This window comes from Triplophysa dalaica, chromosome 23 (assembly GCF_015846415.1).
Source record: "Triplophysa dalaica isolate WHDGS20190420 chromosome 23, ASM1584641v1, whole genome shotgun sequence".
NCBI lineage: Eukaryota > Metazoa > Chordata > Actinopteri > Cypriniformes > Nemacheilidae > Triplophysa > Triplophysa dalaica.
In genome coordinates, this window is record NC_079564.1 from 15,624,766 (window position 1) to 15,768,944 (window position 144,179).

Sequence of the window (144,179 nt, forward strand, 5' to 3'; positions counted from 1 at the left end):
TATTTTCCAGTATCTCTGTTTGAAAAGGGCTTCAGTGACTGGAAAAATTTAAGAGGGAAAATAAAAACCAAGAGTTCTGAAAGGTGGGCAGTCTCTTTTGCTCTTTAAGGGAGGCCATCCATAAGAGATTGCTAAAAAAATTAGCAAATTGAGGAGGACTGCTGGAGTCAGATAGTCACAGACTGAGTGTGGAGGTGGTGTTTACAGGTTAACAGTGCTGTCACAGGATTCTTTGCTTTTGTCCAGGTCAACAGCCATTCCCAATGGATGGATGCGGTCAGAGAAACATAGAGGAGACTAGGCCCTGAGGCCACACACTCTCCTTCTTTATTCATCTGTCTTTCTTCTTTGGTGCATTTGTGACACATTCAGGAGGAGCAAAGTACTTGTTGAACAGACCGGGGGAACATTCCCTTTGATTTGAGTATATATACTGCTTGAATGCACCATGAATGTATTTGTGTGTATGTTAATGCATTATTGAAGCACCCCAGATGGCCGTAAATCCACAAGCCCCAGAGAGAGCAAAGAAGATGGTGAAGTGAGCGTGCTCAAGCCAGCAGCCAGCTCAAGAGTCAGTGAGCTGGGAAAGCATGTCTATGTTCCATGGTTAAATCAGCAATTAAACACGTGGGAAGGCTTGACTTGGAAAGGGGAATTCAGAGACAGACAGCGAGTTCTGTATGCTGTTTCACTTGCCTTGTTTGAAAAAAATTAACATTGTTCATATATTTTAAAAGTATAGGGGCCACTATTTATTTGAATAAATGTGAAATGTCATTAGATTGGATAACATAATATCCACAAAATAATAGGATACAACGCAAGTTTCAAGCAAAACATTCCTCAAAAAAGAGTGAAACTTCCAGTTGTTGTGCATGATTTATTAGTGCACATTATGAAAATAAAAAGTCATAGTGATGTGAGGCCATGTATGGTGTTCCATACTCGGAATTTGTGCTCTGTATTTACCCATCCAAGTGCACACACACAGCAGTGAGTATAACACACACAGTGAACACAACCAGAGCTTATTCAAAGGGGGAAACTGTTGGTCGTTGTATTTGTACAGGTGATGTCACTGACACCTTGCAGACAGTTGGTCAAATAATTGTTTTAGGCTACTGTTGAATGCAGTTCAACATTTCAAACATACTTGACATTAATATAATGCCAGCAAACATCAATGATAAACAAAGATGGCAAATCATGATAACTAAGATAAACAAGTGTCACCATGGGGAAGATGCGCTGAGGGTGGACTTTGCAAAGACCAAAACTATTCTCCTAAGTTATTCCCCATTTAGACGTTTCATTTAAACAACATAAACAAACGTTACTGCGCACTTTGTATCCCCAACTTAATATCCTGTACACATTCAAATACAATTGGCTGTCTGTATATTATTTCTGATAACAGTGGTGAGGGTCCTTGCATTTGTGGTGAGGGTTGTTGGTTTTACTTGTGCCAGGCTGAGTATTTCCTGAATCATAGGCTGTAAGACATTTAACACCTCATGTCAATGAACACTAAGAAATGCTCCATCTACCTTTTTTGGGAAGAAAAACACTATCAATGTCATTTTTTAAAGGCATCTCTCCTGGGATTTTTTTTAAAATTTGGAGCAGACTTTGCTCAGGGGAAATTATTTGTGTCTTAATTCTGTTCTCAGTAGAGATGTGCCTGTGGTTTATTGAGTTTATTAACATTACAGAAAAAGGTGATCTCAAATGCAGCCTTGTACATACTCCACATAGTGCACACAACTGTCTTCATGCAAATTTGCAACACTACAGTGGCGTCAGAGCAAAACTAATATTTGAAGTTGCCATTAATCACTCATATGACAGCATTACGTGTGAAGCGCTTTACGTGTCATCACACGCAAGCTCTGAATTCTTTCTCAGTGTTTGTACTTGTGATTTAACTTACTTGTGTACTAAAATTAGACTACCAGTCTAAATTTTGGAGACACATACTTATTCTTTATTAGTTTATAAAGTCCACAAAGTTATCATGCAAGTGGAAGATAGGGCAAAGGAAAAGACATGTAAAAAAAAGACACTATCTAATATCAAATATTTGTCTTGATTGCTGCTATATACTGTGGACATTATGTCAAGTAAATATAAACTTTTTTAGCTAGTAGTGTCATAAAAACTTCTTTCAAGCTGTGCAAAGGTTTGTCCAAACTCGCAGGGACAGTTCACCCAAAAATGACTACCATGGTAAAAAATGCAATGCTAGTCAAAAGTGCTCCAGACTTGTTTGCATTCCTACATTCTTCAAAATGTATTAATTTGTGTTGAACAGAACAAAAAAAAGGATCATCAAAAGAGTTCAGCAAGCATTCTTCCAAATATCTGTCTATGTGTTCATCAGAACAAAGAAATGCAAAAAGATTCGGATTAACTTGAGGTTGAGTAAATTATGATTTTTGTGTGAACTTTTCTTAAAGAGAATTTTGCCTTTCTCCTCTAATCTATTTCATCTAAAACAGTGTGTCAGTCTTGACAGCATTTAAAATACTTCACTGAGGTATGCGGTAGTACAACGTATTTTGATAAGAGATGTTGCATTTTGTACATTTAGTCCTGTCATCATCAAAATTTATTTTCTTTGGGTTTTTATATACAGTACATGAGAATATAGGGACTGTTTATAAATTAGTGTAATTGTTACACTATTGTTCTTACAGTTAATGAAGTAATTATACATTAATTTAATGTTTTATCAATTAATAATCTATGTAATTTACAAAATCTAATGAAGAGGAACTTGAATTGAAATATTGCCCGACTGGGTAAAATGAACTGTAGACTTGTCATTGTGCTGTATGCCATGGTCATGCGTGTCAATAGCCTACTCATCAATAGTAATGAAACATTTCTCTTAACACCCAACTGGATGTTATATAATCATATCTGTAGAGACTCCTGCTGGTTTTTCAAAGTTTTTGATTATATAACTAATAACATTTTTCACACAAAATAGACAAGGTAGACAAATTGTAAAGTCTAATGACAGTAGATTTCTTACACTTTTGAAGATCTTACCATTCAACTTTTTGATTGATCATTTAGACATAATGACTTTTGGCCAAAATACATGCATGTAACTGGCTTTTGTAAAATTTAAATGTGCATTACAAGAATGATTTGGAAATGAAAACAAAAGGCAATATTTACAGCTTCATTCCTGTTAAACAACATCCTGAAGTTCAAGGGGGAAACAGGTGGAGAAACAGAGGGAAACCATGACAGTTACCCTCATGTCTTTTTTCAAACCCAAGACTTTCTTTATTTTGTGGAACAGCCTTTGTGTCACCAGTCACTTTCATTGTGTGGGGAAATGTGCATATGGAAATAAAGGTGACTGTGGCTTGCATATCATCTAGGTAAACTATTTATTTAAATATTACATTTTAAAGGGCTAAACATTGTTAGAGTACTTGAATTCAGTGATCATTTCTTTTTGTTTACATTGATTTTGTCAAGTCCACTAGTTCTATAAAAAACATTATCAGGAATATCAGAAATTCTAATTAAAAAGGGTCCACTGCTGATAGATGTGTATTGCGTGCCTGAGTGCATGCATGTGTGTGTGTTGTTTTATGTGGACTTGTTTTTATATCCCGGTGGGGACCCAAACCTGAAAGAACACCAACAAATGGGGACTCGTGATGTCCCCATGGGCAAAAGGCTTATAAATTGTACAGAACAATATTTTTTTAAATCTAAGAATGCACTGGTATTCAACACTGTGAGGATACGTTGGGGTATCTGATAAAGCACAGGAGGACAGGGAGGCCTTATATGTGATGACTTACAAACACATCTTGCGTTGTTAAGTAAAAATCTTCTGTGGTTTAATCCCAAACACGGCAGCAATGAACTAAGATGCTGATACCCAGTATGAAGAGATTGACCCAATGGAAAAAAAGTTGCTATAAATTGCATGTGTGTGCATTTACATTCATTAGCATGTGTAATGCAAAATAAAATCATCAATGTGACTTCATCCATTAATGCATTGTGGCCCTTCACTGGTATTTTTCACATGGACACTATCGTTTTGATGTCTGCTTGACATACACGTAAATTAAGTCTCAATGTACAAAGAGACATAACTCAGGTGAGCTGCAGCAGGTCACTGTGAACAAAGGTCAGGCCATTAATAAATTAATTTCGGTTTTAGCTCTTCAAAATCCTGCTCTCTAACCCGAGACCATGCAGCCACAATTATTGAAAAAACTTAACTAAAAGGAAACATTTAAATATTAGCTAAAAAATAAACTGAAATAAGTTTAAAGGACTAAAATTATAATACAGTAATAAACAAAAGAAAAAATAGAAATCAATAAATTAATTTTATATAGCAACATAAAACGAATCAAATTAATTTAATAATGGCAAAAGCATATGACACAATTGATAAAACTTTAACTAAAATTAAAATAAAAACTAAAATCAAAACTAAAACTCTTTGTTTGCTTGCTTCATGTCCCTGTTTTTGGGAATGCTGCTCTTTGAGTGGGATTAGAATGGATGTTTTCCATTGTGGATTAATACTTGAGCAGAGGCACTGTGAAAGGTTAAAAATGTCTTTGAAGTGCGGCCGTGCCAACAACACCCCAGATGAGTAGCAATGCTTTTGTTATTCACAGTCATGGGCCTTTAATTGCAGCTCCACACAAAGGTTGAGGGTTAGGTAACATTTAAACATTTACACAAGAGTAAAGAAGGGAGGGGATACCTTTATCTTTAACATATTGGACAGAGAAACTTCAGCACAACCTGTGGAGAAAGTTCACCTAAAGAGAGAGATGAGCTTCAGTACATCATTGTAAAAATAACAGTGAATCAATGTTCACTAAATGGATACCTTTGTATTTTTTGTTTACAAAAAGAACTGTTAGCATTAAAATATTGCATGGTTCCACATTTGCTTTGAGTCTGTAGCAGGGGCAGTGCATTTCAATGCCCATTATGTCCACTTTGGAGGGCTCTTACGGGCGAAAACAAAATGAAAAGAGTTGGAGCTCGTGAGGACCTGGACTCAGTTGCATAAACTTAGGTGCTAAGTTAAAACTGTATCTTAACAATGAGTCTCACTGACCAGCGATTAGTTCGGGCTAGTCAGTCTTAATTTTCATATTTAAATTAGCCCAATCAAACTTTTTATATAATTTAGCAGTCTTAGCAGTTTATACAACCGGCCCCAGGATAGAACCGAAGTAGATCTGCGGCTACCAGTCAAACCATTGGCTTACCTTTTTCATGGAAAGTTGGAGGGTGAGAAAAGTTTCTGTTGAGAAAAGTCTTTTGACACTACAAGTAGTATTATGCAGTCTACAAATTTTCTTCTTGAGCATCTTTTTTTATAATGAAACATAATATAGTGCACCCGCCATCGCAGCATATAATTGAAACTCTTGGTACAAAGGATGCTACGCACTATATGTGACATTATTAAACCAATAACTTTGAAAACTGAGGTGAGCATTGATTGGGAGTAACAAATCAACAATTAAAAATGTAATGTTTACCCCATTTCTAAGTCGCTTTGGATAAAAGCGCCTGCTAAATGAATAAATGTTAAAATGATAAAATTTGGGGCAGTTCTAGCCTAATGGTTGGAGAGTCGGACTTGGTCTAGAAAGTTGCCGATTCGATTCTCAGGGCCGGCAGGTAACAACTGAGGTGCCCCTGGCAAATTGCTCCCAGGGTGCTGTAGTGATAGGTGCCCACTGCGCCGGGTGTACATGTGTTCACAAAATTCATGTACGTTCATAATCTGAAATGACTATCCATCTCAAATGACGTAAATTAGATGGCTTGGGCAGAGCATTCGTTAACCCCCCCCATTCAACTATCAGTCTGGTGCTAGTTTCATTTCAAAATGCAACAGCTGTTTTTAAACAGCCAATCACGCCCACTAATTTTCTCCTTTCGTAAATTCTGATTCCAAAAATCTGAGGGGGTTAAATGTAAACGAAATCCCCTCGTAACTATAAGCTACTGGTCTATATAGTCTGTAGTCGAATCAAGTCTTTCAACATACCTTCAACTACAGCATGCATAAAAAACGCATTAGATAGATAGATATTATAACACAAAGCTTTCATGATGAAGTCATGAAAACAAACTAAACTAAGCAGGACTAGACTAGTAACACATCACATGACTACAAAATAAACTACTCTTACTGACATGACAGGAACTCACCCACATGACACAAACCCACAGAAGCAATGAACGTGAACGAGACAAGAGACACAAGGTTAATATATAGGGAGATAAATCAAGAAGGGACAGGTGCGGGTCATGAACAAATTAACAACCAATAATGAGACGAAAGGGCGGGAACAGAGACAAGACCTGGAGAGAGAGCATGTGGAATGCCAACTAGGACAAAATGTCTCTCTCCACATAAAACATGAGGTTCTGTCATGATTTTCAGGTCTGATGGAACAGAATCATGACAGAAGCCACTCCTTAAGGAGCAGCATCCTGATTTTTCTCAAGGAACAAACAAGACTAGACAGACTGTGACAAAATAAATGTAATTGGATGTACTTCTGTGATAGTTTGTGAGCATCGTAGTGTTACTGTCTCGTGTGCTGTAGCTCTTGTTAAAACCTTACCCCGTGCATTTTCTTGCCCTGCCGTGCATTGCCTTGCCTGTTTGTAAGACGTTGTGTCGGTTTGTTTTTAGTGTAGTTTTTGCCCCCTCGTGGGAAGACTTTTTTGTTTCTTGTTGTGATATATTATTTCGTTTTGTCTTTGTCACCCCCATCGTGGGTTTTTGTTGTGATCCTGTTTTGTTATTTAATAAAACCTTTGTTAAAACCACTTCACCATCGTTGCCTTCACTTGGGTTCTTCTTCCCGATCAGTTCCATGACAGAAACCATGATGCAACCATTACATCGTATATTTGTAGAAATGTGTGAGTGTATCTCTAACAAATAAGTTGAAAACAGTAAGTGTTGAGTATTGGGTGTCATTGGCATCATTATTTGTGAGTCAACAGTGAGTATACTCAACAGGACAGGTGAAACACTGAGTGTCAGATAGCATGGAATTCCCACATCAGATCACTTACAGAATCAGACCCCAGGGACAGACACATACACTGGAAATATAAAAGGATCCCCCCCAAAAAAATCACTGAGCGGGTTAATGGCTCACGCACGCAAACACACACACACACACTTGGTCTATTAGTGAATCACTCTTTAAAACATTTCATAGATATGAAGGTTCCTGAAAAGCTTTAGGAAACTATTAAAGGGATTTTGGGGAGTTTGTCATAGTTTTGACAAGTCCTCATGATTCTTGACTATGAAATAAATCAACGTCTTATATCTCACCTGAATGAGGTGTGGTATGTGTGCATGTACGCGTGCATGCGTTCATGCATGCCCGATTGCAACCATATTCACAATTTTTGCTTCCCTCATGCCCCAACGCGTTCTGCACAAATTAGACAAACAAATACATATGTGGCTACACACAATCCTCTGAAACCCACTGCGAGGCACTGTGGTTACCTGATATTTGTCATATACTTATATTCAGAGCAAATCACACCTGTTTCATGCAAGTGACTCTGGACTTTGCTGCTAGCTTTAACTGTACATTGTCTTGTTACAGGCCCACTACAACAAGTACATTCAACCAGATTTAGACATTGATCAGTGTGTCCTTACCAACTCTTCAGTACAGGCCACCCTCACTCTTTGGCATTTAAGCTTTCAACATATAACCCTCTTTTTGTCCAGGGTAATCCCACCTACACACCTAAACACTCATCTACAGTTTTACTGTGGCTCAGTAGTGAGAGCTTGGCACTAGCAATGCCAAGGTCATTGGTTTGATCACAGGGATTTACACATAGTCAGAAACAAAAAATGTATAATACAATGCATTGTAAGTCGCTTTGGAAAAAAGCGTCTCCTGAACTGCTTAAATGTAAACCTACCCACTTCATCTCAAGCCAATCTAACAAACCCTTTTGAGTAGGTTTAAACTTCAAAAGGGTGATCTCATGAAACCTGTCAAGGAACTTGTCCAGATGTAAGACCACCACAAAATCAAAAGATTGATTCTCTTTTGTTTTAAAACATTAAGCGTTTGTTAAGGACAGTTACAATCACTTATTAGTCACTTAAAATCATTCAAAATTGTCAATTAAGCACAATTAAGCACACTCTCACACCTAAATTATTATGACAATCTCATTCTCAATACCATAATACAAAATGCAGAAGTGAAAATCCCTCTTTACAATTAAACATGAATTGACAGTTATTTTTGTTCAATGGTAATGGGTATTGTGATTAAAATAAGGTCACAATCAAAAAATATCCATTGTCATCTGTATTAAAATATGCAAAGTTTTCTGTTTTAGTGTACCACCAAGGGAACGAGGATCTTACATTCTTACATCTTACATATTACATTCATGTTTACGTCCCAAAGTGAAAGGAGCTAAATATTCCTACCGCTCTATTATTCTGAAATTAACTCAACAAAAGAAAACAACCACTAACTGCTGTTTACTCAATAACAATTTTAGCTTTAATAGGAATTTGTGCCATGAATATTGTTTCAAAGTTTGTAGGGCAAAAACACTAATTATTATAAATCATATTGCTTTTGCTTTTTTTCAGAGCTCACATGTATGCGCTGCCTGTTTTGACCAATTGTGATCTCATTTATACAATACGTGATACAACACAAATGAAATACACATGAAACCAATGATAAAATTACTGAATCACAAAATTGTTGACAAGACTACAATATTCATTTTAGTGATCTAATCTTAGTTTGCTCTCAAAACCCCACACCCAAAGGACAATAACTATTTTGTATGATAGTTAAATTCGGTATGTTAGGCTAAGTGTAGGCTATATATACCAAAATGGCATAGAACTCATATTGGTTTGGTGGGTTGGAATTTTGCCCCCCTCTGATCTATGCTAATAAATGCGGTGTGTCTGCAAAGATTTGGTGTTCATTGTTTAGGTTATATTTCACTTCTGAATGTTACAAAAGTAAGCTAGTAAGGTAAGGTAAAGAGTAAGGTAATGATGTGATTCTGTCCCATAAGACCAGGAAAGACATGACATGATGGGGCGGAATCATAGCAGGATCCCTTGTTTCATGTGGAGAGAGACTTTATGGAGCTATTGGCTTGCCATACTCTCTCTCCGGTCTTGTCATTGTTCCTGCCCTCTTGTTTCCTTGTTAATGCTTATTATGATTTCATTCCTTACACCTGCCCTCTCCTGATTTAGTTACCTTTATAATGCCCTTGTGTTTTCTGTCCTGTGCTGGTCCATTGTTTGTGTCATGTGGGTGAGTTCTTGTCCCCTGGTGTTGTAGTGTAAGTCTAGTTAGTCAAAGTGTATGTAAATGTTATTTTTAGTTATTTTTGTCTAGTCTAGTCTAGTCTTGTTTAGTGTAGTGAGTCTTTGTTCCTGTACCCTTTATGTTATGTTGTTTTAGCCCCTCGTGGGTTTTTGTTTCCTGTTTTGTATTTATCATTTAATGTCTTGTTAATAACCCCTTACCTGCTCTGTCTGCGTCTGAGTTCTCTGTCCTTGTCTCACCTCGAGTTTCATGACAGGTAAAGGTAATTCAGGTGCAGTCCATGCACTTTATTCTAAACATGTCACTTTGTGACATGTTTAGATTAAACTTGAACGAGAGTAAAACTATTGAACTAAACTGTGTGGGTGTGTGTGTGTGCAAGTTTATCTTATTACATTACCTGGACAATGACATAAGAAGATCATCAGCTGTGCATTACTTCAACTCATACACACACTCAAAGCATAATATAATCATATTCCAGAGGTGTCCAGCAGGTTGCAACTCTCCCATTGGCTTTAAAGACGTGGATCACTTGAATTGTGTGAATTGTCATTGTGCTGTCTGGTGGTTACTGTGGGCTATTATCACTGTTCAAGTGCAGCATGAGTGGATCATTGCATAAAAACACATATTCGCTTCAAAAAAGCTTGGAAATTTGCCCTAAGAAGGAACTGAAGGAAATTACATTTTTGGAAGTGCCAATAATAAGAAAAATATCCATCCAATGTTTTCTGTATTTGGTGCAATTGCAGTGCAGTCATGTACCAGCTAAGCTACAGGAGAACAAACAGTATCAATTGCAGGTAATGTACACACAAACATATCTTTCCCTGTGAGTGAACCACATGTGACGATGACATTATCTGACTCTATCACCGCACCATGGTACCACCACAGTACTTTTTTTGTGTTGTAAGGGAAGAGACGAGGATGTACTGTGTGTTGGAGGATTGCCAGACTTCAGATAAATATGTAGATGCTTATAATTGAGCTGAGGGTTTGGTCACTTCTGGCTGTTATGATCATTGGCTTTACCTGCCTGATAGCATCAGAGTCTCTGGCCTGTGCTGAACCCTCAGGCGTCACGCTGTTTACTTAAACGTAATCATTTCAAAGCATCTTTGCTTTCACCGGTGCTGAAAGATAGAGGCAGTGCGGGAAGAAAGGCCTGATGCAAATCTCCTCTATTCTCTGACAGCCTGCTTTCATGGCCTCTCTTTGTCTTACTGTTTGGAGCTGTAGTATTTGTCTCCAGCAGAATGCTTTTCATTAATCTCCACCTGAGGGCTTTTATAGCTCCTGATGCTTCAGCAGCCATAATTTTTTTCAATGCAAATTCATCAATGATTTCACTATAATTATGCGGCCAGGTATTTGTGGGCCTTCCCACGTTTCAGGTGTCATGGTAGGCAGGTCTGAGTTCAACAATCAGAGGTGCCCACTTGTAGGGCTTAAAAAGAGCCAGTGGATATGTTGGTAATGGAACGCTTTTGGTAATGAACAGGACTTTTCCCAATGTGCTCCACAAGAACTGTGTCAACATCTCCAATCAACCAGAAACTACTGTCAAATGAAGAAAAAAATAATGATGCCACATTATCTGATATATTGTAAATTTTTTCCATAGAGATCATACACTTTAAGTGTTTTTATATCTGCTCTCTCATAATAGCTTTAAAATGTTGGTGGAATGGTGTTTCCTTTCTCTTTCTTTCTATTTAATATTGTCATTATTTGTATTATTTTGAGGTGTACTATACCAAACTTTTGTTATGTTTTCTGTACAATTTAGAGGTTTAACTTGTAAAGAAAAAAAACATTACCCTAGAGTGTCATCCCGCACCCCTAGAAATCACACAGGCACGCACGCACGCACACAGGTGCGCACACAGACTGTGTGTGTTATTTCAATGTAGATTGCTATACTCTAGCATTTCATAACTGTCCCTAGAGCATCTGCTTTCTGCAGTCAAATCTGTCATGTCATGCTCAAAGCAGTAAGAATTTTTCTTTCAGCGTGATGCATATGAGCAAAGATTGTCAATGTGGAGCTTAATTTTTGAAGTGAACCCACTGTGGTTTCTGGACCATTGGGCATCAGGTGCAGGTTTTACCAGAAACGGTGCATTGCATGCATGTTTTCTATAGGTGTGTGTGTGCGTGCGTGCGTTTGTGCGTGCGTGTGTGCATGCGTGTGTGTGTGCGCATGCACGTGTGTGCGTGAGTAAAACCTAACAAATATGATTAGCATTGCAAATGTAAGATTTAAAATTACATTTATTGAGATTTTTTGGGTTGTCCGAGAAATGAAAGTGGCAAACAAATAAAAAGTCTCATGCGAGGCTCTAATGGTTTTTCTGTTTGTGGGTCGAAGGTGATTTGGAGACCATGGCCACAATCAGTGCTGGCCAATCACTTTTGAGCATTAAGCAGCTCATCGATCGGTAGCTGCATGTGGCAGCCGCATCTCATTGGCGGTCGCATACGTCGACTCGGCTCCTCGTCGACTGACTGGGCTCTTGGGGCCCCTAAGGGCTGCAGGGGTTGAGAACTTTTAATTATCAGCAGCTCCTCTAGTGACTGAGCGGTCAATGACCATCACCCAACCGTCAACACACGCATGATAAAGGAACACAATGAGCGAAGTGTGTGAGTGCCACGGACCCCATAACGGGCCCCATGAAGGACAGGGCAATTCGCACTCATATTTACATGGACACATTAGACAGTGCACAAATAACTGGGATCTTTTATGATCTCTCCAAAGCGTAAACCTTGACAATACAGCTGATCTTGTAATATTAATTTGTTTGTTTGTTCAGGGTGCTGGTAAAAAATGCTGTTGTCTGTGGAATTTTTGTAAACATTCTATTCATTGCTGTCTCACTTCAATTGAATAAGATATTGCCAAACTTTAAAAAAAAGTATTTATTTGTAGTAAAGTATCTAAAAATGTATAGTAACAGCCAAATCATCAAATCATGATTTTAAAATAGGAAGAATCTTGAGGGCTGAAAAGAAAATGATGGTGTTAATAAGTACTCATATTTTTTTAACCTATCTTAGAATTAAATTCCCATTATATGTAATAGTCATGAATGGGATGTACTGTACATATATGCTGTAATAGTTTACATTATACATCTGTCTAATCGTTTCCTGTTAATGATAGTAGTCATATGTCATGGAGACACAGATTGCAAAATTTTGTAAATGTAAAAAAGCAGAGGGTTGAGCAAGACAAACATAACATCTGTCATAGAATGATTACGGTTCTTCACAATAGACCAAACTTCTGTAACTCATAGTGAGCTCTGTTTCCAGCTCCCTGGTGTTTGATGAAATGTAACATTCACGAATGAGCCATTACAGAAACTTCACAGAAATTAAAAAATGTACGGCAATACTTTTTTTCACACATTTGCATAAATTTACGGGAGCCATTTATAACTTAAGAGACTGCATGTTTTGGACACATACATTCGATCTATGCAGGTACAACAAAGAAGGAAAGGTCATAACACTCTTTACACCCAAAAATGCCATTTCCACACTACATTCACATACAGTATGTTAAACCAGATGAGATCATATAGACAGAAAGTTGCCACTACTGTGAGATCAGTGAGTTTAATGGATAACACCTCTCAAAGAAATTGAGGTTGAAATGTGCAATTTAGTTAAATTATGGTTTATATGTATAGTGCTTTTACAGTCTAGATTGTTGAAAAGTAGTTTGTACACACCAGTCAAGTCCTAAAAAATAAATATCACATATCTTTTCATTCTCACACATTTCAAACAATTCAGACAAAACACACACAGTAGTTAACATTGATATAATCATGTTTTGGATTCCTTTACAATCCATGAAAAACTTACATACTGACTGCACGAAATCATAATTGTTCACTTCTTCCAAATTAATCACATGCAGCATATTGATATTGTGATTAACAATAACAAGCCAGAACACATACATCAAACACTCTTTCTCCCCACCCCCATCTGTTTCTCTCAAGGCCTGAAAGAGTCCAGTTTTGTCCTCTACAGTATGACTTGTTTTTCTATCAGAAGCCACCTTTCAGGCCCGAATCAACTTGTGCTGTTTCATGCACATCATCTTTGACTTTTATCACTCTTCTATAGTTTTGTCATTGAATGTTTGGATTCATCAATAACAATGAAGTGTGTGTTTCGCTGGTTTGTTTCTCCATCAGTGCTTTGCAGTGTATGGATTGTAATAATTGCTAACATACAGGTTTGAGTTGCACTGCCCATGGATGTTTGAAATAGCAGTAGATGATGCCTCCTTAAGATAATGTTTAGCAAAATACACCTTTATCATAGAATTACACTAGTGGAATATAAAAAGAAACAATAAATCAGTCAGCTGAAAATGTTACTGGGGATTATCATAAATAAGAGAAGAGCTGCACGCTTTAATTGGAGGGAAAAGTCTTCTAAAGTTTCTGCCTGTGGAGGTGAGATTTGTGCGTGTGCACGATGCTTCTTAATCCATGGAAGAGGTCGAGACATGTCAGCAGAGGTTAACCAAAACAAAACATAAATTGTTTCCAATGGTTTTCCTACAAATAAAGGGTAAGTATCCAGATCAATGATCTCAAAAACTATTTTTCTATCTACGCAGATTAACATATAATCCCATATTAACAAGTTATAAATGTAGTTTAAATGTGGTTGATTCTGACAGAATGATTAAATAATTCACTGAATTGTCAGAACTTATCTCAAACTTCATTTTTATTTAAAGTTCAAACTGTAAACACACTTGTCTATGTAAAACAATGAACTCTTGGTAAATTGAAGACCACCGTCAATGACTGTGCTTTTTCTGTTATGGCCATCACTGTTGTGGTCCATCACAACTTCTGCAATGAAAAGTGTGGGAAAGAAACATGTGGATGCCCTGGTCCCCTCATAAAGAGCCACAAGTACCTCTTTGTCCCAGTACAGCATCAGTATTGTGTCTGCAGAAGTTTTCATGGATGCCCTCCCGGGGTGTAGAGCCGTAAGAAGGAGTCATTTAGACTCCAGGGTCCACCCAGGTCCCTGTAGTGTCCAGATCCAGTGAATTAGTCACCACTGCTAACTCATTGTGTCCTCAATGTGGCACGACAGAGGGGCTGGCCGGAGAGAAGAAGACCCTGGCTTATGGGAAGGGAATAGGGTAGGACCTGTAAAAGGGGTTAACTCCATGCATATGTCACCTTTTCTCCACACAATAAGACTGTGAAGAGGCAGCACCATTAGGTGGTCTAATTTAGCCCAGTGTGGGGGATTTAAGTAGATACTGACCTGATTGAGTGCTCTCATTAAGGTCTTACCCCAATTGAAGTAAGGAGAGTCCAACACAACACCCCCAGATCTCGGTATTTCAGATCCTGTTTGGGCTCTTTCTGCAAGTTTTCCTTCTATTCACCTCCCTACAGCTCCTGAGGGCATCTGAGAAGTGTTTCTGAATATTAAATTGATACAGGTAGCTACAAACAGTGATGGCAAAATAGTGTAAAAAGTACTCAAAAAGGTTATTCAATTGAAAGTACAAGTACTGAGTGTAAATTTACTAATTAAAAGTACAATTATCAGGCCAGAAATATACTCGTAAAAAAGTACCACTTTCAAATTTTACTTGAGTAAAAGTACAGTAAATGTAACTATAAAACTATAGAGATTCTTGTTCAAGCATTTTATTTTTCACAATATGAAGTTAATGAACCACATGTACTGCTTTAGAACTGATTGTATTTAATTGTATTTAACTCTTGCAGTTTCATCAAACTGCACGAGTCACTTCAAAAGGACAAATGAAGATGTCTGGCCAATTTCATTGAATGTTAAAACGAATCTCATTGGCTGAATATGTAACATTTAAATTAAACTGGTTATCAGCGCAATTCAGTTTGTCCATTAGTAGTAAGGGAAGAAAGAGGAATAGTGAGACTCCAATTATTTTTATTTTTGGAGTATAAATAAAATTCCATTCCATTCCATTTTCTACCGCTTATCCGAACTACCTCGGGTCACGGGGAGCATGTGCCTATATAAATAAAATTGTAAGGAGTAAAAAAGTACTTTTTTTTTCTTAAAAAATTGTATTAAGAAAAATTACAAGTATTCATTTTTAATTGTAGGAAGGTACAGATCCTCAAAAACAATACTTAAATAATCGAGTAAAATTACTCAAGTACTTTACACCCCTAAAAATAGTGGAGAAACTCTGAACATAAGCAGTTGACAACTTGACATGACAGACTGAGGTTCAAAATGACTAGCTATTCTTATCCCGTTGTGCATGTTTGGAATTGGAATACACTGAAAAACTTGCACCGAATGGGACCATTGCAAACATTTAGAGTAGTCACCAGTAATATTCAAGATTTACATGTTTATCTTTGGGTCCCTTTCAAATGAAAAAAAATCTCTAGACTCTAGGTTTAAACATGTTTGGAGATGTAACTGGAAAGTGTTCACCAACTTCAAATTGATTAAACTCAACCAGAACCAAATGTACAGCAATGTTTTGATAAAGTGTGCGGCATTTATCATTTTTTTCCAGTTTATTACTATGAATCTGCTTTAACACAATCTGTATCGTATAAAGTACTATGTAAAGTAAATTCAGTTGACTGGACATAAAAAGCAAGACTATGAGCACTGCAAAGGGATGTGGTTATCACAATAACACTCTTTAAAATTAAGATGCTTCAGGGTGCCATAGAAAAACATATTTTTTGGTCTAATTGTGGTTCCATAAATAATCTTTATCATCCGAAGAACCTTTCTTTTTCACAAAGATTCTTTGTGGCGATAAAGGTTCTTTAGATTATAAAAAGTTAAAAAAGAGATGGTTCTTTGAAGAGCCTTTGACAGAATGGTTCTTTTAGGATCCAAAAATGGTTCTTCTGTGGCATTGCCATAAAGAAACTTTTAAGCACCTTTATTTTTAAGAGTGAATTTGATCACATTGTAGATTGCGGTTATCATTTTTTTTTTTTTTCGGAATCAGTCAAGTCTTTTCCTGGAATAATATGTCTATTACACAATCAAATGTCTGTGTTAAATAAATGCGTAGGGCAGGAAAGAATGGTATGCCAATTATTGTGTTTCTTTGAAGCTTCCAGAATGAACAAAAGCTGATGGACCAGGTGCATGCCCCATCCAGGTCGTCCTACATAACTTATTTCAAAATGGATTGCAGCTTAAGAGACAGCGAGTGATCTAGAGAACAGAAGCAATAATCAGAACAGAAGGGGGAGAGCAGAAACAGAAGAGTCTGCCCTGACTCGCTGGAGCTCCATGAATTGACATCTGGCTCATAATTGTTGTGAGGTCAGGCAGTGACAAGGCCATGATGAATGAAGAACTAATCTGCTCACTTCCTCTGGTCAAGTGATAAGACAAGAGGAGGCAGAAACTAGCACTGCTCTATTTGTACCCAAAGTATCAGAGATCCATCAAAGCACATTACTCTTTATATAGGTCTGAATCAAATCCATCTCTGTGTTATGTTCTTCTAAAGAAAAGGTTAATGTGCCATCATAATGTGAACATAACATCTCTTTTAAAAGCGTGCTGAACTCGAGATGAACTCTGTAACGCTAGCCTCGGTCGTCTCTTCATCATGTTGTGCCAGGTAGATGCTGAGGAAATTCAATTAATACGATTAACCGTTGCCTTACCAAGAGCTCGTGGAGCTGGAAAGGCTGTGTTGAAGGCCAAGTCATGATGTCGGTGACTCCTCCTTAGATATGGTGTAAATGTTTTGATGATGGTTTAGTAGGTGTTTGAGGTTTCTCAATGACGAACCCATACCTGAATGCTCTTTGGCAACACACAAGCTAGTCTTCAAAACCGTTAGTCTTGAACATTAATCAGAAAGTTAGGACATACATCTAAGCCAAGATTCGTGACAGAGAACAACAAACTCACAGTTTATTTCACCCCAAACCCCGAGAATAAGGATGTACCAATGGAGAGAAAACCCATGGATAACCAAAGCTGCCATGTAATATCTTTCTGAATGAGCTTGCCAAACTCTTTCTTACTCATTTCTTACACATAGAGTATCCTATTTGCTTTCTCCATCTTTTCCTCCCTTCCAAATGATCATAGACAAACTGCTTCAGGCTTGGTAATGTGCAGCTTGCACTCCTTTGGTTTCTCTATAAGAATCTCTCATGTTTGCCTCCCTGTGTCTCCTCTATATAATCCATTCATCTATTACTGTCAACTGTCCAAATAAGTCACCAATGATAGGCACCCTGCTAGCCCTCATCATTTTACCCTAGTGCAGGACACAGACAAAGCATAAAGGCTTATATAAGGGGGAGCCTCAGCCCTCTATTCATGATGGTGACGCCCAGCTGCTTAGCTACGTCCTGCAGACTGTGGCCCATTGTTGTTGCTTTAGTAGAATCTTCACCCAATAGTCTCCCCCTGATGATCTATAGCTGGGCGGTAGTGCCGACCCAGACCGGCTCCATGGATCTCGCTGGGTGTCTCACTCCTGGGGATGACGGATAGCCTGTCAGTCACTGTCTTCTAGCATTGTACATTTCATCTACCATTCAGAGGGTCTCTTTTCTAAAACCAAAAATTATTTTTACCTATTAGTGTATCAATTGATGTAGGGTTACAATTTAATTTATACATGACTCAAGTCAACTTGTCATTTTCAGCCAGAGTGGTTGCTTGTCATTAAGACGCACAAAACAAAAGATGTGTCCAGTTAGCCTGAACAGTCATAAAGGGTATATTAACACTTTATGTACCTCACTGATGCATTGTTAATGGCAAATGACATTTACTGTGTGATGCAGTTCAGGCCATTCAGAGTACTTTATGGTTGATCTATTCTGTCAAGCGGTCAATAAAAAATCCTTGGTAATATTATATGAGACTCAACAAAAGACCCAAAGGCTAGGTAGAAATCTCTTCACTGTTGTCAACAACAGAAAGAGTAGTTTATTTGAAAAACGTAAAGCCCATCTGCTATTCAGTGTGTTGATATACATACACTCAAAAACTTTAACATTTAGTCACAATTTTATAATTCAGTGGTTCTCAAAATGTGGTAAGCGTACCACTAGTGGAACTTGAAGAGACAGTGATACGTGACACCACAGGAAATTAAAAACTCATATATTCATTTTGTGTTTTAAATATAATTTCATCAATAAATACGGAATACTTCTCATATAGAAGAGAATTTTTATGCAGGTGTATGGATTTTTGTTTATTTATCATTGGTCGATGTCACTCGATACATGACGATCAGCTCAAACACAGAGCGGGAGCAGACAGACGCTGTTATTGCTAATCCTTTAAAGCGTTAAAATAACACGTGTCAGCATCTACTCGAGGTTTAATCAATGAAACGCACGTTGCGATTTAGTTTCGAGAAGGCGCTTTGTGAAGCCCCTTCAGTAAAGTGTGAGTCTAATAGAAAGTAAACAAGAGAGAGTTACTTAAAACCTAGATATCTGTGTTATATACAACTGTTCTCTGCATGTTTATGTATACATTTATGTTACATTTTTTTTGTTGAATGTTTGTCTCAAATATTAGCTTTGTAGTCTTTCTGCAAGTCCCCACAAAGTTAATAAATCCCAAAAAAAGAGTCATTTATGGAGCCCTGTTTGTAATCATGAGGGAAGTAAAGAGTCACAAGTCTACTCTACTATTAATTTTAGTGTTTATTCATTCAGGTGGTACTTGATCTGAAAAGTTTGAGAACCACTGATATAAGTGACATAAGTATCATGCCTGTTTGAACTGTAGGAATGCGCACAATATGCACTTTTCATTAAAGAGTTTAATGAAGGTATTTGCATTACAATTTGACCTTTATAAATACTTTTAACTCAACATTATGTCATCGTATATCCATTTTACTCTCTCTCCAAACTCATTACTTTATCTTGTTGAACAAATTGTCGTAACTCTATTCTCACGTTAAACAAAAACGAGACCACCAGTTTATCCATTCCTGAACATATTCCTTGAACTTTTACCTAGTAACACCTTTTTTCTTTGGTTAAATATTACTCTCAGTTACTGTTATTCACTTCTTTTCTAGTTATAATGACAATTGTCAATAGTGATAAGCTTTATCAGAGCCTTTTAGACCTTGAAAGATTTGTGTTGTGTGGACTATGACATACAAAAAAAGGGGAAAGAGGAAGCAAAAGGCGTCTCTTTAAAACGGATGACACTTGATTGAAGTGTAAGGTTTGGGTTAATTGCAGCCAGAGCTTCAGCCAACGAACAGATGTCACACTTGTGCATCAATAAATGCTTATAAGTTACTTATTTAGTGCTGGCTGCCATGAAGGGAAATGACATGACTTTAAGCACAAGTGCCTTGGGGCGATTCCCCCTCTTTGTCTTGTCATCTCATATCTTCGGATCTACTCACTGCCTGAGAATAAACAGCCATAGACAACAGGGCACACTGCAAAATACAAATGACATACGGCCCCAATACAAATGTTCATGCTTTACAGGCATGTTTTTCTGCCTCACATCAAAAACATTCCTGCATGCCAGATTTCTCCTTCTGGAGCAGAATGCAATATTATGCATACCATTTTGTTTTAATCACACAAGCACACAACATTTTACTCTGTGTAAAAAATATTCTTTTTCTTCTGTACTGTTTTCCTGAAGCTTATTATACCTCCTCTTACAACCCGGCGAAGCATTTTTTGTGTATTACAGAAGATTGCTAGAGACCCAAAGTTAAGAATGTACCGCTTTGCGCTTAAAATATGTGCTGATAATATAAATATAAGTGGAGAGCATGTTTCAACCAAATAAATAACAAATGTTAACACCACTTAGATTAAATGTGATCACAGTGTTCAAAGAGATGCATTGATATACTGTATATGGTATTCAACAAAAAACATAAGACAGTAAACATTATTTTCAAAGATTTTTTTCATGGATTTTTCCCTCGTTTTTGCACATATTTTCTTATTTGAAAATGTAGGTAGAATGTGTAAAAAGTAAAAATATAGCAGCTGTTGCACATGAGCTTGTGTATGATTTTATAAGATCTAATGTTTACCTGTCAGTACAACTTTATGGTGAGGCACGGTCTATAGCACCACAAAGTAGCTTAATATCTGCTGTCAAATTTCCATATTAGTCATCCTTTTCTTTTATAAAGTATAGTGGTCAGTATGCGTATGTTGTTTATAGGTGATGTCAGTGTGTAAGTTGACATTTTGCTATAAATGAATACTAGAAACACACAGAGAAGCATTTGTTTACACCGAACCGACATATATATATATATATAATAATACAAATAGAATTAAAAATATTGTCATGTTTAAAAGCATTTATTGCTACTTCATGTGAACAGTTTTTATATTAAGTTTTCAGGTCTAACTCTCTTTTTTAGCACTGTTATTGCCTTATTACTATGAAAGGCCAATTACAGAAAGTAAATATTACTGATTTTTATAAAAAAACATTTTGTTCCTTCTTAAGATAAAAAGCAGTCTCTCTTGTCAGGTGAATTATTCCTTGAAGACAAACTGTCAGTTTGTTTGAAACTTTCCCTCATTGTTATGATATCTGTTCTCACACTTTTCCTTTCTCTCGATCTCAACACATGAACTGTATCCAAGCTGCTATCGAATTGTGGTAGATCTGGTTAATCTACTTCTATTTGCAATTTGAAAAACATGCTGGTCCAGCAGCAATGACAGTGTGACAAAAAAAACATGACACTATTTACCTCAAGAACCCTGGAAAGGTGTCTTGTGATTGTTGTGGCTAAACAAAGACACAATGTTACTTCATCCATTCATAATCCACTAAAGGAGCATGTGTGAACTTAAAATGCAAGCACCAGGAATTTCTTTGCCAGTTTAAATGGAGTACCATCATTCAGTTGCTAAACATAGGTGTTTTTTTTATGTTTCATGGAGCTGTAAAAAGTGCATTTCTATATGTTTGAGTTTTGTATTTTGACATGTCTTTGAGTTTGATTGCATGTTCATGTGGGTAAACAACAACTGTATTCCTCCTTGTTTGTTTATTTTCTTAAAAGCATACACGTAGCACTTAAATACATACACAAACAGCAACAACACACAGTGTGTCAGTGTCAGTTGGCAAACTGACATCGATTATGCTTCATTTTGGAGCTCAGGAGGAAATGTTTAGCAGAAGTCTGTGGGTGGAGAAACCAAGTAAATATAGAGGATCACTCACACCTTTACAGTATACCGCAGCACAGCTGAGATCGGTCTGTTTCGGCAAACGTTTTATAAAAGCACAGCACAAAAGCATAGCCATCCTTTCCATGACGTCATTTATCAGGCATGAACACTGTGGACCAGTCATTGTTTTCAGGTTTATTTCACTCCATCTCGCTCTCTATCTCTCTCTGTTTGCATCACACCCAACCTCTCTCTGCTATATTCGTGTGTGTGCGTGTGTGTGTAGTTGAGCCAAAGATTTGCAAGTGCATTTAATTTTTTGCCCCTTTGTTTAAGTGATGAATAAACACTTTAGTGCTTCACTGCCCTGCGAGTATGTGTATGTATTTGTCATGTTTCATCTATATTCATGTGGGCCAACTTACTAAAAATAAAACCATATAATCATTAACAAAAGGATAATCCATTGTAGTCATCATGTTTTAACTTTAATCTGATGATTTAAAGTAAATGGACATTTGTAGTTTGACATGTCCTCACTAATACAGTAAAATCAACCTGAATATCGGTGTGTAAATTCCCTGCAAAAGTGTTTTCAAAGGGCACACTCTCTTTCTACAACTATCTCCGAAGAAATGTCAGCCAACTTGCATTGCTAAACGGCTTAAAAAGTCTGACCCACTTTCCTTGATACAATTACAGAGTCTGTAAAAGAAATAGGTGTGATTTCTCACAACCTGAGCGATATACTGGATATCAGAGTGTTGCTATGTGCTTGTTAAGGTGTTTTGGGTATTTGTTTGGCATTAAATAAATGAGCCCATCCCCAACTCTTCATGACATTCAGAACACTTCCAAAATAGCCCACCTGTTCAGCCCTACTGTACAAAAGGATGTTCAAAATTGAAGCAAAATGAGTTAAAGTTTGTCTGAAGGGAGAATGAATACTAAAACAATGCAAGTTTATAATGAATAGGAATCTAATGTAATCAAATTCATAAGTATGACAAGAAGTGAAAGTAACTGAAATCGATGCCAGTGCAGCCGTTTATATTTTATTCTTTTCTGGTCTCATTTCTCCCATCTTATTTTTTTTTACTCCTTTCCTCCCCCTTCCTTCCTTTTCCCTTGAAATTGATTTCTTCTTGTTTGTCTTGGTGGTAATAAGATCAGCTGTGGGATTACGTTTCAATGGCATAGCACCTTCAACCCCAGGCAAATGATTTGTCCAAACTTAATAATAAAACACTTACAATGTATTGTCAGAGGTAAACAGTAGTTGTAATAAAACGTCGCCTGGGGTACAGACTTCTTTTAACTTGTAAAACCCTATTTGGGTTGGCCTTCACACAAACGGTAGCCGCACTATTGTGATTAAATGAATTGTATTGAGACAGACAAGTAGGCAATCTTTACATCTGCACAACAAGTGAAACCCAGAGTTCTGACCCAGGTGAGACAAACACACTGATAAACTGACAGGGTGAAATAAATTTTCAGTGTGCCTTTTAAAATGAAGATTTTTAAAACAATTGTTTGGGTGTAAAGTCATGTTGTACACCCGTTCTCACGCAAACTTTCTGATGAAGTAGGTGTATTGACATGAATTTGTTCTTAGCCTCATTCTACGTTGAGGAATATTACAGTACCCCAGAGGACTTGGTGCGCACACCACTACGAAAAAGGAACAGCGATGGTTCAGTCGTACACACAAGTACTTTGATTTGCACTATATGGTAATGAGATCCACATGTAATATGCAATATGGCAATGAGTTCCACGTGTCATTGCATTTATATGATACTTTTTAAGAATTCCATAATTGTATATATGAAGCAAAGCAAAGCAATGGTAATAACATGGTCATTTAATCAATTATATTACATTTTATTTACATACAATGTTCATTGTTGCAGAGCAGCTTTACACACATTATGACTTAAAAATAGCAATACATTAATAAATAATATAAAGTCAGTGATGGCATTGAAATGCATGGCATTATTGCAAGTTTCTGTATACAATATACGTTGATGAAACTTACAGTAACTGAAAAAAATACATTGTTCGATTAGAAACTGTAAATTGTTCCTTTGAAGTATAGTGTTTAATTGAAGTATATTATTTTAAATATTATCTCCATCAATGTCTTTGTTCTGATGAACACAAATAAATGTGTAGCCCTTGTATGTGTATGTACATGTGAGCGTGCCTGCTAGCTTGCCTCCGTGCATGCGTGTGTGTGTACACGTCCATAAGAGTCGAAAAAGTGCCCTCATATGGTGGTTTGAGAGTCGATTAGTAAAACACCTTTGTTGCAGTGACTGAGAACAGCAGCCGTTAATGGCCTGTCATAAATCGCTAGCTCTGTTCTGCTGTCACCAAGTTGCCATACTACATTTTTGGGTGGCCTGCACTTTCAGTTCATCCCAACAGTTTGGTTAATCACTTAAATAAGAACATTCAAAATATCTCATTTAGGCGAACCTTTTCCCAGGCTATATGAGTTTTTTTTTCAGACTTTTTATTTCACCTATGTCAGATATGTAATTTTCTAATTAAGTTTTTTTTGAATTCTTACGATTTTACGTGAGAAAATATAATTTTTCCCATAAAAGTAAATTCAAATATTTCTTTGATTTTAATAAAAAACATTGAACAGGACGTATATTGCTTTGGGGCTGTTTAAATTTGACTTCTTATTTTTTCCCATGTTAAACACATGGATTTGCTTTAATACTCTTTGTTCTTGTTAATTTTGCTAATGTATGTTAGCTGTATACATTCTACATTCAAGGACTTTGCAAGTAGAGCTTTATAGACAGAACTCACTTTTAACTTAATTTACAGTTTCAGAAATACAGGAAATACATGGGGAAAATATTGATGATTATTACTGCATGTTATAAGTCTCAAAAAATGCCTCTTCTTCTCGTTCTGAATCTTTCTACCAAGTAGGACGACACTTGGCTCTTGCAAACTAATCCAAAATGTTTTTTATTCTATGGATATTGGTAATTGTCTGTTGAACTAAACAACTGAACATTTTGCATTGATCATCAAAAATATATATATTTTTTTGGTTAGTTGTTTTTTGTTGCCGCTTTTGTATTTGCACGCTGTGGACTTCTTCTGGGCTTAAATAAAAAAGCGTCCCTCCATCCAGCAAAGAAGTATCTCTACCTATGGGCTTTTTAATAAAGAAAAAAGGACTCGGTTACGTACTTCCCCGAGTTCCCGTTTCAACCGAAAAACAAGGTAAATGTTACTTGCACTTATTTTTCACATAACACCTGGACACACATGTAACTCTGTGCTGATTCACTTTTGTCAGACAAATCACTTAGAAAGGAAAGATGCTGAACATCACATCGAAAGAAAGAAAGACATACAGTCTGGAAAAAAAAGAGCAATTATAAACAGACGGACCTCTCCATGTGGTTAACGCATAAACAAAACATCACCAGCCTTTTGTTTCACGCCACAAGAAAGAAGGAGAGCATGGAGGGAGGTGGAATAAAGCAACACCAGATATGCAATCAGTTGTACGCAGTCGCAAGGCTCACCTTTTGGGCCGAGCCCTTTTACTAAAGCTGACATTAAGGGCAAAGAAAGGAAGAGAGAGAGAAAGAGAAACAAGGAGAGGTTCGGAGGACGCAGGCTGCCCAGACTCTAGCGCATTCTCTGTCTGGTTAATGCGGGCAGGCTGTAATAAAAAGCCACCATGTGCCAATTGAGCTTCCACAATTAACAGATTAGGGTGATAAAGAGGTGCATGACTGCGAGGCAGGGCTGCCCCCTAGGCCTCCAGGCATCATGACTAGGGAGTGGGTTGCTCTCCTGATGAGGGCCCCAGATAATCTTCTTCTCTCCCTTCTTCTCTTCTTTCCCTTCATTCTTAACCTCTCTCTCCCCCTCACAACCTCGTGCCCTAGAGCACCTCGGCGAATACCTGCTCAATATTCAAGTGCATTTAGGCCGAGTGGCATGTCTGTGAAGGAGAGATACAAAAGCCAGGCGGAAACAAAAAGCGTGACATCTGCTAAAATGATTGCGAGTAAATATGTTTGACAATTATTGTTTACAGTGACAGTGGTAACAGTTCAAGAGATCCTACCACATTTCTGTTTGCATTGAGGCAGATGGGCCTACAGCGATTCATTAGCAGCCTGTCAAAAGCTTCATTCCCAACTTTCTTATTTTGTGTGGATCTGCTCAACAGTCGGAGGAAAGTGCTTATTTGGGATAACGATCAATTTGCCTGGCATAAATCCTTCACTTGTCTGTCGTCCTTTTTCAATCTTTTATACAGTACGTTCTTCTTTTCCTCCCACTCTTTCAAGTCTACAACTATAAATATTTACTGCTCAGTGATGGTTCCTTGATTTTGTGTCTTTGGGCTGTAAGATAGAATTTGCTTTTGTGTGAGTGAATGATGACTTTAACCTTCAAGACTACTTGGACAGCGAAACAGCCGTGGTGCTTTCCCGAGTAAAGTGGCGGAATCTTTCGGCAGCCAGAAATATTTTCCAAAATCATCCAATCATTCTGGCTTCCCTTGGAATGGTTAACCTGCCTTCTCAAAGTTGAACCTTGTTTTTCGCAGTTAAACACACAAGCTCTTCAGAGTTCGACTGTTGTTCTCACATTCAGCATATCCCATTACATTACAACAAGGGCAGGTGCGTGCAGTTATGCACATGCAAAGCGCATGGATTGAATGTAACACGCCCCTGACACCATCTGCGATAGGTTGGAGATATTTAGACACTGTTTTTTTAACATTGTGAAACGAGGACACAAATAGAGGCTAACAAATGAGTCCTTATCCCCTTGAGTCCCCATCGCTGCTGATCTGATCCACTCAATCAAATGTGTTAAGTCATAATTAACCCCAGCTCCCGTAGCTCTAATTGAAGCCTATTAGACAGTGTGTGTGATAGCGATACAAACAGAAGATTTAGACAGCTGTTGGATTGGGAAGCAAAGTACTGCAACACCTCACCCTGAAAGAAACCAACACTTAATTATCAATGAGTTTTCCCCATCTCTCTTTCGATCTCTGTTGTTCTAGTTTTTTTTCTTCTTTTGTTGTTCTCTTTTTAGCTTTATTGCCTCAGGCTCTCTCTTCTTTCTTCCATAAAAGTAAATGGACTCTTTTAATGAAACTTGTGTTAAACACTCATTCACAATGATTTGGTGATAGGCCAACAGAAGTAAAGGATGAGATATTTATTCTGTGTTTGATTTCAAACACTCGACAAATGAAGCTCTCTGGAAGTGAGTCTAAACAGTGGCTAATTGAATTGAGTGTCATAAAAGTCTCACAAACTTAAGGCATGTATCAAACACTTGCATTCTTGGTCAGTCACTTTCCCTTAAAACATGTAGCATGTTCCGTCTGTCAAATGATTGGACACTTTTGCTTATTCGGCTATTTCATGATCTTATATATATATTAATGTTTTTTCATTATTTTTCTAATTTATTACTCCAATATTAAGCATTATGCATCTTATTTGATTTGTACTGTAAGCAGATGGGTACTAAAAAGGGAAATTCCAACTTTTGTTTATTTGACTGCATGTTTTAACAAGTGACATATGCTGAAAATGTTCATAAATCAATCTGATAATAATATCTGATCAAGTAGATGTAACCAAAATCTGCCTGATCTCACACAGTTTTTCTCTTAATTCATTTAATGATCAGGCCTAATGTTTCACAGTTTGAAGATGATGCAATTAAAATATACAGCGTGAGTTAAATAGGAAACCTTCATAGATTCTGGATTTTGTCTTCTGTTGATGCCCTAAAAAAGTTCTGGCTAAACGGCAAGAATGATGAGGAACAAATTGACACAAAAATAATTTCGCACAGTGTAGTATTTCACAATAACAGTACATTATATTGCAAAATGATGAATACTATGTATCTAGTTAGTGATCCAAGGAGGCTCAAAATCAAACAGCAGTCCACTGTGATTCCCCCTTAGATTTAACATCCAAAAGATAATGCTGTTAGGCTGACTATGACATGAACATCATTGCATGAGCCAGCCTTCCCACATAGTATAAGAGGAGAAGAGAAGGGAAGAGAAGAGAAGAGAAGAGAAGAGAAGAGAAGAGAAGAGAAGAGAAGAGAAGAGAAGAGAAGAGAAGAGAAGAGAAGAGAAGAGAAGAGAAGAGAAGAGAAGAGAAGAGAAGAGAAGAGAAGAGAAGAGAAGAGAAAATAATTATATCACAATCCATGTTGTTGCCAATTGTGGCCAGGGTCAATTAAACAGTAAAGGAGAAGGAAACGAGAAAAGCTAAAACAATTCCCAAAGGCAATTTAGTCACAGTTTGGTGTTTTGACAAAACAGCCAAACAAGGATAAATGGTGGAACTCTTAGCATACAAAATAGTGTGTAAGAGTGACACTGCATTATCAAAATGTGATAATACTAAGACAAACCAAAAGGGTGACAACAAACATGACCACAGGACACCCATGACTGCATTCTTGCCAAGTGGGCAGCAGGATTCACAGGCATTGTATGTGTGAAATACTATATGATTAGTAGATTACATTTTGAAAATATTTATTTTTTTAACATACACAAAAAAACATGCTACAAATATAACATAAAAATTTATTTTAATATTGTAATTTTAAAAAGATTTGCCCTATACGCAAGTTCTGTTAGTCGGTCCAATTTTCTTTTTTTAGGGATATGGCATATTTCGTTACATGCACTACTCATTATTATGTGTAGAAAACTTTCTGCTGGCTTGTCATAATAAATAGCCTACTTTTTTTCGTTTTAAAATAATATGTTCGTAACAGCGTACAAACGAAAACGGAGAATAAATGTTGAATGTTAACTTTACTCTGTTTTCAGAAGTAATAGAGCCTTAAAAATAATTCAGTAAATTACTTCGTGAATTAACATATGCTGAGTTGTTTCTGCCTAAAATGCTGGATTGTTGTAACCCATGGTTGAGTCAAATACAAACATTGCCTTGGTTACTTTAACCCAAAGCTTGGGTTTGTCATTGTTTGACACAATCGGTTAAAAATAAATCGGCTTTTTCAGAATGTTCAAACTCTCACATTAAAAAAAAATCATTCCCAAATTGAAATCAATTCACATTCGTGGTAGCTACATCCCTACTGATGTTTGTAAAAATAAATAAATATTTCCGCTATATCCAAACTTTAAGCCTATAAGTGTGTGATAATAGTGTTGTGTATTGTGAAAAATGACGAGAGGGACACAAGCGATCTGGCGAGTCTGTGTGTGTGTTTAAGTCGTTTATCAGGGTCGGGCACTGGTGCTGCCTGCAGCTATGAGTTGCCTGGAGGAAAATTCAGACCATCATCATCAAACTTCATCATAACAGCACAGCTGCTCTCTGATGCGACAGATAGAGCCACATGAAATAGTGTTCTTCTTTAGTGTGAAATTATCACGTCTATTAATTCAGTCTCCCTCTTTCTCCCACTTCTCAATCCATTTTCCGCGAAAACATGCGATTTCCAAACAAATGGACCATTTTTCTCTGAAAAATGTACTAGTTGATGCCTACAGAAAAGTAAGGTTAAGATTAAGTTAAATAACTTGGAAAAGGCTTTCACATCCGTCATTATCTTCATTGTAATTCGTTAAGGATGAAAGCAACTAAAATTGAGTTTTTTTACAGTCTGGTGTTGGAAATGGCAATCTGAATAGGAACATTTACAATTTTGAGTTAAACTAACTAATATAGAATTTCCTTTCCAATCTGCTGTCTATATATAGCCTAGTAAATAGTGGTACTGTTAATTTATCGTATTTATTAACAACGACAACAACAACATGGGAATGGCTGCGTTTTTCCTTAAAATTTGTAACAACAATGTGTGGAATTAACATTAGCTTTTACTTATAAACTAAACTAATAGGCACTAAGACATTTCCGTTTAAAACTTTACAGTATAAAATATTTGTCAAAGATTTACCTAAATCTACTTTCGATGTGACCATTGCACAGCTATAACTGGTCTTCACTATCCTTCAATATTATGTAAGTGGTTTATATAACCTTTCCAGTCCTTTAAAATGCGTCATTATTCTGTGGAGTTCCGGGCACCATTGACAATTTTTTTTATAATGTGCCTTGATGGTCAATGTTATAAATTTATGTGCACCACATCAGTCAGGAAAGCCAAGAAGAGCAGATAACATTTCTTGATGACATACGGATATCTGTCCCATTACAAAGTTGTGAAAATGTTTACAAAATATGTTCGATCATTGTAACACGGTTTACACGACCGTGACAACATATAAAATAATCTTGTATCCAAATATATTTGTCTATCATATGTCAAATTATTCAGAATAGCTTTTAATGCAAATCATTTCTGGATAGCTTTGATGTTTTTTAAACGCCAATCTTTACTTTTCTTAAACGCCACCAGTGGATGTTATCCTGTTTCTTTATTTGTTGTACTATCTCAGATAGAAAATAAATAAACACTTGAATAATCATTAGATCGGGGTCCACGTCGAGGATGTGCATGGTGTTGTTGAAGCGTGAATTGTTTCGTTACTTGTTCGCATCATTTGCGAGGTTCTGATGTTTCATAAAAAGAGACAGCCCTCAAAAGCAGTTGATTGAAATGGCGTGTGCCTGGCTGACGGGAGCCAGAGCGGGACAAAGCCCTGCGAAAGCACGGCCACTCCAGCAATTATTCCTGCACGCTGAATTTGGATTAGTGCAATGGAAAGGAGCATATGTTTTGCCCGCGGCGACACTCCCCCCGGCTGGATTCAGAGAATGAGAGGAGAAAGAGAGAGAGGGAAGCAAAAACTCGAATATCAACTATTTCGAGAAAAGGCGAAACATAACACAGACGTGAACTCTATATTTTGGGGCGCACACGAAGGTGCTATTTGTTAGACCTTGGAGGTCAGGGTGCATAGATTTGCGTCATATTAATTAATGAAAAATAAACAGCGAGTATTTGAAATTGGAAGGATGAATTATGCGACATGGAAGATGAAACGTTAAAACCTTTTATTTTTACTCTTACGTCTTCCGAACCCCCTGTGTTCAAAGTCCACCTAATTAAGATCATTTGTTTATTTAAAGTCACTTAATGTTATCTAATCGATTACCTTATGCCTCAAGTAATCACGTGTAATTTGATGAAGCTTCTGACCTTTTTTGACATTAAGGATGCCAGCTCTGTTTTGTCGGGTTGGATCAGATGTGAATAAGACACTTTAAAATTTGCATTCCTAAAACATTCCTTCGCTACAATAGAATGAAAGAATACTGCTCATACTCTAACCTTGTATTTTTTTTATTAAATGAACATGTTAAATTGATATTCTTGTTCTATTGTTATCATTTGTTTTTCGTAAAAAAAGTTTTCGCAAGTGGTAGCCTACAATTCGATTATATTAATTTTACTTCAGGCCCATGAAATCCTAAAAATACCTTTATTGGTGTAATTAAAGTAATTAGGTTGTTTCAGCAATATTTAAATATATGTGGATCATGCATGAAATCAATTAATGTATTTGTTACCATAAACCTATTTATCTGACAAAAAAATAAAATATTCTGATGCTGTTTTATCAACAGCAATAAAGCCACATTATGTTTGCATAAAATAAGACGTGTCGGTCACAAAACATATTCGTTATTTGCAGAAAACAAAAGAGCTACTATACTATCAGATAATATTTTAAATAAAATCGTAAAATCGCTCTTTACATCAAATTCAAATATGAGAGTACAGCGAGGAAGTGACGTTGATTTTCCAAGCAAGCTGATCGCTCTAAAACTCAACAGCATAATGAAGGGAACTGTCAAGTGCAAAGGTGCTGAACATAGGCCAAAACCTTCACCAGTATACTTATATGTTTGCCTCCCTAGCACGAAAACATGACAATTGCATTGAATCCGTAAAGATGCTTCGTGTGTTATTATTTGAAATCATAATTAGGGCTTTTTGTGAGTTACAGAAATGTTCAACTATGAGGAAAATTGCCCGGGATAAACTGGTAATGCCTATAGTTGGAAACATCAAAGCACAATGAACATGATTACAATGACTTCAGGATTAAATGACTAGCTACATCGAAGGCATCCGAACGGAACTACATGGTAACTCTGGCCAGTTACTGTTGGTTACAATCACTGATGATGAAAGTTTTAGTTGGTGTGTGCGCGCGTGTGTGTGCATGCATGCGTGCGTGCGTGCGTGAGAGAGAGAGATTTCTATTTAAAGGCGGCCATGTAGGATTATGCACAGTTTTACTTATTTTTTCATTCTCTCCAAATCGCCAATCATTTACTAAGACCCGTGTGAATTATTACTCAGAAATATTGTGTCATTAAAATAGCTAATGCGGTTATGGGGTAAAAATACAGAATTCTTCCTGTCATTGCAGTAAATTTCACTTTTCACTTTATTTTTTTAATAGGCCTAGCTAAAGTTTTCACAATAACAATTAATTGTGTGTATGTTGATTTAAATAACAGTGATTTTTGCTGATATTTATAAATATGCTTCCGTTCCAAATGGTTTCGTTCCGATCAAAAACATGTTTAAACCTCATATACATTTGAAAAAAAAATCATACAGACATGTGAAGGAATTCCTTCTTCTAATTAATTTGTAACGTGATTGTTTTTCTTAAAATTACTATTCATTCGCTTTTTCAGTCCTTGCACAGGAGGAGCAGCCGGGTATCCTTCTTTCTGAGAGAGCTATTGTGCCCGAGGTTAGAATCCCACACACAATCTGAGAAGCAGCCAACAAAAACAGTCTTGACAGACAATGCCTTGCTTCACCTGCTGCTGCACTGTGCATTGCAATTATACTACGGACATGTACGGTTAGGCTTCGTTCATGCTATTTGAAAAGAACTGCATCTAAATCGAACAGACTGTTTTAGCAACAAAAAAGAATGGCCACAATGGTGAAAATATTGTGCAAGAAGACCTTTAAAGCTGTGACGTCGTCGGTTCATGCATGCGGTACACAGCCAGCAAACCCAGTGCGCTTCAGTGAAGATTGATTTAAGGCGCGTGCTATCAATAATCAATTAAACTCTATTTTAATTCGAGTTATGCCATGCACAAAATAATCATACTTGTTCGTGCACGGCATTATTTGCATGTATTTCCAAATAATTTTATTCAAGAAAAAAAAAAATATAAGAAAAACATGGCATTGCTTGTTTAACGCCGATGTCGGGTGGCAATCGAAACCTCAACTGGTGATATGCATTATAATGACATTAAATTGTGGCTCGACGTGGCTGACAGTGTATACGAAAACGAAAGGTGTACAAATAATGGCATGGAAATAGCAACTGCACTAACCTTCAGCTGGATTCTACATCTGACTGATTTTAAAGAGCGCTCTTGCTTGAGGGCTAAACTACACACATTCACTTCAAACACGAAAGAGAATTCATTGTTTTCTGTGTCATTTGGCTTGGCAAAAAGCTCCCTGCCATATTTGAATGATCCTATGCTCTGAACTTAGAGTTGAAAGTAAGTTTTTATATTATACTTGAGGGAAACAATGGGTTCAACTGCTTATTGCTAGGAGCAATCGTCAAGGGAGAGTTAAACTCAATTACAGTAACCGTGCTGAATAGAAAGACAGAGAGAGAGAGAGAGAGAGAGAGAGAGAGAGAGAGAGAGAGAGACGTACGCAGCAAGCAGCGAATAAAAAAAGTAATGAATAAAAATCGACATGAAGCGTATCAAATATTTATTTTTTTCTGGGCAACAAAGAACTATACATTGACAGGCATGGGAGCTATTGCCAGCACAGGTTGATACAATACAGATAAAACCGCCTCCAATTTAGACAGTGGACATACAACGTATTAGATGGTCCCAAATGTTGTAAATTTATTCGAAAAAAAATCATAAGACAATATCCATTTATTGCTCTTGTGGTGCTTTGAGGGAAGAACAAGAGGTAATTGGCACAACACATAAAAAGCTCGTATAAAAACAAGATAGAAACACAAAACTAGCATCGTAAGGGTCTCTGTAATGACCTTTTTCGTTCTAAAACGGAATGGCATAATAATAATAATATATTGAGAAGTTGATGTTTATTTATTTCAATTTGTTCACTTGCTTCAATGTCGCCTCATCATGCTACAAGAGGGCTGAATTGAAATATCCCAGAGAAGAATACCCCAAACTTCTGTTTTCTAAGAACCATAAAAACACATGAAGAACTAAGCGAATATTCAAACCCACTAAAACAGGAGGCACCAGATAAATAAAAAAGGAATTTTAACAGACGTACCATATTTACAATTCCCATTAAATTACACATAAATAAATATATACATACATGAACACAGATTCCCCCATATAACCGTGAATCGTGTTTAAATTCAAAGTTCAAGTTGGTCGATCAGAGCGAACTTGAGGTCATGGCATGGAGCTGTGGATATCTTTTTGTGTTTTTTCTCCAAGTTTATTATTCACAATACTGATAAAAAATCATCCTCTTCAGCTTCCTGTCACATGGTTACAATCGTAAATGGGATATTGAAGGGACAATGCGGGATTTGAGTCCACTGAACTCATAAAAAAATGAGTTCCTCAGAAAGTTCTGTTGTGGCCGACACGTAGGCTACTCCTCTCATTGCCACTCGGATTTTGTCATTTTATTTTGTTTAGAGAAATGCGTTTTCCAACGAATCCCAAGATGAACTGTTTTATATATTTTTTTTAATGAAACGCGTTCAAAATGTCAAGATCAGGAGGTGGAGTCGCGTCAATGACTCGTCTTGTTCACTAGTGTGCTCGATCTATGCATTTTTCCACTTTAATTGCGGTGTGGTGGTTGAACATCACTTTCTGTGTTTCTCATCTTTGTCTCCCGCTTTAGAGCCTGTCTCGTTGTGGCTGTTGGGGTTGTTGTTCAAGTACATTTTGTCCATGGCTTTAATGGCCTCCGTCAGATAGTTCTGCAGCGCCGTGAGGGCCGCGCACATGGCTGGAGTCCCGAATCCGTGAGAAATAAGACTGAAGTGGGTCAAACAGCTCTGTATCCCGGGCTCGAGAATGGGTTGTGGACGTGAATTCCCCAGGGGCGAGCGGTCTTGCGAGAGCAGGTCCGTGAATTCTTTGCAGATTTGTCTAAAAGGAGACACAATGCAGGATGCGTGTCAGGGTGAAGCTAATTACAGCTGAAGGTATGAAGGCAGAAATGTTTTAGTAACACTATGTGCTCCTTATGTGTCCCATAATCAACAAGACAAATATTCCTTTTGACAGCAGCTGGTTTGGTCAGTAAAGGTTCATAGGGATGGACAATTCAAGTTCAGTTGAGTATCACATATAGCCTACGTCAAAGAAACGTCAACCATGTGAATTGGATCAGACCTTTTAACTTCCAGGACTTTTGCAGAAGAGTGTCGCTTTATTCTCTATGTAATATTTTAAATCGGGGGTGATGTATCTATCTGTTTTGAAGTTTTTCGAAATCTAAAAAAATATTGTAAACGATGCGAATTTGTTTGCTGGGAAAATAATATCAGTCTTCAACCTTCTTTACAATTTCGTGTAGGTATATTCCAGGAAACTACTTCAAGAATTAAACTCCAAGTGAGCCCTTTTTAGGCAATTATATTTATTAGGGTATTAGCTGTATGAATATGAGCACATGCAAACCATTTGACAGCAGCCTAAAGCAAACTTAAATGCTGTATGGACCACCACAATTAACTTGTTCACCTCGACTAAAAAACATTGAAATCGTCTTTGACGTTGATAAAGTGAGAAAAGCACTTACTTCGATGCCAATAACATGTTTTTTCTTTGGACTTGTTCGTTAGGGTCGGAATGCTGTCGATTGACGTATTCAGCCATCGCCTTGGCTGGAAACTCAGTCTCACATACATAACCGAAATCTCTGGCCAGATGCACAGCTTCACCTAGGAGAAAATTAGAGTCAGTGTGCAGCCTTTTACTTAAATATACTACAATTATCCTATTTCAAATTTGTAATCCAATTAATTTATGCCAATGAGCAGGACATCGCTCTTTGTTAATTTCTATATCACTGATGCACCTTAATTTCCTGTCCTAACAGAAAATAACAACTCTTTGAAAACAGGATGTGAGTCTATTTATTCTGACATTAAAAGGGCGAAACATCATAACTCCAAACCATAATGCCATCATGTGATTAATTCTTGTATTTTTATACTTTGGTAATGAAAACTAGGCTAGTCCATCTATGTCTGTTTTTGCTGCTGCTGCCTAAGTCTTTGGTTTTAATTTCCTGAAACAGTTGGGTATTTACTGGGGGCCTTCCTGTCATAAGCACACAGTCCGGAAGAACGCATGCGCCAATTAGCATCAAAGCACAACTGCACTAAACTGCTTTCCATAAAATGGAGCAGATCATAAACAATAACAGCACTTCAGAAACCCAGTGTCCTCTAACTAAATCAGCGTTTGCTTGTGTCTCCATCAAACCCCCCTCTGCCCTTATCTCGCAGGAATCATACATTTCTTCAGGCTCATTACCATAGTAGACCAAATTTCAATGAAGCACGATGAATATTACATTCAGTCTTCAGCGGCAATGATTAACAGGAACCAATGAACCGTCGCCAGCTTTCACCTTTAAAACCCACGGTACACCAAATACCACTGCACGGAATAATCACCTCCGACTATGCAAGGTAAATGGATTTATTTAACAGCAATGGAATCTTCGCAAAGCTACATAATTAACTCATTTTTAAAAAATGGGCTTTCAACCTGCTGTCAACTGCATCGATAGAATGAGGATAAAATCCAAATAATAATAGAAATACGCCTAAAATATCAGAATACGATGAATACGCCAGATCAACTCTGCAATTTTATTGCAAAGTAGGCCGCAAAAAGACTCTTGACAAGCACACATTAAAAAAATAAGTGATGCTGCTCGCAGATTTTGAAAAAAGCCCCTGTAATACCACAACATTCTTCCATTCTCTGAAAACAGCCTTTTCGTATATCCTTCATGCATTGTTGCTTGCAAGACAAACTCACTCCATTTCACGGATGAATGCAAATCCTGATTTTGAATCGGTTTCATGTAGCCGCATTAAACACCTGCGTTATCATATGCATAAATTCTTAGGGAAACTTACCTTCCACCAGTGACGTCAGGAGGGTAACATTGGCGGCCTTGCGTCTTCCTGCTGGTAAATTTAATCCGATTTTGTCAAGTTTCTCTCTTAAAGATCTTCCGCCATTTTTAGATTTTGCTCTATTGAGGAAATGACAAAAATGTTACTTAGTGTAATTGCTTGTTTAATGGTTAGCCATTTTATATCGTTGCGTAATTCATCGATTTTACATTTTAAAACCTGTTTGTAGCCTATAGGCCACGTAAGTAAAATAAGGACCGGTGTTTTCAAGAATATCAAGTTGAGAAGTAGTGTCCCCAACATCTATCGTTTTTAAATATCTCCGGATAACTTTAAATGCTAAAAGCAAAACGAAAATCTGACGATATTTCAAATAAATACCTTTTATAATTCTATCGAACAGTTTGTTATATTTGTATTCCCCTGTCATCACATGATGCTAAATTTTCACAGATCAAATTTAATACATGGTGACAACAAGCGCTCAATGAAATTTGAAAGCATTTCCAACATAATGCATCATAATGCAAAATTCACTGTTTTGTCTATTGGTGTATACGTCGAATGTGAACTACCACTTCGGTTGGTTTGATAAAGGAAAATGCTTGATAACACGTATATGTATCTATTGGTATGTGTAATGTAAGTTTAACTTACCTCCTCAAGACCCCACCGAGTAGAGAGGCGTTTAGGCACTCAGGCGGAGAGAGACGTCTCTGCACCTCCGCTACCGTGACCTTGTACTTTGAGGTTGAGCTGAGAAGTGAGAGACGACCAGGAACCGAACAAAACACTTCGTTTGGGTTTACCACGCCGCCAAAAAGCCCGTCTTTGTTTATCGGTATGGCAGAGATGTTGGTCTTGGATATGGAGACAGGACCTAGAAAAAAATGTGATTAGACCTCCATTTCAGTCTACAGCACCAACCTAATGGAAAAAAGATGAATTGCTATCCAGCAGACAGCTATTGAGTAAGATTAAACATATGCGCTTATATGCACATCATCTCGCACGCCTGTGTGGAATCAAAGGCAATATGGACTTATCAGAGGGGGAGGAAAATAGATACCAAAGCAATAGCTTTTCATTCTGCTCGTGAATGTAACTGCTGGAATATGCCCCGCATAATGAAGTGGCCTAACCATCAAATATTTCACATTTTCACAATGGTGACTCCAGACCAAACTCAGGGAAGATGACAGTCGAGCATTGCACATCGCTGCCTCTCGTTTAACACTGACTGCACCGTGCAGCAGTCAATAAAATGTGACACATATTCCACACGAGTGTGAAACTTCATAAAACAGAAAACTGAGTGAAGACTTTCGAAAGGTGGCTAAATTAACATTAATGTTGGTAAAGATATATTCAATAAAATAATAATAATTTATAGCCAACGTAATGCTCCTAACGAATAGCAATTATTTCTCAAAACCAATCCACACCAATCAGTCTTGGAGTGCATCAAAAGATTCGCACAAATGAAAGAACACACCAAATTAAACTTACAAATGAGTGCGCACATAGATATGTGTTCAGGCCTTATCCTGTTGCAACAGCGCCCGTTGCTTCTTTATGTGCTACCCGGAAACAAAAGCGCACGGACTTTTGGATAGATCACAAGTGACATTTATAGTGCAGGTGAAACTAATCCTTACAATAGAAGATAAACGAATTTGTGTGATCCCAGTGCAGCAAATGTGCATTTTTCACGTAGTATAAAAAAAGCAAGTGATGAACCGTACAGCAGCGTACTTGAAAACGACGAACAGTTCGAGTACAAATATATGCATTTATTTTTCTACAGCAATCTTCCACCAGATGCACCCCAAACGAAACAAAGAAGGATTCAGAAGTACAAAATGACTGAGACACACAATATAATTGTTGGTTTATGGCAACCAAAGCTCGAATCCTTAACATAAACGTCTCTACATGCGTTTCTCACATAATCTTTTTAAATTACATTTACTCAGAGCAAGCTTCGATAAAACACACACCATCACATCAATACACATTGATACCTGTGTTGAGCCTGATGTGGAAAATTGTATTAAACAGATTTGTGCATTATCTTCACAAGGCCTACAAATTAACCAGCAGTTAGAAGTGTATAGATTTACGTGAGAAGAGCTTTTGTGAAGGCATGCTCGGCTTACCTTTTTTGATTACAGTTTGGTCTGGGATGTGAATTCCTTGATCTTCAACGTGCTGCAAAGACAACGAATTAATAATTAAATAAATTAGACAATACGTACTGTTTGTAAAGAAAAGTAAAGAAAACACAAAATGATCACAATATTTCCATAATTATTTTTAAGATTACATCCAACCATTTTATGTAGTGGGAAAAATAATTATAACATATCACTTTAACTACTCAAAGAATTAAACAGCGGAAACCTACTAACGTCATTTGGTTCTACAGAGCATTTTCTCTATGTATTGTTTTCACTGTAATTCTCCAAGATGTCTTCAGTAGGTATAGGTTAAAATTGAATTACTCGTTAAAAAAGAGGGACACCTAGAAATCAAGTCTTTGTCACTTTGTAAATTGTGTTTTGATAAAAAATAATAATGAATGCAATGAATTGTGTGTAGGCTATTACAAATTAAAAACTAAATGTAATTGTACAGTTACTGTTACTTATATATATATATATATATATATATATGTACATTTCCTTATTCTACAAACGATATGAAGTGTTTGTCATATGTCATAAAGGATAACATTTAAGGTAATAGCAGCATAAATTATCGCAATTTGCAATTAAATCTTAAATGTTATTTTACCTCCGTCGGTGTTATAAAACTGCTGCTCATGTACACCGTCACGTTTTACATTTGACCATTATACCATAAAAAAACACAATCCCAAAGTATTCCGCAAAACCAATTACGTTAAACATGACATTATTTAATATATGTGGCTGCAGTGTTTAATTAACCCATTTTTTTTACAGTAGCCTATCTGTTTTGTTACCAATAGCAGCAAATGTAAGCAATGGCCGTGATGAATCATAGGCTTAAACAATTTCGCCTCACCTGCATATCTTCTAAAGAGTGAGGTATTCCATGTATAGGGATTGAATCCGTGAGTCCGGTGTCGATGCCGTGACCCGACGGCAGCAGAACTTCTCTGCGGTACTCTCGGCACAGCTGATGTGGTAACCCGCGGTGCTGATGCAGCAGACTGCTCTCTTGACTCTGTCGCTGGCCGGGCCAGCCGGGGTGCTGCGGCTGCGGCTGGGCATGCAGAGAGTTGATGGAGTACGGGTCGTTAACGTGAGAGTAAGGGTCCTGAGATTGTGGGTAAATGGGCTGGTATGGTGGTGGAAAGTATGGCGGCTGGAAGTCTGAGTTGGGCGTGTGGGAGAGTGGAGGAGCGCTGGTGTACGGAGACTGACCCACGCTGCCCAGCTGGGGTAACCGAGCTGTGCCATTGCTGGTGCCGTCGTGGCGATCCTTGGGAAAGAAAAATACACAATTGTTAGACTAATATTAGACTATAATAATTATTATTTTACTCCGTCTTCTGTGAAAAATAAATGGAAGCAATTTGCAATTTGAGTTATTTAAAAATAAAATCGAACGTGTATTGTATTCGTTCAGTGGCAGTAATTGTAATATTAATTACAACAACACGTATCTTAATATACGTTATTTTGCATTCTCCAAGTATACAATTTGAAGCGATTAAGAGACCACATATTCCACTGAGGGGTAAAGTAAAAATAAGAGTTTGAACCAAGTATAAAATATCTGTAATAGCGTTTGACACTATACAAAGAACATCTGGCAAACTGATACAAACGAATTCAAATAATCGGAGAGTAAAAGCTAAGAGCAGTCCTCGAATCTTTCCTCCGATAGTCACTCACCATCGCGGAAAAACTGTGCACTAACATCTGCGAAGATTCCGGGGGATTTCAAAATACAAGAATTTCGATGGTACAAAACGAAAATGAACGAGCAAATGAAATCAACCCGATATAAACTGCAGCACGACGTGTCTGTGGCCAGTGTTCAAATAAAGCGATAATCCATCAGAATTTAGGTAAATTCCCACTGTTCTTCATCAGCTCAGTGCTTTTCTCTAAAGTTTTTTAGATCCCTTTTGGCGTCCTCTGGTTCTGTCAGTAAGCTGTTCCCCTGCTTGAGCTCATGTTAGCACAGATCTGCCTATTTCCCTGCACTCCTAATAGTAGATATTCATGACTATTAATATTACACGAATACTTAATAAGGGAAGAATGCTAGGAAATCGAGCGTGAAGCGAGAAAGCAACTCAAGGCAGACTGCACTAAATGACGTCCATTGAATGAGGAATCGGTATATCTAATCAGAGACGAGGAGAGAGAGGGAGTGGGAGAGGGAGAGCGAAAGAGAGAGACAAAAAGAGGGACATTCTCCTGCCTCTGACGAATCAGAGGGGGGGTGGCATTTTAAAATGTTCGAGGGCAAGCAAAAGTGAAAGAAAGAGAGAATGAAAGGGGGAAGAACACAAGGAAGGAAACAATGTGCACCTCTGATTTTGGTGAAAACCCAGCCATCGCTGAGGGCATCTGTACTGGCACATTTTTGCTGTTCACGGGATGCCCGTCTTCCACGTTATTTTCCATATTAGTCTTCGCGTGTTCGTGCTCCACGGCCCACTAGAATCCCTCACCAAGAGTTAAGTCACGGCCACGACACATCAATACACTCCGATGCAGCTCAGCTCACCGCCGAGGCGAATTTTCACAACAAACTTTAGGTGTTAGCACTCATCGTAGGCACACTTCCGTCTCAATTCCAATGCGATTATTATAAGCGTATCTATTTCTATCAACGCAAAAGAAAACCACGAGAACATTGGACATATTTCCTGCTAAAAGGGTGTGCAATCTTCGGAAACATGCAAAAACACGTTTTACTTGCTTCGCCACTCCGAACCTACTCCCATATATTTCTGCATTCATCACAAAAAGGGAATAGGGACATGAAGGACTTTTACAGGAAAAAAATATTATAAAGAATTTATTTTTTTAATTCTTTTTACCAAATCTGCGTTTGGTAAGTTTATTTGTGCCTGTCTCTTTCACAGACAAAATAATTTTTCATAATAAAACATGTCACTTATTTTTAATGCAATTGAAAAATAATATTTTATTCTAAAGTATGTAATTAGGGTTTATAATAATAACAAACATGATGATACTTAATTATGAATATCCATACTATTATTATAGTTTTTATTTGTTTCATTTATTTACTTATTTTGAAAAACCTATACGTGTTTTGAAGCATGGAATATTTCAGATGTATTTAAGCACTTTTCATAAATGAAATATGCGCACACACCGCCTAAATTCTGTAGTAATAGCTGACTGCGGGGGAAAAAACTGTTAAAACAAGCTGATAAATATCATGCACATTTTTGTATAAAAAGTCTGGTTATGCCGCTTACCTCGCAGTCTTCATATTTAATATTATCAGTTAACTTCCAAAGCATTTTCATTGGCTGTGGATAGAATGAAATGCGCCTTCGCTTAAGTTTGACACGGTGCAGAGGGCTTGAGCTGCGCGCTCAGATCTCCCTCTAATGGTGGAAGAAAAAGACTCGCCAGCTACTGTAATAACCCTCATTAGCATATCAAGAGAGCAAAGCCAATGAATATACACAGGTAGAAACTGCAACGAGAATTCCAGTTAGAATAGGCTTCGTTTACTTGGTTTCATTTGTATTTCAAAAGGTCATTGTAAAAGTAGGGGTTCACAGTCGTGAGAGAGAACGTCTGACGGTGAGACGTATTATAAAACAACAAATGGATTGGATTGATTCGCATTGGAATTATTAGTAAAACTCAATAAATACTGTAAATTCCATGTAAAAACATGTGACGAATATTAAGGCTATGATTATCTTATGTCACATGCTTTAGAGTACGCGCATTCATACAATAGCTTCAAATGTCGAAAATAATTCGATCAAAATATTTTAAATAATACGAAACTACTTCAACCCGAAGCATAAATACATGTATTTCAATGGGCACTATTTTAAGCCGGGTAATTGTAAACTGTTGTTTTAGTCCTATAGTGAACCTCGGCCTGTATAAACACTCCGAATACTGTTATGCAAAAGTGGTCGATTCTGGAGAAGGTATACAGCACTATTTAGACTTGTAACTGCGCAATTTGATAAATGTAAATAATTAACACAACAACATGGCTTGTTAAATGTGAATGAGGTCAAGAGACAGGTCGCCGGGTCTAAGGCGTTGTCCCTCTCTTATCTCCATTACCATTTTTGGTGGGGTGAGTCCAGTTGTCATTTATGAGAGGTCGAAAGAAACTAAGACACAATGACAATGAAAAGAGGCCGAGAAACGCGCAGTGGAAATTAATGGATGTGTTACTTTGTTGTTTGCTGTTTCTTGATTAGGGGTCCATCATTGAAACCATTTGTACCAAAGCCAAACTTGTTTTGATAATTGTTATCAACTTGTTGGTACAGCACTAATTGGCAATCCTCACTGTGATAAAAAAAAACAATGTATTCAATGATAGTAATGATAATATTTCATAATTCAATGGATTTCTGTTTTTGAATAGTTTTTTTTTTTGCTTGAGTTTGCAATGGAGGAGAGTGTAAAACCTCACAGAAAAGATACAGACAATATTAGCGTACATTACTGATACAGAGACATTTTAAGAAACGTTTATGTATGGCAAACACGCTTAGAATTATGTAGGCAAGGCCTGAACGAAATTTAGTTATAAAGTTGTAATAATATATAGACTAGAGACGTTTGACTCATAATAAATAAAACAACAGCACATTTGGTTTCTCCGAGCAATGACCTTACGGTTGTCATATTTTAGACGAATCTGATCACGTTCACTTTTCACCGCTGTTTCGCAAATGTCTACAATCAAATTGATGTCTCTTTTCTTTTTTATAATACTAAAGACAAACCGTACAGTCGTAGATTATTTTCACTTGGTTTAAAATCGTTCTGTCCTGAAAACCTTTATTACCTTAGGAAAAACGTAATTTTATGCAAAAGTAAAAACGTGCCCCTTCAAGCTCTTATACCTTATTAGGAAGAGAACGTACCTGCCAGTCTCCCATTTTGCCCAGAAGTGACATTCTTGTATCGTCTCTCTGGATTTGGTACATCACACAGTGTTAGCTCATTGGGTCTTCTATTCTTAAGCAAAATACCACTTTACCTGAGCAAAATCTATTCACCTGGCCATAAAAACAGAGGACCACCTCACGGCGCATGCGCACTGTTATGGGCACGTGCAAGACAAGGACACCTGGAAAGAGTAAAAAAAGTGTTGAGATTCCTGCTAAAAGAAAAAAAACGTTATATTGTTATATCGACGTGGAACTCTAAGGCGCGCTGGACTGATCAAGTTGCGGTTTTCAAAATTGTAAAACTATGTAATTGCCTATAAGCATTTATGAACGTTTACAGTTTAAGTAATCTAGAAAAATATTTTTTTATTTAAATTTAATGGTAGGCTATTTACTGCACTCAACATTATTTTTACTAAAACGCACACAATTAAAAAGTGAATTTGAGTACTTAGCCGACAGCCTCAGAGACAACTCAGAGACAGCTGAGATATTTATTTAAATATTTTTGTTTTAGACAGTGAGTTACTTTGTGTGTGGAGGAGGCGGATTGTTTGCATCTGTCACCGACCAACTTGAACTCCTGTTTAAATCTTAAATGTACAGAAATGCATATGCACACACGCACATGTACACGAATTATTTAAATCTGAATCAGGTTAGATTTTTTGAAAAGCCTTTTTTTAGTGAGAAAGACATACTGTATAGCCTTGCCTACTTGAGATAATATGGGAGTACACTGTCTTTCTCTGAATAATCTGCTGTCCTCTGGCGCCTCCCATTGGACAAGCGAAGATGCCCTTCGGTACGAAAGCCCGGTATAATCTCTTTCTAAAGGCTAAGAACCTCTCTCTTTTGATTCTTTGTTTACTGATTAATATCACGATTACCATTATGATCCCACATTTAAATTTGTCTGTATTTTACTTATAGCTAACTCTTGTAGCTTATAACAGGGTGATAACCATGCAGTGTTATTTCAACAATATAACAGACGAATAAATTCACCCATGACAGCATTAATTACTAAACATGATACTTAATGCTGAATTAAAAAATACAGGCCAATCGGTAGAGAACCAAAAGTCTGGTAATAGAAGGCAAAGCGATTGTTGTCTGATCATCTGGCACCATCTTCCGATGGTATTTGGAACTGCGGAGCTTTTTAAACTAGTGCTACAGTAGTAGTTAGTGGCCCATGTTCAACATGACAGCTGGGATCCCCGACATTCCTAATCATAATGTCTGTGTTGGAAAATAAAATATAGTTCCAAAATTGGTTTATTTTTATAATTATATAAAACCCAATATCAGCGGCTGTGATTACATCTGGCCTAATCACAGCCATGCTATGATATTGAGCACTCCTAATTGATCGATATTGCATTATATACGATATTTTATTCTATTCTGTAATCCATAGATTATAATGACGAGAACAACAACAACATGATGTAAAATACATTTATGGTTAATGAAATAAAACGTTCATTGTAAATAAACTTCATTTCCCATAAGCCAACTCACAATGACAAGGATGTTGTGCTTGTGTTTTAGTGGTCTTTGGGAGTGACGTCATAAACAACTTGCGAGCACGTTTATCAGCAAGGACACAGGCACGTATACGATAGCGAGCATGAACATATTCACATTTTTTTACTGGGTGTTCATATTTCATTGATTAATGTCATAAGGACACGGAAAAACAATTATAAGGTGTTACAGCCACTGCGACCGCAGGGTTAAAAGTACGTCAATGGAAACACGTATCTGAGATCATCTGCAGTTTACCAGTGCAGTGTGTAAAAACATTTCGGAAACCATTTTCAGCGATCCTCACTAAGAGGAATTATTCGTCAGCAGGTCTGTTTGTAGCGTTATCAGTGTGAGAGTATTATTTCGTCTGTCAGAGCAGATGCGTCTCTTTATGTGCAGTGTTAAGACTGTTTGACTCGATGAATAGTTCTGCAGTTGTCATTTTTACACTGACTGATAACATACAGAGAGAATGGGAGCCATCAGACCTGTGTGTGTGTGTGTATATTTAAATGTCTGTCTATGTAGGTGTTGATGATGGCTGTGGATTGGACTGGATACGGATATGCAGCACTGGTGGCATCTGGAGGAGTTGTAGGATATGTCAAAGCAGGTAATGAAAGCTCACGAAATCTTAGTGCATTATAGATTGGACTTACGTTAGACGGTGTCATAAGAAATGGACATGCTAAAACCACGAAAAACCAAACGACTTACAGCAGGACAACATGATATGTTAGGTAACGTTATAACAGCTAACTTGATTTGAGCTAGTTTAATGTAAAATATAATTTATTTAGTTTTAAGATGTTGGATATATATTTTTATTTTGTTAGTTGTGATGGATATATATTTTTATTTTGTTAGTTGTGATTTCACAGATACAGTTACTGTCAAATAAGTAAAATTCTATCACTGGGATTCAAGGTCCATATCCTCCTTAAGGGCTTGAAGCCCCCCCTGAAAACAACAACTGTGTTAAAAGATGTTAAAAGGAGGAATATTGGTCAGCCTTAATTTAGTTTTCATACCTAATATCCCCATTTAATTTGGTTGTTCCTCCTTTGACGAGTTAGAAAGATTTTTATCTATTCATTTTGCTTTTTCTTTACTGTCCATTAACATTCAGATCTTGTAATTGATCCCTATTTACTTGTGTGCAATCACGCGGTTCAATAACTTTATACTTAAAATGTTAAAAGATGAAATCTAATGTAGGAAGTAATTTGCTGAAGTTTGATATAATACCTAATCCGAATACCTCAATTATCTGAGAAAAGTCTGTTTTTGAACATTATAGTTCCTGTAAAAACTCTTGCTGTAATGCGTTGTGTTTTAAAATGATTAGATCTCGCTGTTGCTATATATACAATAGTCACTGCTGTCATATTTTTTTACCTTTGCATTATAAAATGTTTTTTAATTTGGTAGTTGTTCATTTGAATCATTTTCCTACAGGCAGTGTTCCATCAATGGCGGCAGGGCTATTGTTTGGGGGTTTGGCTGGGTTTGGTGCCTACCAGATATCCCAAGATCCCAGAAATATTTGGGTGTCTTTAGGTTTGCCATTTCCACACATTATCACAATGAAGTTAATTTCTTGTTTAAACACATACACCGGTTACACAAGCAGGATTTACTGAACATCACTCCTTTCACAGCCACTTCTGGGACTCTTGCTGCTGTCATGGGAAAGAGATTCTATAGTTCACGCAAAATCATGCCAGCTGGTCTCATTGCTGGAGTCAGGTAATTAACATTTCAGTAAATTTCACCTTAATAAAGTGTTTGGAAAGTTTAGATTAGTCTTAGCTTGACTCATGTCAAGCTCACTGATCACTGACAGCCGGTGAAAAGATTGCTCACCTCCCCAGTCTGTTCCTTACACAAAACAAGTGCATGCTTCTTAATATAATGTTTCTGTCATTTAAAAGCCTGAAATAATTAAGAGGAAATCTTTTGCAGTATTCTGATGGTGGCCAAGCTTGGAGCTGGGATGCTGCAGAAACCACAACAGTCATGATACATACAGAAAATACAAAAATCAATTTCCTTCTAAAATGTAACCCAAACATGTAATTATGTTTTTTTTTGTATAAAATGTTCAATAACATTTCTGAATGTTCAAATGGTTCATCAGCAGTCTTATAATTAAAATGCCTTAAAATACCTACAAAATATCCTTTATTCAGCTTGGGTGAACCAAATCACATTTTATGTTCACGTAACAGGTCTCTGTACTGCTTATAGTAAAGACTGTAAGTAAAAGGCTGTTTTAATACAAGTAAATAATAACATCCTTGCAGAATAAATCACATTTACACATATAAAAGAAAAATGAAATGCATTTATAAACTGCACATTAAAAATGGCATAAAAAATAAGCGGGACATTTATGTAGTCTACTTCAGGAAAAAATACAGGCATTAGATGCATAGCTGAAAATAAAGTCAATAATAAAGATTTGTGTCTTAATTGCACAACACATTTGAGCAAATAATGGCCTGATGTTTTAAGGTGATATAGACCTATTCAAGCTGCTTCTCTCACGAGTGTTGAACAGGCCATAGTCCTCATGGCATGGAAGCTCAACAAGCACTATCGGTGACTTCCATATTTTGCAGCCCAGTCGATGCGCCCATGCACGGGCTGAACCGGCTGTGCACGAGTGAGAAGATTGGCTGAGTTTTTGCCCAGAGCAGAGTAAGCTGTACTTTTGAGTTGGGTTCTTTCAGCTCTCCTTTTCCATCCATCACAATCTGTTAAAAGAAACAGTATTTCACACTCGGACAAAACCACCAGACACTTAAGCTAAAAGCTGCTTTTGAAGAAATTACATAAAAAAGAAAGAGGGTCCAAAATTGACATTTGCAAAATAGGAAAAAAAGAGAATAAACATTGAATGAATTGTTACTGATTACATGAAAGTCAAGTCAGGTGTTACTTTGGTAGAGAGTTTGATAGGAATTGTGCATTTTGCCCGCATATCTGTGAATAACCTTTACCTCAGAAAATACACGCTAAATTATTATATTGACAGTCACTGACAGGTTGTGTCAATGTTGGACCTTGTGAAGACATTTTGGCTGAAATGGCTACGGATCTGACATTTTACCTTCAGAGCTTTCATTGAGTGAAACTGTAGATGAAGGTTTGGACTTTGAAGGTTTAGCTTTGACCGCTATAGAGTCAGCAGTGGCAGAGAGGTCAACTAAGAGCAGATATAAATTATTTGTTGACACGCAGACAGATAGCACAAGAAAGTAGGAATGAGCAGAAAGAACGACAGATTCATTCAGAAGAGAGCTTTGACCACCAATAGTATCCAGCTGCAGGTCCGCAGCCACTCATTTTAGAACACACGATCCAGACACTAGTTGGGGCGGGTCGGCAGCAACACACGTTTTTGGACAAGGGCATTAAAAGCATGGCGGAGAGAAGGGTGAGTTCTGTCCAGTTTTATTTATGTGTTGTGAAAAATGTATGTAATAAGTTAGGTGTTTATTGCAACTATTATGTGCACATCTTTCACATATCATATTTATCATCAATGATCATATGACACGGCTAAAACGAATATTATCGATTGTTTTAGATGTAAATGCAATGTGAATAGAGGATTTAAGGTTAAAAAACTAAGTATTTTCCACATACCGTGCATCTCCTCCCGCCCCTTATGAAACGCGTGGATTTTTAACAAAGCACATCGCTCTGAAAAGCAAGGTGTGCTATGATTGGCCAATTTACCAGTGCGTAGTGATTGGTCGAATACTGGAACTGTGTGACGGAAATGTAACAATTCTTACCATATTTGGAACAGAAGGTTCTAAAGCAATTGCATAGGTACGCCCACCTTACTTGCCTATACATTTGGGAGGTCAACTCACACAACGTAGATTTGTTGGATAGAATGCATCTTTTGTTCCGACACTTAAATTTTTGGAATTTTACGTGTCTAATACATGCATGGGCAACTTATAACACACCAAAGATACAGAAAAACACGGAGTTCGCGCCATATGACCCCTTTAAAGTATAAAATTGTTGTAGTATTTAATCAATTTGAGTGTTTTATTTCTGCGGACACACAGCCTTTTTTTAGATAGGGTGTTGTAAGTGGGCTTTTCGGCAAAGCCGGTATGTCTATCTTTATTATTGTTTTTTATTTCTTGATTATTTATTCAAGCTCATTTATTTATGGTTGAGTTTGTGGCAAGTTACTTTAAGGGACTCAACTGCTAGTTATGTCATACATGTTATGTATTTTTCATTTCATCCGTTGTAGAGCCATTTCTATGCAATGATGTACAAACTGTTGCAGCCTTTGATAGTGCCCCTTTTGCACAGCATTGGCAGTAGATAAAGAGGACGAGGAAATGGCCATTTACAGTATCATGGAACACCAGGAAGGTTCCATGGAGCCCTTTACCTTTAGTTTCTTCATTCAATGAAAACATGGAGTATTTTTTGTGTAAAATACATTTGATTAAATTAAATCAAACTTAATTTCTAACACCATGTCTACACCGGACGTGGCGTCATGCGACACGACACGCGGTTTGTTCTAATGGGATTGTCACACCGCACCGCGCCACTTTCGGTGTGGACAAAATGTACAAATATAATGGGTTCTAATGCGTTCTATTGTCGCGCCACATCCGGTGTAGACACGGTGTGAGTGTTTATTATGTTATCTTATATACATCTACATAAAAAAAATTATGTTATGTTTTAAAATTATGTTCTTGTGGAAATGTTTGTTCATATAAGAAGTGCAATACTTTACTTTCTATTTATTTGAATTCTGAAAAAAATATAATTATGATATAATTTATATAAAAATATATTTTTATGTATATTTTACATTATAGTCTACACTTTGTCCCTGTGTGCTTGTTACAAACTGAACAGATACTGATTATTTAGATATTAATTATATATATATAATTATATATATAAATAATATTTTGAATTAAAAAAATTAAGTATATTTGACATTGAAAGTCTATACTTTGTGCCTAAGTGTTTGTTTCAAAATGAGCAGATATTGATTATGTTTACATGAACATTAAATCAATATTATTTTTAGTAAAATAGAAAGCACTATGCAAATAATAACTACATAAAAATTTAGGTTATGCATCTTCTAGCGCAGCGGTTCTCAATCCTGGTCCTCGCGACCCCCTGCTCTGCATATTTTGTATGCTTCTCCTACCGCTTCGGAGGTTTGTTTAATACGCCCATAAGAGCCCTGCGAAGTAAACATCACTAGATATTCTGCCATAAATCCCGTTCGAAATGTGGATAATGTTGCGCAAATCTCAAAATTACGGTTAAATTACCCTTCAATCTTCCGTAGTAAGTTTTGTTCTTCGTGTTCTTAAATTAACGTCAGCCGATTTCATGTGTGCAGGGAGTAGAGAGCAATGAACACAGTTCAGGGAACACGTCAATCGGAACGTGGTTCATTCATTATGCTCTCTTCTAATGAGCTAGAGATTTAAATCAGGTATCAGAGATACACAAAATATGCAGAGCGGTGGGTCGCGAGGACCAGGATTGAGAACCGCTGTTCTAGCGTGTTCAGATATAGTACATTAAAGTCACTAAAATCTATGCGAAAATAAGAACATAAGCTACAAAAACTGGTGGTAGGACGATCTGCACTAAACCATATATGGTTCGCCTTCATTTCCTGCCTGAGACTGGTGGTCTGGATCGTGTGTCCCGAAACGCGTGGCGCTGCGGGCCTGCAGCTGGATATACTGTATCTCTTGACCACAGAAGCAAGTTTGAAGGGAGAGTTCACCCAAAAATGTCACTTCTGTCTTCATTTACTCACCCTCAGGTTTTTCCAAACCTGTATACATTTCTTTGTTCTGCTGAACTCAAAGGAAGATATTTAGAAAAATGTCGGTAACCAAACAGATCACATCCCCCAATGAATCCTAATGGGGGATGCGATCTGTTTGGTTACTGACATTCTTCCAAATATCTTCCTTAGTGTTTAACAGAATAATAATATGTAAACAAGTTTGGAACAATCTGAGGATGAGTAAATAATTTTTCCTTTTTGTGTGTCCTATCTCGTTAAGGTAGTGTAAAGAAAAAATGCTGTACTTTTTAAAGAACAATATTAAAAGAATGCGTAAAAAACAGTTAAGATACAGAGTTTCGAAGCATCAAGAGAACTGCTCTCAGTTGCAAAGCCTAGTGAGCTGCTTACTGTATGTAACTTTACCCTAACTTTTACTGTGTTGTTTACTGGGAAAATAATGACATTAAAATAGTTACAATTTTAATATGAATATTTGCCCAATAACTGCAGGTACTTATATGTTCCCCGTTACATCAAGTGTTTGCTCTATGATTCTACTGTAGTAGATTCAAGTTGACCTGTACTACTGTCCATGTCGTGTGATTAAATCATTCTGGTTTGCATGCTACCTGTAGAAAGTAGCTTCCTATACTGGCAGTAGATAGCAGGGCAGCTCACTATAGGGTTTGGAAAAACTGAACTCTTACGTGCATGCTGATTATTAAGAGGGGCGAGTTGAATTCTCTGTCCTACAGATCCCACTTCCTTCTTCTGGAAAGATGGGATGTATCCTTCAGAGAGATTGTATGTGGTGGTTACAAAGCTTCCTGAAAGCACAAGGCCAGTTTTACAAAATTACAATGCAGTCATCTGGCAGAGAATTAGTCATCAGTCTCCTAATGATTCTTCTATGTCTCCATTTAGTGTCTTCCAGAACAAACCTATGATCATTTTTGGAATGATGGAGTGAAAAATGTTGTGTGTACCTTTAACCTTTTCACTTTTCTCTAGTGTTGTTTCTTTAGCTTTATCTGTGGCTTTACTGCTGCTTTCCTCTGAATCCATGTTAACAAATAAGAGAGTGAAAGCATGTAGGAAAAATGTGGACACTATTATGGCACAAGAAAGACAAGACCTTGAAGTTACATAAAATGGCATGTTACACAGAGTCGTGGACAGGGATTTTTCTACATACTTGAAAGTCAGTAAGATAAGCTGGGACTGCAAGGATATTTTTACAAAACATGGATATACAAGACCAATTCAAGCCATTGAAACACGCCAAAAACTCAAATGACACCATTTTCCATATGGACAAAATTAATCAAATGTCTTGCTGCAATGGCTGATTTAATTAAAGGTGACATGTGAAATTTACGTAATACTGATGAAAACATATTCTGAGTGTACTACGAATTTACTGGAGCTTGGCACAGGTAACTTGGCAGAAATTTGACTGTTACTTATCTGTCCAGAAGAAACTCCCTCAAATTCCTCCACTACAATGTTTCCCTATGCTTTATCTCTGTCGTCAGCAAAGGATTGGCCACTCTTTCTTTCATTGATTTGCAGTGAGACTGTGAATAATGCAGCTCAGTGCTGCTCACTGACGGTCTGGTGGAGTAGACATACTCATTTGTACTGCGCATGTCGAACTCGTCTGTCCCCTTGTATCCGAAATGGAGTGTGCGTAGGAAGCTGTGCGGACGCGTTTGTGCGTGAGACAGACGTGGAAAGTGAAATATAACCGGGCGTTTGGCATTGATGTCTTTATGTTATGTTCACCTGGACTGATTCGGGATGCTGATGCTCGTCCAACGGGTGTGAGGGATTTATGAATAACCGATGGGCCCCACAAGTTTTTCTCAGACTCCTTGTTGCACACAGATGGTGTGTTCTTGCTGATTAAACCTAGAATTAACAGCAATATCATGGATGATCTTGCATTTGAGCAGAAAAATGTGTCATGTGATATAAAAAGGGCATAGTTTTATACACAACCTAAACTCAGATCTGTTTCAACTCTAACTTCTAGTTTCTCCACATGCAGCACACAGCAGAAAACTTGCCTGGCATATATCTTGACTGGCGCAGATAATGTTGTCTGGCTGAGGTGGCTGTCATCTGGTAGGAGTCTGGCTGCTTCAGTCTGCTGTTGTTTGGTAATTTTGTGACAGTGCTAAATGTGTAAATGGGTTTCTGGTCCTCGGGCCTGAATCATTTAATAAAAGAAGCAGAAAATTGACATTAAAAAAACATGAAAACAAAAGCTGTTCACAAAACTAGCAAGCTGCAAATCTGATGATATTTTCATCTAAATAATTACATAAAACACTAATCCATCAAGCCCATGTTTTTTTTTGCTGTTATGTTTATGTGATTTCAAACAATAACATTTTGGGGAAATCAGAGTTGGCAGAAATCTAACTTATAGGGTATATTACATTAGCCTGAATTCACAAAACCTCATGAAACCAACCTTGTACAAACTCAATCCAAACCACTATCAGAGGTGTAAAATTAGTTAATAAATTAAACCAGATACTTATAACTATGTATAATAGTTGCACATCAAATGAAAGCACATCAAGAGTTGCGACAACAACACGTAACTTTCCTCTTTAAGGTTCTTCTTTTTTACAGCTCCACATACCTTAATAACCTAACTGTTTCACGCACAATATGAAAAGTGTGGCGAGTCGCCTATTGCCCAATCAGCGTCACCATGGCAATTGAAAGAATTCAGCTGCACGCCGGCTGATTGTCAACGCCTGACCCGTATTTTCGGAAGATATAAAACCCGGAAGAAGGGGAGAGGGAGGTGAGCTACAACTCCACACGAGATGCACGTGCTGACGGAATTCTGTTGTGTTTGTTTCCCTCTCGAAAGATACGAGTGCCTGACAACCAGCCGGAGAAGCGGAAGTTTAGTTACAGCCACGGACCTCACCAGCTTCACATTTCCCCGGAGGATTCTTACGGACGTCTGAAGACGGTGTTCCACCCTACCTGCTTATTTTTGTTCATAAGTACCTTGTTTGCTTAAGTAATAAAGAACCCTCCAGGGTTAAAACTACCTTTTGAGTTTGCCTCGTGTCTGGCAATTGACACGAAAACAACACTCTCAGTAGATTAATCTTCTTTTCTAAGTGTACTTTTCAAAAAAAAATTTTTAGGGAACCGTGCGCTCTCTCTCTCTCTGGATTCGAGGATTTGAGCCATGGAGGAGATTCTAAGACGATTGACTGATGTTAGTGCCCGTCAACATAAGCTAAATGAGCAACTCGTGGCCCTGACAGGATCAGCTGGAACGTGCTATGAGCGGCGTGACCGAGGCTATCGCTGGCCGAATACCATTGCCGGATCCACAAATGGCTTCACACCGCCATCTTACCAAACTCACCGACCTGGACGATATAGAAGCCTACTTACACACGTTTGAGGTAATCTCGGTCCGGGAAGCGTGGAATAAGACGGATTGGGTGCAGATCCTCGCTCCGTTTCTGACAGGCGAGGCGCAACGAGCCTACTTTGCGATGCAGGCGCCGGCGAATGCGGATTACGAGGCTTTGAAGGCGGAAATTCTCGCCCGAGTGGGCATTTCTCCAATTAACGTGGCCCATCAGTTTCAGGCCTGGACGTTCCACGAAGAAGAACCAGTACGTACCCAGGCCGCGCATCTTACACGCCTCACCCATCTCTGGTTATGGCCCGAAGAGTCCACAGCTGCGCAAGTTGCTGAACGAGTCGTCATAGACCGAATGTTGCGGGCCCTTCCCCGACGACTCAGAGCCCCTGTCAGCATGAAAGACCCAGGGACCTATCGAGAATTGGTGGAGGCGATGGAGTTGGCCTTGGCCACGGCTGCTCACGACACCAGAGAGAGAGCGACGGTCCCCCCCCCGGAGGATGTTACCACCTTGGCGACAGACACAGGGCACCCCACGGCCAGTAGAGAGGCCAGTGGCTCCCTCTCCTCGTGACGAACCCATCCGACGGAAGCCGCCAGCCCGGGACCCCGGGCGTGGGTCGCCGGTTGCTTCGGACACCAAGCCATACCAGCAGGGGCTCCAGAACGACTCATACAGATCAACGGAAGGACCGTCATGGCGACCCTGGATTCCGGAAGCTCCGTGACACTTGTACAGCCTACCGTCGTACAGCCTAAGGGAAAACTGGTCATGCCTATCACTTGTGTCCATGGAGACACTCGCAGCGTGCCCGCCCGGAGAGTTACAGTTTCGGCACAACATGGTTCCTGGCCCTTGGAGGTCGGAATATTGCAAGACCTGCCAGTACCAGCACTACTCGGACGAGATTGGCCTGGCTTTGAACGACTGTTAGCCCAGGCAATGCATCCCGCCAGAGAGAGGAGCCATCGACGCCATGGTCGACCAACACGAGCCAGGACGGGTCGTCCTGTGATGATGGCAACAGAGAGCGAGCGGGAGGGTGAGTGTGGGCCACAGTCTACTAACCTCTTTAATGATCTGTTCCTTCAGGTAACCATGGGAGGCTCTTTTGGACGGGAACAGCGGGAGGATGACCGTTTGAGGAATTGTTGGACACAAGTGCGTGTTGTGGATGATGACGTACGCTTGCCCCCTCCTCACCCGACCCCATATTTCCTCGTAAGGAAAGGTCTGCTCTATTGTGTCGCACAAAGAAGGGGGGAGGAAAAAGAGTTGCTGGTAGTCCCAAAGGCAAAGATACCCAACATTCTGGAGATCGCACATGCCCATCCATTGGCGGGACACCTGGGGATCGCAAGTACAGTGCAACGGATCCGTGATCGTTTTCATTGGCCCGGAATAGAGGGTGACGTCAAGCGTTTCTGCCAGAGCTGTAGCATCTGTCAAAGGACCTCACCTAACCGGCCTCCCCCCAGCCCTCTTATCCCCCTTCCCATCATTGAGGTGCCCTTTGCTCGGAATGGGATGGACCTGGTAGGCCCACTGCCGAAGTCCCCCCGCGGCCATGAGCACATCCTCGTTATAGTCGACTACGCCACCCGATACCCGGAAGCACTCCCTTTGAGGAAGGCTACGGCGAAGGCTATCGCCAAGGAGCTGTTCCTCTTCTTTAGTCGGGTGGGTATTCCATCAGAAGTATTGACGGACCAGGGAACCCGGTTCATGTCCCGGCTGATGGCAGACCTCTGTCACCTACTCAAGGTTAAGCAATTGAAAACGTCAGTGTACCACCCCCAAACAGATGGTTTAGTTGAGCGTTTTAATCAGACCCTTTAAAGAATGCTTCGACAAGTGGTGGCAGAGGATGGGCGTGACTGGGATCTGATGCTACCGTACGTGCTCTTTGGCATACGGGAGGTGCCGCAAGCCTCCACAGGATTTACACCCTTCGAGCTGTTGTTTGGGCGACAACCCAGGGGACTCCTGGATGTCGCCCGAGAGGCTTGGGAGCAGCAACAGGCACCATACCGCAAGGTCATTGAGCATGTGCAGCAGATGAGGACCCGCATCGACCGGGTGATGCCCTTGGTTAAGGAACACCTGGCCGAAGCCCAGCGCGCCCAAAGCCGCCTGTATGACCGGCCTGCTCAGCCCCGTGAGTTCATACAAGGAGACAGGGTACTGTTATTGACACCCTCGACCACGTCCAAGTTCCTTGCATCATGGAAGGGTCCCTATACTGTCGTGGAGAGGGTAGGGCCGGTCAATTATAGGGTCCGTCAGCCGGGACGACGCCGGTTGGAGCAGCTATACCACATAAATCTTTTAAAACGCTGGGTAGCCCCGCAAGCACAGATGACGGCCTTCGCAGAGATTGAGTCACCAGTGGAACAGCTAGGAGAGCAACTGTCCTCCACACAGAGGGCAGACCTCACGACCCTGGTCCGTCAGTTTGAAGATGTGTTCTGCGAAAAGCCCGGGCGCACAAAAGTCGTACACCACGAAATTCGGACGCCCCCGGGAGTCGTGGTGAGACAGAAACCCTACCGGATCCCGGAGGCCCGTCGGTTGGCTATAGAGGAGGAGATTAAGCGGATGAAGGAAATGAACATCATCGAAGCGTCCAAGAGTCCTTGGTCCAGCCCCATCCTCATGGTTCCCAAACCAGACGGTACCCTCCGCTTTTGTAATGATTTAAGACGGCTAAATGAAGTATCCGTGTTCGATGGATATCCCATGCCCCGGGTGGATGAGCTACTGGAGAGACTCGGAAAAGCCGTTTTATCTCAACCCTCGATCTCACCAAGGGGTACTGGCAGGTACCGTTGTCCCATGCGGCCCGGGAGAAGACCGCCTTTAACACACCTTCAGGCCACTGGCAGTATAAAGTTTTGCCTTTCGGGCTACATGGAGCCCCGGCAACCTTCCAGAGAATGATGGATGTTCTCTTACGGCCCCATCAGGAGTATGCCGCAGCGTACTTAGATGACGTAGTCATCCATTCGGGGAGTTGGGAAGAACATGTTGACAGATTGCGGAGGGTACTCCGGGAGCTCCGACAGGCGGGACTGACGGCGAATCCAAAAAAATGCCACCTAGGACTCATCGAGGCACAGTACCTGGGTTTCCGAGTTGGCCGAGGGCTTATCCAACCACAGATGAGAAAAGTAGAGGCCGTTCGGAACACACCACGTCCCATCAACAAAACCCAAGTACGTGCCTTCCTGGGACTAGCTGGCTATTACAGGTGTTTCATTCCGCACTTCTCCTCTATAGCCAGCCCCCTGACCAATCTAACCAAGAAGGGACAGCCCGAGAAGACTCAGTGGAATACAGAGGCAGAAATGGCGTTTCAAACCTTAAAAGAGGCCCTATCGTCTTCACCGGTGCTACATGCCCCCGATTTTGGCTGCCCCTTCCTGTTACAAACCGACGCCTCCGACACCGGATTGGGAGCCGTCCTGTCACAGGTGAAAGGCGGGGCGGAACACCCAGTGGTGTTCATTAGTCGGAAGCTGTCCCCCGCCGAGACTCGGTATGCCACGGTGGAGAGAGAGACCCTGGCCATCAAGTGGGCAGTACTGGAGTTGCGGTACTACCTTTTGGGAAGAAGTTTCTCCTTGGTCACTGACCACGCGCCACTACAGTGGATGTCCAGAGCTAAAGAGACCAACGCCAGAGTGACCAGGTGGTTTTTCGCACTCCAGGACTTTCATTTCCAAGTGGTACATCGGGCCGGGGTCGCTCATGGAAATGCGGACGGGCTCTCCAGAATGTGGTCTTGCTGGGTCACCAAGTCCGGACCGTGCCCCCCCTCTATCCACGGATACAGGTTAAATTCAAGACAAAAAATCCTACCGTACTGGAGCGACGCTTCGGGGGGGAGTGTGGCGAGTCGCCTATTGCCCAATCAGCGTCACCATGGCAATTGAACGAATTCAGCTGCACGCCGGCTGATTGTCAACGCCTGACCCGTATTTTCGGAAGATATAAAACCCGGAAGAAGGGGAGAGGGAGGTGAGCTACAACTCCACACGAGATGCACGTGCTGACGGAATTCTGTTGTGTTTGTTTCCCTCTCGAAAGATACGAGTGCCTGACAACCAGCCGGAGAAGCGGAAGTTTAGTTACAGCCACGGACCTCACCTGCTTCACATTTCCCCGGAGGATTCTTACGGACGTCTGAAGACGGTGTTCCCCCCTACCTGCTTATTTTTGTTCATAAGTACCTTGTTTGCTTAAGTAATAAAGAACCCTCCAGGGTTAAAACTACCTTTTGAGTTTGCCTCGTGTCTGACCTGCTACAAAAGCTACAAATATGACATACTTTTATCAGTGTCAACCAAGCCAAATTGCCTTTCCACTTCACTTCTGAGAAATCCCAACAATCCAAGTTTATTGGAACTCGGCACAAACCAGTTTTACATTCTTTACAGATCTGAGGAAGATTCTGGTAAATAAAAAATCCATCCAAATGAAGGGAAACTGTAATGCCTCCCTAAATGGTGGTCAAAGTTGGTGGTCATAAAGTGTTTTTTAACTCTACTATCTATGAAACAAATGCAGTTCACTGGGTGTTACGACAGTGTTGAGTTGAAATGTAGCATAAATGAATTGAGTGAAATCGTTGCAAAGATCAAAAAATAAAACGATCATACTGCAGAGTGGGTTTCTCCTCCTCAGGGCCTTTGCTGGGTTTTTTCGATAGGGATACTGCAGTATCAGAGTAGTCAGACTCATCCCAGCTGTCCGAGGCTTTCATGTTGGTCTTTCCCCATCTTCTACGTCCATTCTTCAACCCCATCAAGCTGTTCTCACATCCGACAACCTGGTGTGAGGAACCAAAAGCACAATTCATCTCCTAGTGACATGAGTAGTGTTTCTGAAGAACATTTCTCTTTAAAACAATTTAGCCGCATTTGGTTTTGCAATTTAAGATAAAATATAACAGAACAAGCAAATCCATGACGAAAAATCCTCTTATTAACTATCATTAGATTTCAGAAGTGGTACCTTCTGTGTATATGAAGTGAGTGGGTCGGCTTTCCGTTCTGTCTGAGTGAGAGACTGAGGCAGAGGAATTTGCTGAAGTGGCTGATGGGAACTTCTGCTCTGAGCTTTAGCCTGAGACATTAGCGCTGGTTCTGAAAAAGACTGCAGCTCTGATCTGGGTTCACTAGTCCCGGCCATCTTTATCTGAGCCTTCCGTACATCAGGGGTCATGGGATGGGGGCCCAGAACCTGTCCCACTTGAAAATATGGGTACCTGAGTGCCTGTAATAATATTTAACAACAATTAACTGCATACCTCCACATGTAGGCCTACCTGTCATAAGATGACTTATTAAAAATGGTTTGGTAGTTTTGCATCGACAAAAAAAAGGCCATTCATTTATCTTTTTACATTACCTCTTACAATTGCGTCTTCTTACATTGTATTATTTTATCCTGAACTTCTGACATGCAGGAAGGACCCAATGGGTATGATAGCTCAAACAATCAGTATGAGACATTAACCCACATGCCCAAAAACCTGAGATGCCGACACAGTCGCACAATCAGACAAATAAGTTATTTTATTGATACTCGACAATAACAGAAACACATCAAATGACAGATCAAACAGATCACTAGGTAAACTGTACGTGCAGGTCAACGACTGGAACTATCTGGAAACTAAGAAGTGTATCTTTTTTCAATGTATTAAAGGAGTCATATTTTGGCCATTTACGGAGCCTTGATTTTGTATTTTGGGTGTACTATAATAGGTTTTAATGCTTGGTTAGGGTTTGGTTTTTACAGTATTGCAGCATCTGTCTTTATCATTTCTACCGAATGCTTGGTTTAGTTCGGTCTCTATGAATCCCCTCATTCCAAAGCTCTGATTGGTTAAGCTAACTCAGTCTGTTGTGATTGGTCACCTGTTTAGAGGGTGTGTCTGGAATGTCCCACCATACCTTAACTTTGAGCCCTAGCTCTCTATAGATGGTTTCATTGGACGCACGACCCTTTCTTGAAGTTAACTTCGGGTCTTTGTTTGTTGATCCAGAAGGAAGTGAGGAAGTGAGGAAGGATCGCTGATTGCACTTCCGGTTCCTGATTGCATCGCTGCCGGCGGCTAGTTTGTATCCTCTGACACTTGCTTCACCTCACATTTGTTCCTGGTCTTAATATTAGTGTATTTTACTATCATTGTCCTTGCTGAATTATTTATAACTTTATTTTCTAAATCTATATTAATTGAAGCGTAACGCCGCTAGCATATTAGCGTGTTAGCTTGCCTTCTGTTTACGTTGTGGAATATCATCTCCCCCTATTTGTCTTGTGTGCTAACTGTTTCTCTTTTTAAGTGTATATACTAAGACTCATCAAGCAACCTTGGTAAGTTAGGATTGCACTTCATACCCGGTGAGTTATGGCTTCTATTCCTATTATTGTTACTTGCACCTCATGTCATATGTTTAGCTTAGCCTTCTCTGTCAGCGGTGAGGGTTTTACATGTGATAAATGCAGGGAAGTAGTTAGGCTGACGGAGAAGATCTTAGAATTAGAATCTCGCATCCAATCTTTAATTGAGGATAGTAAGAGTGTTAGGACTGTAGAAAACACTTCGGATGCGAGCAATGTTAGTGCACACAGCTCGGTTCCGGTTGAAAATCCCCTGCAGCTGGGAAACTTTGTGACGGTGATACGGCATAGTCGCAGGACAAAACATCACTCAACCGTTCCGATTAAAGTCTCGAACAGGTTTGCCCCGCTCAGTGACGCACCGACTGAGAAACCTGCTGAAAGTGCCCTAGTGATCGGTGATTCTATTGTCCGGAACGTTAACATAGAGACACCAGCCACCATAGTCAAATGTTTACCGGGAGCCACAGCGCCTGACATCAAGTCAAATTTAAATGGCCTGGCTAAAACTAATCGTAAATTCAGTAAGATTGTTATTCACGTCGGCACAAATGATGTTAGACTCCGTCAATCGGAGATCACTAAAGATAATATTAAAGAGGTGTGTGAGCTCGCGAAAACGATGTCAGACACTGTAATATTCTCTGGCCCCCTTACTGCTTACCGTGGTGATGAGATTTATAGCAGATTATCATCACTAAATGGCTGGTTGTCTGAGTGGTGCCTGCAGAATAATATAGATTTTATAAATAACTGGAAGAGTTTTGAGGGCAGACCTGACCTGTTGAAACGAGATGGTCTCCATCCCTCCTAGGATGGGGTTTCCCTCCTCTCTAGAAATTTGGCACACAGTCTTAATAATGCTAAAGTCTGACTACCTAGGGCCCAGGTCAGGAAGGAGACAGAATGGCTTAACCAACTGTCTGCTTGCCGTCTCGCGTTACAGAATACACAAACTATACGACATGTAATAACCCTTTTTACAAACAACATAAAATAGAGACTGTGTCTGTCCCCCGGATAAGCAAACATAAGATTTTGCGTAAACCTCTTGAAAGTAATTTAATAAACGTTAAACAAATCAAACATGAACAAAATACAGATAATCAACTGTTACGACTCGGATTGCTTAATATTAGATCTCTCTCAAATAAAGCACTTTTTGTTAACGATTTGATAACCGATCATAAAATAGACATGCTTTGTTTGACAGAAACATGGCTAAAGCCAGATGATTATATTACTCTAAATGAATCCGTTCCCCAAGATTATTACTATAAACATGAGCCTCGTCTAAAAGGTAGAGGGGGAGGTGTCGCTGCACTTTACAATAATTCTTTCATCACCTCTCAGAAGTCTAATTTTAAATACAATTCTTTTGAAGTCATGGTACTTCACGTATCGACACCTAATACTAAGGACAAAACATTTTTAAAATTTATTTTAGCTATTGTATATAGGCCTCCAGGGCACCACAGAGATTTTATTAAAGATTTTGGTGGGTTCTTATCAGAACTAGTATTGTCGTCGGTGACTTTAATATCCATGTGGACAATGATACAGATGCCTTGGGACTGGCTTTCAAAGACACTCTTAACTCCATGGGCGTTAGTCAACATTTGTCAGGACCCACTCACCTTCGTAATCATACTTTAGATTTAATACTTTCTTATGGTATAAATGTGGACGATGTTAAAATCATTCAGCAGAGTGAAGATATTTCGGATCATTATCTGATATTATGTTTGCTTCAATGGCCTACGGCTGCAAATCAAACTCCTTGTTACAAATATGGTAGAACGATTACTTCAACTACCAAAGATGCGTTTCTCGATAATCTGCCTGAATTGTCTAAAATATCTAGCATGAGTAAAAACGTTGACGATTTTGACACTACTATTGAAAATTTTAACTCTACTTTCTCGGAAATATTAGACACAGTTGCTCCTCTGCGTTTAAAGAAAATTAAAAATAGCAGCCCAACACCGTGGTATAATGAACACACTCGGACTCTAAAAAAAGCGTCCCGGAAAATGGAGCGCAACTTTAAGAAAACAAATTTTGAGGTATTTCGTATAGCATGGAAGGATAGTACTCGAAATTACAGGAATGCCATAAAAACGTCTAGATCCGCCTACTTTTCAACACTAGTAGAGGAAAACCATCACAACCTTAGGTTTTTATTTAACACCGTGGCTAAATTAATAAAAAATAAGTCGTCATAGACATCAGATTCTGATTATCAGCATAACAGTGATGAATTTATGAACTACTTCACGAGTAAAATCCAAGATATTAGAGGAAAAATTATAACAATGCAACCTGTAGTGAAATCCGCTGAACAAACTAACTACAGCACCCCTAAGGAGAAATTGCAATTATTTTCTACAGTAGATCACGATGAACTGTCTAAAATCATTAGATCATCTAAATCAACAACATGCATGCTAGACCCTATACCTACAAAACTACTGAAAGAAATGCTCCCAGAAATTATAGATCCTCTTCTCAGTATTATTAACTCATCTCTGACATTAGGACATGTGCCTAAAGCATTTAAGGTGGCTGTTATAAGGCCTCTTGTAAAAAAAAAACTCGACCCTAAAGAACTGGGGAATTACAGGCCTATATCGAATTTACCTTTTATATCTATAGTTCTGGAAAAAGTAGTTTCAACTCAATTATGCTCCTTCCTCCAAAGGAATGACATTAATGATGAATTCCAGTCTGGATTTCGAGCATGTCACAGTACAGAGACTGCTTTGATCAGAGTTACAAATGATCTGCTTTTAGCGTCTGACCGTGGCTGTATTTCATTATTGGTGCTGCTAGACCTCAGTGCTGCATTTGACACCATTGACCACAGCATACTTCTACATAGACTCGAAAGAGAGAAATTAATTCATGCATTCATGACATCAAGACTAGATTACTGTAATGCACTTCTAGGTGGTTGCCCTGCGGGCCTATTACAAAAACTGCAACTGGTTCAAAACGCGGCAGCTCGAGTTCTTACACGTACAAAAAAGTATGAGCATATAACCCCTGTTCTGTCAACCTTGCACTGGTTACCTATAAAGCATCGCATTAACTTTAAGATCTTGCTTATTACCAATAAAGCCCTACATGGTCTAGCGCCGCAGTATTTGAATGAATTTCTATTGTATTACAGACCTCCACGTACATTACGCTCTCAGGCGTCCTGTCAGTTGGTAATACCTAGAATTTCAAAATCAGGTGCAGGTGGTAGATCCTTTTCTTATCTAGCGCCTAAACTTTGGAATATTCTTCCCTGCACGGTCCGGGAAGCAGACACACTCTGTCAGTTTAAATCTAGACTAAAGACTCATCTTTTTTGATCTTGCATACACTACACCTCCATAATATTAATCCTCATAGGATTTAGGCTGCATTATTTAGATCAAACGGAACCAGGAACACATCCAACAACAAATGATGTACTTGTTGCATCAAAGAGTGCAGAACAGTACTCTACTCTCAGCCAGTCTTGTCTCTTTGTTCCAAGGTTACCGCAGGATGCAGTTCATGCCCAGACCTGATGGCAGAGCTGAGAATGGGAAGCGGTGACCTGACAAGAGCTAAGAGGATAGAGCTGGATAAAGGACGCGACAACTTTGTTTTTCCTACAACATTTCAAATGCTATTAGATTGTTAATGATAATCTTAAATCCTTTATTTTTATATTTTTATTAAGCCTTGTTGTGCAAGCACTGTTGAGCCTGTGCAGAGGCAGCAGCTTTTGCCAGAGGGGAACTGGAATCCCCTGGTTGGGCCTGGGTTCCCCTGAGGGTTTTTTTCTCGATGGGAGTTTTGGGTTCCTCACCACCGTTTGCATTTTTTTTTGCGCTATCTGCCTGGCCGGGGGGGCTGCTTTAGAATTTAGAATTCATACTTGTATTCAATGTGTCTCATGAACAGCTGCTTTGTAACAATGAAAATTGTAAAAAGCGCTATATAAATAAAGTTGAGTTGAGTTGATCTGTCTGGCTAGTGGCTTAAAATATAACTGTTTATTTTTAATTTAAATTGATATTAATTTATAATAATATGTTATTGTATATTAAAAAAAGGATGTTTCATAGAGAGTATGAGCCTTGTGCATACACAACATATTCATGTATCACTCTACATTCACACAGGGCGTCGGTGTACTGTTTAAAAGGTGGGTAAAAGCACCAACTAATGCATGATAGCGGCTTCTTAATTGACAAAAGAGTTACAAAGCAACTTCTCTTTAAGATATGTCACCTTTAAGACAAACATTATCACAATTTCAGAATAAAACATATTAATGTATTTAGAGATGACTTTTGCATTCTTTGCACCATTTAACTTGATCCATTCAAGTAGGGACAACATGAATGATTTGTGGTGTGTTAAAACACCATTGTTTACCTGGGCAGAGTATTTCCGGTTCATGCAAGCATGCATTAGGAGAGTAGTTATTTTACATTAAGAGTCATTTGATGTGTTTTTTATATTTTTAAGTTTTGTGGCTATTGATGTTCAGAGGAATGTTGCTCTCCGTGTTAGTTCAACGCTTAGAAATTTTAATTTAACAAGCATTAATTTGCCAACTTAAACATAGATAAATAATGCTAAGGATGTATAATAATATTTGCAACCAATGTTCATCAAGTAGATTTTTTTCGCTGTGAATACTGTTGCTCAGTAATCTTTTTAAAGTGCATTATATCCATTGTATGAAATCGACTTAAGTACTACATTTTGAACTCAATGAGCAGCTTTGAGTCTTTATCTGAGCATTCTGTACCTCAGGGGTCATGGGATGGGGGCCTAGAAACTGTCCCACTTGAAAGTAATGGTACCTGAGTGCCTGGAATATTATTTCCAAGAATTTGGATTATTACACTTGGATTTTATTCTCTGATTGACACTTTACATTTAAAGTTTTAACCCATTGGACTTTTAGATTGTTTTATGGTATGGCATTTAATGTATTCCATGCTTTTAACATTCCTTTTAACATGTTTTTTTGTGAATATTTCAAATAAACTTAAATAATCACTGGTGTGTCTCATCATTTTAATTGTTTTAAATCTCACACCAAGATCTAAGCCCGCTTTTAATTTGTGCATGAACGGTGGTGAACACTTTACCTTCACAGTAGACGGTCTTTTCTTTGGATCCCACTGGAGGAGGTCGCTCATGAGATCTAAAGCCTCATTAGTGGAGTTGGGTATCAGGGTTTTCAGTGGTGTAGGTACACATTGAGGAAAGCGGAAGTTCATGGCAGCAGCTAACTGATAACCCTCTGGCCAGTCTGACTGCAGATGGACAATCATAGACAAGATTTGCTGGAATTTACATATCTTTAGCCTTTACCACAATACAGATAGTACACATGTTCTGTATGTATATGCTTAAAGTTTGTCAACTCCTGATATTAATCACCTTGGAATTATTAAAGGGGTCATATGGCGGAAATACATGTTTTTCTGTGTCTTTGGTGTGTTATAAGTTGCCCATGCATGTATTAGACATGTAAAATTGCATAAATTTAAGTGTCGGAACAAGATATGCATTCTATCTAAATGCGAATGCGAACCCAGACCTGCCTGAAACGCCTTGTGTAACCCCCCCCACCCATGTACGTCACTTTGTGGTATGATTTGTCTAAGACGGCCCAAATGTAAGTAAGGTCTTGAAAATCTCATTGTACCGTCGCCGGCACAGCTTATTGTTCCGAATATGATAAGAGGCGTTACATTTCCATGCAGTATTCGACTAATCACTACGCAATAGTGACATATCATAGCACACCTCGCTTTTCAGAGCGATGAGCTTTGTAAAATATCAGAGCATTTCAGAGAGGCGGAGCAAAGAGGAGATACAAACATGCACGGTATGTGGAAAACATACATTTTTAACCTTAAATTGTGTATATACATTGCATTACATCTAAAGCAAACCATAATATTCGTTTTAGCAGAGTCAAATGACCCATTTAAATTCTATCTGACATTTTTGTCAAAACGGAGTTATTCACATGTTCTTATTCTTTGACAATTTATTTACATTATGTTAAATTACTTAAGTGTAGGTCAGTCTTGCTCTACAGACCTAACTGCTTCCGATTTCAAACACGTAAATACATAAAGTTTAAAAGAGATCATACCTTTTTTACTGTACCAAGAACCTGGCAGATCTTGAAAATCTCATCCACCTCACTGTTGCCGGGAAAGAGTGGTCTTAGTGAATAAAGTTCGGCCATAATACAGCCCACCGCCCAAATGTCTATGGGTGAACTATAAACCGGTGATCTCAGGAGCACTTCTGGAGCTCGGTACCTGAACAAAAACACACAGCAGAGCTTTGTAATGCTTTTGTTTTAGCCCGTTTCACTACAATTGGGCTAGAGCATCTATTCAGCACATGAATATTCACAGTATATTGGTAAGAATAAATAGGCTATCAATAAACAGATATTATTAGATATCTAAACAACAATGTGAACACACAATGCAAATGTCTCCAAGATACTAGAAGAAACTTACCTGCAAAGCTACCTGAAAACTATATGCAAGTGAATCTGGGACAAAAGCTGCTTATCCCCATTTTACAGAATTTTTAAATAATTGCCTAAAACAAGTGGTTAGTTTCTAGCAACTTAGAAACTCTCTTTCTTTAGATTTCATGATGGTGGGACAGGTTCTCCATGTGGAGGGCTGGCAGTTGTCACACTCCTTGTGCATACCAAATCTCCCTGGATTATTACAAATAATGAAGTGTTTAAAACTACACAATACAGCAAAATATGTTAATAACTGGCTTAAAACCATTTTTTGAGGGTTAAAACACGAACGTACGTGACTTTTCAAAAGTACTGTGTGTGTATATATATATATATATGACCAACTGATATCTGACTGAGGAATGTCCATAAAAGGTGATAATGTATTATCTCTCATACCATCTCGTGGAGACATAGTCTGTGTAAGGAGGCTGAGAGCGGATCTCTCGAGCCAATCCAAAATCAGCTATTTTCACCAGCTCTGGACCCATACACAGCAAATTCTCTGGTTTCATGTCCCGGTGAAAAAATCCTACAGGATCAGGCCAAGGAGAAAAGTATCATTAACAAACACTTTATCAACATGTCTATATCTTTATTGACTGAATTCTGTTGTGTTCACTAATACAGACACACAGTGTATAACACCAGCAAAGGACTTAATAAAGGGGATATTTGACCCCAAAACAAAAATGTTGATGTCATTATTTACTCCCGCTCATGTTGCTCAAACCATGTGTGACATTGTTTCTTTCATGAAACACAAATGAAGACCTTTAAATATTCTAGCTGCTCTTTTCAACAAAAGTCATGATTTATAATGTAAAGATACACAAGGCCAAAAGCACTAGAAAATGAACTACAGCTGGGTTTCCCAGACAGGAATTAGATATAGTCAGGACTAGGCTTTGTTTAAATTAGGGCAATTAAGTAGTTTTTACAAACATGTTTGCCAAAAAATATTAATTGCATGCATTTTGAGGAAAAAAAGTGGCAAGGGTGTTTTTTCAGATATGTCAATGCAAGCTGTTTTCAGTTAAGAGCCTTTTTACACTTGTTTGCTTCATCCGTTTTTTCTTATCGTTTAGCTATCTGATCTTGAAAAAAAAACAGGTGTAAATGCCCTCTGAAACTGAAATGAAAAATTAATCATTTGCATTTTGCGCCGGAATAAAAGATTGGATTTATACAGTGACGTGAAAAAGTATTTGCCCCTTCCTGATTTTTCGTTTTATTGCATATATGTCATGCTGAAATGATCCAGATCATCAAACAAATTTTAATATTACAATAAGAAAACCGGATTAAATACAAGATGATGTTTTTAAGTTATGGTTTTATTTATTAAGGGAACTAACAATCCAAACATTTCTGACCCTAAGTGAGAAAGTAATTTCCCTTAAACCTAATAACTAGTTGTGCTACCCTTGAGGACAACAAGTGGAATCAAGTGTTTGCGAAAGTCTTTCACATCGCTGTGGAGGAATTTTGGCCCACTCTTCTTTGCAGAATTGTTTTAATTCAGCCACATTGGAGGACCTTAGAGCATGAACAGCCTTTTTAAGGTCATTCCACAACATTTCAATAGGATTTAAGTCCGGACTTTGACTAGGCCACTCCAAACCTCTATTTAGATTTCTTTAGCCATTCAGAGGTGGAATTGCTGGTTTGTTTTGGATCATTGTCCTGTTGCATAACCCAAGTGCGTTTAAGCTTGAGGTCCTGAAGCTGCAAAGCAGCCCTAGACCATCACACTACCTCCACCATGTTTGACTGTTGGTATGATGTTTTTTTTATGAATACGGTGTTAGTTTTACGACCAATGTAACGGGACGCACACCTTTGTTCAACCTTTGTCTCATCAGTCCACAGAATATTTGCCCAAAATTTTTAGGGAACATAAAGAAGTTTTTTAGCAAATGTGAGCCTTTTTTGTTCTTTTTGGTCAACAGTGTTTTTTCCTTGGAACTCGCCAATGGATGCCATTTTTGCACAGTCTCTTTCTTATTTTAGAATCATGAACACTGACCTTAACTGAAGCAAAAGAGGGCTGCAGTTCTTTAGATGTTGTTCTGGAATCTATTATCACCTCCTGGACTCCCGGCCACTCCTGGGACGGTTTACCACTGTTCCATGCTTTCTCCATTTGTGGATAATTGCTCTCACTGTGGTTCGCTGGAGTCCCAAAGCCTTAGAAATGGCTTTGTTATCCTTTCTAGACTGATATATTTCAATTACTTTGTTTCTCATCTGTTCTCGAATTTCTTTAGATTACGGCATGATGTTTTGCTATTTGAGATCATATATACTACTTCAGTTTGTCAGACAGGTTCTATTTAAGTTGTTGATTCAACAGGTCTGGTAGTAATTAGGCTTGAGTGTGGCTAGTGAAATTAAACTCAGTTATTCAATTCATCACAGATAATTCATGATTTACCAAGGGGGACAATTACTTTTTCACATAGGGTCAGGAATGTTTGGATTGTTTTTTAAATAAATAAATAAAACCATAATTTAAAACAGTATTTTGTATTTCCTCTGGTTTTCTTTGAGAAATATAAAACTTTGTTTGATGATCTCAATCATTTAAGCATGCAAAATAAGCAAAAAAACAAAAAATCGGGAAGGGGGCAAATACTTTTTCACACCACTGTATCTGTTAAGCTGTGACACATTTCTGTGGCCAAATGTAAATGAAACAAATCGGAAAGATATATGATCAGAATGTTAGACAGCAGATCTAACATTGATTTCAAGCCATGTATGGGTAACCACACATAAAAGTAGCCTACTATATTGTTGTCTTCTGAAGCCATACAATTCCTATAAAGTATACAGTCAGGTCTATAAATATTGGGACATCGACACAATTTCCTGCTTGTTCTTGGGGCATTTTCCCTTCAGTTTTGTCTTCAGCAAGTGACATGCATTCTCAATGGGATTCAGATCAGGTGATTGACTTGGCCATTGTATAACAGTCCACTTCTTTCCCTTCAAAAACTCTTTGGTGGCTTTTGCAGTATGCTTTGGGTCATTGTCCATCTGCACTGTGAAGCGCTGTCCAATGAGTTCTGAAGCATGTGGCTGAATATGAGCAGATAATATTGCCCGAAACACTTCAGAATTCACCCTCTTGCTTTTGTCAGCAGTCACATCGTCAATAAATACAAGAGAACCAGTTCCACTGACAGCCAAACATGCCCACACGCCATGACAATACCACCACCATGCTTCACTGATGAGGTGTGATGCTTAGGATCATGAGCAGTTTCTTTCCTTCTCCATACTCTTCTCTTCCCATCACTCTGGTACAAGTTGATCTTGGTCTCATCTGTTCATAGGATGTTGTTCCAGAACTGTGAAGGCTTTTTTAGATGTCGTTTGGCAAATTCTAATATAGCCTTCCTGTTTTTTAGGCTCACCAATGGTTTACATCTTATGGTGAACCCTCTGTATTCACTCTGGTGAAGTCTTCTCTTGATTGTTGACTTTGAAACACATACACCTATCTCCTGGAGAGTGTTCTTGATCTGGCCAACTGTTGTGAAGGGTGTTTTCTTCACCAGGGAAAGAATTCTTCGGTCATCAACCACAGTTGTTTTCCATGGTCTTCCGGGTATTTTGGTGTTGCTGAGCTCACCAGTGCGTTCCTTCTTTTTAAGAATGTTCCAAACCGTTGTTGTGTCCACACCTAATTTTTTTGCTATCTCTCTGATGGGTTTGTTTTGATTTTTTCAGCCTAATGATGGCTTGCTTAACTGATAGTGACAGCTCTTTGGATCTCATCTTGACAGTTGACAGCAACAGATTCCAAATGCAAATAGAACACTTGAAATGAACTCTGGACCTTTTATCTGCTCATTGTAATTGGGAAAGTGAGGGAATTAAACACACCTGGCCATGGAACAGCTGAGAAGTCAATTGTCCCATTACTTTTGGTTACTTATGCAAACTGTTGTAATTCCTACACCGTTCACCTGATTTGGATGTAAATATCCTCAAATTAAAGCTGACAGTCTGCAGTTAAAGCACATCTTGTTCGTTTCATTTGAAATCCATTGTGGTGGTGAATAGAGCCAAAAATGTTAGAATTGTGTCGATGTCCCAATATTTATGGACCTGACTGTATATACAGTATATAGGGAAAAGCTCTTATTAACCCCAATCTTCCCCTTTTCTTCTATGTAATACAAACACCAAGTTTTGGAACAACATATGACGGTGCATCAATCCTGACAATCAATAATGTTGATAATGTTGAAAAGTTTTTAGTTTTAAACTCAAAATGTACTGTACACATAGATTTATGTGTTAACTTATCAAATTCAGAAATTTATCCAGGAGCAAAGCGAAACGCAAAAGTATGTTATGATGCTCCGTTAAGGAACACATTAAAGAAGAACAAATGAAAGAGAGAATCTTACCATGCTTGTGCACAAATGCCAAACCAGAGAGAATTTGAAACACGATGTTCCTTATTTCATTCTCAGTGAACATCTTATTTTCCCTGATGTCAGAGGATTTCACACAGTAGAAAGAGACAGAAGAAAAGAGAAACAGGCATAGGATAAGAGAGGAACAGCCCCAAAGCATCTCACCCACAGGATGTGCAAGACTCAAAACTCTTCTTGTAAAGGCTGAACAAGCAGTTGCATCTGACACAGCTGCTGTGTAAGATAAACTTGATTCTTTTGAAGGGCACACCAACTTAGTTGAACAGTTTGTAATGAATAACTTATTGAAACCCAATGTAACTTTCAGGACATACTAGGTCATCTCCACTTGACCCTTCCACATTAATATGGAAGCGTCCAAATGCGATTTAGCTCTATGCAATTTTTGGCATATATTGAAAGTGTGGTCTGTCCCTCCCTCTTTTATAACACACTTATAACACACTGGATCTGATAAGAAATCCTGGTTTGACAGATAACAGCTGAGATTCCCACACATCCTGTCACCACCGAGATGAAAGAACAACTGAGTTTTATCAGAAAGAGTAAGACATGTAAAACTAGACTCAGTTGTTCTAGTTTCTTGGACGTGAATATGACGGCCCTGTGACCTACCATTCTTATGAATAAATGATAATCCCTGCAATATCTGAAAGCTTATATTCCTGATGACTGACTCTGGGAACAATTTGGTTCTGGAGATAAAGAATCAGCAAAGCTGTCAAACATTCAATGGCCACATTTATCACAATTATTTCAGAATGATGAGCCCCAAGAAAGGCCGCATGCAATGAACAACAATGGGTGAAGGGCAGGTAAATAGGAATTTGGTTTGTACCTGTTTTTCATGAGCTGGTAGAGGTTTTCTTTCATATATTCGAAGACAAAGTACAAGTGGTCATTCTCACGAATCACCTCCTTTAATTTCACCACGTTCGCATGATTCAGCTTTTTCAGTGACTGGAACATACAGATGACAATTTAGTATACATTTTTTTTTCATTCATTGATTTTTAAGGTGTAGTCAAAATTCTCCACAATAATTTTGTTATGCTTAAATTGTCAATGCAGATAAGTGTCTAAAAGCCTTATCTTTTTTAATATCAGCATCTGTGAAGCCTGAATTACATTGTGACAGGATCACAAAAAAATAAACATGTTGAAATGTCGACTTAAGGTCTTCAGTAAGCAGTCACAAATGTAAACGTTAAGTTCATTAGAAGCCCCGATCAGAAAAATACAGTCACAATGACACGTAAGTTGCGATTGACTTCTTTTCCGTATCGTGACGTACAGACATGCTCAAATTTGTTGGTACCCCTCCACAAAAAAAGAATGCAAAATTTCCTGGGGCATCCACAATTGTTTATTCCAAATTCAATAGAAATCAGACTTTGCTTTTGATATTTTTATTCAACATAATATTGTAAATAATAAAACAATTGAAAAAGTCGTAACCTAATATTTTGTTGCGTAGACTTTAGAGGCAATAACTGCGAGCAAACGTTTTCTGTAGCTCTCAAGGAGACTTCTGCATATGTTAACAGGTAGTTTGGCCAAATCTTCCTGAGCAAACTGCCCCAGCTGTCTCAGGTTTGATGGGTGCCTTCTCCAGACTGCAAGTTTAAGCTCTTTCCAAAGATGTTCGATAGGATTCAGATCAGGACTCATAGAAGGCCACTTCAGAATAGTCCAGTGTGTTTTGGTTAATTATCTTGTTGGAGTACCCATAATTGGAGTACTCCAGAATGCCTTGGTAGTCTTGACTACATTGATTCCGAAACACAGAAAGCTTCTTTGAAAGCTTAATTTTTTCATCTGTGAACATAGAGCAGATGTGACTTGCCAAAAAGCTCCAGTTTTTTACTCATCTGTCCAAAGGACATTCTCCCAGAAGGATTAAGGCTTGTCAATATAAACTTTAGCAAATTCCAGTCTAGCTTTTATATGTTTTTCTTCCTCCTGGGCCCACTGTTGCAAAACAAGCTACGGATGGTGCGATCAGAAACTGACGTACTTTCACATTGGATTTCAGTTTGTATCTCTTTGGCATCTATCCTTGGTTCTTTTTCTACCGTTCGCACTATCCTTCTGTTCAATCTGGGGTCGATTTTCCTCTTACGGTCTCGCCCAGGGAGGTTGGCTACAATTACATGGACCTTAAACTTCTTAATAATATTTGCAACTGCTGTCACAGGGACATCGAGCTACTTGGAGATGGTCTTGTATCCTTTACCTTTACCAAGCTTGTCTATTATTTTCTTTCTTAGTTACTCAGACAACTCTCTCCTTTGCTTTCTCTGGTCCATGTTCAGTGTATTGCACATAATGATACCATACAGCATAGTGACTACTTTTCTCAGTTTAAATATAGGCTAAATAATTGTTTACAAGATTGGATACATGTGTGTTACTAATTAAAGAAAAAATAGTTTGAAATAGCACTACAATTCAGTTATTTATTATCTTTTCTAAGGTACCAACAAATGTGTCCAGGCCATTTTAGAATATCTTTGTAGAATAAGCAATAATTCATCTCTGCAGAAACATGCGACTGGTGCAAATGCCCTCCAAACCGATTTCGAGACAGATTAAAATCCGATCACGCAAGTCATTTGACGAAACTGGACACGTGTAATTTTTGTGATTGTTGAGGGCACATTTGCCAGGGCTTTACTCCTCCAAACGGAGTGCCACTGGCTTGCTCACACTCAAGTTCTTTGTTTTAAATGTATACACAGGACAATCGCTCTCACAATGCGCTGGGACATTCTCTATCTTCCCGGCTTGTTTACGGCTCAGCAAAGCTAATAACGGGCTACTGCAAGGGAATTAAAACTAGCCATCAATTTATCCCTTACATAAACGTATCTCATGGATGCTTAGCATCGGCTGCCCGTGCACTTTGTAAAGGAGAAGAAAACGGCGCGACCGGTGGTTTCCCTTCCTGCTTTTAGACGTGACGTAAAAAATGTGAATGTGAAATATTATTAAGTAAAAACTAATGTTTGTAATTTGGGTGGTATAGCAGATCGGATATGTTTAGCCAAGACTGGCTGGTGGAAAGCAAATGTGCCCTCTGAAAGGGTGTTTTCTGTAATGAAGGACACTGGAGTGAAACGCAGGATCAAAAGTTTTAATTAATGATTCCCACTAGGGATGGAACAATACAGTTCACCCATGGTTCAATACGGACCTCGGTTTATGGCCCTACCGTTTTCGGTTCAGTTCTTATGGCTTCAGCACATTAAAACGTTTTTTGATTGTTTTAAGCTTATGACTGGAACAATAAAAACCTAAAAAAAAAACTTTACTGAAATTATTTTTATTTTACTTGACTTATTTTTTTATCTTTAAGCAAAAAACAATTTGTACAAATTACCGGTGTATTTTATAAATGTTAAGATTAACAATGGCAGCTCACAACAGTTGTTGGTTTACCGTTCATCAACACGCCAGTAGTCTATCTCAGCATACAGATAAACACGGACAGAGCCAGTTCACAGTGTAATTTAGCGAAAAAAAGAAAGAAAAAAAAAACGGAAAATCCCCAATTCACTAGGACTTATTTGAGCGTAGAGGTTGTGCCGAACGGTTCAATATTATATTGAGTATTGTGGCATCCCTAATTCCCCCACTCACAAAAAACACAGGCGTGAATAAAGTCATTGACAAGGAAATAACAAGGGGGGGCAAAGGCTCGAGCAAAAAAAAAAAAAAATAGATCGCATCAAACCCGGATCAATGGGCCAATCGAAGGACTTCAGGATGCAGCGCACCATCCCCAGTAGGATGGGCTCGACTGAAAGTTCCCTCTCTGGGATCTTGAACAGACGCGAGAGAGCGTCGGGCTAAAGGTTCTTGGAACCAGTCCGGTACGAGAGAGTGAAGTCAAAGCGTCCAAAGAAGAGTGCCCAGCGGGCCTGGCGTGAGCTCAACCTCTTGGCTGAACAGATGTACTCAAGATTCGTGTGGTCCATCCAGATCAAGAAGGGCTGCATTGCTCCCTCCAACCAAAGACGGCACTCACCCAAAGCCAGTCATACCGTTAACAGCTCTCGATTATCGATGTCATAATTACATTCGAGTGTCGGATGAGCCCTGCCACAATTCTCTCGTGGTGGTTGCCGGAAAGAAGGAGACTCACACAAGGGGTGACATGGGTGATGGTATAGAGGCAATTACCCACCAACGACCAGGCCTCAACCGGTTTGTCCAGGGGAATGGTCGGAAGGACGGGCTTTGGCTCTTTAAAGGGCATTGCAGGTCAAAGTGGCCAGTCTTTCCACAGTATAAACAAAGACCCTGGGCCAGGCGGTGTTGCTTCTGTAATGGGGTTTGGCGTAGGCGGCCCAACTGCTTGATTTCGTTGTTGGGAGATGGAATCCCGGGAAGAGCAGGGCCGGATGTGGCTTGAAATCGTTTCGGGGACACTGGACGCCATGGTTTAGTTTGGTTGACAAAGAGAGATTTATCAGAGCGTCTAGCCCCGTAGGTAAATCAAGAGGTGCCAGTTCATTAGCGATAGAATGGTCTTAACTGTCCAGAAAGTGGGCGTGCAAGGAGCTGTCGTTCCAGTCAAATGCAGCTGCAAGAGTTTCAAGTTGGATAGCATGGTCTGTGATAGAGTGTTGCTTTTGTGTCAGACGTGCTAGTTCGGCGCCAGCCTCATCCCCTTGGGCTGTTCGATCAAAAATATTGATCATCTCCTTACGGAAGTCTTCAAAATGGGAACAGATGGTAGCTTTGGCTTCCCAAACCACCAGGGCCAAGTCTCGGGCGGTTCTGGAGAGGAGAGGTAAGATATATACCACCTTGGATCCATCATAAGCGTAGCGGTGTGGCTGGAGAGCAAAGACAAGAGCACATTGCGACAAGAAGGCTCGACAAGAATTAGGGTCGCCGTTGTAGATTGGAAGTAAGGGATGTAGTCAAGCTGAAGGAGTCCTATCGGGCCTGGCTGGCTTGTGGTACTCCCAAGACAGCTGACGGGTACCGAAAGGGCAAGCGGACTGCAGCCCTGGTGGTTGGGGAGGCAAAAACTCGGGCCTGGGAGGAGTACGGTGAAGCCATGGAGAAGGACTATCGGTCGGCCTCGAAGAGATTCTGGCAAACCGTCCAGCGCCTCAGGAGGGGAAAGCAGTGCCCTACCAATGCTGTTTACAGTGGAGGGGGGCAGCTGTTGACCTCGACCGGGGATATCATCGAGCGGTGGAAGGAATACTTCGAGGATCTCCTCAATCCCGCTGTCACGTCTTCCATTGAGGAAGCAGAGGCTGAGGGCTCGGAGGCGGACGCGTCCATCACCCGGGATGAAGTCACAGAGGTAGTCGAGAAACTCCTCGGTGGCAGGGCCCCGGGGGTGGATGAGATCCGCCCTGAGTACCTCAAGTCTCTGGATGTTGTGGGGCTGTCTTGGCTGACACGCCTCTGCACCACCACGTGGCGGTTTGGGACAGTGCCTTTTGACTGGCAGGCCGGGGTGGTGGTCCCTCTTTTTAAGAAGGGGGAACAGAGGGTGTACTCCAACTATCGGGAGTCTCAGCCTCCCCGGGAAAGTCTATGCCAGGGTGCTGGAGAGGAGAATCCGGCAGAACCTCGGGTTCAGGAGGAACAGTGTGGTTTTCGTCCCGGTCGTGGGACACTGGACCAGCTCTATACCCTCTCCAGGGTGCTGGAGGGCTCATGGGAGTTTGCGCAACCAATCCACATGTGTTTTGTGGATTTGGAGAAGGCATTCGACTGTGTCCCTCTCGGCATCTTGTGGAGGGTGCTCTGGGAATATGGGATTCGGGACCCTTTGCTAAGAGCTATCCGGTCCCTGTACGACCGGAGCAAGAGCTTGGTTCGCATTGCCGGCATTAAGTCAGACTTGTTCCCGGTGCATGTTGGACTCCGGCAGGGCTGCCCTTTGTCGCCGGTTCTGTTCATAATTTTTATGGACAGAATTTCTTTGGGGGCGCCCAGGGGCCGGAGGGCGTCGGGTTTGGAGACCACACGATTTCATCTCTGCTCTTTGCAGATGACGTTGTCGTGCTAGCCACATCAGAACGGGACCTTCAGCATGCACTGGGATGGTTTGCAGCCGAAAGTGAAGTAGCTGGGATGAGAATCAGCACCTCCAAATCTGAAGCCATGGTTCTCAGTCAGAAAAGGGTGGCTTGCCCACTTCAGTTGGGTGGAGAGTCCCTGCCTCAAGTGGAGGAGTTCAAGTACCTGGGGGTCTTGTTCACGAGTGAGGGAAGGATGGAATGTGAGATTGACAGACAGATCGGTGCAGCTTCTGCAGTAATGCGGTCGCTGTACCGGTCTGTCGTGGTGAAGAAGGAGCTGACCCGCAAGGCGAAGCTCTCGATTAACCGGTCAATCTACGTTCCTACTCTCACCTATGGTCATGAGCTGTGGTTCTTGACCGAAAGGACAAGATCCCCTGATACAGGTGGTCGAAATTAGCTTTCTCCGCAGGGTGGCTGGGCGATCCCTTAGAGATGGGATGCGAAGCTCGGTCACTCGGGAGGAGTTCAGAGTAGAGCCGCTGCTCTTCCACATCGAGAGAGGACAGCTGAGGTGGCTTGGGCATCTTTTCCGGATGTCTTCCCGGGAAGGTGTTCCGGGCATGTCACACCGGGAGGAGACCCCGGGGAAGACCTAGGACACGCTGGAGGGACTATGTCTCCCGGCTGCACAGGGAACACCTCGGTGTCCCCCCGGAAGAGCTGGAGGAAGTGTCTAGGGAGAGGGAAGTCTCCGCATCCCTGCTTAGACTGCTGCCCCCTCGACATGACCCAGAATAAGTGGAAGAAAATAGATGGATGGATGTGGTTGTAGATTGGTGGGTTTTTGGCATGAGGTTCGGACATTGTGGCACGAGCAGTGGGATCCTGCTGGAATTCCTCCATGCGGGTAAAAAGTTTGGACATCTTGGAGCTGAGCACCCCTACTTCGTGAATGGTGGCTTTTAAGTGAGCGGATTGCTGTCGAGCAGGACGCCTTGATGTTCAAGGGCTGACCACAGGGGTCTGATCCGGATGACTCCATCTTGTGGTCAGTCAATTCTCTGATGAAGGACACTGGACACCAACGGAGGATCAAAAGATTTGATTAATGATTGCCAAACTCACAAAAAACACAGGCATGAATAAAGTCATTGACAAGGAATTACCAAGGGGGGCAAAGGGTCGAGTGCTCTGCCAAACAACCCTAAAAGGGAATGGGAAAAAATATAAAACAAAAAAAGAAAATTTCAAAGAACGCCTGCAGCAAGCGGGAGGTGAGTGAGGTTTAAGAGTCCACAGTAAGTCCAGCCGGATCGAAACGGTTGACCGGAGATTTCATTAACTGCGAGTCAATTTCGGGGAGTCCAGAAGCAAGTATTTGTAAACCCACGATGGTAATCCACACTGCGCGGTTGAGATTCAGCACGAGAGTCCGTTTTGGGATGACAATTTTGTAATCCCAGTGCGTAGCTCACACGGACGAACTGTAAGAATCCACAGGTGAAAACCCCTCTGATAGAGAAGAGAGACTCCCCAGTAGATGAGTGTAACAAATCTCAATAAAATGGAAGGAAGGAGGCGGGAACCGGCAAACATTTAAACATTTAATAAAGTAATATAACAGCCGGCGGCCCCTCACGGACGACCGCCGGCGAACAAAACATAATATAAATACAAACATAACATAAGTTCGGGCCCGGTCCTCTCTCTTCGACGGTCCGGTCGCTCGTTCCTTTTATGCTCCCATCTCCTACGTGATTCGAGCCCGGTGTGCGCACAGCTGGCGCTAATTCACAATTACTCACCGGACTCGAACCACGGTCTCGCCCCGCCTACTCTACTACATACACCCATCACCCCTCACAGGCCGGGGGGTACCCCCGCGACTGTGCAAGCTCCCTCCCCCTCCCTCGGGGGGGGTGGGGTGGGGGGTATGCAGCGACGAGACGAGACAACGGAGACGGGAGCCCTCGGAGCGACCGGAAAGAGAGAGGGGAGAGAGAAAAAAAAAAATCCGGTTCCCCGACATGCTGCCGCTCGTTCCTCAACCAGCCGGAGTACTCTCCTTCGCGGTGCCTTGTGGTGGCCCTGGGGCTTCGGTGGACGGCTCGACCGTCCGCCCCCTGGCGGCCGGCGGTGGCTCCTCCTTTATCCGGGAGTCGGGGCGGGTTCCCCGTCCCCTGTTCCTCCCCCTTGGGCGGACGGACGCAGGCTCCGGCCTCTGGCAGGCGGTGGCTCACCCGGCACTTCCGCCCCCTGCTCCTCTCCCTCGGGGGACGGACACAGGCTCCGGCCTCTGGCGGACGGCTGCAACCCCCCCGCTCCCACTTGGACGAAAGTCACCCCACCTCGACCCAGGGGCGCGGCAGCAAAGGTCGCCGTTCCACCGAAGTTTTGACGGTGGCCGCACTGTGCACTTCCGTTTCCCCAGAGCCACCGCTTCGGGCAGCCACTGGCGGACGCCCTTCGTCCGCGCTGCCCGAACTCTCCGGCACCGCGAGGCCACTCGGCGGCGAGGACTCTCCGACAGCATGTCTCTCCTTCCTCCCGGGTTTCGGCACCAATGTAACAAATCTCAATAAAATGGAAGGAAGGAGGCGGGAACCGGCAAACATTTAAACATTTAATAAAGTAATATAACAGCCGGCGGCCCCTCACGGACGACCGCCGGCGAACAAAACATAATATAAATACAAACATAACATAAGTTCGGGCCCGGTCCTCTCTCTTCGACGGTCCGGTCGCTCGTTCCTTTTATGCTGCCATCTCCTACGTGATTCGAGCCCGGTGTGCGCACAGCTGGCGCTAATTCACAATTACTCACCGGACTCGAACCACGGTCTCGCCCCGCCTACTCTACTACAATGAGATTCTTAACTCGCCTTAAATAATCTCTGTGAGAAATAGCCACAGCTTGATACCAGGAGAGATGGTTACCACAACAGGATCAGGTAGAACAGGACAGGGTGAGTAAAGCACTGGAGCCTGGAGAAGACAAGGTGGTCAATAAACTAGATATAGCAAGACAAGTCTAGAGAAGGAGAAAAGAGCGCAAGAGATCGACCACGAGATAAACTCTAACAGACTGACAAAGAACAATGCAAAAAACATGGAATAAAAATAGAACCAGCAGAAGGGACAAATGAGAGACCAGTTGGGGAGAGGGAAAATTAAAGGGAGAACGAGGTGAATCGGGGAAATCAATAACGAGTAGAAAATAGGATAACAAGGGGGCGGGCCACACACGCGGACATGGCTGCTGTCAAGTGCTAGACAAAACAAAAACTGTGGACCAGACAAACAAAGACGAGTAGTGCTAGACCTGAACCCTGAAAGTTTTCTGCCGTGGGTCTAATTGTCAACAAGCTCCAGACTGTCACCACAACATGTGAACATGTTACTTTTATAAATAAAAACATATACAGTTGTGTTCAAAATTATTCAACCCCCACTGGAATTGATTGTTTTGGTCGGTTTGACATTGATTATTATCATTCAGTCATCCTGCTTACAATTAAATCAAAGAGGCACGTGTAGGTCAGACAAATATAACATAACATTTATAATGAAATAACCACAAATGTCTTTTCTGAGCTAACATCATTATCAGTTTTATTCAACCCACAAGTGACATTCAATCTTAGTACTTAGTACAACATCCTTTTACAGTTATAACAGCTTTTAAACGTGAAGCATAGCTTGACACAAGTGTTTTGCAGCGATCTACGGGTATCTTCGCCCATTCATCATGGGCAAAAGCCTCCAGTTCAGTCACATTCTTAGGCTTGCGCACTGCAACTGCTTTCTTTAAGTCCCACCAGAGGTTCTCAATCGGATTTAAGTCTGGTGACTGCGATGGCCACTTCAAAATGTTCCGGCCTTTAATCTGCAACCATGCTCTAGTGGACTTGGAGGTATGCTTGGGATCATTGTCCTGTTGAAAGGTCCAACGTCTTCCAAGCCTCAGGTTTGTTACGGACTGCATCACATTGTCATCCAATATCTCCTGGTACTGAAGAGAATTCATGGTACCTTGCACACGCTGAAGCTTCCCAGTACCTGCAGAAGCAAAACAGCCCCAAAGCATGATTGACCCACCGCCATGCTTCACAGTAGGCAAGGTGTTCTTTTCTTTATAGGCCTTGTTCTTCCTCCTCCAAACATAGCGTTGATCCATGGGCCCAAACAGTTCTAATTTTGTTTCATCAGTCCACAGAACACTATCCCAAAACTTCTGTGGTTTGTCCACATGATTTTTGGCATACTGCAGTCGACTCTTCTTATTCTTTGGGGACAGCAAGGGGGTGCGCCTGGGAGTTCTGGCATGGAGGCTTTCATTACGCAGGGTGCGCCGTGTTGTCTGAGCAGAAACTTCAGTACCCACATCTGACAAATCTTTTCTCAGTTCCTCAGCAGTCACACTGGGACTTTTCTCCACTCTACGCTTCAGGTAGCGCACAGCAGTCGAAGTCAGCATCTTCTTTCTGCCACGACCAGGTAGCGTTTCAACAGTGCCCTTTGCCTTGAATTTGCGAATGATGCTTCCTATGGTGTCTCTTCATATGTTTAACATCTTTGCAATCTTCTTATAGCCATTGCCCTTCCTGTGAAGAGTAATCACCTGTTCTCTTGTCTTCCTGGACCATTCTCTTGACCTCACCATGTTTGTAACCACACCAGTAAATGTCTAGAAGGAGCTGAGTATCACAGTCATTTTAAAGCTGCCTAATTGGTGCTTATTAGGCTTTATTGCTGCTCCCTGATATCCACAGGTGTTTTCAATACCTGATTGAAAACACTTCATTGAACCTCTGTTCTTCAGAGTGGTAGTATTTAAGGGGTTGAATAATTATGTCAATGAAGAATTCACAAAAGAAACATTTACTACTGTATTACAAAACTAATTGATGTCATTTTAGTTGCATATGGTTCTTTAAGAAGTCCTTGTAGGATTTCATTCTGAATACAATTACAAATGTACACTAAATTCCCTAAAACCATTTACAGCATTGGGGGTTGAATAATTTTGAACACAACTGTAGGTTAAGTCTGTAAGCTCAGTTCCCTGATGGAGGGAACGAGACGTTGTGTCGAGACGACAGATGGGGTTCGCCTTTGAGAACCAATCAACTCTTACTACTATACTACGTGACGCCATGCAGGACGTGGGCTGACAACGGGTTTACGCGAAGGTTGTAAAACCTTGCGAAGGTGTCGGGCATAGCCCAACCCGCAGCTCTACAAATGTCTGCCAGAGAGGCGCCTCTAGCCAGTGCCCAGGAGGTGGCTATACCCTGTGTCGAGTGAGCCCTCACTGCCAACAGGCATGGGAGATTCTGAGATCGGTATGCCGTCGTGACAGCATCCACGATCCAGATTGCCAGCCTCTGCTTGGAGACAGCCTTCCCCTTCTGCTGTCCTCCAAAACAGACAAAGAGCTGGTCAAAGCTCCTGAAGCTCTGCGCGCAACCCAAGTAGAGGCGCAGTGCGCGTACTGGACACAACACGGATGGGGTTGGGTCTTCCTCCCCGATGGGTAGCGCCTGCAAGCTCACCACTTGGTCCCGGAAGGGAGTCGTGGGAACTTTGGGCACATATCCGGGCCTGGGTCTCAAGATAACGTGAGAGTTGCCAGGGCCGAATTCGAGGCAATCCGGGGACACGGAAAATTCTTGAAGGTCCCCTACCCTCTTGAAGGAAGCGAGCGCCATCAGGAGGACCGTCTTACTCGTAAGGTGAGGAAGATCGGAACCTCCGAGGGGCTCAAAGGGGGGGCCAGAGAGGCCCCCGAGGACCACATTAAGGTCCCAAGAGAGTATGGAGCGGAGACGAGGCGGATTCCTCCTTATCGCGCCCCTTAGGATCCTGGTGACCAGGTCGTGCTGCCCTACAGATTTTTCATTCATGCCTTGAGCACTTGGCTGGTGGGTTTACATTCGCAGAGGTCCCCACATCACTAATGTTGCCAACACTAGCGGACGTCAGGGCCTTAGCCACCAATGTCACAGCCCGGGTAGCAGACGAAATGGTGGCTGATTCCCGAAGGAAGACAACCACCCTTGACCGCAACTTCTGAATGACATTCTGCCCGCAGTGCAGGCAAGATGTGTCAACGAACGCTGCCTCAGTGTGCTGGACGCCCAGACACCTGACGCAGCGATCGTGTCCGTCCCCCTCCTCGATGAAGGTGCCGCACCCAATAGAACAGCGGGAAATGGCGCACTGTAGAGTGCTCAGTCCTGAAAAGGACTTTTTGGAAATAAACTGACACCAGATGAAATGACACCACTGGAGTCTGCGAGACGCTCAGGGAAAGGTCGCTGCAGGTAGGGACGATCCGCAGATATCAGGTGATCGAGGCGGAAAGAGGCTGTAGCGCTTGGGTCATGACTCAAAGTGTGATGCAGATTTCTGAGGGAGAAGAGTTTTGCTTTGAAGTCTTCTTCCCTTTCGGCCTGTTCTGTCGTCTGACGTAGGCTCAGATGCTGGCTGTAGCAGAGGTGTTTTAGCTGCTGTAATCCGCTTTGACAGTGTCTGACTGCTGGCATAGGATGCTGTAGTCCTCTTGGCTGTAGGTGATCCTAAGCAGGTGATCTGTCTCTTGTGGTCACACTGGGCAGTGTTAATGCCTGAGAGTCAATGTTTTGCAGGTAGGCATTTGTTTTGTCCTCCTGCAGTGTTCAGGGTGACAGCATTTAGTGGTGACAGCTGTCATGTTTTTGGCCAGCTTGCTGAGGTCTGTGGGGCCATGCAGCGTGTGTGTCTGCAATTCACTGCCTAATTGCAATCTTAAGCAAAGCATGCTGGGAACTTCAAACTCTACGCCGAATTACTGCTGGATTCTCAGGACATGATGCAGCGGACTGTCCCTTCCTGCAGCGACTTCCCCTTGGCATCTCGGCAGTTCCAGAAGTGTTTGAGTTTTTTCTCTAAAAGAGCAAATTTCACCAGCTTGGCATGTCCCGCTGTTCTTATGGGTGCAATACACTCATCGAGGAGGGGGACGGACATGATGGCTGCCTCAAGTGTTGGGTTTCCAGCAAGCTGTTGGGCAGCCGTTGTGGATAAGTTATGGCCGCACTGCGGGTGGTTTACGATTCAGACGTTGCGTCACGGACGGCTGTGTTCCCACGGGTCTCAGCCACCACCTCATCTGCTTCCCGTTCCGTGACAGCAGTGGCTACGGCCCTGCCGTCCGCTACGGCGAGCATCGAGGGTGATGTGAGAATACTGTGAGCGTTAAATCCGCCAGCCACTGGCTCGCTGACTGTTCCCACCTAGTCTCGTCTGACCGTTCCCAAAAAGACTTACTGATAGCTGACTCCGACGATTCCTTGCAGCTCCCTCCTCCTGGCGGGGTCGAGCTAAGGAAGAAGCGGATGTTGAAATGTCAGCCATGTTTTCCCGGGCCACCGCAAGTATTGGGTTCCAGTTCACAGCACTGCCGCTCCCAGTGCTCCAAGCCGCCCCCGCCCCTAGTGCCGTGTTTCCTGGAAGTGCATGAGGAACTCAGTAAGACCTGGTAATGCCCCCTTTTTCAGTGCGTGCACGTCAAACTAGTTCCGTCGTCCTTTCTTCCCTCGATGGTGGGGCAGCTAGAGGATACGTCGCTGACCCCGAGGTGAAACGTGGCGCTTCGGTACACTGCAGACAGCTGCCACCTGGGGGGGCTCGACCTAGACTCCCATCCAAATCATGCAGGTTTTCGCCATCTTTGCTGTCGAGAGCTTACACTGTTGAGGGCTAAGCTGCCCCCTCTCTCCACGCTATTGCAGGTCCTGGCCGAGGCGTTGAGAGAGCTCCACAAGGGTTAGACCGACCCAGCGCTTATGCAGGAACGTTGCTTTGAGCTACATCGCCAGGCAGGTAATCAGCAGAGCCAATCTCCTCCCCGGGGGCCTCCCCATGGCGAGAGATTCGAACTGCCAGCCATCGAACCACCCCTTGGGTGGACGATGAAGCAGATTGTACCCATAGTCCCCCTTTCACGGTCCATGGGCGCTTGGCTTGAGTTTCCCACACCATCACGGTGGCTACGGCAAATGATCTGTCTCGGCTACTCGATCCAATTCGCCAGATCTCCGTCCAAGTTTCGAGGCATCCTCTAAACCTTGATCTGAGCCAGGGATGCTCCCGTACTACGGGCGGAGGCCGCCACCCTGCTGGCAAAGGCGATCGAGCCCGTCCTTATAGCAAGGTCAAAGAAGAGGGGTATCACGTGTTTGGTTCTCGGAGCTGATGTTCTTGACGAAAACCCCCTCCCCTGGCTTATTCCCCTGACGAAGGACCTGCTTTCCCAGGGAAGGGCACAATATGGCATCCTAGGCCAGACCTCTGGAGCCTCTATGTCCTGCCCCTGGCGGTGGTTGAGACCATCACTCAGGCTAGGGCCTAGCCACTAGGCGGCTATGCCCCTTTAAGTGGCACCTCTTCTCGTCCTGGTGTTCTTCTCGCAAAGAAGGAACGTGCTCTCCTTTCTACAACAGAGACTTGAGACTAACCTTTCCCCTTCCACACTTAAAGAGTATGCTGCCGCCATTACCCCTTCCGTGTTGTGTCCAGTACGTGCACTGCGCCTCTACTTGGACCGCACCCAGAGCTTCAGGAGTTCTGAGCAGCCAGACGGCGTACCAATCCCAAGATCGCCCGTGCCTACTTGCAGTGATAGCTCACTCCACCCGGGGTAGAGCTCACTCCACCCGGGGTAGAGCTCACTCCACCCGGGGTAGAGCTCACTCCACCCGGGGTAGAGCTCACTCCACCCGGGGTAGAGCTCACTCCACCCGGGGTAGAGCTCACTCCACCCGGGGTAGAGCTCACTCCACCCGGGGTAGAGCTCACTCCACCCGGGGTAGAGCTCACTCCACCCGGGGTAGAGCTCACTCCACCCGGGGTAGAGCTCACACCACCCGGGGTAGAGCTCACACCACCCGGGGTAGAGCCTCCTCGTGGGCGCTGGCTAGAGGCGCCTCTCTGGCAGACAGAAGCAGAGCTACGGGTTGGGCTGCGCCCAAAACCTACGCGAGGTTCTACAACCTCTGCATAGAACCGGTTTCAGTCTGTGTCCTGCATGGCGACATGTAGGGCCGGCAGCCGGTAGGCCGTAAGCCTGCGAAAGCACATTCCCCCTTCTCAGGTTGGTCAGCGTGCTTCTTAGCCTTCCTTCTTTCCCCACTGGGTGGATTCCATCCATCACTAAGCAAGCACCTCCTGCGGGCAGGCTGGGCAGAGCAGCCCTGCCCCTTAGGCAGAGTACCATCTGAGTTATCCACACATAGCTCTAACCGGACCTAGTGCTACTGATCCTAATCGGGGGGTTCCGTCTGATGTGTCCTCATGATTGGTTCCCACCCTGGTAACGCATGACCTTCCCTAGGTGGACCTCCTCCTCGCAGTTAACTACTTCAGTCCACACATTTTCCCATGAGTTCTTCCCTATCTGCGAGACCATGCTGATATCTCCACTAACTCCTCCCTACGGTAGGATGTGGTCTCTGTAGCGTGCTCCCCCCTTGGGTAGATAGCGCTTACCCAGTGGCCCTGACTGGGTGGCTTCTCGCCAGTTAGAGAAACAAGGCCCTGCCCAAAACAGCCGGTGGTCGGGGCTTCCCACCTTCTCCAAGAAAGCTCTGGGACCCCCGACCTATTCACCTATTACGATTTTGCAAAAGTGCTCACGTCTGACACGCCCAGGCAGTCACCGTCGCTTCGCAAGAAATTGTGACACGGCACAACGTTGGTTCGACACAACGTCGAGAGACCGACAGAAAGGGAACGTCTTGTCCCTTATGCCACAACACGTGCCACCCTCTGCAGCAGTCCTGAGAGGCTCTCAGGCTGCTCAGAACTAAAGGTGAATGAATGCAGCATGACCTCTCCTTTTTATACCCGGATATCCGGGGGCGGAGTCCGGCATGCACATTTCATTTGTCAATTTCATTGGCCATTTCAAAGCTAGTCGAAGTTGATAGGTTCTAAGGGCGAACCCCATCTGTCGGTTCAACAGAACGTCTCTTTCCCTCCATCAGGGAACTGAGGTTACATCCGTAACCAAGACGTTTTACATTCTACTCAACAATGTTAAGTTGATCAGTCAAACACTTTTTAAGTAAAGCTGACAGATCTACATTTTTAGGATAAATAACATAATTATCTTATGTTACTTCAGTAAATTGCTGTCATTTTAGTCATAATATGAGAAATCAAATGTGATTTTTAAATAATTATGGTGCTTTTTTCTGTAAAATATTTATAAAAAATGCAAGGCATTTATTTGAATAACTCATGCCACCATACCATTTTTAAAATAGCTAATATGCTTTTCTTACCTTGACCTCTCTCAGATTAATGCACTCTTCCCAGGAGTAAAACTTCCTCTTCATTCTGTGAAAAAGAATGACTAAAGTCATCTCCATGGTTTCATTTCTAACAAATGGTTCATACAAAAAAGTCTGCCACCTGAATTTACTACACAATTATTAAAGCAACAATACTAATATATCTGTACATATGATGTGAACAGATGGGTTTTTGATAACATGCGATGTGGTTGATATTATAGTACGCCAGCAGATCATTCGGGTCACTGAAGCAGGGCTGTCAAACATTTGATTGCATCAAGAATAAAAGTTTGTCTTTGCGTAATATATTTTTAAAAACACACATTTATATAAAAAGATACATACATTTGTAGATGTATTTATTAGACTTAATTTATTTATATTTACCAATAACTGAAATTATATATATATAAACGCTTATCCATTTTTATATTTTTCTTAATTATATGCGTGTATGTGTTTATAAGTGTCATTCCCTGTCCACTCCAAATGAGTTCAGACTCTTTCAGCCCCTAAGTAACCAGTCTAACTAAATGAGCAAAGCTCATTCACACCCTTCGTTCTCTTGCAGTTCAATGATCTCTTACATTCTGTATAAACAAATTGGTTCAAAGGAGTCATTTGTTTACGAGTCGTTCTGATCTGACTGAGCCGGCCGCCTAGAGTTGAGCCAGATACTCGGCTGAAACGAGTGTCCGGTACGGATAGAGCACTTTTGTAGAGTACGAGTATCATACGAGTAATACGAGTCAATATCTGTGCTCGGATTGAATAAAAATCCTCATTGGGTAGCTGACTGTGTCTGCGTTCTGTGATAGGCTAGTCACAGCGCCCCTCCCCTACACACATACAGATGTATTGTGTTGCTGACTGTGTCCCGCTCTGCTCACTCACATACAGAACGCTGAGAAGAGAACAGCTCTCTCTCTCTGTCTCTCCCTCATCACTCAGGTTCACGGGTCTTTTCCGTTAACGTTTAGGGTTTCTTCAGCTTCAGGTTTGTTTTTTACTTCGGTTTGTAGTACTTACTAATTTACCAGTAGAGTTTTGATAAATGTGGGGTTTGTTCAGACGTGGTGCTTGGTAGAATGCGACTCGCGTTGCGACTCGCGTTGCGTCTCTGCCTGTCTGAGTTTTTTTTTCTTTTTTTAACTGTCAGCTGGCTCTAACCAGTTTTTTTTACTTCACGCACTGAGTGTCTGACACTTTCTTGCTGTATTTCTTAAAATATTTTTACTTCATAATTGCAACTGCATGTGTTGTATTCATTGTTGCAAAACTTGTTCTGTTTATAGTTTGTTTGTTACGTGATCAAAACCATTGATCTGAAGCGTTAATGTGGATGGGGTCGTGTGTGCCTCCTTTCGCCTTCCTGAAGTCCACAATGATCTCCTTTGTCTTGGAGGTGTTAAGGAGCAGGTTGTTGTTTGAGCACCATGTGGCCAGGAGCCGTACCTCCTCCCTGTAAGCAGTCTCATCGTTGTTGCTGATGAGACCAATCACTGTTGTATCGTCTGCGAACTTGATGAAGGAGTTAGGTCCATTCACAGGTCTGCAGTCGAGTGTGGAAAGGGAGTAGATAAAGGGGCTCAGTACGCAGCCCTGTGGTACACAAGTGTTGAGGGTGATGGTGTTGGAGCAGATGTGGCCTAACCTAACAAGCTGAGGCCTGTTCGTCAGGAAGTCCATAATCCAGTTGCAGGTTGAATTGTTAATGCCTAGGTTTCCAAGTTTGATGATTAGCTTGGAAGGGATGACGGTATTGAATGCAGAGCTGAAGTCTACAAACAGCATGCGTGCATAAGTGTCCTTATTATCCAGATGTGTGAGCACCGAGTGCAGCGCCATGGACACCGCATCATCTGTGCTCCTGTTGCTACGGTAGGCAAATTGGTATGGGTCCAGTGTGGATGGTAAAGAGTCTTTTAGTTGTGACAGGACCAGCCGCTCAAAGCACTTCATAACAATGGGTGTGAGTGCTACAGGGCGGTAGTCATTCAGGCATGTCGGGCTGGAATGTTTTGGAATGGGCACAATGGAGGTGGATTTGAAACATGCTGGAACCACTGCTTGGGCGAGGGACAGGTTGAAGATATCCGTGAAGACCCCAGCGAGCTGCTCCGCACATGCCCTGAGTACGCGACCAGGGATGCCATCAGGACCAGCAGCCTTGCGTGCGTTTATCCGGCTTAGTGCAGTGTAAACATCTGTGGAGTTTAGTGTGATGATTGGGTGGTCAATAGAAGGTGTGAGCCTGGTGGCGGGTTCCTTATTGTCTCTCTCAAAGCGTGCATAAAAGTCATTAAGCTCGTTCAGAAAGGCAGCATCTGTGGCTATGGGGATGGAGTGGTTGGGTTTGTAGTCACTAATGGCCTGGATGCCCTGCCACATGCGTCGAGGGTCAGAATTGGTAAAATGCTCCTCTAACTTCAACTTGTAGCAGTGCTAGGCCTATTTGATGCCCCTCTTCAGATTAGCCCTGGAAGTACTATAGGCCAGTGCATCACCTGATCTGAAGGCGGTGTTGCGTGCTTTCAACAGGAGGCACACTTCCTTGTTCATCCATGGCTTCTGATTCGGGTATATGGTGATCTGCTTTTGAGCTGTGACACTATCAATGGTGGTATTGATGTAGTCCAATACAGAGGAGGTGTAGGTGTCTATGTCCGTGTGAGAGCCACTGGTGGCCTGAGAAGCAAACATACTCCAGTCTGTGTGTAGAAACCTTTCCTGGAGTGTTAAATCTGCCCCCGCAGGCCACACCTTGATGGTCTTCACTGATGGCTTCACACAATTAATGAGAGGTGAATACTTGGGGGTGAGGAACAAAGAAAGGTGATCAGATTGACCCAGGTGGGGGAGGGGGGGCGCGGTGTAAGCTTCAGCCATGTTTGTATACACATGATCCAAAGTTTTGTTTCCTCTTGTGTGGCAGGAAACATGCTGGTGAAATTTAGGGAGCACTGACTTTAAGTTAGAGTGATTAAAATCTCCCGCAACAATAAATGCAGCGTCCGGGTGAGCAGTGTGTTGTTTACTGATGCCTGCATGAAGTTCTTTCATAGCAAGCTTGGCATCAGCATCCGGTGGAATATAAGCTGCCGTTATAATGGTGGAAGTGAATTCCCGTGGCAGATAAAACGGTCTACATTTAACCATGAGAAACTCAAGGTTAGCCTAGCAGTGTCTCCCGACAATAACAGAGTTTGTGCACCAAGCTTTATTTACATAAATGCACAATCCACCTCCTCTTGTTTTAGCGGATTCCATTCTGCCGCGCTTCTCCTGCCTTTGTTTACGATCTCGGCGCCGCCGGCGAGCACTTCCGCCCGGCTGTGTGGGATGCGTAGCATCGGGTGTTTTGCCGATCTCAGGAACGAGTTGAATGTTGCGGATATAACTTCCGGGAATGCGCAAACCGATATCCAAAAGCTCATGCCGGGTGTACGATGTGAATGCACAACTGTTCTGAACGAACAGGCCCGAGATGAGCAAGAAAAACACTATATAATTGCTAAAACTGGAGAGACGCTGAGCCTCGCGATGTTCACGCGCCGCAATCCTACGCCTACTCTAAATAAATAATGCTGTTATACAGAGTTGCAACTACTAAACACAATCGCGTTCACACACTGCACCGTAGGGAGGGCAAGAGCTCGCACACAGAATCACACCAAGCAAATATAGAAGGGGTGTGTGAGAAACTCTGCTAACCTTTCAATAAGTCATAAACTGGATCATCCGTCTTCTCTGTCAATGACATCTATGAATGTTGATGTTTACCAGGAAAGGCAAGTAAACGGAGGAACGCATATTGAAAGCACCACCACATCTTAGTTAGTTCACTGTGAGAGAGGAGCTGTCAAGGTGCCGCAAGCAACATGAGAGAGAGCCGCTGAGCACTCGCAAATCTACAATGAATTAAGCTGTTTTAAATTGTAAAATAAAAGTTTAAAGAGGAATCATGAAAAATCTATTTATGGCGGCCAGTGTTGATAGTGTGGCTGGCCGCAACAAATAAATAAATATGGGAAACAGATAAAACAATGATATTGTAGTAGAGTAGGCGGGGCGAGACCGTGGTTCGAGTCCGGTGAGTAATTGTGAATTAGCGCCAGGTGTGGGCACACCGGCCTCGAATCACGTAGGAGATGGGAGCATATAAAAGGAACGAGCGACCGGACCGTCGAAGAGAGAGGACCGGGCCCGAACTTATGTTATGTTTGTATTTATATTTATATTCATGTTTTGTTCGCCGGCGGTCGTCCGTGAGGGGCCGCCGGATGTTATATTACTTTATTAAATGTTTTGAATGTTTGCCGGTTCCCGCCTCCTTCCTTCCTTTTAATTGAGATGTGTTACAGATATGTTGATATGATTTATTTAAAATTATTAATCTGTGTTTACTCATGACATATTGAGAAAGCAAGAGAGAATGAGAGTAAATAAAATAAATAGTGTATGGGTGTTGTAAAATCAAGTGTGTGTATGGTAAGCTGTTCCCACAATCTTTTAAAGTAACATGTTGCCAGTACTTCATAGATAAAAAACAACCAACAAAGACTACCCGAAAATAAACCTAAAAAATCCAAATAGGTTATATTTTATAAGTCAATAAAACTCAAATATCTGTAACTGAGCATTTTTTTTCAAATAAAGTGGCAAGCTTTATGAGCCGAGACCAACTATCAAACATAAAAAGCGCCTAAAAATAAAATAGATGGCAAGACTTCAAAGGAGCGCTCCATGATACAGCCTTCCATAAATAAAACAAAGCACACCTGTCAGCGGTAGTTTACTTTAAATGAAAGTAAATGCAGGAGTGACAATACCTGTCCGTACATACATGGAATGATAATTTAGTAAATTCACTCCTGTATTTTAATGCGATTGTCACTTACGAAACTGCAGTGTGTGCATGGCGCAACAGGATGAAAGACACCAGGCTTAATGGACTTGCACTAATGAACATTAAACCTGAGATTAAAATGAACAGCGAGGAGGTGCTTAAAATTTTGTGGCATTTCTTGAGTATTTGGTATTTGCATGTATGAGAGCTTTATATTGGGTGTTGGAATTCTGTGCGTACCCTGAGATAAAATCCTGCAGCCCTGCCAATGGTGACAGTTATAAAATGAGGAAAAGGCATTTTCGTGTTCTTTTTACAAAATTTGCATGCCTGTAACTCCAGAACTCTTAAAGGTTCCTTAATGTCTTTTCAGATTTTTGTGCATTACCAACAACAACAAAAAGTGTCTTACAGTAATATCCTTAACCCAACAGGAATTCTACAATTTTTTATTTTGCCATTTTTGCCACTCTACAACTTCTAATCTAGTCTAATCTAAAGGTTTTTGCCATGTGTAATTGTGACACTTTTGAGTGTTTGCTCAGCGGTGTATCCATGGGAGCATAATAAAGTTAGATTTTTCCCCATGAAACAGGAAGAACTTCTTTTCAAATTTCACACCACCATCCCCAACATGCACAAAGGATGGGAGGGCCCGATAAATGCTGAATCAGGGTTTTTCCAGCATAGAGAAATTGGAGGCCCCTACGTCAAATGTCGTGCCGCCTCAGGCTCTCGCCAAATTTATGTAGGGAGTCTTCACAAGAAATGCTGCGCGCATTTAATAAACTGTCATTTGTAACTGCAGTTGCGACATTACGCCACAATGGAGGTGCTGTTTCGTTATCAACACACTGAGGCAGAAGAAGAGCCAGCCTATGTTCCACGGCTGTTTGTTTTGCATCAAAGTACGTTTCATTTCTTAATTTTCTCAAATTAACATGACGTACATCATTTTGATGTCTTGGATCGTTGAATCAGCGTATACTGTACACAGCGCGTTGAACAGATTCATTTAAAATATTGAACTTTACAGTCACTAGCGTATAAAAGGTATCATTGAATCATTCAAAGTGAACCACAGAGAATGCAAGATGTGAATGAGCTTTGCTCATTTAGAAAGACTGGTTGATTCAGTTTGCTATTGTGGGCTGAAAAGTTAGTTGAAAAATCACAAAAAAGCTTTATTTGATAAAAAAAACCCATTTCTATTTGGTTGAATAAAAGTAATGTTTTTTAAAACTTTTTATTTGTCATTTTTAGAATTTAGAAGTTAGACATAATTAATATTGCGTAAAATAATTTATAGTCCGTTTAATATTTGACCTGTGTTTCTCTCTCCTATTTGTGCTTTCACTGTGCATGTGTGCGAGTGTGTTTGCGTGTGTGCGTCTATGTCAATGTGTGTAAGTATGTATGCATATTGTGTGTGTGGAGCATTTGTATGTCTGTCTTTTGTTGTTTTCACCTTTTTCTTGTTTTTACAGGTATATGCATTTAGTTGTTTTTCTTGTATTCAATGTGTCTCATGTACAGCTGCTTTGTAACAATGAAAATTGTAAAAAGCGCTAAATAAATAAAGTTGAGTTGAGTTGAGTGAGAATTTTTATGTCAAACTCAAAGTCACTTAGTTAATCCACTTAAAGTTATGGTAGGCCTGCGTGCGTGTGTGTGTGTGTGTAAAAGATCAGGATGGCACCACCTCATGGTTTTCCTGCATAGAGAATTTGGAGGCAGCCGCCTACGCCTAATTTTGTATGGAAGCATATGTGGTGCAAATTCAATTTGCAATGTAATATGCAAAATGGCAATGCAATATGTAAATTGACAATGCAATTGAGTATCTAAATATACATTTCAAATAACGTATGTGCAACATTAGGTGCAAAATTAAAATTAAAATTCAATTATATAAATTACATTTGTCAGTTCCTACACTAGTTTTGATAAGTTATTTAAATTGATATTTTTAACGCTCTTAAAGATGCAAAATTAAAATGAAAATGCATTCCCGGATTGATTATACATATTTAAGATAGTCAAGCAAAACTGTAGCAAAAAGAAAATTCTAATGTCATTTTCCCTTAATGCATTAACATTAACAGGTTGAACATTTGAGATTGCATTTTCATTTACACACAGCGCAGTGTGTAGAGTGGTGCAAAATTCAATGTGGACTTGAAAATGCATTTCGAGCTGACCACGCCCCCACCCCGGTACAGCGTCATTACGTAAAGGCGGAGCCAGCATCGCTAGTTACAAGCATGGATGTGCGGTTGCAAAGCTGAAAAAAACATTAAATTGCATGCACACGAATTGGAGCACAAAAAAAAATTACTTGGGTGTTTTTTTTAAGATTAGTACGTCTCTGTAGACGATAGAACTAGTAGCTTCATTTCTAGAATTTCTGCCTTATCAAGCGGTGAGCTCGCCTGTTGAATGTCTCATAATCAGTTGACTTTCTCATAAGCGTTTTCATCATGAACACATTCAGTATTTTGATTATTGTGTTTTTTGTCACAATATCTTCATACAATTGTTCAGAAATGGTCGTTTTGTGAGACCACTGTTCAGTAACTGTACAGTACAATCACAAACGCGATACATCCACGTGAAATACACCTCTGTACTCTGCTTCTTTCGTGCTGGAGAAAGTGTAAGGGGAGAGATTATGCACAAATACACATAAACATTGCCAAAGTGGAGATCTGCCCTTACGAAAATTAACCTTGGTTTCTAATTCAATACATTGCAAATTGAATTTTGCACCACATATGCTTCCATAATTTTGCACCGCCTCAGCCCCTCTCGACAAAAACAGTGTCGCATTCACCCTGTGAATGCTTGAATTGCTTCTGGAGCTCCATGAGTCTAAACATGCAGTTTTATAACTATGTGTCTTTCCATTTAGGGCAGTGTGGTAGGACACTGTATGCATGTTTTTTTCTCCATTGGAGTTTTGGGTTCCACGCCACCATTTGCATACTGTTTTCGCACCGTTTGCCATATTGGGGGAGGCTGCTGACATCAGCTTTAGAATTTAAAGTTTTAGTATTATTAATATAACTTTAATGTGACACTGACTGTGTGTGTGTGTGCGTGCGTGCGTGCGTGTGTGTGCTCGTGTGACTATTTAAAAAACTACAATTTGCCTCACCTGGATTGTTTAATTATTCGCCGAATGAGAATTTCATTAATGTTTTTTTATACATTGCGCTACAGAGCCATGTTGCCACACATTATTCTGAAATCCATACCATACGTACATTTTCACCACTTCTGACACAAGCATGTTTAGGCTCTCAGAAATGAGATCAAATTTGAGGATGATAAATAGATGAATTCCTCACACCATCAGTGCTCGGGCCACAACATCCCTTTACCCAAAATTCCCTGAACCTCAAACCCATTTCACGGAATGACCCAATTACAAAATAAATATGCATAGTACACAGACATATTATATGTAAACCCAAACTTATTCTGGATCCGATTAATCATTTGACAGCCATAAGTCTCTGTTTTGGCATTTTCATAACTAATTATGTAAGAGAGAAAGTAGCTGATACTGAGACACAGGCTTGGCTACTTTCGCCGCCACCCGAGTATCGATTTGCATAGTAACCACTTGTTCCTGCATGGTCACAACATCTCAGAGACGCATTTATAATTCACATCACCCGCTAACACTCTAAAAGCGTGTGCGTTTGGTGAACCTTTTCTCGGGTGAATCAAGAAGGAAAGTCTGCCTAATCATACCTGCTGTAAGAAAACAGAAAAAGAAAACAGAAAGCAGTAATGTACATCCGAGAATAACGCTCTTATAGTTTGTTTGTGTCGAGGTCAGGGTTAAAGATACTGTAGTAAGTGTAGAGGCCGATTCATTTCAGGTACTTAAGGAGTGTAAACCATGAACACGTTTCTCTAAACTAAAGAGTCTGGGCTACTTAAGGAGCAGGCATTCTGTGGAGGAGGTGTGGTCAGTTGTAACCAGCTTAAAGACATCAAGTTTACACTCTTCAAAGGCATCATTAGGTTGAAGTTTCTTCCAACCTATTTCACTTATGTGCAATGAAATATTTTGTAGTGAAAAAAATCATGTTTTAACATTTAAGGCTTAGTTTGGACCTTAGTCCTTCTTAGGCAGTATACAAAGATAGCAACGCATTAAGTCAGGTCCCTTTTATTTACATGTCGCTTCATACAATATAATTGTTTATGTAACACCCTTCTAAGATGCCTTGATCTGGGAAATTGTAACAGACATCTTAACCACCTATTATACTCAGTAGTAATCCTAGGTGGAAGTACTTTAGACAAGATGTAATGGTGGGGTGAAAGGGAGTATGAAACCTTAAAAGGATACTATAAACAGGAGCACTGGGGGTTAGGAATCGAAATTCAGTTCCATTTCTGGAATCGTAATCGAAAGTTTAGGAATCAGATACTTGATATAAACATTGTATTTAAATTACTCCTACCAATTCCTGTGAGCACATTTTCAGAAATGTGCATGTGTTAACTCTTTATTTGCTGATATCTAAATAAAAGGCCTTATGCAAATTTACCATATTTTTACTATACTCAACTCTCAACTCAACTTTATTTATATAGCGCTTTTTACAATTTTCATTGTTACAAAGCAGCTGTACATGAGACACATTGAATACAAGTATGAATTCGAAAGCAGCCCCCCCGGCCAGGCAGATAGTGCAAAACAATATGCAAACGGTGGTGAGGAACCCAAAACTCCCATCGAGAAAAAAAACCTCAGGGGAACCCAGGCCCAACCAGGGGATTCCAGTTCCCCTCTGGCAAAAACTAAAGCACAGTAACCACAAATAAATCATAGTTTTTAATATAGTAACTACATTTTAACCATGACATTTGTAGTTAAACTATATCTAGTTTATCTAGTTATGTTTGTAGACAAAACAGTGGTCCTAAATACATTAATAAACAACCAGTCAATAGGCAGGCTAAATTACCAGATATGTTAATGTATGGTATGTTTTACTTCATTTTCAAAACTTTGGAATCGAAACTGGGAACCGATAATAATTGGAATCGACAAGCAGAATCAGTATCAATAAAATTTAAATGATCCCAACTCTGCAGCTTCACCCGTAAGAACCCAGAAATAAACAATGAGAATGTCAAATTTTACTATTTTTCTCATTCGAAATTCAATTTCCCTCGGAAATGCATCAAAATAAAGAAGAATAAAGGATTGCAACTTCCGGTTTACGGGGACTTTAACATTTAACATTCTGTGTAGACTTAAAACAGGTTAGATATGTTTTGTTTTCTCAGCATATTTGCTTGTATGATCAGCTCATATGACCCACCCTGTGCAGCCGTTTCTCTTACCCGGACCACACGCGTATACAACCGCTCTAGTGCCCTATGTGTCATTCATCATTTTGGACACAATAAAAGAATGACTAATTGAGGCGTCGCTTTAGCGGCTTTCATTTAGAAACTTTAGAAATGAGGGGGCTGAAATGTAGAATGATGATGAAATTTCTATATTTTTCCGAGCGCACACGTTTGATTTCACTGGGTCTTAAAATACCAACAAAAAAAAAAATCGATAGATGTCACGAATTACATCCTTTATGAGATAAATGTCAATGAAAACCCTTTGAAAGGACCTTTTCAGGTCATCACTAGTGTTTATGACACCTGTGTCAGTTTGGGTTGACGCACCTTTTTATTGCCACTAGTTCTCCAGACTCATTGCTTTTGCCCATCAGGACACTGCCGTAGGTCCCATCGCCCAGCTGCTTTAGGGTTGTGTAGCGGTTCATCCTCAGAGAAACACGGTACTGACAGATGCTATTCTCTCTCAGATCCCTCACTCTCTCATTCCTGTTCGGTAAATGATCTTATGAGAAGTCTAGCAGTGACCTCCTCTCCATCCCACTGTTGGCACTTAAATAAGACAAACAATATCACTTGAGAGACACTGTTTTCCTTCCTCAACAGTAAAATAAACTTCAAAACATTATGCATAAGGCCACAGTTTATATGTTCATAACAAGATCTGCTAAGTAAATGATTCATGTGAAAATGTATAATCTTTGACTGGAAAATTAAATATAATCCCTTTAAAGATGTTCTTTCATCAGATTTTTGTACTCCCTGCACCTCTGTTACCTGTTAATACTTCTGTTGATAAAATGCTAATGAATCATTTTAAAGGTTTATTTTTCGACCATAATCTTATGGGAGAATGATTCAGCCAGCCTTCACAATCACACAAACTGGAGATCTCGATAGGATCTTGCATCACGGACACTTTAGGGAATAGTGCTGTTCTGCTCTTCATCAGCCAATGGGATTTAAAGATCCAGGCTTTCTGCACATGTGTCTGTTTGATCAGCAGCAATGATAAATGTTTACTCATCAATACATAAAACTGACCAGTCATTTCACAAATGAGGCCTCCGATTGTCTTACTTTTTTGTTTTTAAAAACGCTTTACATTTAAGATGTAAATAGAATATATATGATACACAAGAATCAAACACCTTTTCTCCTCAAAGTTTCAATAACATGACAGGTATAAAAACAATGTTAAAGAGGTATGGTTTACTTTGCATGTTTATATATTTAAAATATTGTGAGCTTATACAAAATATAAGATCATGATCTTCACATGGAAAAGAGATAGACCGAGAGTCAGGCAAAACATCTTTAAATGCAATGAAAGTAAACATGTCATAATCAGATCAATTCATCCTTCCAAATATACCAATGCAACTGCATACACACACAGAGAGTAAACACACACCTTACATCTATCTTAAAATTTCAATGTATTAAAAATAAATTACGCCAAACATTAAATGCATGGCACAAAGCTAACGTAGTTCTCTACCAGCAATCCGATTTAGGTGGAATTAGTGGATCTACAGATGACTAATGGAGTTAAGATGTTTTTCCAGGTCACTTAATAGCCTGAACACATGTAAATCAACATTTAACGTTAGACTTGCAAAACAAATGGAAAACGACAACATAATATCGTCCCGATAAATCCCATTTAAACATTTACATGGGTACTTTGTTAACGATTAGCGTCGCTTACTTTAGAAAGCAAATGCTCTACCAAAAGAAAACATATTAAATATAACAGACAAAAATAAAGACACATTTCAAGCTATTTTACTGAAATTATTGAGCACTATTGCTCATCGTTGATCTACAGTGTTTGTAACTTATCTGTATACTAGGTTGACTGTTTTTTTCTCGTGAAGCTCACCCGCAGTGATGGCACTCCTCCCTGATCGCCGTTGTATGTGTGTGTAGATATGATGGTGTGTTTTAGAGAGATATAACGTGAGTTTATCTCTCTGTTAAAGAGGTGTGATCCATCCTCACCCAGGCAACCGACACTCGCGACAGGGAACAACACACACAGTCAGGCGGAAGTTAGAAGTCACGTGGGTGCGCAAAGGCTAATGGGGCTTGTGGTCTTTTTCTTCTTGTTTAATGGCCGTTTATTCCGTGGAAATTGGCGTGTGGTCTAAAAAGATGATTTATTTTAAATGGCTTGTATTATGTTGCCTTCACGTGCTCTCGGAATTATCGGCAATATGATTTTCCGAGGGGAAAAAATGCACATGAACGCCCTATGGTAAATTGGGAAATAATTTGTATACCCGAGTACCCCATATGGACGGGCCTTACACAATCAAGATGGCGGATGGGAGAAGGATTCTGCTGTGACAGATATGATTTATTAGTATTTCCGCAAACATCTTCATTGAGTTGAGTTGAGTTGTCTTGTCTTGTCGTTAATTTAGTACATATTTACAAATATGAATAACCATTTGAACATACTGTCTATTTTAAACACTGTAAAAATAGCATGTGTTCCACCAATATTGCAGGATAATAGTCAGCAGGCTGACTAGTAAAACTATACAGTAGGATGTACGGATGAAAACAATTACCATATAACATTTTGATACCCGAGTTCCAGAGATGGGCGGGCAGCGTGGCGGATAGGAGAAGTATTTCTGCTGTGCCTGTTGTTAGTTTTTCCACAACAGCTTCATTTGTGTCGTTAAATGATATATGTAGTTGAAGCATATACTGTATGTTTTACACACTGCGAAAATATTCATATGAATTCAAATAAATATGTGTATGAGATTTTGTTTGTTTGTTTTACTGTTTATGTTACTAATAAATTAAAGGCCTTTTGCCCTTATACGTACATATATTTTCGATTGTTTTTTTTATTATTTTTGCTCTGCAGAGCCCACGATAAAACCCAACGGTCACGAAAAATATCACGCTTCTGTCCATCCATTCTCCAAACCCACCTTTGCATGGTCACGGGAGGGCAGTCTACTCTACATCTCATTTAAAATGCAGGTCAGGATACACCCTCAAAGCAGATGGCCAGTGCATCGAAATTGTGTTATTCCTATTTACATTTATATTTTTCAGAAATAAATCAGAATAGCCAATTAGTCTATTTAGTGTTCCGGTTCCTATAGGCATAGCTACATTGAATTAGGAACAGCAAATTTTCGGCCTAGTTTACTGTCTCTTTTCACCTCATGCAATACAATGAATAAACAGCATGCAAGCTTCTTCCAACAGTTTCACCGACAGATGGTGATATTGGCTCATTCACTCAAACCCTGTGTTTCATTCTGACATGACCATCTATGTGGATTTTGGTCCAAAATTATTATTATTTAATGCAATACAAACCAAATCCAAAAGATGGCGAAATAGTGCAAAATACACCAACAGACAAGATGGAGTCCGGACAACAAAATATTATTCCAAAACACATTGACATTTTGAAAGTCTAGCTACAATTTGTTTTCCTCAATTCATGGTGGTGGATGTTAACTAGGCCTAATAATTATCTAGCAGTGCATTTCAGTTTTTTTTTTGACATTATATTATGATTGTTAAAATGCTTTACGACTCCTGAGATAGGCACAGGCTCCCCGTGACCCGAGGTAGTTCGGATAAGCGGTAGAAAATGGAATGGAATGGAAAATGCTTTACAATTTTTGATTTTAACAATTTACAATTGTTGTTTCTTACTACCAAATTGTGACATTTCATTTTTTTAAGTTAATAGAACGTTTTTCCCTTCAAAATCCTTCATTCCATGTTGAGAAGTTCAGTTTAAAAGGCCCTTTAATAGCCTATATGGCAACCGATTGTCCTCACTGTGAAGTGCCATTTACAGGTGGATTAATCTAATTTGAAACGCAGTGATCTGTTCAATCTGGACAACGACCGATATTAGCGTATTGCGACTTCACTCTTACTATTATTTATCCTATCACAATTCCATCACATTTGCTATAAGGCTACTGTTTGCTGATCAAGCAAAAAAATTAGACGATTTAACAAATTACCTGACATAAGTGTTGTTTGAGATTCAGCATTTTATTTAAACTGAAAAATGCGGATGGGTTATTTTTACGAAACTACTGAAACATCTTGGCAGTGATTTAAAATATAAACATATAATTTATTGACACAAAAGTGATCAAAAGTTAATTGTTTTCTCTACCTTGCACAGAAAAATATGATTTGTTTGAATTTAATTGCATTTTCTGGAATTTTACTGTAATGTGTCCAGCCGTCTGAATTAATGTTAGGCTATGTTGTAACAATTGAAAAAGAGTGAAAATTTAAATATTCTGAAAAAATAATTGAAGTTTATAGAGAGAAAGTGAGAGAGAGATCTTCACATTTAGCTTGATTTTGAGTGGTGTACCGCACAACGTAACGCGTTTTGATAACAAAAATATTTTTACAAAAGCAACTTCTTTGCTACAAATGAACACTCATTTAAACATCCTTCAATTAGCTATCAATATGGACAGATGTATGAGAAAATTCTGCACAATTTTAACAAAAAATGACAATTAGGCTACTCTCGCAAATAGTATAATTTCAGTAAGATTTCAATTAATGGAATTTACATTGTTTTACTCTCACTGTTTTACTAGCCCCGCTGTGTAAACATTTTTTCGAAGCCTTTTCAACAGTTGCTAGGAGTGGGTGACGTGTTTCAATATGGTTAGACAACAAGACAGTGATTTTGATTGAATAAAACATATGATAAAGAAATTTACTTTCATGCCGCCAAAACACTCTTTGTGCAATATATCCATGAAAACACATAAACAATTCTTCAAATATTCACAGATGATCTTGCAATGTAAGAAAAAGCCTGAAGGCACTGATTGACCCTGTGTAACTTTGTAACTGTAAAAAATTTTTTAGGCCTACTTAATTTGAATGTGTAAATATGCTCAAAATTTGCACACAGTTTTACAAAAATACACTTCGTTAAAGTCTAAGTATGGATAAAAATCGTTTAGGCATCATGGCTTCTAAACATCATGGCATTTACATTAATGAGATTTAATGAGACGTTTTTGTAATGTTTTAAAATGCGTTTAAGTTTTGAAAATAATGCTTTTAAGCATGTCAGACCTAAAAAAAATGTTGATGCAAGTATTTAAAAAAAAATGTGATTTGAAATCTTTGAAACCAAGATTTTGTGATGATCATCCAGCTTCATGCACAGTGCATTTTGTCAGTCCTACTGTAGTGCTTTAAGTGTCTCTATTGTTGCTTATAAAAGCTGGATTCAGAGGGAGCACAGATGCTCAGATTGAAGCGCCCAAAAGGAAAGACAAACCCTCTTAAGAGTCACTGAGGTCACAGTAATGTCCCGCAGTGGAAGTGCTGAGTGTTTATACCAAAATTAGATGAATTGGGCCATGTTGTTTGATACAGGCCTATGAAGGTCAGGTCGGATAGCTAGTGAACTAGCTTTGTCAACATGGCCATGGTTTATGTTTTTGCACATGAAATCGGAAAGGCTTTGAAAGGCTTTGGGCTTACTCTAAACAAAACACACCCTAATAGTAGCAGTTACTATAGGTTTTTTTATTTTGAATGTTTGGTTCCAGTTAAGACAACAGTGCTTTTTTGTGTTATCATGCCCTTGTTATTTATTTTTGTTAGTTGACTTTTTTAAGTTTAAGATGGAATAAAACCTGACACAAAAGAGATTATTTAGATTATATTAAAATACTGAGATCTTAAACAACGTATACCGAACATGAAACAGGTTGGGAAAATATACTGTATAAATAACATACTTGAGAAAACTGTAATGAACTGTGACTGTAAGCTATTTTTTACTTGAAAGATCCGTTTTTTCACTTGGCGCCTCTTAGGCTTCACATAACCTGGCAAATCTGGGTCACAGATAGCAGTTTCACACAGAGAAAAAAAAGCTCATGCTTTAATCTGTTTTGATTTAATGCAAGAGTAATCCATCAGTCATGGAGAAGTTCAACATGATTTTGTGCGCATTGGAATTCATTAAGCATCACACAACAAGAAGGGAGGTATCCTGCAGATGTCTGGGTTACGTTTCATAGGGGCATTCTTTACTCTGCCACCTCCATTTCCACATTCAGTCCTAGAGCTACACACACAAAGTGACCCCATGATAACATTTTCCTCACAAACTTCAGGAAGTCTTCAATACTTAATTTTTTTTTTTCAAAATCAAGTTTTTATTCTGTTCTGCACATTTAAGTAACATTAAACTCTATAAAACTTGGGTTTTAAGTACTACAAAGTAAATGTAAAAATATTTATATTTCATTTACTACCACTAGATAAACCATACACTAAATAGAACATGTTTTTAAATGTATTTATTTATTGTAGATTTCAGAATGGATAAACCTTAACCATAAGAGAGGAGCAATCAGGACGACTTAACAATTGGACGACCTAGATGACTTTCAGATAGTGGTGCAGTAACAGCGCTTTGCTTTTCCATCTGAATGTCAGTATCTTCAAGCTTCAAGTTGTCTACATTTGTTGTGTAAACACAGTTGTGAGCTGTGTGTCATTTTACCACACAGGGGACATATGATCCTCTTATTATTCATGTGATGAAGTCAATTGCTATCAAAAGTTTGGAAACATGTTAGATTTTAACCTTGCTGTAGCCCAGAAAAAAATTAACTCAATGCTCTGAAAGGACCATCAACCCAAAAATGTAACTTCTGTCATCATTTACTCAAGTGGTACCAAACCTGTGTAAACGTCTTTGTGTTTTGTTTTGTTGAACAAAAAGAAAGATATTTGTAAAAATGTTAGCAACTGACTTTTATGGGACATGAATGACTACCATTGGGACAATTATTGTATCGTTTTTCTTTTGTTCTGTTTGAAGAATTTAGGAAAGCAAACAGTTTTTCCCTACCTTTCCTTGTGTTCAACAGAACAAAGAAACTAAGGTTTGCAACATCTTATAATCATCACGGAATTCATTTTTGAGACCTCTGTAATTGTGATACTAGAGTTCTTTTAAGAGGACATCATTTATATGATATTAATGGAAGCTTTCATTTTGTGAAAAACGTTTTATCATATACTCTAATCATGCATTAACAAAGTAATAAAGGTAATTGTGATTTTTTTGAATATGACACTTCAATGACTGTGTAAGTAGGCTTTCAGATCATTATTTTTTATGTAGTTAATTTATATTTCAGAAAAAGTGAAGAGAAGTTCATCGTTCACAGACAATCCTTCACATTATTTATTTTTAGTGGTGTTGAAACTGTTAAGGGAAGGAAATCTCAAGAATTACTGTCTTAAAATGTAAACTATTGTTAAGTGTTGGTTTACTTGACCTTTGTGGCAATGAAACAAAATAAGATCAAATAGTATTTGACATTTGTGAACAGTGGCATATAATTCTGAATGAAAGAAGCTTCAGTAATTGTCAAGAGGTCTATTCTGTTTATGCACTGTAACCATTTGACAGTAAAACTCAAAGACGTGTGGTCACTCTGTCGAACTAAACAGGAAAATACATATTCATATATACTCTCTGATACATGTAAACATTTGACCTTAAATTTCAGGATACCTCTGCTGATGGCCATTCATAGAACAATTCATTTAGATCACTTAACAAATGTGAAAATACCTTTAAGAGGTAAAAAAAAACCTTGAGAGGGTAATGAGTTTCTTAAGGGAATGAAATTCCACTTACCTGACCTGATTTGATTTACAGATCATAGATACATTTTACTAAAAAGTCGGCCAGTTGAAATATATACTTTTTCTCATTCTTTTCTGTACTTACATTCAGCAGAGAAAAAATGGATAAACTGTTGCACTCATATACCCATCACAACATTGATGAGCAGATTAACATCCTCGATCATGTACAAGGAAAAAATATTTCAACTTTCATCACCCCATAAATCAAACAGCCCCGCTGACCCTTGTCTCCCCTAAACACACCTGATCATGCTGCACCTGACAGCCAGGTGTGCCTGTTCGTATTGAGTTTTACACTCTCCATCGATTATGAGTGAGTGTTTATAGTACGCTCAGATTACAATGGGCAGAATTAGGGGCCGTTGGCAAGTCAGCGCTGTTGGGCTCATAGTTTGCACTAAATACTTTCCCCTGTATGTTTACATTGGGTAGCTCCTGCTTGTTGTTCTTTGTTCCCCCTCATTACCCTTGCACTCCAAACAGCAGTGCAGCCTTAAGGCAGGGGTACACACTGGAGGTAACTAAAGGGTAGTTTCTCCTTTATAAAATGACAGGGATTTTTCAATCGCATTTAAATTTATATAATCATATTACTATTAATATAATTATCAGGACAATGGAACCTGGTGTAGTAATTTATTTATTTTTTAAATAAAAGTACAGATTGTACTGTACAGAATGTGTTTGTTCTTGCACGTTCTCTTAAATGCATTATCCTGGATGCAATCCATTCCATTCCATCCCTTTTTTACTGCTTATCCGAACTACCTCGGGTCACGGGGAGCCTGTGCCTATCTCAGGAGTCATCGGGCATCAAGGCAGGATACACCCTGGATGGAGTGCCAACCCATCGCAGGGCACACACACTCACTCACGCACTCACACCCTACGGACAATTTTTTCCAGAGATGCCAATCAACCTACCATGCATGTCTTTGGACCAGGGGAGGAAACCGGAGTACCCGGAGGAAACCCCCGAGGCACGGGGAGAACATGCAAACTCCACACACACAAGTCGGAAGCGGGAATCGAACCCCCAACCCTGGAGGTGTGAGGCGAACGTGCTAACCACTAAGCCACCGTGCCCCCCTGGATGCAATTCCTTTACAAATAATATTTTGACATCACAGAAGTTTACAATTATAGGACAAAGTCAGAAAATCATAAATGTTTATGAAAGCAAATAATTTGATAATCTGATAATAAAATGTATTCTTTAAATATTAACCTTAATGAAATGAAATGAATAAACAATCTGACACAAATGACGCATTGTATGCTTACAATTAAGCATGTGGGATTTTATAACAGCGTCACAGTTTACCTTCCTTTCATCAAAGGACAACAATATCATGTAAAAAGCTTATCAGCTGCTGGACTCATCAAAGGACTGGGATGAGATCAGGACCCATATCACTAGCAATCAGATATGTGTCTACAAAACAGAGACTGACATTTGAAAAAGCCCAAGGAAAAAGCACAGGCATAAAAGAACTTCATGTTAAAATTCAATAAAACTCAGAAGATCAGTTGAAATAGATGAATAAATATGTAGATGTTTGTAGGGTTCAGGCTTAACAAAAAAATAACCAAACAAATGTTATATTTTTAGCTTTTATAGTGCATTGCAAAAATGATGAATATGATGAAAAGTCATGATTTGGCGGGGTGCTAAGTCATATTGAAGCCAGGCAGTCCTTCATGTCTGTAGCACAGTTAAAAGCTGAAGCCTAGCCCCAAGTATTAACAAAAGTAACAGTGATTATTTTTTAAAGGAAGAGAGAGATTACATTCAATGCAAATCAGCATATCATTGTATTGTACATAAATTCTTGTAAATGTTAGCTAATACAAATAAAATTGTTCATGTTTGTTCATTGTGTAGTAACAATATGATCTCATGCAGACAATTCTAAATGTAGGAATAAGATCTTACAAATTTATATAAGCCACCTTGTATGATTGATTGCTGTGGTTGTCTTTGTCAGGTAAATAGACCTACTGAAAATATCACTGAGCGCTCTGGCACATTCAATAGTGATGTGTGTACTGTACCTGAGAGGAATAACATACTGCGCAACTGCTCTTATCGGCTCTGTTCCTAATGGCCCCTATGGCTGAGGGACTTACAAGAATGACCAGATGAGTCTACTAGCTCTGTATGGTCCAGCTCCATCAGGACAGATCTATTACACCAGCAATTGTTTGATCATCTATTCTATCATCTCTTTCAAGGTGTCAAGAGCTAATCATTGCATCTCTCTTTACACACAAATGATTTTTCTTCTTACATAGAAATACATCAGTGAAATGCGATCATGTTTCAAAACGTCCAAAAAAAGTTCCTCGGTACCTGCAATAATGGAGAAGCAAACCAATCCTCTACCTGCTGTGCCTCAGATGTGGCTTCTAGCTAATGACTGTTTTCCTAGTAATGCCACTTGGTGATGATCAAAAACGAAAGAAGGAGGTATAGTCAGTGGGAGCAGAATAAAAAGCAAATAGCCTGATGGAATCCAGGGCTGAGGAGAGGCAGCTGGTAGATTTCTTATCGGGGGCGATGCACAATATCCTGACTATAAGATGACTATCGGAAAGGCGGTGGCTTAGCCAGCAGATTCATGCCTCTTTAAGAAGACAGTACATTTTTGGCTTTCCCTTCCTGCTGAGATAAGGATTCTCACGGAAAGGTGTCCTCTTCGGCCTTATCTCATTTAACAAAACCTTTATAAATCTCATTTAACAAAACCTTTATAAAATCAACTTTCAACATTAGTTATTACACAGCTCGTTGGAATGCTTGATTTTGTTTTGGCCAGTCGCAACATTTTTATTCCACTTATTCCAAGATAACAACCTCTCAAAACACAGGAGGAGACTCTCCTGTTCTGGATAAGTGGTTGATATCCTTACACTGTAAAAATGAAACTTTTTCACCTTTTCCCTACACTTGGACCTCAAAGTGCAAAAAATGGTTCTTGTAAGATCTGAAAACTTCTTGTTAAGAAATCTGGTTCCTGGAAAATCTCTCTTTTACAAATTCAGTATCTAGAGGAACCCTCCAAAATTTTAGATGATGTTAGAAGATGTTTTATGAGAATAAGAATAGTCCAAAGTTTGGTTTTTGGCACCTGCTACACATTTTAAAATCATGCAAATGATTAGGAAAGTCTCGATGTTATCTAAAAAAATTCAGTAAGCTTTTAATTGTTTTACATATTAAGAAATATAAGATATTGTAGTAATACAATATTGTAGTAATTGGAGACTAAACATTTATTTCTATACACTGTAAAATCTAATTAGTTGATCTTACTTAATAAAAGCATGCAAACCGATTGCCGTAAAAAAAACTAAGTAAAGTGAAATGGTATTGTTGAGTTCAAGTAACTAAAAAAATAGTTCAGATGTACTCTTGACTTAGTGTGGAGTACTCAATAATAATAATAACTATTATTACCAATTTAAGAATTTCCATTGGATTCATTGCACTGTAAACCCGGACAAGTTTGCAATACTAAATTTTGAATACTGTATAGCTAAATACAATTTTACTACAGTTCACTTAAATATTATTCTAAAAATGCATAAATCACCTTCATTTGTGCAACACAAAATGTGAAAGAGGAGACTGATCTCAGAACTGTATGCACAGACTATGCTCATTGGTAAAAAAACATGAGCTTCTCAGACCCTAATCACATCTTCTAAACAGTGGTAACCACAAAACTGAAAAAATATGTCAAACTCTTCGAAATGAAGATAACATTAAAAACTATCAAGTCTTTAACTTTACTAAAAACATATAAATATCTATATATATTTTTTAATGTACTCTCCTGATGCAGTATGGCTCAAAGCATGCTGGGAATCTTTTCTGCGTACAGGCAGGATCTGCTCTCTACTGCCTCTCGCTGGTGTAGTAAAGTAATTGCTTCGCTTGCCGCTACTTGCTTGATTTAAGTAAAATATACTAAAGGCGAAAAGTAAGTTGTTTTTTTCCCCTGCAAGTAGCCTACTTGCATCAATGCATGTGGCGCTTTCGTTGGAATGTGTGATTGACTTTTTCCAGCTCTGAACAGACCGATCACCTTATGACAAAAGCATATGGTATTAGAATAGCATATCTAAAGCATACAGAGATGTATACAGAGTTCACTTATAGTTCTCACTGTGATTTGATGTCATACGCTGATCCGACATGCCGCCACAGGCGGGAATTCAAAATAAGGGATCGCAACATCCTCTCGACTGTCCTATTGGAGGTAAGTAAAGTCAAAATATATAAATAACTCAGATATACTTACTATATACTATGTGTATAGCCTAAATGTAGACTGATACTCTGACACGTCTAATTGTGTGGGCGTTTTTGGCTGTTTAAAGTAAACCGTTTATTTACACAGTGTAACCAACGCTTGTTTTAGCCGAGATGCTAACGAATATAAATTAATTATGAAGCTTGTGGGGCTAACGTTAAATGGGTAACATAAATGCTAAATGACAAACAATTACTTTTAGTGAATGTGTATATTTTTTTACATCTTGTTGTTAGTGTTGAATGGTTTCCCACGTTACATAAACTGTCTGTAATTAATTATTTTTAACATATTCAGTTCTGTTTTTATCCTTTTTTCTCAGAATTGTCAGTATTTTCCAGGTGACCAGACAAAAAAGTAAGTTTAATATTTATTATGATATGTTTATTAGTATGTAATTTGTTATATTTGTACTTTAAAAAAATACTCACTGACAATGAAAAATAGGAACAAAGTGAATTATTACAGTTCAGGGCTAGACATAAAGAACTTCCAGATGGACCGATTCCAGAAAGGGAGATCCTTGGGCCAGTTGAGAGAACTGTCAGTTGCCCGATCGGGCCAGTGCTGTATCGTCATGGGAAATTATAATTTGTAACGTTACGTTTTTAAGGCATGGCAATTTATGAGACTTTATTTAAATCCCTCTTTTTGTACCCGTGTCTTATTACCAGGGACACCCAAAGCCAACCGACCCAGCCTCAGCCCGTCCTGAAGGGGCTTTCAGACGGTACCCGGCAGGCGCGTTTGTCCAGTTCATTTTCAAAAACACATGCTAACACAAAAAAACACAAGCAAATTCAGAAAGCATTTTCATTTGTTTGACGACACATGCCCTGCAAATACTCGAAACACAAACAAACACAGAAACGCGCTGCATATACTCGCAACACAAACAAACACAGAAACGCGCTGCAAACTGCACAGACGACAACGGAACTGTTTCCGGGGGACCGCAAAAACTGATGCACCTGATTGGGACGCGCTTCACTTTGACTGTTCAAGTTCGTTAGTGGATGTAGCAGCATAATCGCCTTTCCGAAGCTGCAGGAGCTGAGTGCGGAATAACTTGTGACGCGTCATTCATCTGTTACCATTGAATTTTTGAGTTTTATTTTTGCTTCACCAAAATCGTACAATACAATTCTTCTTGACGTTATTGGAAGACCATTTCAATTCAAGGTACTTGATGTTTCTACGGTCAACAAAAAAAAATGTGTTCCCACTCTCACCCCCCTTTCCTTCCTGGCTTCCTCTCCCCTAACAGGTGCTTTAATTATCACTTAATTAGTGACACGCCCAAATTTTCCCATGGTCATATGACATCACACATGAATGTTTACATGGCTCCTATATTCCAGCCCCTAATTATTATAATCTTAACAATAATTACATCCAATAAATACACATAGGAGACACAGACATTTGACTCAAAATACAACCTTCCTTTCTTTTATACATCAATTATTGTCTTTGTAAAGTCCATGATGCATCAATGTCAATGAGTGATTACACTTTGATATGACTGAGTTACAAAGTCAATGACCAGTCCAAAAAACAAAGGAAATCTTCTCCAAGGAAAGTTTCAGGTATCTGTTTCCAGCAGAAGGCAGATTTTCGTGACTGGTCTGATCAAAAAATTGGTCTTAGTCTTCAGTTGCACCTGACGAACAAAACCTTTTTTGTCTGGAAAAGTTTGGATCACTTTCCCAATTATCCAAGAATTCCGGGGTGCCGAATCAATCACCAAAAGCACAATATCTCCTGGAATGAAGTTGCGGGTTGCAGTGGACCATTTCTGTCGCTCTTGCAATTGAGGTAAATACTCCTTTGTCCATCGTTTCCAGAACAAATCCGACATGTACTGTACTTGTCTCCATCGTCGACGAGAATAAATATCCTCCTTTTGAAAGATTCCAGGTGGTAATAATGGTGCAGTTTTTAAAAGCAACAAATGGTTAGGTGTCAGTGCTTCCAAATCATTTGGATCAGTTGATTCCTTAGTAATGCGACGTCCATTAACGATTGCTTCTGCTTCGTATAGAACGGTATGGAGACCATCTTCATCAAGGGTTTGTGTTCTTAAGATGGCATTAAGAACCTTCCTTACAGACCGAATTAGTCTTTCCCATCTACCTCCATGATGTGAACCAATTGGAGGATTGAATATCCACTTGATTCCTTTCTGCAGAAGCATGTTATTAATCTGAGATTGGTTCCAATCTTCAATAGCTTGTCTTAACTCACGTTCTGCTCCATGAAAATTTGTACCATTATCAGATCGTATTTCTAGCACTTGTCCACGTCTTGCGATGAATCGTCGCAATGCATTTATAAAGGAATCTGTTTCTAGTGATGGCACCACTTCTATATGAATAGCACGAATTGCTAGACACGTGAAGATAACACCGTATTTCTTAACGATACTTCTCCTGCTCTAAATTTCGAAGGGTCCAAAACAGTCAACTCCAACATAAGTAAATGGAGGTTTATCTGGAGAAACTCCATCCAGAGGCAGGTCTGCCATCTGTTGATACCCTGGTGCTGCCTGCAAACGTTTGCAGATCAGACACTTGGACAATATCTTTCTTATGGCAACGCTAGCGCCAGGTATCCAATACTTTTGACGCAACCTCGATAGCATATAGTTTCGACCACCATGACCCACTTCTTCATGAATATGTTTGAGAATAATGCTTGAGTTGTGAATGTCCTTTGCAAGTATAGCGGGATGTTTTGCTTCTTCGGGCATAGCTGCCCTAATCAACCGTCCTCCTACTCTTAAAACACCATCTCCAAGGACTGGATTGAGTTTATAAATGTGACTGTTCCTTGTTATTTGTTCTCCTTTTTTGCAAAATTGAGAATTCATGAGGATATCTCTGTCTTTGACAGTAGCGAATAATATCCAATTCAGCTTTCTTCAGCTCCTCCACTGAAAGCTCCCTTTTATCACACTGAACCTTTGTCTTCTCCAATTCATTTTACAGTTGTTGTCTTTGTTGATTTTCATCCATTCCAGATTGTGTTAAAGTCATTTTCAATGATTTCCTCTTCTGGCTTAGATTTAAGAGTAACTGCTTAAATCTGATAATCCAAGCTATTGACCTCTTTAAGCGGCTCCAACTGGAGAAGTATTGGATAAAGTGTGTCATAACGTCCTTCTCTAATTGTACAGTATTGACAGTGACACTTCTTTTCACCTCTGGATCCTCTGGTGAACATTCCCCCAGAGACTGCTTTGATCAGAGTTACAAATGATCTGCTTTTAGCGTCTGACCGTGGCTGTATTTCGTTATTGGTGCTGCTAGACCTCAGTGCTGCATTTGACACCATTGATCACAGCATACTTCTACATAGACTCGAAAATTACGTCGGCATTAACGGAATAGCATTGAAATGGTTTAAGTCTTATTTATCCGACCGTTTTCAATTTGTAGCAATAAACAATGAGGTGTCCCGCAAATCACAAGTCCAGTACGGTGTACCACAGGGCTCAGTCTTGGGACCCCTGCTCTTCGCATTATACATGCTACCTCTAGGAGATATAATAAAGCGACACGGAATTAGCTTTCACTGTTATGCTGATGATACTCAACTTTATATTTCCTCGATGCCTCATGAAACCCAGCAGTTTCATCGAATAAAGGATTGCATAGTTGACTTAAAAATGTGGATGAGTAACAATTTTTTACTACTAAACTCGGACAAAACAGAAGTGTTACTTACTGGACCGAAAACTGCTATGCGTAACAACCAAGAATACTGCTTAACGATTGACGGATGCTCCATAAAATCCTCGTCATCAGCTAAGAATCTTGGCGTTGTATTTGACAGTACTCTCTCATTTGAAAGCCATGTCGCAAACACCTGTAAAATTGCATTTTTCCATCTTAAGAATATATCTAAATTACGTCATATGCTGTCACTGTCAGATGCAGAGAAATTAATTCATGCATTCATGACATCAAGACTAGATTACTGTAATGCACTTCTAGGTGGTTGCCCTGCGGGCCTATTACAAAAACTGCAACTGGTTCAAAACGCGGCAGCTCGAGTTCTTACACGTACAAAAAAGTATGAGCATATAACCCCGGTTCTGTCAACCTTGCACTGGTTACCTATAAAGCATCGCATTAACTTTAAGATCTTGCTTATTACCTATAAAGCCCTACATGGTCTAGCGCCGCAGTATTTGAATGAACTTCTATTGTATTACAGACCTCCACGTACATTACGCTCTAAGGGGTCCTGTCAGTTGGTAATACCTAGAATTTCAAAATCAAGTGCAGGTGGTAGATCCTTTTCTTATCTAGCGCCTAAACTTTGGAATATTCTTCCCTGCACGGTCCGGGAGGCAGACACACTCTGTCAGTTTAAATCTAGACTAAAGACTCATCTTTTTAATCTTGCATACACTACACCTCCATAATATTAATCCTCAGAGGATTTAGGCTGCATTATTTAGATCAACCGGAACCAGGAACACATCCAACAACAAATGATGTACTTGTTGCATCAAAGAGTGCAGAACAGTACTCTACTCTCAGCCAGTCTTGTCTCTTTGTTCCAAGGTTACCGCAGGATGCAGTTCATGCCCAGACCTGATGGCAGAGCTGAGAATGGGAAGCGGTGACCTGACAAGTGCTAAGAGGATAGAGCTGGATAAAGGACGCGACAACTTTGTTTTTTTCTACAACATTTCAAATGCTATTAGATTGTTAATGATAATCTTTAATTTTTATATTTTTATTAAGCCTTGTTGTGCAAGCACTGATGAGCTTGTGCAGAGGCAGCAGCTTTTGCCAGAGGGGAACTGGAATCCCCTGGTTGGGCCTGGGTTCCCCTGAGGTTTTTTTTCTCGATGGGAGTTTTGGGTTCCTCACCACCGTTTGCATATTGTTTTGCACTATCTGCCTGGCCGGGGGGGCTGCTTTAGAATTCATACTTGTATTAAATGTGTCTCATGTACAGCTGCTTTGTAACAATGAAAATTGTAAAAAGCGCTATATAAATAAAGTTGAGTTGAGTTGAGTTGAGGTCAGAAGGATCAACAGGCCATTCCTTTTCAGGCTTTAGAAGAAACTGTGGTCCAAGCACCCAACTTCTGTTCTCTAGAAATGATTTCACTCTCAACCCTCTGGAAGCTACATCCGCTGGATTTACTTCAGTGCTCACATACCTCCATTGCGATGATCGAGACACCTTAAGAATTTCAGAAACTCTGTTAGACACGAAAGTTTGATACCTAGAAACTTCATTTCTGACATATTTTAGTACAGAAGTTCTGTCCGTCCAGAAGACGGAGTCCTGTAAGCACATAAACAGTTCTCTTCTCCACAACGCATCCATTCGACTTGCTAATGTTGCAGCAGTAAGTTCCCTTCGACACTGCCTTCAAAGGAGCTACTCTAGCTTTTTTTTTTTTACTCTACCCCCCTTTGCACAAATAGCTAAGAGGTTGTGATACAGAGAAACAGCTTCATCCTCTGAATGTACAGAGACAAGACAGTCGTCTACATGAAAGCAATGCAAGATTGTATCAATTACTTCATTGCTGAAGTCTTTATTATCTTCTGCACACATTATGAGGGCAAAATTTGCACAACTAGGTGATGAAGTGGCTCCAAAGAGGTGCACGACCATGCGATATTCTACCATATCTTGAGTAAGATCACCGTATTGCCACCAAAGAAATCTCAGCAAGTCTGTATCGTCTTTTGGTACACGCACTTGAAGAAAAATGGCTTCAATATCTGCCGTGATAACAACTCGCTCTTTCCTAAACCTAGTTATAACCCCAATCAGTGAACTGGTGAGGTCTGGACCCTGTAATAGCTGGGTATTCAAAGACGTACCTTGGAATGTAGCTCCGCAATCAAAGACAACACGTAGTTTTCCTTTTCGGGGGTGACAAACACCGTGATGGGGTATGTACCATACTTTAGCATCATAACGTTCCAAGTCTTTAGCTGGCACTCTCTCCGCATAACCTTTAGAAATAAGATCTTTCATGAAAACAGAATATTCAGAATGAAGTGAAACATCCCTTTTCAATCTTTTCTTTAGGTTCAGAGCACGCTGTTCTGCAATCATCTTGTTGTCCGGCATACAAACATCTTTATTCCTCAAAGGTAAGCCAATAGAATAATGACCCCCTTCTAACTTTAATGAGTCAGTAACCATCTCAATGAACCTGTGATCTTCTCTTGAGAACCCAAATTGTTCATTTTTACTACATTCAGGAAAATCAACCTCAAATTGCTGTTGCCAGAGTTCTCCCATGTTTGAAACAGAAATCCTATTGATTGTAACATCAGGGTACTCCGAAGCTGAATGATTGGCCCGGTCTCCTCTTAGTGGTACATTTACTGTCCATCCCAACCTGGTTTTAATTGCATAGGGTCCATTATCAACACTGCGGATCACTTGAATCGGCTCCATAACCCTTGGGGCATTTATTCCTATAAGTAGTTCGATATCAGAGTCAATGTAAGGCAAATTGACATGTTTCAAATATGGCCATCCCTGCAAATCCTTTTGCTTTGGGATGTTTCCTCTATGCACGGGCATAGTCTCTTGTGTGTAGGCATCAGGTAACTCCGAAAAGTCTTCTTCATTCAAACCAGCTACCTCTAACCCAGAAGCAACATTGGTAGTTATAACTTTCTCCTAACCCATAGTACGCAAGAGAATATTTGTCCTTTTACCTGAAAGACCAAGTCTATTCATCAATCTAGACGTACAGAACACTGCTGTACTACCTTGGTCCAAAAAAGCATACGTAATCACAGTCTTGTTTCCTTTCTTAGATTTCACTTGTACAGGAACAACAGAAAGTTTAGATTCAAGTTCACCAGCCCCAATATATCCACTGGACTGGACAGATTCAGGAGCATTGCCCTTTATGGTATCCATTTGTTTCCTTGCCTGTTTTGAATCGGTCACGTTTTCTCTTGTATAGATGTGAAGTATACTAGGGTGCTTAAGATTACACACTTTGCATGAAAGGCGATTTCTACAATCTTTACTGATGTGCCCTGTACACATACATCCAAAACAAATGCCATTCTCTTTTAAGAATGAAATCTTTTCACCTTGACTCCTATGTTCCAATAGAGGGCACAATTCCAAAGTATGTTCACATTTGCAAAACAGACAACTCTTGTTTCTGAATGAAACGGTTTCTTTTCTATTGGTTCCAATTTCTGTTTTCCTTTCCATTGCTGTAACAGTAGTAGCATAGCTGCTTCGTTTAGTTTTAAGATAAGACTGAGACTTTGTTTAATGATTTACTTCCTATTAAAGTTGAGACATCTTGTATGTTTCCGAATACTGGATCAGTCATTATTTTTACATGTCTTTCAACAAAGTTAACAATGTCGCTGAAGGTAGCTCTTTGATTGACAGTTTCCTGCAGTTCACACACTGCCGCTCTTCATTTCTCCCTTAATTTGTATGGCAATTTCCTCACCACAGTCAACATATTAGAGGGTGTATCCATCTCACGCAAATACTGAATGTTTCCCATGGAGTCACAACAGCTTCTTAAGAAAAAACTATAATCTTGTAAAGCTCTGAGATCTTCACTTTTGATGTCTGCCCACGAGAGAGCCTTTTCCATATAGGCGGATGCAATTTTGTACTAATCACCAAAATCTTCTTGTAGTAAAGCTCTGGCCCTTAAATACCCATGATCTACGGGCATATGTTGGCAAATTTTCAAATCTCTCTTGGATGACCACTGGTATACTGTTCAAGAAAGTATAGGCGTTCGCTAGGACTTTCAGTTTTACTCTCCACGCCACTTTCAGAGGATTTCATAAAGGAGTGATATCGCAAAGGGTAGCCATCAAACACCTTAATTTCCCTTTTAGGCAAAATGACAGACACTGTTGTTGAACCAGCAAAGAGGTGATTTCATTTTGTTTGTCCATAATATGGTAAATTTGATCAGTATTTCCTGAACCAGCATTGTAACTGCTTCCATACTGGGCACTTACATTCACATTACCACGCTGAGTTGAATTTGGAATTGTCTGGGGGTAAGTAATTTGAGAAATGTTCCCCTTGTTTGCAATTGCATCTGATGAAACCATTTGATGAGTTGGAGTAAATGTTTTAGCATCAGCATTAAGTGTTTGGGTTGTCTGGTGTCCTTTATCAACATAAGAATTCATTCCATCAGAATGCTGTGTCAAATCACCATGCACACTGGAACCCTTAAGTACTTTGGCCATATTTGCAGCAATTTCCATTCGTAACCCAAATTCCTCTGTCTGTTTCGTTATGCTTTGTTCTTTTTCCTCAATAGAATGTTTTTCCTTCATTAAATTTGACATACCAACAGAGCTGCTATATCGGCCTCTGCCTTTATGCATGCTGAAGAGGTTGATGATGTTGTTGAACTCCTTGAAGCAGAGCTTCGTCTACTTGATCCTTTACTCCCGACATTAGAAATGCTGTCACTTGGATTTATATCATCATGTTTATGCATGGATATTTTGGACATATTCTGTTCTCTTGAAACTAGAGGACACTCTGTTGTTTCCAATGGTTGATCGATGTCACTTGAGCTCTCAATTCCCTCCATCCACTGCTTTGTATTTTTTATGAAGGCGTCACTGTGTTTATGTACACTTGAGAACCAATTGTTCAGTCTGGTTTGCTCATCACTGGGTAATAATGGGACCACAGAATCATGAAGTTTGATTGCCTCTTCGAAAACCTGCACCAAACTTTCAAGTTCAATCCGAATAGCTGAAACGTTCTCATTTCGTTGCATGAGTTTTTCGATGGCTGGTATAGAACCTTTGATCACATTCACATTTCATCCTCGTTCTTTCTGTGATGTGGCTGACAACTCCACTAACGAATTTGAACAGTCAAAGTGAAGCGCGTCCCAATCAGGTGCATCAGTTTTTGGGGTCCCCCGGAAACACTTCCGTTGTCGTCCATGCAGTTTGCAGCGCATTTCTGTGTTTGTTTGTGTTGCGAGTATTTGCAGCGCGTTTCTGTGTTTGTGTTTGTTTGTGTTTCGAGTATTTGCAGGGCATGTGTCGCCAAACTAATGGAGATGCTTTCTGAATTTGCTTGTGTTTTTTGTGTTTGCATGTGTTTTCTTCTGTTGCAGCGCAGTGAAACCTAGCGGCCACGGTACTAATCGATTCAAGCAACATTAGTTGGACCAAACGAAAATGTATATTAAATAATTGAAGACAGTGCATGAAATGAAACGAATAATGGCGAAAACAGAATTTTATTTGTTTTATTTCGTTTTTATTAAATACAAGTGGGACCTTGTTGGTTGTAATCATGGCAACGTCGGCCCCGAAACCGCGCATAGACTGCACAAAGCGCTTCAACTAGAGTGAAAGGCGGCTGCCGCGCGGCAATTCCACCGCTCGACGCATACAGTCTGAAAGCCCCTTTATGCTCATTCTTGCACTCCCATTGACATCTAAGGCCAACAGCCGCAGCTCATGTTCTCTTTTTGCCATAAATATCTACTTTAGCAATACAAAATTGTGAAATGCATTAACTTTGCCTATATATATATCCTCACACCACCTGGTAAGAAAACCCATTTGGGGAGAACAGCATTGTTTTTTTCTTGCTCGCAAGGATTTGCTTTTTTGGCAAATTACAACGTCACCATTGGTGTAGGCTTTGCTGTGAGTCACTACTTTTTTGCTGGACTTTTTAACTATTGTACATTATATTACTATAATTGTATTTATATTTAAAGTTAAGGTGAATTATTTGGTTAGTTTTGTTAAGATGAAAACTTTTAATTAATAACAATATCACCAAAAAAATATTAACTATACATTTGATTTCTTGAATTAAGAATTGTACAATATGGACTATTCTGTGAATATTTATTAAAAGTAAATTGTTGTTTATCAATAAACTGTTTGCTTTGTATTTGGTTTTAGTATTTCTGCTCATTAAAATATTGTGAAAAGCAAATACAAACTGTGAAATGGTGCCTTGAAGCTCCCAAGATGGTTCCAGAGCCTTTTAATAAAAGGCATACCCAAGAAGCCTTGAGACTTCCTCAGAGAACCACCCTTCATTTAGCGGTGCCCTGAATTTCCCCTGAGGGTTCCGGCGATGTGGCAATGTGAAGAACCCCAAATGATTCCTCAAAGAACCTTTAATTTTTACAGTGTAAGATAACATCATGTTGACCCTGGGACAACATTTAAAACAACCAATCAGATTTCAGAAATACATTTACAGTTTATTTTGAGTTTAATCTTCCAACCAGAATTCGGTGCTTCTTGACCATTGTTTTTCACTTATCATTTCCCTCTGATTTTAGGGGTAGGTTGTGGTTAGGGTTGGTGTGGGTTTAGCCCAGCTAGCAAAAATTGTCTGGCCCACCACTGGGCCGCATATGTGCTTCAGTTCTGGCCCAGTTCTGGCTGGGTCCCCGGCCCAAAACTGGCCCAACCACTGAAAATGGACACAACCAATTTTCTTTGGGCCAGACAAGGCCCACACACTGTAAAACTACTCTTACATACTGCTATGGCCCGGATCTGGCTAGCACAGTGTAAAGTGACTCGATCTGGCCCAGGCATGGCCCAGACCCTTTGTTCTGTCATCATCGGCTTGGTCCCCGGGCCAGATGCGGCCCATTAACAGGTAAATGTATTTCTATTTAGAGGAAAAGACAAATTTAACTGTGTAAAAAGGGTAAGGGCATTTATTAAAATTTAACACAGAACAATATGAACACATTAAACAAAAACATATGACCATGTACTAAACAAAATACATTGTAATCTGAACATATGATAACAATAAACAAATACAGCAGACTTTACAAATACACTACACAGAGGCACACACACACAAACTAATTTTACAAGAAAAATCTATTTTTGTCTTAGAAAACATGAACCTATTCAGCTACAAACACGTTTCATCGAACGCACGTACGTACGTACGCACTCCAGACACACACAACCTGTCAAAAAGGTATTTAAACAATTGAACAGTTAAAATTAAAAATAACAACATAAACACATTTATTTACAATTTTTCAGAAAAACTAAATAAAAAAATGACCCACCCACCAAAATCATACTTTTTACATTAAAACATGTTATACAGTCATACAGTCACAAACACAGATGCACAGACTAATTTTTTTCCTTCAACAAAAGACGTCTCTTGCGCCCACCCTCTCGGTCCGCTGCCAGCTGGAGCCACCTCTTCATGGTCCCCTCCACCTCAGTTTCAGCAGCATTAGCCGTTAGAGGGTTTCTCCGAACTGCACCTTACAGATAAAGTCATATTGTTATGACATCGTAATCATTTACTACGTAAAACATCTGAGAGAGTAATAATATTTCTAAATGTATATACTTACTAATCACTACGTCTCTGAGTTGGAGGGTGGCAAGCGATGTCTTACCATTGACTCCTCTCCAATTGAGGTTTTTTGCCAGTGAGTTGGCGATCACCCTTTTCAGTATGCGCCAGGTGCAGTCACGCACATCTGTCCCGCCAATTAGCCCCAACCAGTTCACCTTTAACAGTTTTCAAGGTTGGTCATAGTTATTACAGTAGTCATTTGTTCACATCAAGGATTTGTGTGTCAATTTAAGTTCTAAAAATACTTTTTTTAAATAAATTAAATTGTATCTTACCAGTTTTTGCTTGTATTCTGGGCTCTGCTGCATTCTTTTCTCCAGACTATGCAGGTGAGGAAGGTCTTTGAGGGGCAGAGAACTTTCCTCAATATCGAAAGGCTGCACTTGAACCTCCCGCAGCTGCAGCAATCTCAGGATAGTTGTTTGTTGGTCCAAGACCATCTCTAATTTAGTTAATACCTCCCTGAGCATGGCTATGAAAAAGAAGATAAAAATATAAAACAATTATACACACACTTAAAAACAATAAAATGTATTTCATAGGAATATAATTTGTATAGATTAGGAATAAAACTGAGTGGAAATAACCATTGGCTTTACCTGTTTCTGAAGATTGCTGGGGCGTTCCTCGGGATGTCTGACACCCTTGCAACAGGAGAAAACTGCGTTAAATGGATTTAGGACCAGTTGTACAAAATAAATACCTACCAAAGAAGTTAAATCTGAAACCAAACCACAAAAGAATATACTCACGTGGAATTTCGTCCATTGGCTCCCAGTTCTGCAGCATCTCTGTAAAGGAGTCATGTGGTGTTGCTCGTGCTTCTGCTGGTAAAGTGGTGGCTGGGGTGACTGTAGGAAAGTTTATGATGGGGGCCGGTGGATGAATTTGTTTAGTTGGTGGGGCATACTCATCCTCTGAGTCCAAGGAACAACGAGCATTACCTCCAGGAGGGCCAATCCGTACACTCTTCCTATTTTAATTTAAAAAAAAAAATGATCTAAATTAATAAAAACGTGCACTATTGCCAAATTCTACAATATTTAACTAAAACATAGACATTAAATATGGCCTCAAAACATCAGAAAATACCAATAGTGATCTGGCAAACAATTACGTTTTACGCCTTGGTAGTCTTTGCCCAGATACTTCTGCATCTGTCTGGAGGTCTGACCAGGTCTCCGCCTCTTTGGCCTTCTTCCTGCCCTCCTCATAGTTTTCTGTTAAATACAGTTTAGTTAACTCTGTTACATTTTAGCGTCTTTAGAGTTGAAACCATTTAATTTGAATTTGAAAAATTGTACTATTGGCATTTTATCATTCAGCTACTTAAGGTCTTAACCTGGGAATAATTCATGTCTATGCTGGACTCTTTAGTTGTTTCTTACACATTACTTGATAGAAGTAATTCAATAATGAAATATACACCTTCTGATTTTATGAAATCTGTAAAATCAAAAGAGACATTTTTGTCAAGTGTGTCTACACTTTTGACTGCTACCGTAGATTTTGAATTTTACAAACAATGACTATAGGAACCACAGTGTTGAGCCCAACATCAGCCTAACATCAATTATACTGCTGAGCAGACAACCTATATTCTAATGACATAGAAAGCAGAGATTAACCAAGCAGAGTAACACATTTCAAATGAGCAATAATGTACCTAGTCATCAATATACAATGCCTCAGAATAAGAGAAACCTAGGATTTAAGTCAAATTTACCTGTTGAAAACATTGTTCGGACATCCCATCGGTCCCAGTCAAGATGAGGAGCCATCTGGTTTTTGATGGCCTGGTGTAGGGCCATGCCTCTTAGAGAATTAGGCCAACAGCACTCTCCATTCTCTACCCAAATGGCTGGGACCAGCTCCACCTCGTGCGTTTCAATAAATTCGACAACCGTGAACATATCTGTTATGTAAAACAATATTTACAGGTACATATACTGTATAAACATATCTTTGTTTTTTTTATTATTAAAGTAACACCCCCACATTTTTGAATAATGGATTACTCAAATGGATTAGCCAAATTTAGCTGATTATTTACTCACCCCAAATGTCACACAATATTGAATTAATTAAAGTTTATGGATTCCTTTTTACAGGGACCATTATTTTGAAAGTCCAAAATAGAGTTTCAGCTCAGCTTTTTAATCACTGTCTACTATTATACCAGTCATCAACTGAGTCATTTACTGAAGGCTGCATTGAAACTGTATTTTTGATCTTCAAACACAATGGCCTCAGCTGAATTGCGTTACATGGAGAAAATTACGATAAAAACCTAAATTTTTCTTCAACTGAAGAAAGACAAACATCATGGATGATACGGTGTAAGTAAATAATCAGCAATAATGAAATAATAATGAAATCGTGTGAGTTAATTCACCCAAAACTGAACACTCATCATTAACTCACCCCCTTGTAATTTCAAAACTGTATGACTTTCACATAAGAAGACATTTTGAAGAATGTTGTAAACCAAAAAATGGTGGTACCCATTAACTTCTACTGTTTGGACACAAAACCAATACAAGTCAATGGGGACCGAAGGTTTTCTTATACAAGCATTCTTCAAAATATCTTCTGTTGTGTTATGCAGAAGAAAAAGTCATACATGACAAATGACAAAAGGGTGAGTAAATGATAGCAGAATTTTTATTTTTGGGTAAACTACGCCTGTAGGCTTTTTAAAACAACAAAGAACATGTAAATGACAAGAATGTAAAGAAAATTGTCAAGGAATGTAAAAAATGAAGATTAAAACAGAATCTTGAAGCTTTAACATAAAAGGAGACACAGCAGAAATTATGAAGCTGTGCATATGCAAAGGTATACATGAAATCACTGGCACAAGTGGAGTAGCGGCACCGCTACAAATTTGTCTTGTTTTGGAAGCCTCACATATTTCTCAACATGTTCAAATAACTGAATTGTTTTTAGGCAAGACGAGATTTGGCCAACAAGGTAGATTCCCAACTGCAGTGAATTCAGAGGATAGTCAAAAAATGGTTCCATTAATTCATATTCCCTGTAAACAATATATATTTTGTCCTGGGACTGAAGGATATTGTCAATCAAAGCAATGCAGCCACCAATCTTAACACATCTATCTCCTTCACTTGACACATTAATTTTGGTACCTTCCATAACAAGCTGCTGGTACTGAAGTACTGGTGTGCCCATTATAGAGGGAGGAACTGGGCCAGAGTAATGCTCCTTTTGCAGCTTCATTTTTCCATGTGAAACTTCATCATTCTCTGTACAAGAATCCATTTCAGAGATTCGACGAATAACTTGGGCTAGTGGATGGTGCGGAGTTCTTATCATCTTTTTCATCTTGCCTAAATAATTCTCAAATGGAAATCCGGATATCAGGTCCAAATTTCCATGTCTTCGAACATCACACATCATTTTAAAAGACAGATCGGTCCGGAGTGGGCTACTGGCCTCTGGAAATGTCATCCTGTGTTTGACATAAACACCTGATTGGACACACTTGTCACAGCCTGAGTAACCCGTGTGAGATTTTGTTCCTTTAATGAACGCTCTTGCAGGAGCATCACAGATGACAGAGGTGACTTTTAGACAGCACTGTTTCCCCTTGAAAACAAATCCTTGGCTTAGTGCTTTTAACTCACTGACAAGATCTTTAAGATACTCACCCAGACATTTTGGCTTTGAATTGCCACAGAACAGAGCAATGAGAACTGGCTTCTTCACAACACCCTGTAGCAAGCCAAGGATTGGCCAGAACTGCACAGGGGAGCTCTTAAACAAAGGTAATCCATCTACATGCAGCTGCAATTTAAATTCATGCCTGTTTGGAATATGACACCAAACATGTTCCATGCTTTTTGCAAAAGCTTTCAAAATACTGATGTAGTGGTAAGTACCGCCAGCAACAGCTTGGATACTGTAGGAGGTAGTTGTATGGAGAAGAGTTCTAGCATCCTTTGGTAGCGAAGGATGATGAACTCTCAAGATGGCCAGAAGTGCAGTCAGAGCTACTAGGGACACCCTGAAATTAACTGCCCAATCACACAAAGACTCGGTTAGTGGTATATGGACACTTTCTATGTCATAATTCTGGGAATCATCTTCACTGTCAGAAATGTGTTGCTGATCTTCCACCGAATCTTCCTGCTTATTAAAGACATTTATTGTCACATTCTCTGCACTTTCAGTAGATTGTAACTCTTTACTGCCAGAGGCCTGCATCTCATTGTCAAAGGAGGCAAGTAAAGAATTCACCCGCTTCACTGCTCGTTTTCTAAGACTACGATGATCCATGTTCTTACCTGATGTGGTTGTCTTTATCCTACCTGCAGAAACAGACAACAGAGAAAACCAAATAAAAATGTTGATTTAGTACATAAAAAATATCTTTGTCTTTCTATACGAGTAGTTAAAAAATATACTGTACCGAGTGTTCCATGGTTTGACAGCAAAATTTAAATTTATATATTATATATTATTATAATATTTTAGTTTTCTAAAAATTGCATTGTCACACCATAGGAGATATACTGTTTATTTTCCAACTATCCATTTAATGTTGTGGACAAAATGTTGGCATACTTGCTAAATATAAGCAAAGAAATCTGCATTGTTTCTCACTAAAATAAAATGTTTAATTGAAGTAAAACAATAGAAGGTAGGGAGGAAATAACATAATGAATGCTTTTCTCTAATTGACACCACTATTTATTATTATGACTAAAATATATCTGGAATGCATTCCTATCGATATTAACATTTCTGTACACACCAAATTGAATGTAAAAGAATCAGTTGACATATGGGTTCTGAAGCTTAAAATAATAAAAGGAAAACAGCACTTTTATCACAACAGTTTGTTTTGGGAAACCAATCTACTAGAAATCTTGTATAATAAGTCGTATTTAGATCTTCCATTTTCAAGACATTGGTAAAAATCATTAAATCATTTAATAAGTTGATTATTTCAAATAATATAAACGTATACACAAAATAGCCAACCGTTTTAAACTATAAGTCAAAATCCTAAACACTTAAAGAAAGTCTTATGCTGAAGCACAGGAAAGCACCTTCAATCATCTATCCAATGAAATCTTTTATTTTATCATCATAACCTTTAGAAAAACAATATATAAATATCATGTTAAATGCTTATATTCCACATTTTCTGCTTTTTGAAGAGGCTTATTGCTCGTGAATTACTTGATTCAGCCTCACTGCCTATGCTAACGTTACCAGTGTTATAGAGCAATTAGTGCGTGCTAATGGAGCAACGGAAAGTTACCTCAGAAGATGCCTTTTGATAAAAGTGCAGTTAACGTTAATAAATAGGCTGCTCTGCTCGACGTTGAAGACTACACGTGGAACTGCGTTAATGATCGACTGCCTTGAGACATAACGCAAGAATATGAGTCGAGAGCGTCATACGCCGTTAAATCTGCGCATCGCAGCAAACACAAGAAAACCCCAAATATATTTAGAATTCAACCCCAAAGTTGATACAGGCAGTAAACTACCACTGCTGCTTATACAATATTAAACGCATTTGCAATTAATAATGCTAAGCCACAGTATAGGCTAATGTTATATATAAAAAAACAATATAATGTAAAAAAAAACGTTATAATATCTTCTGTTATAAGAATAACAACAACGATTTCGGACAGCGAAACAAACGTTTATGGGTGACATCATTAATTGAATGGGGGAATTATATGCTTAAAAACGTTAATCATTCCTCAAAATGGATTTAACCTGTTACTTTCTTACATTAATATCCACTGTAAATCAAACATGCTTGCGGGCTTAATGTGCCATATAATTCAGGCTTTTGAATAGTTAGCAAATAATCCTTTTCATTGTTTTCATGCATGTTTAACATATTAAAATTGAATCAGCGACCACTTACCAGTTGGTGATGGTGTCCAAAATGAGCTCAGTTTCGCGCTCAGCAGGATTCAAATTAGTGACGACAGTCGTCATGTTGCCGTTCCACAACCTGTGGGCCGATTGCTGCACCACGGAATCGGGCTGTATACTTTATCAGTTCCGTCTATAGGACACTTTAAAATTTCCGCTCTGTGTCTGTTTTATTGGCATCGGGCCACATGCTGTATTTTGTCCGTTTAGGCCAACTGCATCTAGTTCAAAATACGTTTTAAATGTTAATTAATACATTAAATAAATAAAACTTTGTCAAGGTGCGTGTGGATCTATGCAGTGGCAAAAAGAAATACGCATTAATGGAAATGTTTATTGAAAATGTGTTATAATTTCCGTGTTACTGTTCTTTAAGGCTATCTTATTCATGGTATTTAACCATAATTGGGCCAGATACACGGGAATGTAGTCAATCCAGCTACACAATGCCAGATTCGGCCCAATTAAGGTGAAACACTACTTCAGTCGACCTGGACTTCAGCCGATAGTGCCAAGACTTGGGCCGACAGCTGTAAATAATATTTAATATACGTTCATTGCTTCCTCGTCTGGGCCGATTCTGGTGCAATACCGGAAAATCTGTCCAACTGTCAGCCGACACTGGCGGAAGAGAGCCAGAATCGGCCCAGAACTGACTGCTATCTGGGAGGTTTTATTTGTAAAAAATGTGTCCTTTTGGGACATCAACCACTTGGCAAAATCAGGTCAAGCTAACACAGATGTAGCAAATCATTTGACAGGTTTTTTTGACAAATTAAGTAGGCTTTATGTTATAAAAAAAAATAATGTAGAGACTATGACATCATATTTACAAATGATTAAACCAAGTTGTCTGTTCATGACATCTGAATGTTGTTTCTTACCTTAAAACCAAAACTAAACGGCTATTCCTTGTGGAAGGTCTGGATTCGGTAAACATGAGCTAATTCAATATTTCAAATTCACATTTCATGTCCAGTTTTTTTCTTATTTGGCAACTAGCCATGTAATAAGTGGGATACTGTAAAAGCAGGCCCTCCTGTTTTTGCCAAGTGGTTGACAACATCATGTTGACCCTGGGAAAACATTTAAATCAACCAATCAGATTTCAGAATTTGTTTTACAGTTAATTTTAAATTGAATCTTCCAACCTGGATTAGGTGCTTCTAGACCATTTTTTTAGGGGTAAATTATGGTTAGGGTTGGGGTTGGGTGTGTGTTTAGGTTTTATTTATAAAAATGTTGTCCTTAGGTCAGCGTGAAACACTGTTAAATCGCCTAAAATGTTGTATCCTATTAAAGATGAAGATACATTTGTACGCAAAAACAGCCCAGGTAAATGGCACATTAGGAGGACAAAATCCGGGGTCACCTCTGTATTTGAACCATTGTGCCCACATCCATCATCACTGGACTACCACCATAATCCCACACGTCCTGTGGAGAAAATCGGGTAAACTTTAAGACAAGTGTATGGGCTCAAAACACAGCCTTTGCGGCACTCCTTATTAATTCATGGGGGCAGTAACCGGCATAATAACAAAATCATGCAATGGGCAGAATTACACTGTCAATACACCCTCGTTGTTGGTGCGCTAGAGTCATCTTAGACCAAATGTTAACAGCAGTATGAATTTACAGTGCTATATGGATTTTAAACTAATCTGCTAGGCTAAGTTGTTGTTTGTATATATTTAAATGTTCAAACATCAGTGAAGATAAGACATATTTTGATTATCAGTCTTCGTTTGTGAAGCTTTTTTTTGAAAGCTACTTTGAAGGAAACTTGAGCCTTTTGGTGTTTTGCCTAATTTTAAAGCAGAACACATTATGATGGTTAAAGATGCCTTTGCAATGAACTTGACGTTTGTGCTACCAACAGAAGCACCACAGGAAAGCATTTTTATTTACATTAGAGAGCATGGTGATTATTAAAGAACAGAAATATGACTTATGGGGGAAATATGGGGGGTTGGCAGTTTTGCGTTCATCCAGACCTTATTCAATCAACTTCCAATTGTTAAACTGGACTGATTAATCAATTCCAAACACCTATAAACTTGGAGATTTATTATTCTATTCTAGTGCCGGAAGAAGTGTTTAACAGTTTTTGTGTTGACATCCTCATATGTTAGTCAAGGTTTCATATGTGAGGCTTGCTTCCTTTATTTCCACGGTATGTGTAACCCAATTTACTAATCTATTATCAAAAAATACAAAAATAACATTATTGGTTGCTATCTAGAGATCAGCATTTGTTTCTTCATGCACTTGTGAAGCGGTTTATCTCAGCCGACGCTCACTCCCGCGCTCATGACACATGCTGAAGGGTATGTGCGCAAAGCGATATGCACCCAAATGTTTACTTTGAACGCAGGAGCCGATGATGCCGAACTGTTCAGGTTAGACTCACTGCAATGTCTTTAATCTTCCCGCCGGGGCCAAGAAACACTGCCAGTTCACACTAAAGATCTCCAATCTGCACGTAGACATAAGACATTACTGGCGCTTTCGGGCCTCATGCCAATACGCAGCCAAGAAAACTCCTGTTCATGCAGGTAGCTTTGATAAAGTATCAGGCCTTACATATCATCTAAACAAGAGAGCATGTTTTGTGAATCAGTGTTGTCTGGAGATTATAAAGAATGTTTCTGTATACAAAATCCAAGCACATAAACCAGAAAGGCCAAAAAAGTGATTGCAGCCATTTTGCTCAACTTTGCGAAGCTCTGCATTTCATTTCGCATTGTACAGCCCTAACAGAGGTTTCAAGCATTGTGCTCTATCTACTCATCTCGGATTGGGTTACAAAGAGACTGGTGGGATGTTTAGGGACAATTTTCAGGTCGGCTTGCTGTCTGTCTGGAGTGCAGCCAGTTTTTTCTCTCTTGTTTAAGATGTCGATGACAAGCGTTAGAACCAAGACGTTGCTCGTAACTAAGAATGATTAATCTACCGGCACTAAAGCATGTCAGAATCGGCATTGTGCAATCCAGCACAATGTTAACAAGAGCACTCTGTCAGTGTGGCCGAACATCTTTATAGTTTACATATTTGAAAGAATTGTCTTTTTTAGAAGAATTTTAATGGGCTCCATCGCTTGATTTTATATATTTTTCGATCTCTGAATTCACCCGCAGATCTCCAAATGTCCGGTAAGAAAGCGGTGTGATCAGAAAACTTCCATCAGATACTAGGTATTTTCCAAGGTAGCAATAAGGTAAGCAGTTCCCAACAATGTGCTATACTTGTAACTGGTAATCTATACGTTGCAATCATCAAGCTTAATTAAATACAAGTACAAAAGTTAAACCTTGAAATATCTTGTGACCCACACTAAACACCAAATCAACAAAATTTCAAATACTGTATGGATAAATTTGTCACTAAAACTAACGTCAGGTCTTAGTCATCACAAATTATTACACAACTCTCTGAAATGGTACTTGATTCTGATTGGTCAGTGTTCTTTAACAGCAGTGCATCCAGTATTCTACAGGCAATACCTATCATTCGCTCCCACACTCCACCCATATGAGAGGAGTGGGGTGGATTAAAGGTCCAAGTGCTGCTTTGATCGTGAAGGTAAGTATTCAGTTCATGGTAGGGCTGCACGATTAATCGAAAAAAAAAATCGATCTCGATTCATACATTTCTTACTTCGCTACTCTCTGCCCTCTCGCAACTATTTTTCGTCTGTTGCATTGCCTAATCTATACACCCAGTGTAGAATGACAGTCGAGAAAGAACTGCAAGATATGCAGTACTTCGCCGCAACAGCAGACCTATGGTCAAGCCGAACTATGGAGCCGTATTTAAGCCTGACAGTGCATTACATAACAAGTGACCTCAACATGAAAAGCCGCTGTCTACAGACAGCGTTCTTCCCGGCTTATCACACTGGCGAGGAACTGGCCCAGGGGTTAAAGGAGAGTCTCAACTCCTGGAGTTTGGACGAGGAAAAAATGGTGTGCATCACCACAGACAGTGGAGCGAACATTGTTAAAGCGGCCTCCCTTAACAAATGGACAAGGCTTCAATGTTTTGGCCATAGGCTACATCTGGCTATAGGTGAGCTGTGTATTACAACACGACACAGTAACATTTTTATGTATTCATTTAAATCTGAAAAATGTATCCTTATATATTTAAGTTTTTTTAAATACATTTGTATTGTTCTGTAAGACGATATGATTTATATCTGTAAATTACATCGGGAAAATAGGGTGGTCTTTTTGAGCTTTAAATGTCAAAATAGCTGCTGAATATTTTTTCTGGACTAAAGCAACTTTAAAACACGAGGTCATGGAATCCATTGTGACTTAAATGCACAGAGGATTGTACTGTATGTTTCTAGATGTTATTCTGTGTCTCTTTAATTTATTGCTTCTAAAATTAGATAGAATTGTAAAAACAATATAATGTATGTGTACACAGTTAAGTTTAGCCTGCTTTATAATTTTCCAGTTCTTGCAATTCAACTGCCATTTAATATTTTAATGCAAGAAAATGTATGTTACATAAATTTACTGCAGCTAATAATGATTATTCTTAATTGTAGAGAATGCAATGAAAGATCCACGCATTGACCGTGCTGTGGGTCTTTGCAAAAAGATTGTTGCCTGCTTCAGCCATAGTTGGAAGCGGAGGAGGGAGCTTGCTGTTGCCCAAAAGGAGCTCAACCTGCCTGAACACCAGCTTAAAAATGAGTGTCCAACAAGATGGGGCTCCCGACAAGCTATGGTCCAGAGAATGCTTGAACAGCAAACTGCTATTGTACATGTTCTCTCCTCTGACCGGAAGGCTAGACACCTGACACCAACCTGGCAGGATATTGAAGTTCTTCAAGTGATCAACAAGACGCTCACCCCACTGTCAGACTTCACTGATGCTCTTTCAGGAGAGCAGTATGTTAGCATCTCCTCAGTTAAGGCCGTCCTCCACCTTTTTGACACAATGATGGCAGTGCAGGAAGATGACACAGAACTTGCTCGATCGATTAAGTCAAAAATCCTGCATTACCTTAAAGAAAAGTATAATGATCCACACACGCAGGAGCTGCTTGACATAGCAACAACATTGGATCCACGCTTTAAATTGGACTATGTCAGCGAAGACAACAAAGTCAGTGTCAAGGCCAGACTGAAGAATGAGATGACTAGCAATGCTCTGGTAAGTATCATTTTATCATTCACAATACACTTTGTCTCACATAGTAAGACATTTATAGCCCACATCAAGGTTATCCAACCCTGCTCCTGGAAAGGTACCATCTTGAAGATCTAAGGTTTAACTTTAACTAAACACACCTGAAGCATCTAAACAAGCTGTTCAGGGTTGCTAGATAATTGCAGACAGGTGTGCTTAAGCATTTTTGAGCTTAAGTTCACTACATTGCTCCAGGCTACATTGTTTATAGCTGCAAATAATTGAATAATTTGAAATAGAATTAAGTGAACCCACTTTAGCGATATCAATGTTGTTAGCAAGTGTACAGTATTACTATTTTTAACTTATCTTTATCTTTGCAGCAAAGTCCCTCCACAAGTGCCCCCAGTGCCCAGCTTTCACCGCCCTTTGAAGCGAAGAAGAGAAGGACCCTAGGCAGTTTTTTTAAAGCAGCAAAGGGCAATGAGCTAGCAGTAACATCTGATGAATCTTCTCAAATGAAAGATGTAGCCAGGGAGCTAGACTCATATCTGCTAACAATAAACATTGACAGCGAAGATGACCCATTAATTTGGTGGAAGGAACACAGGGTACAATATCCTAAACTGTCCGTGCTGGCAAGGAAATACCTCTGCATCACTGCTACAAGTTCCCCATCAGAAAGGGTTTTCAGCACAGGAGGGAACATTGTGACATGCCTATAACTGCCATGCATATTATTTCTGTTATTTTAACATGTTTTTTTTGTTATTTGTTTCATCTATTCATGAATATTGAGTGTTGATGTTAACGAGGAGCTAAAGTACATCTGCGTTGCACACGGACATTTTTTAAGGTGCAACAAGGAAGTTTACATTTTGGTGAGAAGTTATTCTCCGCGTGTGTATTACAAGAGTTACTCATGGTTTGAGCAGAGAAGTAACGTTAAGGAAGATGTTTTTCATTTTTGTGTTAATGTGACGGATGTTAATGAGTATATACTTGTATATACTAATATTAATGTATTTCACTAACAATCCTTCTTTTCAATTTTTACTCTTTTACTTTGTAATAATTTGTCCACAAAAAAGCATTGTAATTTAGTTTTGTATTTTATTTTTGTTGTTTTGGGAAAGGGTTTTATATCTGCCTTGCGTGATGACGTCATTTCGGGTAAACTCACGCTGCGTCCTCAGATCGCTTTGAGCATGCTGAGGAGAGGTAAGCAATTAGCGGTGCTTTCTCAGCACATGTCTGTAAAAGTTTATAAAAGTTTGATTAAGGCAACGGCATGCAGTAATATTGTTGTTCACAGTGTTATGGATGTATTAGAAAGTGTTTTGTGAATGGATGGATTGTATTAATGGTTTTATTACCGAGTACAGCGGTTTGAGTATGTGTGTGTGTGCGTCAACAGAATGTTGTGACTAACAGATAAAATAACTGCTCTTAATCTGTTTAGGTGAAAAGTTACAGACGTAACATCTATTCATACTGTACTCTCTTTAATCCATCCAGGTATGATTAAATCTGTTTTGTTTCTTATTACATCCATTTTGTGTCGATTGTTAAACTTTCGTGATTGATTTAAAACTAGCTGCAGGAGATTATATTGCATGTTTAGATAAGTGTTTGAAACAATTCATTTTGCGCTTTACGCGCTTTGTAATGTGTTTTTGGCATTTTGTTTTGATTTATCCTTGTGATGTGTACTGAGATCGCTTTGAGCATGCTGAGGAGAGGTGAAAAGTTACAGACGTAACATCTATTCATACTGTACTCTCTTTAATCCATCCAGGCCTCATAATAAAATATCCATCAGCAACAGTTCCAGTTGTTTCTTTTCGTATTCTGTTACACAACGCAGAGTCACGAGTAAAATCCAAGATATAAGAGAAAAAATTATAACAATGCAACCTGTAGTGAAATCCGCTGAACAAACTAACTACAGCACCCCTAAGGAGAAATTGCAATTATTTTCTACAGTAGATCACGATGAACTGTCTAAAATCATTAGATCATCTAAATCATCAACATGCATGCTAGACCCTATACCTACAAAACTACTGAAAGAAATGCTCCCAGAAATTATAGATCCTCTTCTTAGTATTATTAACTCATCTCTGACATTAGGACATGTGCCTAAAGCATTTAAGGTGGCTGTTATAAGGCCTCTTTTAAAAAAAACCAAACTCGACCCTAAAGAACTAGGGAATTACAGGCCTATATCGAATTTACCTTTTATATCTAAAGTTCTGGAAAAAGTAGTTTCAACTCAATTATGCTCCTTCCTCCAAAGGAATGACATTAATGATGAATTCCAGTCTGGATTTCGAGCATGTCACAGTACAGAGACTGCTTTGATCAGAGTTACAAATGATCTGCTTTTAGCGTCTGACCGTGGCTGTATTTCGTTATTGGTGCTGCTAGACCTCAGTGCTGCATTTGACACCATTGACCACTGCATACTCCTACATAGACTCGAAAATTACGTCGGCATTAACGGAATAGCATTGAAATGGTTTAAGTCTTATTTATCCGACCGTTTTCAATTTGTAGCAATAAACAATGAGGTGTCCCGCAAATCACAAGTCCAGTACGGTGTACCACAGGGCTCAGTCTTGGGACCCCTGCTCTTCGCATTATACATGCTACCTCTAGGAGATATAATAAAGCGACACGGAATTAGCTTTCACTGTTATGCTGATGATACTCAACTTTATATTTCCTCGATGCCTCATGAAACCCAGCAGTTTCATCGAATAAAGGATTGCATAGTTGACTTAAAAATGTGGATGAGTAACAATTTTTTACTACTAAACTCGGACAAAACAGAAGTGTTACTTACTGGACCGAAAACTGCTATGCGTAACAACCTAGAATACTGCTTAACGATTGACGGATGCTCCATAAAATCCTCGTCATCAGCTAAGAATCTTTGCGTTGTATTTGACAGTACTCTCTCATTTGAAAGCCATGTCGCAAACACCTGTAAAATTGCATTTTTCCATCTTAAGAATATATCTAAATTACGTCATATGCTGTCACTTTCAGATGCAGAGAAATTAATTCATGCATTCATGACATCAAGACTAGATTACTGTAATGCACTTCTAGGTGGTTGCCCTGCGGGCCTATTACAAAAACTGCAACTGGTTCAAAACGCGGCAGCTCGAGTTCTTACACGTACAAAAAAGTATGAGCATATAACCCCGGTTCTGTCAACCTTGCACTGGTTACCTATAAAGCATCGCATTAACTTTAAGATCTTGCTTATTACCTATAAAGCCCTACATGGTCTAGCGCCGCAGTATTTGAATGAACTTCTATTGTATTACAGACCTCCACGTACATTACGCTATAAGGGGTCCTGTCAGTTGGTAATACCTAGAATTTCAAAATCAAGTGCAGGTGGTAGATCCTTTTCTTATCTAGCGCCTAAACTTTGGAATATTCTTCCCTGCACGGTCCGGGAGGCAGACACACTCTGTCAGTTTAAATCTAGACTAAAGACTCATCTTTTTAATCTTGCATACACTACACCTCCATAATATTAATCCTCAGAGGATTTAGGCTGCATTATTTAGATCAACCGGAACCAGGAACACATCCAACAACAAATGATGTACTTGTTGCATCAAAGAGTGCAGAACAGTACTCTACTCTCAGCCAGTCTTGTCTCTTTGTTCCAAGGTTACCGCAGGATGCAGTTCATGCCCAGACCTGATGGCAGAGCTGAGAATGGGAAGCGGTGACCTGACAAGTGCTAAGAGGATAGAGCTGGATAAAGGACACGACAACTTTGTTTTTCCTACAACATTTCAAATGCTATTAGATTATTAATGATAATCTTTAATCCTTAATTTTTATATTTTTACTAAGCCTTGTTGTGCAAGCACTGTTGAGCTTGTGCAGAGGCAGCAGCTTTTGCCAGAGGGGAACTGGAATCCCCTGGTTGGGCCTGGGTTCCCCTGAGGTTTTTTTTCTCGATGGGAGTTTTGGGTTCCTCACCACCGTTTGCATATTGTTTTGCACTATCTGCCTGGCCGGGGGGCTGCTTTAGAATTCATACTTGTATTAAATGTGTCTCATGTACAGCTGCTTTGTAACAATGAAAATTGTAAAAAGCGCTATATAAATAAAGTTGAGTTGAGATGAGTTGAGAGTAGTAATAAGCAACAAGTACCAGCCGGTTACATTTTGAACCGGGTATTTTCAAGTGAACTCATTCCCTCTTGGTTATATGCAGCCAGCGAGGTATGTGTATTACGTTTGTATTTCCCGAGTGTATTTGTATTTACCTCTTTATATTGTATGTGAACGTGTTTATCCTTTACATTGTCATACTGTAGTTTGACAGTGGATTTCACTGACGGTGAATGTGATGACGGAGAAAAGGATGACAAAGCAATAAATCCATCAGTAACCAGAACCATGGTGTCGTTTATTTCCTGGAGGGAGTGATAATGCCTGCGTTCCTCCCTGAAACCTCAAAATGTGGATAGGCTAGTGTTTTTGGCCAAGAACCTTTAAAGTTTTTGGCCAGCTGTGGTATTAAAAAACGCATTGGTTCCTTTTAGTTATTTTTATTTATAATATTTAAATTAATACTCTTCTCCTATTTAGTTTTAACAGCTTAAGTTATTAAGTTCTTTACTTATGGTCCAAAAGCACAGTTTCCTTTATTTTTGTTTGTTATTGTTAACATTATTCTCTTATTTATGTTCAACAGCTTAAATTATTCACCAGGAGAAAAAAAAGGAGAGGCAATTTTTGTTACTTTTTGCACTTTATAGTGACTAAATGTTCAATTTTGTACCCGAGTTCAATTAAAGTTTTGGTTGAAAAAATGAGAATCGTGTGAGAGAATCGTGATCTCAATTCCCATGAAGAAAAATTGTGATTCACATTTTAGTGAGAATCGTGCAGCCCTAGTTCATGGTCATTGGATTTGATCTGAAGTTCCTTGCATGCCCCTATGAAGTTTGTTGCCCGGTCAGAACGAAACAGGCGGACAGGACCAGGGACAGCTGGGAATCTCCTTAGTGCATTAACAAAGCTTGAAGAGGACAGAGACTCGAGCACTTCGATATGCACAGCTCTTGTTACCATGCAAGTAAAGCTGATTGCCCAACGTTTATTCTCTGCATTGCCGCCATGGGTTCGTCTTGAGTTTATGGTCCATGGGCCAAAAACATCGACACCTACATTTGTGAACGGAGGACCTGGGTCGAGTCGTTAGTCAGGTAGGTTTGACATTTTTTGTTCTTCCATTCTTCCTCTCAGCTTATTACAGGTCACACATCTATGTATGATGCTTGACACCAGACTCTTGCCTCCAATCAGTCACAGTCCAGCAGAGCGAACAGCACCCTCTGTCAGATGTCTTCCCTGATGAGCGACCCTTGCATGGTAATGCCTCACCAATAAGGTTGCTACATGGTGTTTTCTGTGTACAATGATTGGGTGTTTCTCTTCCCAGGGTATGTCAGCCAAAGGAATGTGTCCTCCAACTCTTAGCAGGCCGTCCTTATCCACAATTGGATTCAGTTTCCTGAGAGGGCTTGACTTTTGGATGACTTCACCTCTGGAAAGGCATTTAATCTCCTCAGCAAACGTGTCTTGTTGAGCATTTCTGATAACTATTAGTTTTGCTTGGGTCAGCTAATCTGTATTGTTGGTTGAGCCCTTTGCACAGGACCTGGCCTTCTGTATGAGCTTGGTAACGGCTCGAATGAGTGACTTCCAGTTGGAGAAGCGTTCAAATCGGTTTGACCCCAGCTCGCTTCTGAAGGCCTTGGTTATGAAGACTTGGACCAGTGGGCGTATGTCTGCGTCTGCTTCAGGGTCAATGAGAAGGCTAAGAAGGCGGGGCCTTTGAACCAGTTGGTGTCTTTTAACTTGGCTGCTGGCATTGAGCGAGTCCCATGGTCTGCAGGGTTGTGTTCTCTGCTAACAAAGTGCCATTGTTCCGGGTTTGTTGACTTTCTGATGCGAGTGACTCTGTTACCGACATATACAGTTGAAAGAAAAAGTATGTGAACCCTTTGGGCTTACTTGGATTTCTTCATAAATTGGTCATAAAATGTGTTATGATCTTCATCTAAGTCACAACAATAGAGAAACACAGTCTTAGCACTGGGGCAGGCTCTGCTTGGTCAGTGTCAAACGTTGCTTGCATGAAGTTGAAGAAGTGCTCTTTCATGCCATGTTTCTTCTCCAGCATGCAGCGGAGGGAGGCGAGGCGGTTGACAGCATGCCGTCTGTTGTTGGGCAGCCACGGCCTGTTTGGCTTGAATGGTAGCGGTGCTACCCAGCAGTTTGCTTCGTCTATGTATACCTCCTTATCCATGAGATCAAGGAACAACTTATCTTCGATGGACAGGGCAAGCTGGTCGTCACGCCGTGTTCTTTGAAACACATCCCTGCCCAGGCTTTCTGTTTCATTGGCTGTATGAGACACACATGGAGAGGTGTGGGGTAGTACAGCGCTGTCAATCTTCTCTCTGACCATTAAGCTGCTGGTGCACTTGTCAGCACACTGGTTCTAAAGACGCTAGCAGTAGTGGTTTTATGTGTTCTTCCTAGACATACATCTCCAATTATCACCCATCCAAGGTCGAGTCGTTGGGCAAATGGCGCGTTGTGTGGCCCATTACATTGTTCCCGCACTTTGTGCAGCCGGATTATGTCTCGTCCAGGGCGAAGAAGCATGGACAAGTCATGATCCAGGGCTGGGATTTTGTCTGACAGGTGCTTGAGGTGAGAATGATGTTTGGCTACCTCTGGTGATGGTATTTCAGACCTGTCGTCTGGCAGCATGTCGCACTTGATCAGAGTAGGCAATGGAATGTGGAAGTTGCCATCCACTGACTCCACTATGCAGTTACTGGCGCGTCGCCCTGCTGTATCCACCACTCCTGAGCAAGTCTTTGGAGTGTATCCTGCACCTTGAATTGTAATGTGATCCTACAGTAATCCACCTCTCTTGTAGGTTAGGAGGGAGTTTCTGGACTATTGGGCTCATTCCGTGGGAGGTGCTGAGGTACGCGAGACCAGGTAAGTATCCATATGCTCTGGCTGCTTCAAGTTCCATGAGAATGTCTCCAAATTCTCTTAGCTTGTGGTTTTCTTTAGCTGAGATCTTAGGAAAATCTTCAACTTTTTTCAAAAGAGCGTATACAATCACCTCAGGTGAGCCATAAACGTCTTCCAGTCTTTGCCATAGCATTCCGGAGGCCTGTGAGTGCATTGTGAATGTGTACCGCTCTGATCCTTTTAGCTTGCTCAGATGACGAAGGCCCAAGCAATTTGCACAGCAAATCAAGTTCCTCTCTGGCGGTGAGTTTCAGATCACCAGTAGAGCTGATAAATGCTGCCTTCCAGGCCCAGTAGTTCTCCGTCTTGTCTTCAAACTTCAATAGGCCCGAACTCACCAGCTCTCGTCGCATCAGGTACTTCCATAGGTCTGTTGCGGCCACTGTACTGGGTGGGACTGTGCATAGTAAGCTGGGGAGGCTTGTACTCACCACTGGTTTGTTTAACATTGTGGGGGAGCTCTCTGTAGCTGTATGAATTTCTATGTGCAGAGCTAGGTACCTGACTTGGGATCTAGGTGGCTTCTCCTTTGCGCGAGTGGTGACGAGTCAGCTCAATAAACTTGTGGTCTCTGAGTTCACTTGGTGACACGTTGCCCTGCTTCTCACCTCTGTTTCCTTCACTGCTGTCCATGGAAGGCTGGCACACTGGTGAATGTGAGGTGGTCTGTTGTCTTGAATCTGATTGTGAGACTGTAACCGAATTTACTGTGTCATCTGCTTTTGGACTCCGATAAGGCTGGTAACCCGGACGTATAATAGGAATCTGCATTGCAACATTTTCACTATAAATTTCGACTGGAGTTAGAGGCACTGTATTAGTTTTAATTTGCTGAAGTGAATTTACAGTTCGTATTTGCCCCAGCTAATTTCAGTTCATGCAGACTGGCGTTTAGAATGGCTTGTTGTTTCATTAGCTCTGCCTCTTCTCTAGCAAATGAAAACTCTGCACGTGCGGCTTCTGCTTTAGCCCATGCTTTCAATGCTAAGGAATTAGCAACAGATTGTCTGCTTGTTCTTGAGCAGTTGGATATTTGTGATCTTGTTTCCTTTTTACTCAAAATCCTCTTCTTCTATTCTACGCGCCATGGTGCTTGGTTTAGCTGGTTTTCTACTTACAGATCAACATTTGCTGGCCGTTAGAAGAGATGCCTGTTTACTGTTCTGCCCCTGCTTCTGTGTGTGGGTGACGTGGTCTAGCCTGTTACATTAGTTCGGCAGATAGCTAACAGTTTCCCCAAGACAAAGAATGAAGCTTGTATATCCTTTCCAAACTTTACTCAGGAAGCACTGTAAAACTGCAAAAATACAAGAATACATCTCAGTATTTCACTTAGGTGCAGACTTAGTTGAAATATTGTCTGTTAAAAAAATACAGAAACAAATGTGTTAGCTTAAGGCTAACTTCTATTGGAAATTCCATTAAGATGCTAGCGTTTTAGCATATACGATCAAAATACACATTTAGAACGAACTTAAACTCGTTAACAGAGGATTTCATTACTAGTATTCTTAGTACTTCATGAAAAGACAACGGTATGAGTTTGTACTTACAGGCAAAGTTTTTCTGGCCAACTTAAGTCAAGAGAGAAAAAATACGCGACCGTTTACTTCACCATGTCTCTTCGAACTACGGCAAGATAGTACAAAATAAACACTACGTTACGTTAAGAGTCACCACTAGAGGTCTCCCTTTCCCCAGATAAACAACAGAACATCACAGTCAGTCTGTTATTACTAACAGAGCCGTTGAGAGAATCACGACAACCGAAGTGATTTGATTGTCACATGATTCATAGAGCCATCAGATAGTTCCAGGAAATTATGTTTTCTTTTTAAAAGCTTTATTTCTTTCATTTTTTATTCATTAATTGTCTATGATAGATGAAAATTTTGTCAGTATCCGTCTGTTTTGCTGCAGCTCCATGCATTATTAGTAACTTCCAGAAACTATCGAGAGGCTCCATGAACGCCATTGCTTTGAACGAAACTGTTCCATTGGAGTCAATGGAGATGACTCTCTGGCTCTGATTACCAGATATGAACTGCCAAAACTTGATCCGAGTACTGGGATTCATTTTTACTTTCCAAATAATTTTCTTAATATAGTCAATTAAATAGAAACATAACTCAATTAATAACATATATGAGATTATATTTATAAATTATAAAATCAAAATGCATGTTCGTCTTGTTCGTTTGACTCGCTTGGTTTAAAGCTGATAGGAAGTGATTTTTCCCCACGGAAGGTCATTACAATAACCTTCAGAAATATTTCAAATCTAAATTTTGTATTCAATTATTAAGTTTTGTAACAAGAACTGTAGCTTTGACATAAGCGGGACAGTGTTTTTGCATAATAAACCCCTCTCTGGGTTATGTACTCTGTGATTACAACCCTTTGAATGTACGATGTCCTTAACATAAACCCTTAAAATACTTTACATTATCCTAATCGTCCAACTAATCACCTGTGATTGAATTGTACCTGCCTCGAGTATTGATAATTGTTGCATGTTGAACTAAATGCTGCACAAAGCTACACACGGATTCTTCATTGCAACATCCAGCTATAGGCCTATTTATGTACTGTAATGTGTATACACGATTTAAGGTTAAAAAACACTGTATTTTCCACAAACTGTGGAATAGTGTTGTTGCATTACTGGATGAGATCATAACCACTGCTGATATAGTGATTACTTACAACGCTGTCATATTCTATATTTTCCAAGCCTTTGCCAGAACCGGCGCCTCTTTAGCACATCAGTTGTTCCTCTGCCTGAAGAAGTTCACAGATCTATATTCAAACACATGCTGTCTCTGTCTCTGGGACACACAGACTCCTCACTCAAAGCCTCTTTCAGCACCTTCACAGGATTACATTTAACATTACTGGGAAGCATTACAGCTTCTCCTGTGTGAACATGCATGTTTTGTTCTGAGGCTCAAAATATGACATTTTACATCTTGAATCATTAAGGACTCCAAAAGCATTCTCTCTTATTTTCTCATTCACTGTTTCCCTTACAAAATAAAAGGCAACAATGTATGCCACTAGTTCAATCTGATCAGTTTTTAAACCAACTTTGCAAGGTTCACGACAATATGACAATAAGGACTTCCTACAGTATGTGCATTCCACGCTTGGTGGCTATCTTTACAATCTGCATGACCAGTAGTCAGGCTACTGTAAGATGCTGTAAGAGCATTTTTGGCATCAGTGTGGCAGATTTTATAAACAGGACCACTCTTGAGGGAACTGTTTTAACTTTAGCATAATGGTAAATAATATTTGAGATTTGCACTAGTTTTAGGTAAAATCATTAAAGTACAAGTTTTGCATAAATGGCAACCAGTCATGAGAAAGAAACGGTGCCCGTCAAGCAAAAGTGAGTGAAGTATGGGTCGTTGCTTAAAAAAAATCTGTTGCACTACGTCTCCGTTCCCAGACAAAACAAGGCTAATGTACTTTGCTCTCTCCATGAACCATGAAGTTACTATAGATGCAGCTTAAAGAATGACAAAAGCAGTGAGGAAAAGAAAAAAACGATAAAAGATGAACCTTGAGGTACAAGGAAGCGTTTGAGATGTGCCATGACACACACCTGCTTGGCTTCTCATTTTACCAAAGCCATGTCTGTAACCTGCTGATTTGGTAAGGTTCAGTTCCTGCAGGGGTCGTGCACAAGAAATCACTGTGAAAGAGGCAGAGTGGTGAAATGCTTTAAAGTTACCGAGTGCAGAGTGAAGTAAGTCAGGTTTAATGGTTAGCCTATAACATCACATATGTAAAAGTCTAAAGTTACATTGTGTATGTGTATATTTACAAGTCAGAGAATAAAATATTTACTTTAAATACATAATATCCAGAATTTATGAATGTAGCATGAAAAAACTTTGGTAATATAAAAGTAGCTTTTCACTACACCCATAATGTAAGATTGTAGAAA

The 144,179-nt window shown here is 39.8% G+C and overlaps 4 protein-coding genes across 20 annotated transcripts; 1 reads left to right on the forward strand and 3 right to left on the reverse strand.

Annotated features, from left to right (window-relative positions):
- Positions 1-33,334: 33,334 nt before the first annotated feature.
- On the reverse strand, positions 33,335-43,984 carry tfap2a (transcription factor AP-2 alpha). Of its 4 annotated transcripts, none has more exons than XM_056739023.1 (7): positions 43,858-43,984; positions 39,801-40,220; positions 38,912-38,963; positions 37,410-37,632; positions 36,753-36,871; positions 35,399-35,540; positions 33,335-34,743 (listed from the first exon to the last, which is right to left on the reverse strand). In XM_056739023.1, the coding sequence occupies exons 1-7, from the start codon at positions 43,918-43,920 to the stop codon at positions 34,455-34,457; spliced, it is 1,308 nt and encodes a 435-aa protein (XP_056595001.1). In that variant the 5' UTR covers positions 43,921-43,984; the 3' UTR covers positions 33,335-34,454. The 4 variants fall into 4 exon arrangements, with proteins under 4 accessions (XP_056595001.1, XP_056595002.1, XP_056595000.1 ...); XM_056739024.1 differs by lacking the exon at positions 43,858-43,984 and adding an exon at positions 42,205-42,315; XM_056739022.1 differs by lacking the exon at positions 43,858-43,984 and adding an exon at positions 41,282-41,661.
- Positions 43,985-45,434: 1,450 nt separating this feature from the next.
- tmem14ca (transmembrane protein 14Ca) lies at positions 45,435-47,589 on the forward strand. Of its 3 annotated transcripts, none has more exons than XM_056738950.1 (5): positions 45,435-45,500; positions 45,949-46,033; positions 46,879-46,980; positions 47,082-47,169; positions 47,386-47,589. In XM_056738950.1, exons 2-5 carry the CDS (start codon positions 45,955-45,957, stop codon positions 47,441-47,443), a joined length of 327 nt encoding a protein of 108 aa, XP_056594928.1. In that variant the 5' UTR covers positions 45,435-45,500; positions 45,949-45,954; the 3' UTR covers positions 47,444-47,589. The 3 variants fall into 3 exon arrangements, with proteins under 3 accessions (XP_056594928.1, XP_056594930.1, XP_056594929.1); XM_056738952.1 differs by having other exon boundaries at positions 45,498-45,632; XM_056738951.1 differs by lacking the exon at positions 45,435-45,500 and adding an exon at positions 45,507-45,747.
- On the reverse strand, positions 47,588-100,668 carry mak (male germ cell-associated kinase). Of its 8 annotated transcripts, XM_056738943.1 has the most exons (17): positions 100,522-100,668; positions 98,964-99,188; positions 88,394-88,448; positions 72,908-73,029; positions 72,040-72,122; positions 68,015-68,147; positions 67,220-67,391; positions 66,201-66,368; positions 59,665-59,925; positions 59,310-59,479; positions 53,308-53,450; positions 53,024-53,149; positions 52,871-52,936; positions 52,225-52,293; positions 51,946-52,065; positions 48,536-48,631; positions 47,588-48,179 (listed from the first exon to the last, which is right to left on the reverse strand). In XM_056738943.1, the coding sequence occupies exons 2-17, from the start codon at positions 99,062-99,064 to the stop codon at positions 48,019-48,021; spliced, it is 2,046 nt and encodes a 681-aa protein (XP_056594921.1). In that variant the 5' UTR covers positions 99,065-99,188; positions 100,522-100,668; the 3' UTR covers positions 47,588-48,018. The 8 variants fall into 8 exon arrangements, with proteins under 8 accessions (XP_056594921.1, XP_056594923.1, XP_056594919.1 ...); XM_056738945.1 differs by lacking the exon at positions 52,871-52,936; XM_056738941.1 differs by having other exon boundaries at positions 52,871-53,149.
- Positions 100,669-121,364: 20,696 nt separating this feature from the next.
- LOC130412878 (uncharacterized) lies at positions 121,365-131,396 on the reverse strand. 5 transcript variants are annotated; one of them, XM_056737675.1, is made up of 8 exons: positions 129,354-131,396; positions 123,783-123,971; positions 123,174-123,276; positions 122,809-123,029; positions 122,656-122,700; positions 122,332-122,528; positions 122,097-122,211; positions 121,365-121,958 (listed from the first exon to the last, which is right to left on the reverse strand). In XM_056737675.1, the coding sequence occupies exons 1-8, from the start codon at positions 129,379-129,381 to the stop codon at positions 121,822-121,824; spliced, it is 1,035 nt and encodes a 344-aa protein (XP_056593653.1). In that variant the 5' UTR covers positions 129,382-131,396; the 3' UTR covers positions 121,365-121,821. The 5 variants fall into 5 exon arrangements, with proteins under 5 accessions (XP_056593653.1, XP_056593651.1, XP_056593652.1 ...); XM_056737673.1 differs by having other exon boundaries at positions 122,052-122,211; positions 129,354-131,395; XM_056737674.1 differs by lacking the exon at positions 129,354-131,396 and adding an exon at positions 127,347-128,183 and having other exon boundaries at positions 122,052-122,211; positions 123,783-126,387.
- Between the last annotated feature and the right edge of the window lie 12,783 nt (positions 131,397-144,179).

Coding starts and splice junctions, on each gene's coding strand:
- tfap2a (XM_056739022.1), bottom strand. CDS start 41,377: ATGGAAAATAACGTGGAAGACGGGCATCCCGTGAACAGCAAAAATGTG. Junction 40,221..41,281: donor GGTTTTCACCAAAATCAGAG/GTGCACATTGTT, acceptor TTCTTTCCCAAG/GATCGCCACGACGGCACCAG. Junction 37,633..38,911: donor CCAAACTGTAATCAAAAAAG/GTAAGCCGAGCA, acceptor ATTTTTTTCTAG/GTCCTGTCTCCATATCCAAG.
- tmem14ca (XM_056738950.1), top strand. CDS start 45,955: ATGATGGCTGTGGATTGGACTGGATACGGATATGCAGCACTGGTGGCA. Junction 46,034..46,878: donor TGTAGGATATGTCAAAGCAG/GTAATGAAAGCT, acceptor ATTTTCCTACAG/GCAGTGTTCCATCAATGGCG. Junction 47,170..47,385: donor GGTCTCATTGCTGGAGTCAG/GTAATTAACATT, acceptor AATCTTTTGCAG/TATTCTGATGGTGGCCAAGC.
- mak (XM_056738941.1), bottom strand. CDS start 99,064: ATGAACCGCTACACAACCCTAAAGCAGCTGGGCGATGGGACCTACGGC. Junction 66,369..67,219: donor TTCTTGGTACAGTAAAAAAG/GTATGATCTCTT, acceptor GTCCATCTGCAG/TCAGACTGGCCAGAGGGTTA. Junction 59,480..59,664: donor TCACTTCATATACACAGAAG/GTACCACTTCTG, acceptor TCCTCACACCAG/GTTGTCGGATGTGAGAACAG.
- LOC130412878 (XM_056737672.1), bottom strand. CDS start 126,355: ATGGATCATCGTAGTCTTAGAAAACGAGCAGTGAAGCGGGTGAATTCT.